This window comes from Drosophila rhopaloa, unplaced genomic scaffold, assembly GCF_018152115.1.
Source record: "Drosophila rhopaloa isolate 14029-0021.01 unplaced genomic scaffold, ASM1815211v1 contig_2, whole genome shotgun sequence".
Taxonomy (NCBI): Eukaryota; Metazoa; Arthropoda; class Insecta; order Diptera; family Drosophilidae; genus Drosophila; species Drosophila rhopaloa.
In genome coordinates this window covers 608,860-749,726 of record NW_025335083.1, presented here as the reverse complement: position 1 = coordinate 749,726, position 140,867 = coordinate 608,860, and the positions used below count along the sequence as shown (strand labels likewise).

Here is a 140,867-nt window from a genome sequence, read left to right as displayed (position 1 = left end):
CGAATTGTATTGTTTAGAGTCGTATTTATTGTTTTTTTTCGCACACAGTACCAATGCCCACCCCTACCGACTAAGCAACCAAGGGGCCCAGCCATGTACTGTACGACACGATTCGAGAGGAGATATGAAAATATAGGTAGGGGCCGGGAAACAAATTTACTTCCAATTTTCAGCTAATAATGTAAATATCAATTACAAGTAGGAAACCGCCGCTTTTGACAGAGTGTGCCATCTTCGCAAATCGGTGAGAAATTTTGATCGGCAACGCCACATGGCAAGCTAAAGTATCGGTCAACAACTCTAAATTGTCTCGTTCGTGTATTCTTATTGTCTATAAATTTCTTGGTGCGCAAAAATGGCGAAACACGAACCGAATAAGCGTCATTTGCGGGAGATTTTACATTTCCCGTTCAATTCGAAAAAAACGGCAGCTGAAGCGCGTAAGTAAGTCGTGTATCAGTTAAAGATCGTGTCGAGAATGGTTTGCGAAGTTTAAAAATGGCGATTTGGACGTGGAAGACAAGGATCGACCGGGTCCCGTGAAAAAGTTTGAAGACGCGGATTTGGCTGCTCTGCTGGATGAAGATTCTTCCCAGACACAACAAGAACGATCACCGGAGCACTCTACCGGACCCAGTTGATGCGCATGAGCCGAGCGCTGAAGGAAAAACGGCCACAGTACAAGGAAAGGCATGACAAAGTGATACTCCAACACGACAACGCCTGGCCTCATGTTGCCAAGGTCGTGAAAACTTACTGGGAAACGCAGAAATGGGACGTTCTGCCCCACCCGCCCTACTCTCCAGACATCGCCCCTTTGGATTTCCACTTGTTCCGATTAATGACGGATAGCCTCGCTGAACAGAGGTACGAAGAGGTCGAAAATTGGATAGATGAATGAATCGCGTCCAAAGATGAACATTTTTTTCGGCGCAGAATTCACATGCTGCAGGAAAGATGGGAAAAAGTTGTAGCCAGCGATGGAAAATATTTTGAATAACTGGATTGTAGCTAGTTATATAAAATAAAGGCTGAAATTTTGCAAACACAAGAAAGGAAGGCAAACTTCGGGCGGAGCCGAAGTTGATATACCCTTGTAGAATATTCTGTAAATAAAATTCTCCAAATACTCACAAAAAATCACAACTTCCTAACTTTAAAAACACCAAAGTTATGGCATTTCCAATCGTTCAGTTATATGGTGGCTATAGGATATAGTCGGCCGATCCTTATGAATTGGTAGGTCGGATTGATTGGCCAAAAATAAAACCCATAGAAAATCCCAACTTCCTAACTTTACAAACACCAAAGTTATGGCATTTCCGATCAATCAGTTATACGGCGGCTATAGTATATAGTCGGCCGATCCCGGCCGTTGCGACTGCGTGCAAAGGATCGAAAGGTGTGTGCAAAGTTTCAATTCGATATCTTTAAAACTGAGAGACTAGTTGGCGTAGAAACAGACAGACGGACAGACAGACGGACATGGCTATATCAACTCAGGAGGTGATCCTGATCAAGAATATATATACTTTATAGGGTCGGAGATGTCTCCTTCACTGCGTTGCACACTTTTGACCAAAATTATAATACCCTCTGCAAGGGTATAACAACAAAGGTATATTTTTTTTTTATTTTTTTCCGATTGTTCCTTTGGGAGCTATATGATATAGTCGCCCGATCCGGCTCGTTCCGACTTATATACTACCTGTTATAGAAATACATATTTTGGGAAAGTTTCAAGCAGATAGCTTTAAACAGACGGACATGGCTATATCGACTCTCCTGGTGATGCTGATCAAGAATATATATACTTTATAGGGTCTGAAATGTCTCCTTCACTGCGTTGCAAACTTTTGACTAAAATTATAATACCCTTTGCAAGGGTATCAGCATCACCAGGCGAACCCACTATCCATGTCCGCCTTTTCGCCCGACTATCCATGCGTCCGTCTTTATGGTTTTAAAGACGGAACGGGCTGTATCATAATCCTCCTATAGGATCAATCAAGGAAATAAAATTATAGCTTCGTTGTTTCTTAACATACTCAACGTATATTGCTTGTTTCTAATATAATTTTTGTAACAGTTGCAAGGTTATATATTGGTAGATTTTAAAACCCTACCTAATTGAGTGTCTGTTTACTGTTGATTTGGGCTTATGTAGATAAAATAAAAGTTGTCAATGATATTGATGCATTGGTTGATCGCAAAAGATCGGTATTTTTACTTTGGTTCTTGCAAGCACGGTAAATGATTTGATTGAGTGGAGTGTCATTGACGTACATAATGGTGTGTATAGCCTTTGTTTTTAAGAACTCTGTTTTGCTTTCTATTGTTTGGATGTTTGATTCTAGGTAGAGGTTATATGTGGGAGTCGAGTGAAAAGCTCCCTTTAATATTTGTAGGGCTGAGTTGAGATGCGTTTTAATGAACAATTATTTCAGGGACGTCATCGCAAGCAGTAAAATATGCATCAGATATGTTTTCCAGAACAGATAAAGCTTGCAAATATAACTGCTGGAGCCATATTTAGTTAGAAATTGGTTAACAGAGTAATAGTATTCAATAGTCGGGACACCCTAGCGTTTCTTAGGAATATTTAAAAAAAAACGTATGTATATTTGTTTCGTTAAATCTCAATTCCACGGTCATTTCACATTCAATGGAGTCAGTGTGCTGGTCCATTTCTCTCTAAGGAGAATAGTGACGGGGAAGGGGTTTGTGATATGGCCGAGGTGTACAGTAGTCTGCCCCCTCTGTGTGAGTAATGTTTTCCATCCCGATCCTGATATGGACGTGGCAGAAATTATTCCAAAGGCTCCGGCACTAATTCTGAACGTCGAGAGATTCCCGACCTGCTTTCTTATTATTTCAATGGGAAGGGTAGACTCCAGTGCATCCAGGGATCATTCGCAGACTGCCTGACATGCAGACTTTAGCCATGCATTGAGTCCTTCTTGGCTTACCTAAGCATTTTTCTTTGACAAGGCGGACAACCAGATCGAGACCCCATACAGGAGTATCGGGGGGATCACCGCATTATACATGCGCATTAATATTAGTAGTCCCAGTTTTCCGCAACCGATCGTCTCTTCTGAGGTTCTAGTCGAGCTCCAAATCAAGGATAAGTTTAAGTTATTTAGCCTTGTCTCTAAGCGGCTTTCCACATAGGGAAGGTAATGCCATATTTCCTGGAGAAAATAACTAACCGGGAGCAGGCTATTGACTGCTATGTTCCACAGAAGCGGTCGGAGTATTCCACCTTTCAGTGTGTATCTTTTTCGCATAGGTCATAAGGTTTAAAACCGTGAATGGCACGGCTTACGTTCCTATCGCTCAAAAGCTAGTCTAGAGCAGAGATTTCTACCACGATAGGTGATACTGAATTGTACGCTTAATGGAAAATGTACGCTTAATAAGACATCAAAGGACTTCCACTAGAGGTAGAAGATGACGGTTCCGGGCGATTAATGCACCCTCCGTTGGTGGCATAGTTGTCAAGATTCTTGTCGCTGCGCTAAGACGACATGATTAAGCTAAGGCGTTGTTGCAGGCCCTTGTAAAGGTAGAGTTGAGAGATTTATGATTGCCTCGGTATAACTTTCCTGAGTTGGCAAGCCTCTATTTTGATTTTGCATTGATACAGGTGGTGGCCCTCCTGATCTAAGGAGCTCGGTAACTACACAAAGCTGGGGCTTAATTAGGATGGCTTGGTGCGGGAAGCACTAAGGTTACTGCTCCAGACTCAGAACCACTTGACGTCCTGAAGTCGCAGACGATAGGCCAACTCGGATGCCAATACTGTCGTGATTCATGGCCCAACTTAGCGCCAACCTTCTGTGCACCATAGCCCTTAATAGGATACTCCGGCGAGGCCTGTGAGAAACATTGCTTAATATTTCAAGAAATAAATGCATTGATGTTTGCAGAGCTTCGAACACGTTTTCGAAAGCTAACAAAATAAAGCAGCAAAGCAATGAAACTTATTCTAACAGTGTCCACGTATTAGTATTAAACATTAATCATGTGGCTGTCATCATGTTTGTTAGCATATTCAAAACAAGTTTACAATAAACAAAAATTTTTTCATGATCTATTTTACAATCTAGTTGTGTTGAGGCACCGATGTTAATAATGCACGAAAGCAGTTTTAGGTTGAGAAATTTATTTAGCGGTCATTATTTAAATCAAATTTTAAATTATAATAGAGAGCTTTATTTTCTCAAGTGGCGTCTTTTACGTATCGTTACCTCATCATACTCTGTTGGTGCTGCCATATTCGCATAAGTGGCCAATTCGATTTTGCGGCAGCTTGACAATTTAAATTACGGCGGTTAAAATCTCAATTTAAAAAGTGATAATAATAGCACAATTCACGAATTATGTTAAGGTTAATTGTTTGCCAAAGAAGGTCAACGGGCTTGCCCAGTTCAGAAATGAAAAAAAAAGATTTTCACTGAACCTATGTTTTTAAACTTTCCTAAAAACAAATTAACTTGTCAATATGTTTTGTCTTCGCGATGTGAGGAAACTTTTCATCCAGATCGATGAAATTACGCTCCAACACCGTGTGCCACCAACACACCCTGTTGCTTACTGACAGAAAAAACAAATATAAAATAATAGTAAATAATACAAATTTGGAGTTCGTTTACTTACCCTATTCTTTATTTTGATTTGCCTTATGCTTAGTGATCGGCTTTTTTGTTGTGCGGGTACTCTTAATAAAAAACAAGAGAGGACGCTATAGTCGAGTGCCTCGACTATTAGATACCCGTTACTCAGCTAAACAACTTTAGATTTTGCATTAACATAATGTGAATTAGAGTCACCACAGGAAAAAAGGACAAAAAGTTCAAATTATCAATTTGAATTCGGCGATCTCAGCTTTACAGCACGAGCATCAGCACCAGCGCTGCTTTAGCGCAGGCAGCTTTTGTCCTGCACCAGCATACACACATACGCCATTGTTTGACTCAGACCTCCAATTTGGCTAACTTGATTTGATTTGCATAGTTCTTGGGATATAGTTCGGTATTGACAAATTAAAACCATCGCAATTTCCTTTAATAGAAATCCTCATCGAGAATTAACGTTGACTCTGTTGAGCACTTTGGCCAGCTGTTCCAAAGTCATCCGTTAGATGGCGCCATGAAAGGCGGAAATGTAGGCGCTAGCCAGGCTTAAGCGTTTAATGGGTTTTTGGGCGTTAGAGTGGGCGTGGCAAACTTTTATTAGGCCAATCGATAGGTATTGACGAAAGAAATACATATCAATTAAAGTTTTCTTAATATCATCAAAACTGTGGCCACAGCTTGTGGCTTGTGGGCGTCAGAGGGGGCGTGGCACCATTTTGAAACAAACTTGCGCTGCGTAGGAACTCCTAAAATCTACATGCAAAATGAAAATCTTCTAGCTTTTATAGTTTCCGAGATCTCAGCGTTCATACGGACAGACAGACGGACATGGCTAGATCGACTCGGCTAGTGATCCTGAACAAGAATATATATACTTTATAGGGTCGGAAACGCTTCCTTCTACCTGTTACATACTTTTGCACGAATACAATATACAATATATATATATATTCCTATATTACTAAAAACAAGAAAGGAAAGCTAACTTCGGGCGGAGCCGAAGTTGATATACCCTTGCAGAATATTCTGTAAATTATATTCTCCAAAATTATTCATATGATGCATTCTTAATACTTCGGGCGGAGCCGAAGTTGATATACCCTTGCAGAATATTCTGTAAATTATATTCTCCAAAATTATTCATATGATGCATTCTTAATACTCATAAAAAGTCCCAACTTCCTAACTTTAAAAACACCAAAGTTATAGCATTTCCAATCGTTCAGTTATATGGCAGCTATAAGATATAGTCGGCCGATCCTTATGAAATTTGGTAGGTCGGATTGATTGGCCAAAAATAAAGCCCATAGAAAATCCCAACTTTCTAACTTTACAAACACCAAAGTTATTGCATTTCCGATCAATCAGTTATATGGCAGCTATAGGATATAGTCGGCTGATCCTTATGAAATTTGGTAGGTCAGATTGATTGGCCAAATATAAAACCCATAGAAAATCCCAACTTCCTAACTTTACAAACACCAAAGATATTGCATTTCCGATCAATCAGTTATATGGCAGCTATAGGATATAGTCGGCCGATCCCGGCCGTTCCGAAGAAACAGACAGACGGACAGACAGACGGACAGACAGACGGACAGACAGACGGACAGACAGACGGACAGACAGACGGACAGACAGACGGACAGACGGACAGACGGACATGGCTATATCAACTCAGGAGGTGATCCTGATCAAGAATATATATACTTTATAGGGTCGGAGATTTCTCCTTCACTGCGTTGCACACTTTTGACCAAAATTATAATACCCTCTGCAAGGGTATAACAATAACGCTGTGTCTTTGCGCTGCACTTTGTCATCGTTTCTATGGCAGCTATATGATATTATTGTCCGATTTTAATTTAATTAAATCCGTAATATTATAATATTTAAATATTACCAAATCCCAACGAAAAAAAAACTTAAAAACAACAAAGTTATAATTTTTTGAATTTTTTTTCCCATTGTTCCTATGCGAGCTATATGATATAGTCTGGCTCGTTCTGACATTTATACTACCTGCAAAAAAAAGACAACTTTTAAAAAAGTTTCAAGCAGATAGCTTTAAAACTGAGAGAATAGTTTGCGTAGAAGCGCACGGACGGACATGGCTAGGTCGCCTCTCCTGGTGATGCTGATCAAGAATATATATACTTTAAATTATAATAACCTCTGCAAGGGTATAAAAACCTCCACGCTTATATATTATTGGCGTTGAATATACAAAAGGGTCAAAGTGTTTCACCCAAATCGGTTCTTGCCGACTGCCTCACCCACTTTATTGATCTTCCAGTCTCCAGTTGGAAGAATGACTTTCTGGGAACTGGTTCAAGTCGACCGCTTATGCACCTCTCCTAGCGTTTCTATCGCTTTTTTGAAAAGGACAATCGACCTGGCTTCCTCACAATCGATAATGAAGTATAAGTCTTAAAAGAGTAGCTTTCTTTAGTTCGTGGGGGTGGATATCGTAAAAGCAAGTATATTTGCGGCTATGGAATCATGTTCTGTAACGGGTGACAAAGTTATGTATGTACATAACCGATTAATTTTAATTATTTTAAAAATGATACACGCAGAACAACAAAAAACAATTTATATCATTGGAGCGGTGCTTGTTAATTAAACATAAATTAAATTAAATCTTTAAAATACGCCTCACAATAAACAAAGACAGTTCTTGTGTGGCCTATTAAATAAAATGCCTTCTGAACTTTTTAAAAATGGAAATATGTAAAGAAACAATGAAGTTCAAATTTTATTTTCATTTTTACTCAATTGTTCCGATGGGAGCTAAATGATATAGTAGTCCGATCCGGCCCTTACCTGCAACAGAAATCAAACTTTTTGCAGTTAAAACTAGTTTGCCTACACTCAAACCAAAATTAACCCTAAATTTTAGAAATTCGCCAGAAAACTTTATTTTTTCTAAATCCAAGAAAAGATTTATATTTTCAAGGAATTTTTTTCTCAAAACAAGAAAACTTTTCTTAAATCAAGAAGGTGTTTCTCAAATGTAGAAATTGTCGCCATAAACTAAACTCGCCCTAAATCCAAGAAAGAATTTTTTTATTTTAGTAAAAATGGTACTTGTTTTTAGAAATATTTTTCTTAAAATTAGGAATTCTGCCCTAAAAAATTATTTACCCTAAAAAATAGAACAAATTTCTGAAATTAACCTTAAAATTCGAAAACCCTAAAAAATAGAAACGCTTTCTTAAATATAGAAATATTTTCTGAAATATAGAAATATTTTCTAAAAAATAAAAATGAATCCCAAAATATAGAAATATATAATATATATAACATAGGAAACATTTTCTAAAATATCACACCCTGACCATAAAATTGTTCTAACCATGTCTGAGTAGCCTAGGGGTTAGAACGTCTGATCAGAAACCTAAGCACCGCAAGTTTAATTTCAACAGCCGTCGCATTTTTATATTTTTATACCCGTTACTCGTAGAGTAAAAGGGTATATTGTATTCGTGCAAAAGTATGTAACAGCTAGAAGGAAGCGTTTCCGACCCTATAAAGTATATATATTCTCGATCAGGATCACTAGCCGAGTCGATATAGCCATGTCCGTCTGTCCGTCCGTATGAACGCTGAGATCTCGGAAACTATAAAAGCTAGAAGATTGGCATTTTGCATGCAGATTCTAGGAGTTCCTACGCAGCGCAAGTTTGTTTCAAAAAGGTGCCACGCCCCCTTTAACGCCCACAATCGCTTATATACGATTTTAAAAATTTAAATATTTCGAAAAAGTAAAAATGCAGTTTTATTGTGTTTATCAATACCTATCGAAATGTATCCCTCCCACTCCCTTTACCAGAGTAACGGGTATATGATAGTCGGGGCACCCGACTATAGCGTTCTCTCTTGTTCTTTTTATACCCTTGCAGAGGGTATTATAATTTTGGTCAGAAGTTTGTAACGCAGTGAAGGATACGTTTCTGACCCCATAAAGTATATATATTCTTGATCAGGATCAATAGGGGAGTCGATATAGCCATGTCCGTCTGTCCGTCTGTTTCAATACCGTTTGTGAGCTCAGTTTAAAAGCTAGCGATCTAAAACTTTTACAGTCGTCCTAAAACATGTGTACGCAGATCAAGTTTGAAAACCGCCCCGATCGGATGGCTATATCCTATAGCTCACATAGGAACAATCGGATATAACTTGCGAGAATGGAAGATATTTCGCGCAGTGTAAAAGCTATTGACATAAATCTTTTCAAATCACATTTTTTATGAATACCTTGATTAGGGTTTAAGCGCTTGCCGATCGGACGTCTATATCCTATAGCTCCCATAGGAACAATAGGGTGAAATCGGTCCAAATTTGATGATTTTCAGAATATTTCGTGTAGTATGTAAGCTATTGACATACATTTTTCCAAGTCTTATTTATTTACGCATATCTTGATCAGGGTAAAAGCGCTTGCCGATCGGACGGATATATAGAAACGGATAGACGGACAGACTAATAAAGAATATTTATACTTTATAGGGTCGGAAATGTGCCCTTCCCTGCGTTGCAAACTCTTGACTGAAACTTTAATACCCTCTGCAAGGGTATAAAAAGGGTCATGCTAAGCTTACTGAAACTAAACACATTAGACCGCCCAAAAAAACCTAGCAAGCCAAAGTAAATTCTGTTAATGGAAGTATTACCAAACAAAAGCGACAGCAAAATTAAAACAATTAATACAATTAAGTGCTTCCACACTATTTGCAGAGCAGAAAAACGAGTAATAAAAGAAGGCTCAAAAAAAGATGATAAGTAAATAACATCAAAAAATTGCCGAAAACTTTTTACAGGACAACGCGAGCGGCAAATAAAAATGTAAATCATAAAAAGCGTAATGAAAATAAAAATCCTCAATTTGTATGCTGTCGCACATTCCTCAATGCTTAAGCATAGTCCAAGGATGGGTTCACGTGAGTGAGTGTACCAGAGCGGAGTGGAGCTGTCATAAATTCTGTCAGCAGATCCGAGTCCGAATGGGAACGTCCTTACAAACGACATGTGCGGTATGCGTCTATTATTGATGCCCAGTTTCTGAACATCTCCTGTCATCAAAGAGCCCGGTTCAATTGTCTGAGACAAATGTCTTTGGCAGAAGGTAAAGAAAGAAGTCTTATTTTGCATATGCAAACGCCTGGAGCTTTAAGCTGAGGAGGGACAGCCGCACAAACCGCTCGGACATGTTGCACATTACCCTTTCAGTTTTCCCTCGTCTCCAGTGCCGCCCACCTCTTTGGTGGAAAAGTTTTAGCATTCGCTCCCAGTTCTTTTCACACTTTTCTTTTTGGTGCTGGCCATGGGCAATACATCTTGGGCCACAAAACACAAAATCGTCTTAAGTATTTTGTGTGGTTTAAATAAAGTAAAAATAATAATGCAAAAATAAAACCCAATGCCCAGCTGTCCTTCTCAAAGAGTGGGAGTGTGTAAAAGGATAAGCGTGCTACATCCGCTTAGCGTTGTCTTCTTCTAGTCTTAGTATACCCTAACGAAGCCCTTACCAATGGAAATATATTTGCAAAGTCGAATATACTTATGGAAAATTATAGAGTGAGGACTAAATTTATGTTTCAATAATATGCATATCAAATAAATAATATATAGCTCAAATCCATCAACGTTTCGCCATTAATGTAAGAACACTATAATTGCCTTTAACATTTTGTTCGATTTAATTTCCAAATAAAACTGTATGCCCAATTCCAATTTCCAATTTTTTTAAGTCTAAAGAGCATTCAATTGTCACTCAATTCTAGACAGAATGTAACGTTTTCTTTATTCCTTTCTAGCCATTTATTTTTGGGTCTCGTTGTTGCGTAAATGATTTTATTTCGTTGCTGTAACATTTTTGATGTACTATTATTCTATGCCCAAGTCCCCAATGTCCATTATTGTTTTTATAGACACATTGCTGCACACAGCTCAGCACAAAGGGGCAGCAAAAGGGTTAATTCCCCACTCCCGGGCCTCCATCGTCACCGACATGGAATGCCTCACAGTCAGCATGACATGCGAATTAGCCTTTGCGAAAAAGGTGGGCTGCATATGGGGTATACGGGGTATGTGTGATACGGGCTATGGGCTATGGGCTATGCACGAGTGTGTGAGTACAAGATCCACGCAATCTTGATGATGTGAATTGTGGCACTTGTCCATCAAATTTGGAGCGTGGGCCGGCATAGCATAATACACGATTGATAGCTGTTTGCTAATTCTGAGTTTGTGCATACGCCTAGTGGGGCGTGAGCTTTAATAACGTCAGAACAGAGTCTATGGGGAACACAAGCAAACCACTTATAAGCTTGTAATCTATAACAGCTACAAGGAGATGATCCAAAGGAATCGATAATTAAACAAAAAGGACAAGATTTAAAACACAGTCCATGGAAAAAAAGACTGTGGAAAACGGAAAGCTGCCGCTGTACCGTTCGAAAGATGTATATTCAGGCTATTTTATTTTAATCATTTTCTTTTTTCCAAAAGACACGAATTTCTTAATAAATTAGTACGGAATACTTTTTTACTTAATCAAATACATACAAATGTCAAATCAATATTTTGGAAGGGCTTAGCTAGAGCCCACCATAATTGATCGTCGATTCAGCTGAATGCTCGGTAAAATTTTAGGTAAAAGATGTCTTGAGCCAAGTTCCAAATATGACAATTTTTATACCCTTGCAGAGGGTATTATAATTTCAGTCAAAAGTTTGCAACGCAGTGAAGGAGACATTTGCGACCCTATAAAGTATATATATTCTTGATCAGCATCACCAGGAGAGTCGATCTGTCTGTCCGTCCGTCTGTCCGTCCGTTGTTGTTCTTAATTTTTAATTAAATTAAAATCGGACAACTAACTATATCATATAGCTGCCATAGAAACGATGCCAAAATGCAGCGCAAAATCGAAATAGCTTTATTGTTTTTAGTAATATAGGCATAGAAATCGAAATGTAGTCGATTTGTAATAACTGCAAGGGTATATAAGCTTCGGCTTGCCCAAGTTTGCTTCCTTTCTTGTTCTTCTTAAACAAAGTCTAACTGTACTTAATCGAAATATGAATTTTACCTAGGCTTCCTGTAATACGCAGGCTATGCCACAGGCGATTTCCTTTCCCGCCAACTCTCGGGATAATCATATGGATAAACCAAAATAATCAAAAACACGATGGGGCAACAAACTCCGCCACATCACCGCAGATGTTCAGCCGAGTACAAGCAGGGCAAAAAGGTTGGCTCTCACCATACTCCATCAAGGCAGGTTCGGGTAAGGAACCATCGACATTGGGCATTCATGGGTAGTTCTTAGCTGGAGTCAACGGCCAAGTCAGGGTCCTACTGATATCAAAATGACTTCGTTCCAGGATAAAACGATGGCGGGAGAGTATCAGCAGGATTATTTAGAAGATCGATGTAGAAGAAGAGGCTGTTAGAGTGTCGCGTGAGATTACCCTTACCGTGGTCAAAGACATGGTAAGGTTTTGAAACACATTACCCCTTGGATTTTCAAGGCCTTTGCCAAGTGCAAGCGCGTTCAACCTTTTTAACCTCCACGAGGATGGAGGATGGGTAAGGTGGACGACATCTCTGATGAGGATTGCCCGTAAGGGAATGTCGATCTGAAAATGTAATGGGCTGATACAAATAAACCTGAACCATTGTAAAGCGGTTCCAAATGCTTTACTGCTGCACCACGGATCGGGAAAAGCTGACGTGGCCTTGTTTCAGAAACCCAAATGTAGGAACAAAAAAGTAGGATTTTTAGACTGCATTTTTTAGAGTATATGCTATTCGTAGCCTTGCGAGGTCTCTCTATCTTTCCTTTTACTTTATCAGTAATGAAGACAACTCCTCCATAAGTCTTGGCGTAAGACTAGAAGGACTGCGAGAGGAATAATATTCATGTGTGGTGAGGGGCGATGCTAAGATCCACCACACATATTGGGATTTTTATTGGTTTTATATTTGGCCAATCAATCCGATCTACCAAATTTTATAAGGATCGGCCGACTATATCCTATAGCCGCCATATAACTTATTGATCGGAAATGCCATAACTTTGGCCGACTATATCCTATAGATCTCATATAACTGAACGATTGGAAATGCCATAATGCTGCCATAGGAACGATGGCAATATGCAGCGCAATACCGACATAGAAATCGAAATGTACTCGTTTTGTAATAACTGCAAGGGTATATAAACTTCGGTTTGCCGAACATTGTTTCCTTTCTTGTATAACTTTTTTTTCGATCAGCGAATAACTGCACTTGTATTGTATAAAAGATCGGAAATCTATGGCGTTGCAAACTTCTGGCCTGAATTATAATTTCCCCTGTACTTATGTACGTGTTTAGCTAGCTGCTAATCTAGAACCGAAGAATGATCTTCAGATGCTTCAGTTGGTTCTTCATTTTGGAGTTCACCACCATTTGTTGTTCCTCCGACTTCTTGATTTCATCCAACGTCATTCGGATATTATCAGTATCGTCGATTATCGGGTTGAGTGCAGCCAGGCAAAAGGAGTCGCATTGTCGTGGTGCTTCTTGGAGAACACGCAATGACTGATCCTTTAGATTGAACCAGATTTTCCCTGTACACTTGGAAAAATTAATAAGCCAAGCAAACAGGATATTAGTCTCAGCATTTTAAGTTATTTGACCCACTCAAAACGAATTTAAAAAGTGTACTGAAATGTAGCTGTTAGTTGAAGAAACAAGGAAGCCTAAAATATTAAAAATATAATATATTCTTATCTACAGTACGTGGCCGTCCACGTCTCTCATCCGTCAGCCAACAATTGGAAAAAAACCCAAATCACCAAATACATTTATGTGTGGACTAGCAAATAAATAGGTATGGGCTAATGTTCTTATCGCTTATTAGTTCTTTAAATATTAATTTTAGTATTTGTCAGTTTGGAAAACAACAAATAAACTTTTTTTTACTCATTTGGAAACCAAAACGAAAACAAATCTACAATCTGCTTCGTTTATTTCAGCTTTTATGTGCACAAATATATTGATAGGTACTTTCTGGCTTTCCAGAATCAATCAGATCATAAAAACACAGTTGCTGAATCATTGGAAATTTAATGAGCATTTTTGAGCTTTTGACCAAACGACTCAAATTTATTCCTGGTTATTGTCTAATTAGTGTTTGCTTCAAATGTTCGTTAATAAATAGGAAAAAACAGTAATTGTATGAATAATTGAAATGCCAGGCTAAACAGAATCATTGATTTGCTTAAATTTCCTTCTTATCGGCGGGCGTTTTCGTCGCAGTGGCAATAGAAGATCCACTCGAAAGGTCCAAATCACTAGCGCCATTCTGTAATAAAAATCTAAAAAAAACCAAAGACCGGAAAATCATAAATTGGGGTTAAGTAAGAAGGTCGCCGTCAGCAGGGGTTTAGTGTGACGTCACCTTCTCACAGCTTAATACATTTTATCACTTTATTTTTTTGTTGCCGATTCAATAAAAACAACACACTTGAATCCAATGCGGGGCTGTCTAATCTTGACCTTTTTAATTTTCTTGTCTAGTTTATTTTGTCTGATTATAACCTGGCCAATTGACGGATATTTTAATCAAAGGTGTAAGCTAAATACTTGAAAAATTAAATTTTAATTAAAAGACAAGCAATAAGAATTATCTGAATTGCATTTAATTTAGCAATAAATTTGCAGCAAAAGTCAAAAGGGCACTTTAGTTTTTGTTTATTTGACGATATCCAAATTGCTAATAATTTAAGCGGTCTAAAAAAGTAACCCAAATAAAATCCAGATTCCAAAACCAATTACCTAAAGAAAATCTGAAAACTCTATTTTCGGATTTTTTAACAAAGCCCTTGGAAATAACAGTCAGATCTTTGAATGTCATTCCTCGTTGAATTCGTTACAAAATTTCTAATCCATTGGTATTCTCAGCTATAAAATTTTATTTTGGCCAATATTCGCAAAAATTATGATGTTACCTTATGAAGCCGAAGTTTATATACCCTTTCAGTTATAACAAAACGACTACATATCCATTTCTAAGCCTATATTACTAAAAACAATGAAGCTATCAATGTAGCCGTCGTTTCTATGGCAGCTATATAATATTGTTGTCCGATTTCGACAAAACTAAAAGCGTAATTCTGATATAGTAAATTATTACTATATCTACGAGAAATATTTTTGAAAAATCGGAGTCGCTGGTTCGGTGTAATTTTACTTTGCTAGATAATTCTTATTGCTTGCTTTTAACTTAAATTTAATTTTTCAAGTATTTAGCTTATACCTTTGTTTAAAATATCCGTTCATTGGCCAGTTAATAATCAGACAAAATAAAGTAGACAAGAAAATTAAAAAGGCCAAGATTAGACAGCTCCACTTTAGATTTCAGGAAAAAAACATTGGATAAAAACCGGTCAGGTCGCCTCATATCACCCTACCACCACCATTTCTCCACACGCACACAGTGGAGAACGTCTTTCCTACGCTTTCGTAGCATCCGTCGGATACAGACCAGACCAGACCAGACCAGACCAAAGATACCAAGTCAGGCCACGAGCATAACGTGCAGCTTTCCAGCTTTCGCCGCAATCAATTTTACGGGTGCACAGCAGCAACAACCAGGAGCAGCTTAAAATGCGGCAGTGGAATTAGAGCAACCCCGAGCACAGCCATGCCACACCACTCCACCACTCCACCACCCAGTCACCCCACAGGCGGTAGACATGCCACGAGATGGAGGAGCGCACGTGGTCCTGCTCACATGGAGGTATTAGCCCGTAACAACGCTGCACGGGTCAACGTCATGCAGACGGCTGCATGTGTATCCTTGTACGGAGGCTTGCAGTGGAGCCGCACTGCCCGGAGCCCAAAGAATTTGGGCTGCACTAAATACAAAAAATCCATTGGTCAAATTGACCGAAGACACAGCTCACATTTCAAAACAAAATTGGTGGCCAAGTCTACACCGAAAACAAATAATCACTTCCTGCACTTTAAATTTAAGCAGCCCTCAATTCTGAAAAAATCGGCATAATATAAAAATCTTATTAACAAAAACGTTTTAATTTTAATGTATAGTAACCGAAACATTAATTTATAAATTCTTTTGATTACTAGATGGAGTGAAAAGTAACCTCCTTGGGAATGAAAACAATTTTGTTTCTCAAATATTTTTTTTATTTTATTCAATGTAGTCCCCTTTTAGCTCGATACACTTATTCCAGCGATTTTCCAACTTCTTGATCCCATCCGAAAAGTAATTTTTCGGAAGGTCTGCAAAATACTCCTCCGCGGCGTCGATGACTTCCTCGCGTGAGCAGAATTTTTTAATAACGCGATATCTTTTCAGGTTCGGGAAGAGATAATAGTCTGAGGGAGCCAAATCGGGTGAATAAGGTGAATGCCGAAGCAATTGGAGCCCTAAGTCACTTATTTTAGCCGTGGTTGCTACGCTCTTGTGCGCCGGTGCATTGTCTTGCAAAAACAACATTTTTTTTTTCATTCTGTTCTCTGGTGTGTAATAGTGGATCCAGGTTTCATTAACAATTACCAATCGACGTTCGAGTTTTTGGTCCGGAGTGAGCATGAGCGGCACCCAACGGCAGCATAACTTTTTCATATGCAGAATCTCGCTTAAAATATGGCGTGTGCGCTCAGTACTGATCTTTGTGGCATCTGCTAACTCGCGCACTTTCACTTTGCGATCAGCCAATACCATTTTGACATTGTCCTCTGTAACCGCATCGGAAGGCCAGCCGCTGCGGACTTCATCGGTAGTAGAGTTGCGGCCACCACCGAAAACCCTCGAAACCAATATTTCACGGTGTAATCTGACGGAGCATTTGCCCCATAATATTTGTCCAATTTTTTTTTTGTTTCCTTCGCCGTTTTGCCTCTCAAAAAATAATGTTTAATGAGAGAACGTTCGTTTTTATCCATATTCAACATGATGCCAAACATGTCAACAACAATCAGCTGCCAAAACAAAACTAAGGGCAGTATCGCACTGAAATTTGGTATGCTTGTCTAAATATGAACGCACCGTAAGGAACCATAGCCTTCTTTGCAGTAGTAGCGCATTCTGGCGGTCAAGGAGGTTACTTTTCACACCACCTAGTATATTTATCAGAAAGAAAAAAATTGATTTTGCTTTCTTTTATTGTAAGGCTCATTCTAAAGATGATTAATATTTCGATTAGAAAAATGACTCGATGTCCGTTTGCAGTCGTAACAGAACGAATAAAACACAAGAGCACAAATCCGTCGAAAAAAATAGTTGATTTTATTATGTAAGCCATTTTAAAAATTGTACCAGGAGCTTTGTTACTCTGATGATTTGCTGGCAGGAACCACTTCGCTTAAAAAATTCGATCTAGGACCTTGATTGATGCAAACTAAAGTGAGTACAAAAGAGCAAGAGCCAACTAAAGTGAGTACAATTTTCAAAGGCATGCGATCAAGCATTTTTCACCTTTAACTGTTACATACTTGACTACGTCATGTTAATGTCCATCTATGAGACAGAAATCAATTACTACACTTTATTGCCCTAAGTGTGTAATTATCCTTTAGTATCACCAGAAGTTCTTCAATATATAAATAGAAGATTTAAGGACTCGCATAAATTGCAATGCATTGCTATCGCTAATGTTGTCGTGTCAGGATTTCTTGGATTTCTGAAACCTTTCCGTTTTCCTGTTTTTTCTGTTTGATTCCATGGTAAGGGTGTAGATGCTGTCGAACTCGTTGTTCTAGGTATATCATAAGTTTTTACAGCTAAATATGCCTTGCATAATTGTTTAATGGGGGAGAGTCCAGCACCTCACGAGATGTAGCATATACCAAGCACAGTGCTAAGCGACTCTGTCGATAAGGTTGCCCCCAGAACCTTAGTAAGGAAGTTCGAAATAACCTAAAAGAATATTTGAATAAGGGCAGGACTGGATAATCTGAAGTACCTTGGCAAGACGAGTGTGCCGGTGTACAAAGAAATTAATAACAATAAAATGTATACCGCAAAGTTTAACATTTTTCTTTTGGTTAAGGATTCTTTTTTAGGTTATTAAAAATATTGATATTTCTTATAAATATTAAATTATTTTATAACAAGAAAGGAAGCAAACTTTGGCAAGCCAATGTTTATATACCCTTGCAGTTATTATAAAACGACTATATTTCAATTTGTATGCCTATATTACTAAAAACAATGAAGCTATGTCGATTTTGCGCTGCATTTTGACATCCTTTCTATTGCAGCTATATGATATTGTTGTCCGCTTTTGACAAAACTAAAAGCGTAATTCAGATATAGCAAAATGAAATTTTTTTTTCGTTTTTATACCCTTGCAGAGGGTATTATAATTTCAGTCAAAAGTTTGCAACGCCGTGATGCAAGTGATGCTGATCAAGAATATATATACTTCATACCAGGTTTTTGGCATAAATATCCACAATTTTTCGGCATTCGTGTCATTGCGACGTTTTAAGTCTTCCCAAAGATTCTCAATAGGATTTAAGTCCGAAGACTGGCTTGGCCAACTCATAAAGTTTACCTCGTTTTCTGTAAACCAGGCCTTGACCAGCTTTAAGGCTGTAAATAACTGACGTTATGGCAGCATAACGTCAGTTAATAGGCTTTTATATCGGAATCGGGTCATAATATCAGTTATGCAATGTATCTGACCAACGCCATGCCAAGAAATAAAGCCCTAAACCATTATTCATCCGCCCCTTCGCCCTTTTGTACATGAGTGCATGTGCTCCGCCAACAGATGCAAATAATTACTCATATATTTACATGCATGTATCATCACTTGTTATCATAAAATCAGTTATGTACACGCTAACGAATGCCATTTATTTCTGCTATTTAAATAAAATAAATTAAAATTGTAGTTCTATGATCATTAAGGGGGTCCTCTACTCTCCAAATTTTTAAAAATCGATTTTTTTTTTTGCTTTATTTTGATCTATATGTATCTAAGAATACGCCACAGAAAGGGTTTGGTAAATAAAAAAAAATTTTCAAAATCGGTTCAGTAGTTTTTTTACAATCCATCCACGAAAACACCCTTCATTTTCGGGCCTCGAGAGTAGAGGACCCCCTTAAATTTTTTTTTATTTATTTGTAATACCACTTTTCTGGAAACACGCAAAATTTAATGAAATAATAGTTATGAGCACCCACAGCGGTGGCTCTGGGGAGCCCTTTGCTCACGATACTACTCACGAAGCTGGTGGGTGTTTTTCAGGGCCAAATAGATCATTGATAGTCTGAGCCAATCCCTTTGGTATGTTGTTCATGTTCTTCAATGCGTCTCCCAGATTTTCAATACCTAACGATCCGGCTTTAATAGTAAATCCCGCACTGGAGAGAGCCTTATTAATACGCTCGCTTGCCCAAGGGGGAATGCTTTCAGCTTCGGCGGGCCAAAAGACTAGGTAAACAATGTCAGTTATTATTTTGTCCCACATAGTACAACAATCCGTATGACTACTGACCAATAAAAACGATTAGGAGTTGCAGTAAAGTAGTCCACTTGAGTCTAGACATCGTTTTGTTTTAATTTTTATAATAAGAGAATATATAATTCATATATAAATCTGAAGTCTAAACATGACTAATTTCATTATCTAAAAAATAGGAGTGACGAAATGATTACTTTTAGTTTTTATTTATTTGGATTTGTCTTGCTAAGCTTGGATATAAATATTTAATATAATTCTGAATGGAAACTAGTACATATTTCAAACTTACGGCTATTTTCGTTTCTATAATAGCTTAGATAAATAATAAAATGTCCACATTAAATTATATACAAAGTTTTGAATCCACACGAAAGATTTACATGCAAATACTTTTAAAAAATCAAAGTCCTAGTACTCAGGTCAAAACAAGTTCGCCAGGGGAAGACTTTAAGCCTAGTACTCAGATCGAAAAACGAGTTCGCTGGCGGAAAACAGCAATCTGTGACCGCGTTTAATGGTTGTTAATCACCCATTTAGTTATATTATAATTGGCTAATTTCTTGCCTTTTGAACCAAATAATTTTCTTAATGAACTACAGGTTGATGTTTTGCCCTTATTTCAGAACGCACAACCTTAAATACAAAAAGTATGTAAGTACCTATACTGATGAATGCTCAAACATGTAATAAAGACATTGACAGCTCAGTTGCACAACACTCCAAAACCAATTATAAAAGTCAATTCACTTTTCAACAGCAGTAGGTGTTCTAAGCGAATTAAAACACTGCTATGAAACTGCTAAGTCAATGGATCAAGAATAGCCAACTACCTACTACGCAAAACCCTAACAGATGGAAGAAATCAAGCTCAAATATCCTATATAAAGCAAATATTCCCAATAAGCAAACCTACTGAGGAAAGCTTAATCAGGCATATGTATGCCCATTAATCATGAGTGATTCACTTTTCAAGAGGGCAAATATATTTGTCGCCCATTTAGATAACGTCTATAAACCGAATTTATAAACAAATAGTATTGTGCTTCCAATAAACAACAGCAACAGGAAAAGCTACCATGGTAGCAGAGTCATAAAGTCTTAAGAGAAAAGAAAGCTCTAGGCCACGATTTTATTTTCCCTAAAATTATTATAGAATTGCCGAGCTGTTTGATTTATGCTGTATATTTTCTCTCCAAAATATTAAAAAGAAGATGTTGCCCAGGCCTTTAACCGGGTTTGCTTAATTTATAAAATCAAAATAATACTTCCACAGAACACCCATAAAATACTGGAGTCATACCTTAAGGGTGCTTTTTTTTCTGAATGCACAACCTTTGAATAATATTGCATTAAAATTTTAGATTGATCCGAGTAGAACTTCCGAAGTTATGGGCAGTTCACTGTAGGTATGTTAGGTTTTCGGGTGTCCAAAACTTTAAAACGCTCTCCTGAAAAGTTGCCATATCAAAGTCGGTGTACGTGATCCTGCAAAATCTACTGGACGAATCGTTTTGAAATTTTGCCCAGTTCTTCTTTACTAAATTCTTCTGTCGAGTTTTTTTTATTTTTGGCACACTTTATTTTTTTTACAACAACAAATATTGCCTTTAAGAATCGGGGAAAAAAATAAAAACTCGACAGCGTTACCTGTGGAAATTTGTCCTTTAAATAATGACATTTAATTTTTTCAGTTCAGATGATTCTGTGATTAGTTACGATGTGCAACGCAAACCACCTATTTTTCAAGAAGCCGCCGGAGATTGCCTATATCTCACTCACTTTTCAATATTTTTGGATACAAATTTTTAAACTATTCGTATTGCCAACAAAATGAACGTTTGATTTAAAAACCAGTATTACAAAACTACTTACATTTTTTCAGTTTACACATTTTACACTTGGAAGTTACTGCTCGCAATAAAGTTAAAGATCTACCTTGCTGAGCCATTGTTTGTTCCATGCTCACGAAACCCGTTTACAGAGCCACCCGTAAGGTTGCATCCACAAAACAGGTCTGCAAAACTTTCTCTTCCAAGCCCTGTCTAAATTTCCTTACCACCAAGTAGCACCGCTCCGCCATAGGTGGCGCTTTTTTGTCATGGCTCATGCTGACATTGCATGACTATTTGCTGAGAGCTGTAGAATACATTTTACACGGCTTACAAAAATGGCAGCGCCGGGATGGGGTGGGTCTTGAGGGGGGCAACGCTGGCAGTCTTAAGGGTACGATTTCGGTGTGAGGCTTGGAAGCGTTTCCTGCACTTTTCCGAGGGGGTCATAGGGTCGTGGCGGATGTGGGGGAGCGGACGCAACTTTTGGGGGGTCTAACGCCGGGGGGCGAGTTTGGAAAACTAAGAAATTGGGGAAAAAACGGTAAAGTTCAGATTGACGGTCTGGTAGCACTTTATTTTGTACAAGGGTAACACGCGCGACGGGAAAACTGGTGTATTCGATCACTTTCCACGGAAAACTGATCGCGGCGACCTGCCCCCCACCCCCCGACTCCCGTCGACAGCACTTTTTTCTAGCGGAAAATGCGCCGGAACGGAGAATTTCGCGACACACAGATTTCAGGTCCAGACAGTGTGACCACCTTTGGGTTTAACGCAACAATAGGCGCTTTCTGGACATTTTCGCAAGGCGTTACGGGACATTATGCGTTTTTTCCAAGGTGGTCATTACAGTTTTACCATACTTTAAAAACCTGGACGGCCAAAAACGCCTTGCTTCAAGTACACAGTGGCTATCCGGTGGTGGCAGACCTGAACAACCTGGCCAATATCGTCGCCGCGACATGAAACACGTGCTGCAGTTCCTGCCCAATATGGTTTTCCGGGAGCACAATGCTCACCAGAAGCTGGAGCTGGCCTGGAGCGGGACGAGCCACTTTCTTGGCAGTGCCAAGAGGCGCGCTCCGGGACGCTGTGAGCCGCCGGTTTGCTATATGCTCGACGCCGTTCGACCTGAGGGTGGCGAACAACGGAGTCCTGGAGACCACCAGGGCTGGCAAGGCAGCTCTAAAAAAATTTGTACAACCAGTTAGAAAAGGAAGTCAAAGCGGAGAGGAACCCTTCCAGCAAGGAAGTCGCCGCCGTGTTTTCGCTGTAGCAACAGGCTTATGGACTCCATCCTGGGAGGGGACCGAGCTGGCGACGCCTATAGTGTCATGTCAGACGGCACCGAAGCGGCAGAAGCAACCCACGAAGCAGAAGGCAATCAGCCTGCTAGTGTGAATCTTTTGGAGGAGGAGACGCCGACCAAGCGGACTGATCTTCGTCTTTGCCTCGAAAGGGGCAGCTCGACTGTGGCTCTTTATGAGCACCGACTGGGGTGTTTCTTTGAGAGGTACAACCACGAGTGCGGATGCGGCCGCCTAACCGTATTGCATTCCCAGATGGTTGGCCACCGCCGATTCCGCGGACTTGGGAGCAACATCATGGTAAAAGTTACGGGCGAAAGCATCGGGTAGCATTATAATATATAATAAATTAATTTTATATAACAAAACAACAATAACACCGAATATTTGCGGCTACACTTGTCACTCTCATTGTGCTTTTATTAGCTTAGGGGGAATGCGGCAGATTGAGCGAAATGGCTATATATGTATGGGACACACAATGTCCACTTTTCAGATGCGTCTCAATTTAATTCCACATTAAATTCCAAAATTAAAAATGTAGTCATAATAAAAAATAAATAAGGCAACCAATAAAAAAATTGTTAATATATATTGTTAAATATAAATTGTATTGTTTTTGAATTTCTTTGTTATCAGATACTCGCTGCAAAAAATGTTGCCTATTTAAAAGCGTAAAATATTATTTTTATTAAAAACAACCATAAACAACAACTAAATATGATAAAGTACCATAATTTTAAAACAAAAAAAGTAGCTGCTAATAATATTCCTCCTTTATTTGTATACCTCTTTTGAGTATTAATGAATTATTTAGGAATAAATTTGTTCTTACTTAGCCATCAAAATATCTATAGTAATTGAAAAGATAAAAGAAATCAATTTGGATTTATGCTCAAATTACTTGTGAACCGAACCATTTTTTTGTGATTTTTCCACAGTGCAATTATAACGGAATTCTTTTCTCATAGAATATTTATTTTCGGATATGACAATGTGCATTTGAACTGTACATACATCTTTCGCTTAAAGTAGTTTAAAAAGCAAAGAAAACGTAGTTTCGAGGAATCGGGCTAGACGGCAAATCGAACCAATTATTTTTAATCAGGACCCCAAATAATGAACGAAAATTTATCCTTATATTTTTATTATATGGACACACAAAGCGCGATATGTGTTTAACCAAATGAGTTGTCAGGCTGCTAGCACCAAAAATTTGTGTTTCAAATTTCTTTTCTTGAATCACTGAAATTACAGCATGAAAAACTACATTAACAACAGATTAATTTTTAATTTATGTGCTTTATTTTTAATTTTTAATATTGATTTTTTATTATTTTTCTGTTCATTTTCATTCGTATTTAACCCGACGATATACGCCAGCAGCGATGTATCATGAGTCTAAAAATGTATCAGTGATCAGTGACTATGTTGTTCTGCTGAACGCGACCATTGATTCAACCGAGAACACGATTCTTGTTTGAATTTTGCGCCCTTACGCGACATTTTGCAGCACTGAAGAACTAAATGGCTTACCTGCGCCAAAGAGTTTTTCAGCACTGGCCCCCCCAGGGATGGATTACTTAAAAATTTGGGAGTTTGAATAAAGTATACAGTTAAATTATTCGCTTAAAATTAGAGATTGTTTAAAGAATTTTCACAAGTATGAGAACTTCAGGATTACCAGCGCATACCACACGTAAAGAAAGTGAGCGTATTCCTTGTTCATGAGTCTCTCGCACTCACGCACACACACGTGCTATCTGCGCCTCCGCTCTTGAAATCGACGCGATTTGTTGTTGGCCGCAGTGCTTGTTTTGCTTATATTAGCAAGTGTGGAGTGCAAACCAAGAATCATTAGTCGCCGTGGCTTCGACGTGTCAGTTTGTAGTTCAGTTGAGTAATATTAACACTCAAATCGCGAAGTAAAGTAGCCCCAGAACGCAGTAAGAAGAAGAATACGAGCAAACACAACAGAATGGCGGAAAAAGTAAATGTGTGCATTGTGGGCTCCGGCAACTGGTGAGTGCATTTGCTCGGCCGTTAGCCGATGCACTTACATAATATTCTCTGATCTCTAATCTCTAACCTCCACTCCCACCTTCCACCCTATCCTTGCGCCCGCAGGGGTTCGGCCATAGCGAAAATCGTGGGCGCCAATGCGGCCGCTCTGCCGGAATTCGAGGAGCGGGTCACCATGTTCGTCTACGAGGAGCTGATTGAGGGCAAGAAGCTAACAGAGATAATCAACGAGACCCACGAAAACGTCAAGTACCTGAAAGGACACAAACTGCCCCCGAATGTGGTAAGTAGATTGGGCAATCCAATCCAACACCTTCGCTGCTTTCTGTTTGCCAAAAGCCAATTTACTGCCAAAGCTGGTGATTATGGCTTATGTAACTGCCTGGCGGGTTGTTAACAACCTGTGCTTACATAAAAGGCTACATGCCTTGATCTTGACCGTGCAGCGCCAAATTATCTAATCACTCGAATCCGCGTCTATTTTTACACCCCGCTCTCGCTCTCTTGCACTGTGCTCTTTGCTGCAATTTTCAGGGCCGTCACCTTCGCCGCTCTTCTTGGCACCCTCTTAAAAGAGAGCCCTGTGCCTTTGACGTAGGTCAAGGACGGTGGGCGTGCAATGGGCCACCCTCATTGTAGGGCATTTAAAGTTGCGTCAATATTCTATTAGCCGATAAGCAGGCGATCCACTTCAAATGGGTGCGTTCCTACACATGTACGTGCTCCACAAAGCACTCGAAATGTTCTGTTTGCCGATTATAGATAAGCGCAAATGGTCCGGTTGATAAAGTCCATCCATAAGCCCCAGAGATGCGGCACTAGCTTATCCCCGTCTAATTTCTCAACTTGCCCTGTAAACAGCCTGTTTGGCGGCTATAATTTCTCACTTTGCTTAGGAAAAAACCTGTGTGACAAACATACAATCGTATAATAGAGCCATGCGTTGGCGGCATGGATTGATAAACGTGAAAAACAAAATCCAAACAACACTTTTCAGAGACTTCTATCCGCGACGTTTGTTTGTCACTATAATTTACACACAGAAATATATATTCGGAAATTTTGGCAGACTTTCAGAAACCTGCAACTGTGGTGAGGGGGAATCAAAACAACAGAAAAACCAAAAAAATGAGTGAGGCTGAAATTCTATAAGCAACGATCGAGACCAATGTCAGATATGCAAAAAAATATGCAAAGGCAATGCAAATGTGTCAGCAAGTTAATAGGTTTGCAACAAAGGAAAACAAAAAACAAACTTTAATTTTGTTTATTTTCAAATGTGTACTTATGTATGTACCATAGGTGGTAAAAAACATTTGTATACCCCTTCATTATTATTATACTATTATCAGAACTTTATATTGCATTTTAGAATACTTTTCCTTCTCAAGTTCTCAGTCTGAGTTCAGAAAATTGGTTTAAAAGTCTAATTTTTCTTTTGTTCTGCCATAGGTCCAATCGACTTAGTTAACATTGCACGGTAAATAGTACGATAGTGTCATAAACATGATAATAACGATTGTTCAAGCAAAGCCAAAAACTTAAAATAAAATCTTTAATTAAAATGTAAAAAAATGTATGTATGTATTAAAGAAATTGTTATGTTTTCGAGAAATAGCGATAAGCATTTTTGCACAGCATTACTAAACATTTATGTATTTTAACTTGACCTTTTAAAATTTTTAGTTGATTGCCATCTGTTTTTACACTCATACCACCATCCGGCAAAGCGAAAAACAAAAACAAATTATGTAGGTAATAAAAACTCATTTTGAATGCGACAAACAGGTTGACATGCCAGCATGGCGATATAGCAAACAATATAAAGTATAAAGTCAAACATATCAAGCTTAGCAAATCAACGCACAATAGTCTAGACATCGGTGAAACGAGCCTCCAAAAGTTGGAGTAGAACACGAGCAAGGAAAATGATTTCCTCGATCCGCCTGCTGTTCCCTTCATTCAACCTTCAGCTTATCGGAGTTTTATTTTTATGATTTTTTGCTGTTCTCTTATCACACTAATTAGTAATTTTACTTTTTGCCCCTATCCACAGGTTGCCGTGCCCGACCTGGTTGAGGCCGCGAAGAATGCCGACATTCTGATCTTCGTGGTGCCCCATCAGTTTATCCCCAACTTCTGCAAACAGCTCCTAGGCAAAATCAAGCCCAATGCCATTGCTATCTCCCTGATCAAGGGCTTCGATAAAGCCGAGGGCGGTGGCATCGATCTAATTTCGCATATCATCACGCGTCACCTGAAGGCAAGTCGCCGTCACATACCTGAAACTGTTAAAAAATGTAATCTATTTGTGACTTTCCCGTAGATCCCATGCGCCGTGTTGATGGGCGCCAACCTTGCCAACGAGGTGGCCGAGGGAAACTTCTGCGAGACGACCATCGGATGCACGGACAAGAAGTACGGCAAGGTGCTCCGCGATCTCTTCCAGGCTAATCACTTCCGCGTAGTGGTTGTTGACGACGCTGACGCCGTGGAGGTCTGCGGTGCCCTGAAGAACATCGTGGCCTGCGGCGCGGGCTTCGTTGATGGCCTGAAGCTGGGGGATAACACAAAGGCAGCTGTCATCCGACTCGGCCTCATGGAAATGATTCGCTTCGTGGACGTCTTCTACCCTGGAAGTAAGCTGTCCACTTTCTTCGAGAGCTGTGGTGTGGCAGATCTGATCACGACGTGTTACGGTGAGTATTCATAGGCGAGTAAAGTAGTCAGGACAAACAATCGTAATTTTGGAACTTAGTAAATACTTTTATTTAATATGCAAAAACCAATAGTTTATTAATAGTTTGAAACTCAATTCGCCTTCACGCTTTGTGTTCATAAGTAGTTTAAAAGAAAAAGGCAACTTACAATATTGGGCCATGTAAATAAATAACTACTTTTACCATTTTAATTTACTACACTTTTATCCGCCACTAGTAACTCCCATTTCCTAAAGTCTTTATTTACTTTTTATATTTAACTTCAAAATAAGCCTACTTTTTCAATTAGGTTCAATTTAAATTGGATAAGACACTCACCAAAAATGAAGTAGTTTGTTTAACTCTATTTTGAAGGTATATATATGACCATATAAATGTTAGTCTTTGATTTACCTAGAAGGCTATGTTTAGATAAACGAAGCATGACTTTTCTTATTAAAATCAATAAATATAGCTATTGAATAACTTTGAATATTTATTTCGCGCAGGTGGACGGAATCGCCGCGTCTCTGAAGCCTTTGTAACTTCCGGCAAAACTATTGAGGAGCTGGAGAAGGAAATGTTAAACGGTCAGAAGCTGCAGGGCCCACCCACTGCCGAGGAGGTCAACTACATGCTGAAGAACAAGGGACTAGAAGACAAGTACGACTGATCTTATAAGACAATGTTGTTCAAAATAAATAACTAATCTCCATCGATTGCAGATTCCCCCTGTTCACGGCTATCCACAAAATATGCACAAATCAGCTTAAGCCTAAAGATTTAATTGATTGCATACGCAATCACCCTGAGCATATGTAAGTGTTTCGTTTGTTGTTTGCGCTCGTTTATCCTGTTATCCCGATTGCCTTCCCAAAAATACCCCGAATATAACTTTTGCTTTGTATTCTCACCGTTTACTTTTGATTTATTTTTATTTTCTTAAGTGGCATTTAAGTTAATCTTTCCACTAAACTAAGTTGTTTTTATTATTCTTGAATTGTTTCCCTATTTTACTGAATTAATACCTAAAATAAGTTGAACATTAACCTAATAAAAAGCTTAAGAATAAAACTCGAACCAAAATTCAAATTTTTTTCAAATTATACAAATTCGCATTCTATAAATAAATCACTCATTCCAATTCTCATCAGTGTCATTCATTTTCGATGTATTATTCAGCCATTCATTACGTTTCCTCCCGTAGTCATTCCCAATGCTTAAACACTTAATTTTCTTCCATTACAAATTAGTTTTCTCTCTTCTTTTTTTATTATTTTTCATAGGGATACGTCCATCATGCCGTCGCCAAAACTTTAAACTGTGTTACACCTAAACAAAATCAGTCAAATGTATATTGTAAATAATATGTCTACTTGCATATGTAGATCAAATCAACTCAAGTCATCCTCACCCACGCACATGAATCTGGCATTTCATATATGTGCATAAAGTCAGAGAAGTCGTTCCACGTCAACTACATTTCTTTTTTTGCACTTTTATTCGCAAGTGTTTTTCTGTGTAAAGTGTTTAAGTGTTAGATAAAACGAAGAATCAAAACAAAGTGTCATATTTGTTAAACTTAATTGGAATTGTTAAAATAAATATATAAATTAAATATGATTTTTTTACATGTGTATGTACCACTCAAAAGTGTTCCTCATTCATTTGACATTACAAAATAATTGGCAGCTTCAAATCGGCAAAAAGCAGTACGTATTGAAACTTCAAGGTTAATAATCTTTGCAATTTTCAGTTCATCAAGCACGGTTGTGTTTTTATAACAAAAGTATCTCTATTGCTATACATATACTGGTGAATCCTTTTCTATTAAATGATTACGTTTTCTATTTCACAGGCAAAATTTGTAAATCTCTATAGAAGCCGAGAAAGTTTTTAACATTTATATGCACCACAGAGAGTAAATGTATTTTTTCAGCACAGCTCCAACACTATTAATCTTTCGAGTCCATTAACTAACCGGCTGACTTTAAGGATTGTGTATATGTTAATGCATTAGTTAGCTTTTTATTTTTTATTCAAAACCACGCATATCCAATGAACCACGGAAGGAAACTAACAACAAACACCTAAGTCTGCTTTAATTTTAAAATTTAGTTTTTTTTAAATCCAAACTAGCCAAGAGAGAAGCGCAAGTACCTAAAAAATATATTGTAATTTTATGGCCACGAGTATTACAACGGTAATCGAAGGTAATGAAGAGAATCTTAGTCTAATTTTAATCGGACTGCGTAGATACTAGAATTAATTGAACACCAAAAGATCGATGCATAAATAAAAGCTGAGTAGTTAACTGGGTTGTTAAATTTTCGATGTCTCTTATCGTATTGACAATTATATGTGTAAAGTAATATTTCTAACACGACAACTTATGTTGTATGGTTAGCGGTAAAAGGTAGCGGACAAAATTCAAAAGGGTGTCAATGGAAAACTGTGTTATCAGGACGAAAGACTCGAGTTTCCTGTCGATTGCTTAACTCGATTATTCTGTCCACATTTTGCTGCGAAACATTGTCTTTATCCGACAGTTCTACTGGTGTTGATAGTAGTTAGTGTTGCCGAGCAATGGGTCAAAAATGTCCTATGACTATTACGTACATAAATAAATAAAAATTCACCAAAACTTCCACTAAACCCTACTTTTTATACCCTTGCAGAGGGTATTATAATTTCAGTCAAAAGTTTGCAACGCAGTGAAGGAGACATTTCCGACCCTATAAAGTATACAGTGGATCGCAGCTTATTTCGTGCAGTTACCTAAAAAAAGTTCAAGTCGTTATTCCAGCTAAACTAAGAAAGATAACAGAAAAATTTAAATGCAGTATTTTAAAAGGGAATATTAACTTGTTTATTAAATTAAAACGATTTCCTTAATCATAAAAACAAAATAGTTATTAAATAAAAACAAAATGTGCAGGCTTTTTTCATGCCGCAGCTTATTTCGTGCAGTTCATTCTTCTTAACTTATTATTTGTAATTTAAAAGCTAATATTTGGTATGTCCTCATTTCTGGTTCAGGACAGCTTTAAGACGATTTCCCAAGGAAGAAACTAACTTTTAAGTGGTTTCCACTGGATTTTTTGGCCATTCTTCCATAAGAACACTTTACATGTCGTTTTTGTTCGAAATCTTCCTCTTCCTTATAGCGATGTCCAATATTTCCCATAAATTTTTGATGACATTTAAGTCTGGAGACTGTGCTGGCGTTAAGACGGCATGAGGGCAGTTCCAGACAAGATAAACCTCCACAATTCCTGCTGAATGCTTCGGATCGTTGTCCTGGTAAAATCGAAATCGATCGCGTATGCCCAGTTTTTCAGCAGTTTGGAGCAGGTTTTCCTTATGAATCTGTAGGTACATCTTGGCCATCCATGATAACTTCAAAAAAAATTGAGGTTGCCCCGCCAGAAGCTGCCATACAGGCCCAAACTATAACATGACCCCCGCCATGCTTGACTGTAGCTTTTAAAAGTTTGTTTTCGAGCTCTTTATTAGGTCGCCGCCAAACATATTAAACCAAAAAGGTTACATTTTGACTCGTCTGCAAATAACACGTCATTCCAAAACGAAATCGGAAGAAGAATATGCTCCCTTGTTCCTAATACAGAGCTGGAAAGCAAACTCCTATAAGCTACGGTCAAGCATGGAGGGGGTCATGTTATGGTTTGGGCCTGTATGGCAGCTTCTGGCGGGGCAACCTCGATTTTTTTTGAAGTTATCATGGATGGCCAAGATGTACCTACAGATTCATAAGGAAAACCTGCTCCAAACTGCTGAAAAACTGGGCATACGCGATCGATTTCGATTTTACCAGGACAACGATCCGAAGCATTCAGCAGGAATTGTGGAGGTTTATCATGTCTGAAACTGCCCTCATGCCGTCATAACGCCAGCACAGTCTCCAGACTTAAATGTGATCAAAAATTTATGGGAAATATTGGACATCGCTATAAGGAAGAGGAAGATTTCGAACAAAAACGACATGTAAAGTGTTCTTATGGAAGAATGGCCAAAAATTCCAGTGGAAACCACTTAAAAGTTAGTTTCTTCCTTGGGAAATCGTCTTAAAGCTGTCCTGAACCAGAAATGAGGACATACCAAATATTAGCTTTTAAATTACAAATAATAAGTTAAGAAGAATGAACTGCACGAAATAAGCTGCGGCATGAAAAAAGCCTGCACATTTTGTTTTTATTTAATAACTATTTTGTTTTTACGACTAAGGAAATCGTTTTAATTTAATAAACAAGTTAATATTTCCTTTTAAAATACTGCATTTAAATTTTTCTGTTATCTTTCTTAGTTTAGCTGGAATAACGACTTGAACTTTTTTTAGGTAACTGCACGAAATAAGCTGCGATCCACTGTATATATTCTTGATCAGCATCACCAGGAGAGTCGATCTAGCCATGTCCGTCTGTCCGTCCGTCCGTTTCTACGCAAACTAGTCCCTCAGTTTTAAAGCTATCTGCTTAAAACTTTCCCAAAAGTTGTCTTTCTATTGCAGGTAGTATATATAAGCATATAGCTGCCATATAACTGAACGATCGGAAAAGCCATAACGTTGGTGTTTTTAAAGTTAGGAAGTTGGGATTTTCTATGGGATTTATTTTTGGCCAATCAATCCGACCTACCAAATTTCATAAGGATCGGCCGACTATATCCTATAGCTGCCATATAACTGAACGATTGGAAATGCCACAACTTTGGTGTTTTTAAAGTTAGGAAGTCGGGATTTTTTATTAGTGTTAAGAATGCATCCTATGAATAATTTTGGAGAATATAATTTACAGAATATTCTGCAAGGGTATTTCAACTTCGGCTCCGCCCGAAGTTAGCTTTCTTTTCTTGTTAAAAATCAAATAAAAGCAAGGCAAATAAAAATATTAATCGATTTTAAAGGCAAGGTCACTATGGCTAGTTGTATGGTTAGTGCTATTACTATATCAATGGTAACTAAGTAATATAGAAGAATGTTTTTTTTTAATTTTAAATCCTTGACTGAAACCGTGTAAAATTACCAAATGGAGAATATGTATATATTAACATGTTCAAAAACAACGAAATTCTGTGGGCTTGCATGTTATTTTCCCATTTATATTCTGATCTTTCCTTTGGCACCTACATATATTATAAAAACCGTACTTCTGAAATCCTTCAGGTGTCTTTATCACATATAATATGGGTGTAAAGCCTAGTATCAACGAAAACCGTACGCCACTCATGAGAGAGAGCGAGAGGCAAACAGCTGGCGTTCACTTTCCGTCGGGCCTTTTTTTCACGTCGGTCCCCTGATCGACGAAAAAAATACCAGAGCAAAATGTTTTTTAGGTCCAGAATGTACGAAAAACACAATAAAAGTGCAGCTATGAACTTTAAATAAGCAAATAAGCTAATCTTTAAAATAAGCGGCAGACTTGTCTTGCCAAGGTATTTGATAATATCTTTTAAAGGCTCTTTCACGCAAATACAATATTTGAATTTTAACTGCTTGTCAATAAACCCAGCTGATTGACAGTACGACCGTAGCATGCTTAAATCTGATGAACTCTCAAACTTTTGGTCACACTGGAAAGATTAAAGTTTTTACGCTAGCGTAATCGTTTTTCGATCTGGATACTAGGCTTGCACAGTAAATATCTTATAATCCCGTGCGGTTACACACATTTTTGGTAATACCCTAAATTACCCACCAGCCACATTAAGACCTTATGAACCATCTCGAAGGTGGATGGTACTCTGTGGGAATAGGCTATTATAGAACATTTGAAAATGGTATAATAGTATATTTTGAGAGCCGGGCGGTATATCTTATCGATAATTCCGTAGCACACTGGTCACACTGTTATTCTGCGATTGGCAAGAAGAAGAGGCATAACAAAAGTGTTTTTGCATTCTGAGAGTGGAATATTCCTACGCCCCAAATTGGCTAACAAACCCAGAGACGATAAATATTGCTATACACCTACCGTATATACATATAGTAAATCCAACTAAGCCACAATGTACATATAAGGCAGACGTTATCGAAGGTATTTAAGATAATGGCGTCATAAATATTTCCCTTTGTTGTTTTGATAGACTGCAAATATATTAGTTATGAAAATAGTGACTTGTGCCTAACGCATTTTGATGATCTGTCTTCGACTCATACATCTGCGGTTGTGAGTGAGCCTTGATAATAGCTAATGTTTCACTTTCGCAGCGAGTCATTCAGAGCAAGGAATACATTGGATGGGATAGAAGTGCAGCCTTAGAGGACGGAGCCATCACCATGGATCCGCAGAAAATTACAGAACTGGCCAGTTTGCTCCGTCAGAACGGCGACAAAATATTGAGCTCCGAGTTTACCTTGACGTTATCAGGTGAGAAAGCTAAAACTAAACGAAATAAAGACAGAGGTAGCGCGCAAAACGAAAAACATGCGGGTGCTGGCTGATGACTGGGCTTTATTACGAGCTGCCATTTCAAGTCCGATCCCTTATCGCTGCTTTCATCACCTTTTACTGCATAGGCTCCCTCCTGCGGGCACTGAACGACTCCTTCACCTTGATTGCGGACATTGAGATCGGATCCGGTGTATCCCACTTGCAGCTCCAGTCCTTTCAGGTGGTCAAGCCCATTAACGCGAAATCCAGCGTCTTCTCCGACCTGCAGTTAGTTCACGACTTTGTGCAGAAGACGACCCTGCTGAAGCTGACCTACTTCCCTAGCGAGCTACACTTCGATGGCGCCATCGACATAGCGAAATTCCGAGCCCTTCGGCGGCTCGAGGTGAACAAGATCAACATTTGCCAGGTGGTGGGTATCCAACCGCTGCGCAGCCAGCTACAGCACCTGATTTGTGTGAAAAGCTTGACTAGCGTAGACGACATAATCACACGCTGCGGCGGCGACAACTCCAACGGTTTTGTGTGGAACGAACTTCAGACGGCCGACTTCAGCTACAATAGTCTTCGCAGCGTGGACACCGCTCTGGAGTTCGCCCAACACTTGCAGCACCTGAACCTGCGGCACAACAAGCTTACCAGCGTCTCCGCTATCAAATGGCTGCCGCACCTGAAGACCCTGGACCTTAGCTACAACTGCCTCACGCACCTTCCGCAGTTCCACCTGGAGGCCTATAAGCGAATGCAGCTTCTGAATATTAGCAATAACTACGTAGAGGAGCTGCTGGACGTGGCAAAGCTGAACTCTTTAAGCAACCTGGATCTGTCCGACAACTGCCTGCTGGAGCACTCTCAACTTCTGCCCCTGAGTGCCTTGGTGTCCCTGACTATACTAAACCTGCAGGGCAATCCGCTAGCCTGCAATGCGAAACATCGGCAGGCCACAGCGCAGTATCTAAACAAGAACTCCGCATCGATAAAGTTTTTGTTAGACTTTGAGCCACTGTCCAAGGCGGAGAAGGCGCTGACGGGCAGTCAGAAATGGCGCTTCATAGGGCCGCACAACCATCGCCTGCCCAGAAGTAGCTCCTTGTCTATCAACAGCTCCAGCTCCATTAACACCAGCGAAGGCTCGAGCTTCGGTTCTCAGCGATCGGTGACAATAAGGGAAAATGATTACTTGGCAGAAGCAGAGCAGTCCATGGGAATGGAAACTTCGCAGTCCAGCAAGAGGCCAAGCTCAAAAAAGATTAGGACCGTGGATATAGAGGAAAACAGTGACACTGAGCCAGTCAACGCAGGTGTTCACACACCGAAACCTCTATCTGACACCGAAGAGGGAACCGATACTTCCCACCTGGAAACTAAGAAGCAAATTGAGGCCCTCCGTTCTACTTATGGCAATAAATGGTTGAAGACTGGTAATGCAGAGCTGTTGCTGGGTATCGACTCACCGCAGCCTACTGAACGGGAGCGTAGCGAGGCTCGCCAGCTTTTCAACGAGTTTCTGGGAGAATTTTCGGGATCATCTAAGGCGATAGTTGATTATCAAGCAGATTCTGAGCATCTCAACATTAGCTCGACTCCCACAAGCAGCGTTGTGTTGAGTACCACTTTTGACACCACCCTGACCCCTATTAAGTCGGATGCGAACGACGAAAGTGGGCTTAGTTTATACGAGACCTGTACTGAGGGAGAAGTGACAAATTACGTAAGCATTGCCAACACCACCGAGGATGTGTCGGAAAATTCGCGTCAAAAGCACAACGAGCTGTTGAGTCTTTATGCGAATAGCTCAAATGTTGGCCATGATGACGATCCGGGTAAGCCGTTCTCACCTCTTCAGTAATTCAATATCTAAAGTGATACTCCATTATTTCAGTATCCGAGGCAGAGTCCGACGAAGAAACCTATATTGTGTATCATGAACAAAAACCGAGCGAAGCTCTGTTCCTAACCATATCCTCGAACTTCATCCGCGAAAAGGATACTCTAACCGAACGGTGAGCATGAAACTATAAACCATCACTTTAATTTCATGATTTAAGTTTCCCTTCTACACCTTTTAATCCATTTCCAAATAGGACCAAAACCAAATGGAGTCTGAAAATACTGGAGTCATGCGAACGCTTAAAGTCCAATACGTTACGAATGAATTTCGACACGATGCGAAAGGATAAACAGGAGCGGATTTATTGTGTTGAGAATACATTGTGTCAGGTTAGTTACAAAAATTGTACCAATTTCCATCCGCACACCATAGGTGCGGTTAGTCTGGACTGACGTCAAAAGTTAACCCAATTGGTTATAAAAAGTGACTTTCTTTTGTTCCTATAAAGGCACTGGAAAAAAAGCTACGAGATATTCTCTCGCTGCGTGATCTGACCGAAATGAACATATCTATCTATCGCTGTGTGAATTGTCTCACTCAATTTACAATTGAGCAGAAAAGCAAGCGATATAAAACGAAGGGTACGTACAGGGCATAAAGTAAGAACTGGTTACATAAATTTGAAAAACACATTTTTTTAAGATTTGCGCTGTCCGGACTGTCGCAGCGAGTACGTGGCCGAAGTAACGGAGTTGTCCACCTCTTTAAACAAACCATCAGGGGAAGTGGTGGCCGAGCCCAAACTTTCTCCTGCCATGATTGTCGAGGAATTGCCCGTAGACCCATATGTTAAGACGATAAATAAGGAGGAAAGCAACAGCATTGGCAAGTCTTTGGCCAGTTTACTATTTTATATTAAACAAGCTCAAAAAAATTTGTACAAAATTTTTCTTTGTAGTTAATTTGATGGTTTAGCCTTTATTTGAGATTTGCTTTTGGTCTTTGTTGCATTTGGTTAATAATTTTAAGTTTGTGTTGGACATCATTGCCGTACATTAATTCCATTTTTATTTCTTTTTTATTTCTTTTGCATGCGAAATCGAAAATGGCAAAACCAATCTAACTTTTGTATATTTACATTGTTCTTTTGGACTTTTTCTCTCACCCACCAACCGACAACTATAAAATTGTTGTGATGTAAAAAAATTTATTAATATTTTAGTGGCCAACTACAGGCTTTCAACTGCTAAAAACACACCCAAGCGTAGGAGTTTGATGCAATCCACAAAAAGTTAATATGCCATTTGTATACTTTTTATTTTACTAAACAAACAATTTGCCTTTTGCTTTTGTTCTGTAATGTGAAGCAGCAGTTGGGCATGAAGCAATGAAAAGCTAACTTTGTAATAGATGTTGGATAAACAAAGGTCTTTTACATGTCTTACTTCTTAATTTTACAGTTTTCAACTTTGATACTTTAAATTACGTATTATTTGAAAGTATTACTAGATATAAGACATGTAAAATACAGCCAAAAATATGAAAATTTAAAAACTTAATTAAATTTTTAGAAAGTAATGCTGCTTCCGTTAAAAATAAATATAAGGTTAATAAAAGGACATCACTAATATATTAACATTATAGGTTCCGCCAATTCGCTAAACGAAAGCAGCTCTTGTTCGAAAATTACCAACTCGCAGAGCTCGTTTGACTCTAATCAGTCCGTAGTGGGCAGCTCAAACACTAATCGCGATCTAGAGTTTCGGGCGAACGAGAGTGATGTGGACATCATTTCCAATCCCAGCCAGTCCAGCATAGAGGTGCTGGATCCGAACTGCGTCCAAAACGCCAGTCGCAAGACCTCAGAAGAGCGTCGCATATCCCAGCTGCCGCATCTGGAGACGATTAACGATGAAATAGTGCAATCTAAAGGCTTCATCGAACGAGAGTTCGAACAGCTTCTGGCGGAGCAAGGTCTGCCTAAGGCACCTGCTGCTACCGAAACTTCATCTGTGCCCCAAATTCCGCTGACAGAGAGCAGTTCATCAGGATCCGTAACTGACAGCATTTGTACCACCTACGAGCAGCAGGGCATGGATGCTTCGCACATTCTGCCGAATTCGCCTCCCCCCGAGTTGGCAGGCAGTCAGATAAGTAGCTCAGAGGCGGATTCGAATAACCATTTAAAGAAAGCTGAAGAAGCTAGCCTCATACCATTTGCATCCGTCCTCCAATCAACAAACCTGCTAATGTCCAGTTCAAAAAAGATGATCGAGTCAGAAAGTAGCCTCTTAGGCCCTGAACCTTACAAGTTTAACTACAGCGACTTCAATAACATCGATCACCGCCTAAAGCTCTACTTCTACCAGTGCAAGTTCAAGGAGGAAGCCGAGCACTTTAAGTGGCTAGCCAAGGGGCATATATATAACGAGCAGACCCAGGCCCTGGCAGAAGGACTCGTGGTGATGTCAAACTGCAAGTGCTATTTAATGGAGGCGTTTGCAGTACCCCAAGACGACGTGGCCAAGTGGCTACGGCAAGTCGTCAGTGTGTCTGTGAATCGGTTGGTGACGATTGAGCTGCTGCCCTGGAAACTGGGACTGTCTTTCACCCTACGAGATTGGGGAGGATTTTCATTGCTGTTGCACGACATGCTCAGAACCGATAATTTACTTCTTTACTTGCAACGTGAGAAAACTTAACGCTTGATACTTTTTTGTGAAAAATAATGTTTTTTTTTTTTAGATAATCCTCTGGAAGTCCAATGCAAACTGAGTCAACAACCATCGCCCACACTTAGCAATCATTTGCAGACCATAGCATCCGAGCCAGTTAAGATGTGCTCCCTGCTTCCCAGCTGTCAATGGATTTGTGAACACGAGAAGAGCAGCTTTGAACCCTGTCTACTTCTAATCACGGAGTCACACTTGTACATCTTAGGAAATGGCATATTCTCCTGGCTATCGAACAAAATTCAGAAAAAGTCAATTTATCAAGAATTAAGTCTTAACCAGCCCTTAAGTAATTTGGTGGACGTGGAACGTATCACAGACCATAAGTATGTAATTAACTTTATCGATGAGACGCAAAACAAGACCGAGATCTGGCAGTTGATGTTCGAGACGCATGAAAACGCCGCGTATTGTCTAAATGTTATTGGACAAGGGTGGAAGCAGCTGTTTGGTGTGCCATTCAGCATTTCTGGAACGTAGTATAGCTCTCTAGCCTTCCCTCGGCTACTAGTAAGGGTTACCTTGCATCAGAAAAGAAAAGTTTATTGTGCAAAATCTAGAATTGTTGATCTTTATTGACTATGTTATTTAATGTCAAATTAGTTTTATTAACTTATCCTACGCATATGAAGGGTAAGGTGTAGAATAGGTTTTAAGTAATCAGAAATGGTGCTGACCAACGAAATAAATATAAATAGTTATAATATAATGGTTTTTTCTTAAAACCCTGTAATATATTCAAATTATAAAAAAAAAAGTTGTCCTTTTTCAATTTCTATACCCTTTCAGAGGGTATCATATAGCTCCCATAGAAACAATCGGGGAAAAAAAAATTGAAAAAATTCTTCCTGCCTTTTAGGACTTGCCTGCGGTTTTTCATTTTTGGGTTTAACAGTTTAAAAATAATGTCACGAAAAAGTGTCCAGGGTCCTTGCTCAGCAACCTCCTACTTTGTTTTTGGTAATTAAATAAATTATTAAGTAATTAGATCGCTCCAAAAATAAAATCGGATTTCTTATACACTTTTTCAAATAGTTTTGTTTAGAATGTTGGCCTATTAATCTCGCTACGGCACGAGTTTCAGTTAAATATTTTATAAATAATTTTTCTGCCTCCAGTTTCTGATTTATCACTTTGCCAAAATATCATAAGATTTTCATAGGCTTTTGGTAGATCCAAGTTGTTTATTCAAACTCAATATCAACTAAAATAAATATGAAGGCTTAAACATATTTACTTACTCTTTACTTACATTTAGAACCATCCTTTTTGGTACAACTTAAGGAGTTCTCGTGAATAGGAAGAAATTAAAATAAATTCACAAATTACCGGAAGTCTTGGGAATATTTAGACAAAAAATCTGCAAACATTGTCAGCGCCTATGCAGATGATATGGAAAACGTCAAATTGTTTTTCACATCATTTAAAATTGCCTAATAAAATAAAGATGCTTGTAGCAGTCTTCTTTTGTTTCAAACCATAAACCTTAAGAAAATCTAGGGCCTCTTGACCGAATTTTCTACAGGCCTAAAAGGTAGTGAGAAGACATCAGTGAGTCATAAATTATATATATATGTATATTTGATCAGCATTATCATGTGATGTTATTGGGCATATCCTGTCTAACCCTATTTAGGCAAACTAGTATCTCGGCTCTTAAGCTATCTACTTGGTAATTTCAAGTACTTCTTTCTATAGCTGAAAAGCGGACCACTAAACCTATTTTCATGAATTTTGTCACACGATACGGTTATGATACGGATTAATTATTTTATAAGCGTACAACATTTAAACTATGTTTTTCACAGAAAAAAAAATTAAATGAGCCGTTTGCAGCAAAGCTCCTTAGACGCCTCCCAGAAAAATGTTTTGCGGTGAAAAAATTAAAAAAAAATTGTTTATTAGTTAAGATGTTTCTAAAGGTAACTAAGTTAAGTTTTTTTATTTAATTTTTGGATTTTTGGTAACACTTTAAAGTCAAAAACGTGAATTTAGCCTAAAAATTCGATATATTTTTTATTATAAAATGAAAAATAATCATTAAAAAAAACATTGGTGTCTGTACCTGAGGAATTAGGTACAGAAATAGTGTGCAAAATTTCAAAACGATTCGTCCAGTATATGTTGCAGGATCGTGTTCAGCGTCTTTGAAATGGCAACTTTTAAGAAGAGTGTTTACAGTTTTAGACACCAAAAAATCGAATACAAAACGAGCTAGCTCACCTACGTTCAACTACCTATAGGATCGGAAGTTTTACTCGGATCAATCTAAAATTTTAACGCAAAATTTTAACGCAATTTTAATGCATCCAGAAAAAAAAACAAATAGGCAAACAAAAATTTAAATACCATACCCCCTTAATAAAATTGTGTGTATCGTGTAGTTGTGGTTGAGAATGATTAATAGTATTTGTCAATAATTTGTAGTAATATTATATTTATGGGTATCTTGTAAATGAGATTCCAATTCCAATTAAGCCTTACTATATGCCTTGCATTTATATTTTGATGAGATTTTTGTATATTGAATTTTAAATAATTCTGAGCCTTATTACCCCAAGCTACGCATCTCGTCTTTTAAATAATTTATTACTTATCGCCCAGCTGTTCTGCGATCCAGTCCAGATGTTCTTCCTTAAAGCGAGGATCTGCCATGGTAAGAGCCGTAGACTTGGAGCTATAGTAATAGAAAACCGACACTGCAACGGGGGGTGAGAATATTAAGATAAGTGTAGAAGGAATGTTTCCGGAACTCACTTATGCGTTGTCCCACTGATAAAGCAATCAGACCCAATGGCCAATTCTGACCATGATGGTATTGGTAGATGATCCAGAAGTGCTGGGAGGCAGACAGTAGGAAGTAAATGGTAGTGCTGGCCATGAAGAGCTTGCAGTTCCGAAGAATTATGTGGGAGGCGCCCACTTGGTACACACAGGTTGAGTGTAGAGCCAGAGTGAAAAGCAGGTACTCCGCAATGATCAGAGCGTCCTGGGTGCTGTGATACCTTGGTGCGGTCAGTAAACGAAATCCGTCGTCCTATCGATACTCACACAAAGAAAAATATTGCTGACTGCAATCGGTTTCTAGCCAGCGCCGGTCCAAACGAGTTGAAGGCTAGATCAACTCCCAACAGGGTGAGCTGGAGCATGAGCACCCAGGAGTAGCGTCGCAGAGTTAGTTTCATAGCGGGATCTTAATGCCGACCAAGTGCTTGCGTTGTCAGTTTGTTTTTGTTGAGCCTTACAGTGCAGGGTTTGTTGTGTCCTTCGTCCTGGTGACGTCAAACGTACCGCCACGGTCATGCGCCCTGCCCGTCTTACCAATAGTTTATCGATACAGAAATATCTGTCGAAAGACATAAGGGCTGACTGTTATAAAACTACTATATAACTCTCAAATTGGAAAAAAGTGTATTAAAAGATTATAAATCACAATTATGTTCGAAGTTTTCTGTAGATCTGGTATTTCCGATATTTCAAATTTAACAAAATCATCTTTTTTTAAGGTCACACAGAAATAAAAAATTGAAAATGTGTTTCAGCTTTTAAAAATCAAACGAAAAAATATTTTCTTCACATCCTTTTTTAACATGCGAAAATTTGATATATTTACTATTTTTAAATTACTCATAAGATGCATTCTTAATACTTAATACACACACCCTTCGTTTCTTTGCACGCAGTCGGAACGGCCGGGGTCGGCCGACTATATCCTATAGATGCCAAATAACTGAAAAATTGGAAATGTAATAACTTTGTTGTTTTTAAAGTTAGGAAATTGGGATTTTTATGGGTTTTTTGGCCAACCAATATCATTTACAGAATATTCTGCAAGGGTATATCAACTTCGGCTCCGCCCAAAGTTAGCTTTCCTTTCTAGTTTTTTGGTATTTTTGAAAAATTTACCCTACATAAATATATTAAGACCACTAAGTAAATTATTGTCTAAGCTACCCGGTTTAGCTTTTACCCATAAACCAAAATTAAAAGATACAAACATACACTAAGTTGCATTTATTTTCAGACATATCGAGCATATTCAAATGGATAATGTTGCCGATTTCCTGTTCCAAGTCTGTTGATCAGGCCAGCCTGTCTTCGAAATCTCCTGTAGTACTGCTGGTTTATCTCGGAGTAGAAGTTTGTTGGAAGGTGGTGGGACCAGCTCTGATCCGGATCGGCATTGGGTTGCTCCAGAAACTGAAACGTCGATACGGAAGTGATTTTGGCGGCCCTTGCGGGCCAGGTAAGCCATGTCGAATTTAAGGTCACCAGAACCAAGACCAGAAACCAGAACGTCATCGTCTAAGCCGTGTGTAAAGCCAGCTGAGTGACCAATGCCCGGCACCCAATTGCTCGCTAAAAAGTCACCTATTGTTTCGGGTCGTCAGCAGTTTGCGAAACGTCCGTTTGCAATTTTTCCGATCGGTGTCGTTCTACTCCGGCAGTGGGATCAGCGTTTTCGGAATGGGCTATAAAGTGAGTTGGCTCGGAGGGTTCCATCAACAGTCACCCTTCGTTCGCCACTTCAGCAGCAAGCAAAGATAGCAAGAGTATCAACCGCAATGGCATTCCACATTGGTCACCTTCTCATCGCCGCCTTCTTGGCCCTGTCCGTCGTGTCCTCCGAGACCATTCAGCTGCAGCCCACGCAGGGCATTCTCATCCCGGCGCCGCTGGCCGAGAACATCCGCGTGTCGCGTGCTGCCTACGGCGGATATGGAGCTGCTCCCGCCGCCGCCTCGTACGCCGCTCCCGCTGCTTATTCCGCACCCGCTCCCGCTGCCCCTGCCCCTGCCTACTCGGCTTCCGCTCCAGCTGCCGCTCCTGCCTACGCCGCCCCCGCTCCGGCCGCCCCCGCCTACTCAGCCCCGGCCTCCATCCCGTCGCCGCCATGCCCCAAGAACTACCTGTTCAGCTGCCAGCCCTCTCTCCAGCCCGTGCCCTGCTCCGCCCCAGCTCCGTCCTACGGATCCGCCGGCGCCTACTCGCAGTATGTGCCCCAGTACGCCGTACCCTTCGTCCGGGAACTGTAAGGCAACGAACCGAACAAACTGGAAAATCGAATCTATGAATAAAGTAAAGCTTATATAAACCAACATAATTGAACCTATTTTCGGGGACATTCCTGAGTTTCTTACCGTTTTACTTGGTTCCACAGAAGGAAAGGCCTTTCGGTGTGAGTCATTTTAGGTTTATAATAAACTAATGAAAACGTAGGCCTGGTTTAACAGCTAAACTAAGTCTTATTCGTATTTTTGTATCAGTACGAAAAACCAGTTTATAAAACCAATCGGATAGGACATTTTTTTTGCTGCCATAAGAACGATCTTACTATAGTCGATTAATATGATACTAGCATCATGTTATCGAAACGATAAAGTTAGGCGACTATATTCTACAGCTATCTCCTTAAATATCATAAATTAGAACGAGATTATAGTAGGACAACAATTCACAAGTCTATTAAATGACTACTTTATAACTAAAAACTACATATATAAAAAAACAATAAAACTATGTCAATTATTCTGTTAATTTCTGACTAAAAGGCATTTTCGAAATTCTAAAGACCTAATCGTTTTCCAACTTTTTGCCCACTTTTGCCAACCAATTATCGAACCTTATAAAACATAATAGTGACTTTTTAAAATGTTATTTTATTTTTAATTTCCAAACAATCGTTTGAAAAAATAAAAATAAAACTGATAAGTTTTGATAATATTTTCCACATGAAAAAATCGTTATTTCGAATAAAAAAGAAAAAGTAAATTGTAGACAAATGATTCTTTTGCAATTCCAAGTCACAAAAAGTATGTTCGCTATTTTCAGGCTTTTGTTAATTAGTGAGTCCTTTATTATCTTAAAAGCCCGCGCTTGAGGTGGATCCACAGGAAACCAACTTGAAAACTGCTACACAAGAGGACCCGTAGTTTTTTAGACAAGCCAGCGAAGAAACATTGCTGAATGTGAAAAGTCGAATGTCGGCAAAATATGAATCCACCTTGGAGGTCCAGGACGACCAACTCCGAGTCCAGGACCACCTTCTCCGTATCCTGGACCTCCGAATCCAGGACCACCACCTCAGAATTCAGGACCACATAGTCAAGGACCTCCTGGATAATTTGATGTCTCCTTCTTCGATTCAACTGTGTGTCCAAATCCTCCAGCAGAGACTCAGCCGGCTGACCTCGCAATGGAACAAAGTCGTGTAGCGGCAGAGGAAGACTCCTCAAGCACCGAGTACAGGGAACTCGCACCGACAAAAGGGCTAGCAGTGTAGTTACTGTAAGCTGAGTACAGCCAAGTGGCGGAGGGGGTCCGCCTGGTTTTGTGACCTCATGCAAATAAAAGTGCCGAACGCAGCGAAAACGGAGACTGCCAAGGTAGCCCCATCAACGGTGTCAGTTGGTCGCACATTCCAGAGGAAGTGTAAGATCGGAACTGGGACAGTATTGAAGGTCTGAGCTGCGCTTATAAGTGTGGGTAATGGGCTGGGCTAATCCGTGGACACGGGCTGCCCTTCTATTCGTGCCCCAGTCGAGTCATCACTGTTTGCAGAGCTTGGCTCGAAACCTTAAGAGAACCTGAAGCCCGAAGGTCAGCACATTGTACCCGTTGTCGTTTTTCGGAGTGTAGGCTGACCGTTCTGCCAAGCATTTAATGGGATATGATATCGCATTTCCAAGCAGTTGCACTTTCCGCTTTTCCGCTTTCTCGTTGGCTTGGATGTGTCGCAAGCATTTCTTCTTATTTCGCCACACCGTCTTAGTAAAATAAGCTTATATTTTTGCAAAGGTGGTTATAAATTGAGGGCTATTGGAAAATTCGGAACTGCTTAGTTGCGATTAATGGCTATTTCTAGGCACGGGCGGTTCTGGAATAAAATTAACAAAACTCTAATTTAATGATTTTCATAAAACCAATGATCAAATAATTTAAATTGCATATAATTATTATAGGAAATACAAATAAAAGGATACCTATATGGCAGCAAAATCAAAATTTGTTAAAAATACATAATGCTCCCTAAAATTATTCTAAAATTGCTATATTATTTATGTTTTGTTTTTATGATATACGCATACACTTTATATGCCGCTGACAAGAAATAAGTGGATCGTAAGATGCTTTATATTTACGATCGTTCCCAATCTTTTATTAATTTGATTGCTAATTCTTATGACTAAATTTACTGCCGCATGTTCCTGGCACTTAAACACACTTGGGTTTCAGAACATACGTCTTCAAAAAAGATGTGTGCTTGTTGTTTCTGTGACGACCATTAGTCAATATTTTTCTGATATGATAAAATATCCTTTTTGCAGAGGGTAACGTCCAAAAATCCCGAAACTCTTAAGAGAGATGGAAGAGGTTGGTTATTGTAGGATATACAAATGTTGGCACCGCTCTTTAAAACTTTGTCAGTCAGTATGTTTATTTTGACACATTTATTTAAAAATTGGTTAGTTGAATAACGAGTGTCTGACTAGACTCGACTAAAGCAGTTCTCCTCGCTTAAAATGGGTTTTCAAATGTTTATCCCAATGGCGATTCGCAAACTGTGCCCAAAGCTGTCACTACTTGAAGTAAAATATGTGCATAAGGTCTAAGTAGTATTTTCATTATTTATGAACATATGAACGAGGGCCATGATATTTTTAAGGAAACTAACTATTCAAATATAATACTTTCCTCTTGTGGACAGCCATTTTATTTATTCATAGTTTTTTTTCTTTGTGTGCAAGGCTTTATATTTTTACATCGAAGTTCAAAAATAAATTAAAGTATCAGAAGCGCTTTATTATAAACAAGAAAGGAAGAAAAATTCAGCAAGCCGAAGTTTATATACCTTTGCTGCTGTTACAAAAATTAAATATTATATTATATATATATTTCGATTTCGATGCTTAAAAGCAATGAAGCTAGGTCGATTTTCCAATACATTTTTCTATCGTTCCTATGGCAGCTTTATGATAAGGTCATAAACGGACGTGGATATATTAACTCGCCTGGTGATGCTGATTAAGATTTATAAACTTCTGACCAAAATTATAACACCCTCTGAAAAGGTATACCTTATATTATATATGTTATATATAACATATTAAAAACTTAATCATTATATTTTTATATTATACATTATATAATTTTTGTAGAACACAGTCAATGTTTTTAAGCAAACATTTTTATACCCTTGCAGAGGGTATTATAATTTTGGTCAAAAGTGTGCAACGCAGTGAAGGAGACAAATTCGACCCTATAAAGTATATATATTCTTGATCAGGATCACCTCCTGAGTTGATATAGCCATGTCCGTCTGTCCGTCTGTCCGTCTGTCTGCCCGTCTGTCTGTTTCTACGCAAACTAGTCTCTCAGTTTTAAAGCTATCGAATTCAAACTTTACTTTCCTTTGTACCCAGTATATATGTAAGTCGGAACGGCCGGGATCGGCCGACTATATCCTATAGCTGCCATATAACTGATTGATCGGAAATGTCATAACTTTGGTGTTTGTAAAGTTAGGAAGTTGGGATATTCTATGCGTTTTATTTTTGGCCAATCAATCCGACTTACCAAGATCCATAAGGATCGGCCGACTATATCCTATAGCTGCCATTGGAAATGCCATAACTTTGGTGTTTTTAAAGTTAGGAAGTTGGGATTTTTTATGAATATTACGAATGAATAATTTTGGAGAATATAATTTACAGAGTATTCTGCAAGGGTATATCAACTTCGGCACCGCCCGAAGTTAGCTTTCCTTTCTTGTTATACCCTTGCAGAGGGTATTATAATTTTGGTCAAAAGTGTGCAACGCAGTGAAGGAGACATCTCCGACCCTATAAAGTATATATATTCTTGATCAGGATCACCTCCTGAGTTGATATAGCCATGTCCGTCTGTCCGTCTGTCCGTCTGTCTGTCCGTCTGTCTGTCCGTCTGTCTGTCCGTCTGTCTGTCCGTCTGTCTGTTTGTCTGTCTGTTTCTACGCGAACTAGTCTCTCAGTTTTAAAGATATCGAATTGAAACTTTGCACACACCCTTCTTTCCTTTGCACGCAGTATATAAGTCGGAACGGCCGGGATCGGCCGACTATATCCTATAGCTGCCATATAACTGATTGATCGGAAATGCCATAACTCTGCTGTTTGTTAAGTTAGGAAGTTGGGACTCTCTATGGGTATTATATTTGGCCAATCAATCCGACGTACCAAATTTCATAAGGATCGGCCGACTATATCCTATAGCTGCTATATAACTGATTGATCGGAAATGCCATAACTTTGGTGTTTGTTAAGTTAGGAAGTTGGGATTTTCTATGGGTTATATATTTGGCCAATTAATCCGACCTACCAAATTTCATAAGGATCAGACGACTATATCTTATAGCTGCCATATAACTGATTGATCGGAAATGCCATAACTTTGGTGTTTGTTAAGTTAGGAAGTTGGGACTTTCTATGGGTTTTATTTTTGCCCAATCAATCCGACATATCAAATTTCATAAGGATCGGCCGACTATATTCTATAGCTGCCATAAACATAACTGAACGATTGGAAATGCCATAACTTTGGTGTTTTTAAAGTTAGGAAGTTGGGATTTTTTATGAGTATTAAGAATGCATCATATGAATAATTTTGGAGAATATAATTTGCAGAATATTCTGCAAGGGTATTTCAACTTCGGTTCCGCCCGAAGTTAGCTTTCCTTTCTTGTTTTAATTTATTTTAGAACACAAATATAAAAGAAATTGTCATAATTACTTTTAGAATTTGTATATTTTTGTGTTGGACCATTAAAACACAGAATATAAAATGGCATTTTATGTATTTTAAGCCGAAATTAATGAGTTCGCGATTTTCAAATTTCGTTTTAAATTGTTTTTAATAGAAGAACAATAAAAACAAGAAAGGAAAGCTAACTTCGGGCGAAGCCGAAGTTGATATACCCTTGCAGAATACTCTGTAAATTATATTCTCCAAAATTATTCATATGATGCATTCTTAATACTCATAAAAAATCACAACTTTCTTACTTTAAAAACACCAGAGTTATGGCATTTCCAATCGTTCAGTTATACGGCAGCTATAGGATATAGTCGGCTGATCCTTATGAAATTTGATAGGTCGGATTGATTGGCCAAAAATAAAGCCCATAGAAAATCCCAACTTCCTAACTTAACGAACACCAAAGTTATGACATTTCCGATCAATCAGTTATATGGCAGCTAAAGGATATAGTCGGCCGATCCTTATGAAATTTGGTAGGTCGGATTGATTGGCCAAATATAAAACCCATAGGAAATCCCAGCTTCCTAACTTTACAAACACAAAAGTTGTGGCATTTCCAATCGTTCAGTTATATGGCAGCTATAGGATATAGTCGGCCGATCCTTATGAAATTTGGTAGGTCGGATTGATTGGCCAAATATAAAACCCATAGGAAGTCCCAGCTTCCTAACTTTACAAACACCAAAGTTATGGCATTTCCGATCAATCAGTTATATGGCAGCTATAGGATATAGTCGGCCGATCCCGTCCGTTCCGACTTATATACTGCGTGCAAAGGAAAGAAGGGTGTGTGCAAAGTTTCAGTTCGATAGCTTTAAAACTGAGAGACTAGTTTGCGTAGAAACAGACAGACGGACAGACGGACAGACAGACGGACAGACAGACGGACAGACGGACAGACGGACATGGCTATATCAACTCAGGAGGTGATCCTGATCAAGAATATATATACTTTATAGGGTCGGAGATGTCTCCTTCACTGCGTTGCACACTTTTGACCAAAATTATAATACCCTCTGCAAGGGTATAAAAATAATGGCAAATTTATAAAATTTGTAAACTTTGTTAAGCCTTAGCATCTATAATAACGAAACAATCTATATTGCGCGTAAAAGAAGGTTGAAGAAGTTTCTTTTTCTAAAAAAATGAGCACTCAAAGACCAAAACACTCAAAAAAAATTACAGAAATTACTTATATTACTTCCACCCTCACTGGCTCTCCAGAGATGGATGGAGTCGACGGACAAGGATTCGCGAACCTAACCCATCTTTATGAATTAAAAAAAAAAATTTTTAAAACAAGAAAGGAAGCAAGCTTTGGCAAGCCGAATTTTTTATACCCCTGCAGTTATTACAAATCGACTACATTCCGATTTCTATGGCTATAGTACTAAAAATAATTTCGATTTTGCGATGCAATTTGTCATCGCTTCTATGGCAGCTATATGATATTGTTGTCTGATTTAAATTTAATTAAATTCGTAAATCCATAATATTTAAATATTACCAAATCCCAAAGAACAAAAAAAAATTTGAAAAACAAAGTTATAATTTTTTTGAATTCTTTTTCCGATTGTTCCTAGCTATATGATATAGTCGCCCGATCCGGAATAGAAAGACAACTTTTGCGTAGAAACGGGCGGACGGACCGACGGACATGGCTAGATCGACTCTCCTTGTGATGCTGATCAAGAATATATATACTTTATAGGGTTGGAAATGTCTCCTTCACTGCGTTGCAAACTTTTGACTAAAATTATAATACCCTCTGCAAGAGTATAAAAAGGAATACACTCACTGATTTTTATTAAACAGTAACACCTCTTAACGAGGTAAAAATGTCGTGACGATCGCACATTCAACAAAAAAAAATTATGAAGTAAAATTCGTGACGAAAAATGATTAAGCATTCGATTAAATAAAGAGGTGTTAAAGGGCGTTTTTGTTTGATATCGGAAGTTTTTGTTTTAACTACTGTTGAAGAAAGGGGCTCCGAAAACTGGCTTCCATGCCCATATGTGTCAATATTTTTGTATTCTTTTTTTTTTTATTTGAAGTATCGTTTCAAATGACAATAAATATCTTGTAAAAAATATAAATGTCACAAATGCTCATGATTTACTTTAACTAGCTCTAATAAGAATTTTTCATCATCAAATCGGCTTTGCATGGTTAGCTTAGTTTTCTGCGCTTAAAAAAATAAACATAAAATGTTATTTATAAAGATCTGAAAAAGCTGAGAAATCAAAGCTATGTATAAGAGCTCGAGTCTTAAAAGAAATCCCCAATAGCGCTTTCAAAAAAAATTCCTAAGACGTGAACACAAAAATGAACTCTTGACTATAATTTTACTTCGAGAAATAATCTCATAATAAAGTTAATATAGTCTCAAAATACTTTTTTAACGATGCTTACCACGTACCCCTGTACCTTTAGGAGTTTAAAAACAAGGGGCGATTTAAGTCTTGCGGAAAAAAGATAAGTCAGCGGGTTATTCATATAGTCGTAGAATAGACGTTTTTTATTTCAAGCTGTTTGGAAAAGTTAAATGATTGTAGTCCCAAAGGTCCTTATTTTGATGTGTACATACTAGAGTTGGTTTTCATTTTAAAAAAATCTTTTTTTTCAATACTTTTGGAGCCGTGCTCGGATTCTTAGTAAGTTATCCCACGCGTATTTTCATCAAGAATGCAACTAGCCTAAAAAACATTTTTCCCCCTGGTCCAAGCCGATCCAATTTTTAAAATGGTTTTTTTTCCTTTCACCGGTAATTCTCGTAAAACAATTTTCATAAAGTCTGGCTAAGCAATAGTTAAAGGAATACCTTTGGATCGAACCACAGTGAAAATGAATTTCTTTCACTTAAAGAAGACCCTACAGTTATGAATTTATTCATTAAGGCGGAATATCTTGCCTCCTTTTTCAAAATCTATTATATTTTTTTTTGAGAGAGGGCTCCAAATTGTATGTCACGTTTCCCACCAAATAACACTTTTCCAACTTTATATACAAATTGGATACTCTTCTCTTCGAAACGTTTTATACTTTAAGTAGTTTGGGACACCAATAAAAATAATTTTTGAGGCTTAGCTTTTTTCTGTGATTTAATTGCAATACATATTTTTTTGTATAATTTTTTTAAATCCATCATGGCTTGTATTTTTTTGCGATCGAGTTCGTAATCCGGGGCCAGGGATCATAGCCTTATGGAGCTGACGCTCAGTAATGGTATCCATAGGCCTGCGGCACGTAGGCGGCGCTGAAGAGCTGCTGCTGGTGCTGGGGAAGGCCGTAGTTGGGGGCGACGTAGGTGGCCACCGGTGAAGAGTAGGCGCCGGAGGATCCGTAGCTGGGGGCGGGTGCACTGCATGGGACCGGGGCGAGGTTGGGCTGGCAGCTGAACAGGTAGTTCTTGGGGCAGGGAGGAGCCGGGATGCTAGAGCCGCCATAGCCGCCGGAGCTGCCGCCGTAGGCGGACTTGCGAAGACGGGTCAGGTCACCGAATCCTTGTCCGGCGCTTCCCTCCAGCTCGCCCTCTTGGGTAGTCAGGGACACCGTGGAGCCAGTGGACGATGCCACGTTGGTGGGCGACGCCAGGGCGGCGGAGACGAGGGCGACCAGAGCGATGCACACAAAGGATTTCATCTTGATTGGTATGTGAAGATTGATCTGAAGACGGATGAAAGCGGGTTGGACTGTTTGTAGTTACCAAAGGTGACTGATGCCAATTTCAGGCGGTTGCGTATTTTATATAGCCACCCAATCTGCGTAGCTAGCACTATATGCAGAACTAAGTGGCTAGATCTATTCTTCGTTTTTGCCTTGACTACTTTTCTGCTCCATCAGCTCAATGCTTAATGGTAATACCGCTGACTTTAATAACACCAAGTCGTCAGCTTTTGGGGTCATCACTAGGCAAAATAACGTTTAGGTTGTCGAAAATTGGCTTGACATTTAGGGCATTGTACTTTAAAAATGGGTGGGAGTTATGCACCTCTTTAAACATGTATTCGAATATTTAGCGAACATTAGAACATTGAATTTGTAAATTTCTGCAGCATATATAAACAAATTTATTAGGCTAAAAAGTGGAGGGAAATAAATATTTTTTTGTAGGATAAACTTGTATTTTCCATTTTTAATCTTGAATTAGAAAATAAGTTTCATTCTATCAATTTTATTCTTAATTTAAAACATAAGGGTTATTTGTAATTTGTATTTTAAATTAAAAATGTTAATGTTAATCTGTGATTTTTATTTTAATAATTTATTTTAAAAATCAAAAATACAAAAATCAAATTCAAACCACTGACTGATACTTGCTTTTCTTTTTTCCAATATTATTTTTTTTTCAAAAGATCTTAGAAAACGTGATACTTAATGAAATTATTTGTACGTTTTAAATGTACAAAAGTATACTACACTCCCCAAGGGTTTAAATAACCTAATTTGACCTTGTATAAAAGTCAAACTAAACACCTTTTGGAAAGGTAAGACTAACTGCTAATATCCAATACTTTGAAGACAAATTATTGTATTTTCGTGTAAGAAAATACATTTCCTACAATGTTCCTATTTAGCAGGTAAAATAAGCAGCAAAATTTTCTCAATGTGAAAATGGTCTAATAAAATTAAAAAATTTTGAACGGAATACCGTTCGTTAAATATTTTATTAAATAAAATATTATTGTTTTAAAAAATGTTAGTTAGTAAATTTATGAAGTAAAACAGTACTTCATGATTAACATTTTTCTGATCCGACTAAATTAACTACAACTTGTAATTCTGTGGCAACAGTATTTGAACGATTCGTTCACAGCAAAAAGCAAAATCTTGATAAGTCAGTATTATACTCGAAGTTTGATGAACATTTGTAATAATTTGTGGTATTATGTAACTAAAGGCATACCAAGGCTCTGATAGATAATTAGGTAAGGAATGGAATGTTTTCAACTGAAATAAGATTTTAAACAGAAAAAACCTTGAATTGATGGGCTATTCGCCTCACTGGCTTCACTTAAAACAAAATTCTTTGTTTTTGTACAAGATGGTTTTGAATAACACTAAAAAAAGATGTTTAATTTTAATAATAATAATAATAATAATAATAATAATAATAATAATAATAATTAATATTTTTGATATTTTAAAATAAAACAAGAAAGGAAAGCTAACTTCGGGCGGAGCTTAAGTTGATATGCCCTTGCAGAATACTCTGTAAATTATATTCTCCAAAATTATTCATATGAGGCATTCTTAATACTCATAAAAAATCCCAACTTTAAAAACACCAAAGTTATCGCATTTCCAATCGTTTAGTTATATGGCAGTTATAGGATATAGTCGGCCGATCCTTATGAAATTTGGTAGGTCGGATTAATTGGCCAAAAACAAAACCCATAGAAAATTCCAACTTCCTAACTTTAAAATCATAGTCGGCTGATCCCAGCCGTTCCGACCTACATACTGCATGTATATACTGCATGCAAAGGAAAGAAGGGTGTGTGCAAAGTTTCAAGTCGATATCTTTAAAACTGAGAGACTAGTTCGCGAAGAAACAGACAGACGGACATGCTTATATCAACTCAGGACTCAAGAATATAAATACACTTTATGGGGTCGGAGATGTCTTCTTCCTGCGTTGGACACTTTTGACCAAAATTATAATACGATCTGCAAGGGTATAAATATGTTCTTAGTACAAGAACAGCAGCTTTTTGATTGTTTGCACTGATATGTTGCAGACAAAATTGAAAAATAATTTAGAATTTAAAATTTTTATCATAGATTGAACTTTCAATAAGTATGTCGCAAACATCAGCTTTATGAAAGTCTTTAAAAGCTAGCTGCAGTGAATGGAGGCACGTTTTATAAAAAATCTCTTACCAATAACTTAAGAATATTTATTAATATTTTATTTTTGTCTTGGATAGCATCGAATCATCAACTCTTAAGATTTAGATGATAACAACTGGGTTTAATAGAACCATTTGTACACTTTGCTAAACATGGTAATTGTCTGGTAAATTGGGTAAAAAAATGTTATAATTAATATAGTAATGTTCAGTGTTGGTTCTGTTTGAAAGTTAAAACATTCAACTTTGAAACATGATTCTTCTTTTTGTTTTTGAATAGTCATAGCCTTTTGACCGAAAATTAAGGTAAGACTGAAATATAATGGCTTAACAAATTAAGAATGTTTTTCGAATATTGTAAAAATAAGTTGATTTTCCCTAACGTTTGGTTAAAGAGACTTCCTGTTTTCTATGACACACAAAAAAATTGTTTGACTGGAAAGAAGAAATACAAATAATAATATACATATGTATGTACCTTCTATATGTTTTTGGATTCTCGTAGAAAAGCAAACCTCAAACAGTTAGAAGATGTCCATATATTATGTAATCTTCGAAGAGGTCAGCAATATGATTACTTTATAGAAATCAGCAACACTATCATGGCGTAATATATGGGCAGCCATTTTCGTGTCGATATTTCTTCTAATACTTTCCAGCCTTTCCGAAACGTAAAACATGAATTCCTAACTATTGAGTTTTAAAAAGGTCTTTATAATATTATTATTAAGTTAATAGTTTGGAGTGTTTAAGTGAAGTAATCAATTTAATACTCACAAATATAAGCTTTAAATTCAATTGGCACATAAACAAATAAACATACATGTACATAGGTAAGACGATGTGTTAGTTGAAGATGTTGCTGCCGTCTAGATTATCTGAAGGGAAAGCGAAGAGGCGCACTCCAATTATGGGTTGATCTTGTTGTCCTGGCAACGACCAGGAAACATGGCTAGATCGATTTTGATGGTAATGCTGATTAAGAATATACTTTATAGGGTCGAAAATGTTTTCTTCACTGCGTTGCAAACTTTTGACTGAAATTTTAATACCATTATTATACATATTTACGCATACCTTGATCAGGGTAAAATCGCTTGTCAATCGGACGTCTATATCTAATAGCTTCCGTAGGAAAAATTGTTAAAAGCTGCGAAAATATCCCTTTTTTTCTATTTTTATATGACATTTTTGCAGTATAAAAGCTATTGACATGCAACTACGCAAATCTGATTTATTTATAACTTATTCTTTTCTCTACTTTTTCAATTTTAGCAATTTCGGCAAAGTCTGCAAGGGTATTAAAACTTCGGCTTGCCGAAATAAGCTTCAGTCCTCTTTTTTTTAACTTTACCACAAATCATTTAGATACTATTAGCTTATATAATAATATATTTAATATACATATAGTGAGCTTGTGTAATAGATTCATAAGTTTGTGGTTTAAAATTCTAAAATTCGTCTCGAAAATGGTGAGAAATACATACATGGAGCAGATCCGAAATTCATTGCCATTATGGTGTCGGACCATTTTTGTAAGACATCAAAATCATTGAACATGTCTTTCGCTTTCCTGAATGGTGGCCTGGTGGAACATTTCGACGATGTCTGCGAACCCAGCGATATGTCCGACTTTAAAAGACATTAGAAAATCAGTTAAAGTATGCAGATTATCGTGCAGATTGTCAATTTGTCCTTGTATTTGAGCAAACAGGTAATGTCCTTCGACTTTTGCTCGAAAACAGTTGAGGCGTTTTAATGTAAAACAAGAGAGAACGCTATAGTAGAGTGCCTCGACTATTACTCCGTTTCCTTTAATAGAAATCCTTATCGAGAATTAACGTTGACTCTGTTGAGCACCTTGGCCAGCTGTTCCAAAGTCATCCGTCAGATGGCGCCATGAAAGGCGGAAATGTAGGCGCTAGCCAAGCTTAAGCATTTAATGGGTTTTTGGGCGTTAGAGTGGGCGTGGCAAACTTTTATTAGGCCAATCGATAGGTATTGACGAAACAAATACGTATAAATTAAAATTTTCATAATAGCATCAAAACTGTGGCCACAGCTTGTGGCTTGTGGGCGTCAGAGGGGGCGTGGCACTATTTTGAAACAAACTTGCGCTGCGTAGGAACTCCTAAAATCTACATGCAAAATGCCAATCTTCTAGCTTTTATAGTTTCCGAGATCTCAGCGTTCATACGGACAGACAGACAGACGGACAGACGGACATGGCTAGATCGACTCGGCTAGTGATCCTGAACAAGAATATATATACTTTATAGGGTCGGAAACGCTTCCTTCTACCTGTTAAATACTTTTGCATGAATACAATATACCCTTTTACTCTACGAGTAACGGGTATAACTAATTCTTTATCTCGCCAGAGCAGATCAATTTCATAGTGTCCGTTGACTTTTTGCAAGTATCTTTGACAATGCTATAGTCTTGTCGTGGACTTCAGGAAAGAACTCTTGCAGAGTGATTGGATCTACGGTTAAGCTTTCCTTGAGACCTTTTCGATTTAGGTCGAGTTTCAATCACAATGAAGAAAGCCAAATGACCATTTTTCATAACGACCACTTTCGTTTAAAAAATTATGCCAATTCCACAATTGAGAAAATTTAATGTGAGCACGAGAAATCGACCTTAAAACAGATAACCCTTACTTTAGATTTATTTATTTTTAAGTCTGGTTTATGGTTTCCATTTTTTTTAGAAAACGTAGATAATAATTTCCATTTTTAATAAACGATTCCGGTTTTTTCTGGACAACATTTTCAAAATTGTACACCAATTTTTGTCTGGTTGATAGAAAAGCTAAAATTAAAAATTACTAATGAAAAACCATCAAAAAATTACAAATGATCCAACATGAAAATAAAAAAAAATTAACTAACTAAAACTAATTAACTAACTTTAATGCAAATAAAAATAATGCCTCTCACTTTAAAATCGGTATCTAATGAGCAATGTTGGAGTCCTTGAATAACGCAGGTCTTTGGAAACTTATTTTAAAACCTCTACGGTCCACCCCACCAAGTAAAAAGCTCTGTGAAAGCTCCCCACGCTAATCTCAAACAGCTGACTTTAGCAAAACATTTCGTATTTGTATTTGGTTTGGGTCCGTCACAATAGTGAGATACGACATACGGAAGGCAAGCGAACGGAGAAGGGCGCGAGATGCGGACGCCGTGCGTAACCACAGTACAAACTAGAATTCCAATAAGTTAGACTAACGCTGAGACCAGACCCCATTCCCGTTACCCCATCCCAATAAAACCTAAAAGTAAGTAACTATTCACTGAACAACGGCAACAAAACAACAACCACGAAGGCGGTGAATTAAATTACGGCCGACACGATCTGTCACGCTCTCGTTTACAAGCGACGTAATCTGTGTGCGTAGTGACTGGCGGAGAGCCAAACGTGCCGTTATTTTCCATTCATTAATCCGTGGGAGATTCCTCTCCCTATGTTACATAAAGTCCTTGCGCGAACACCTTCTCCCGTGCCACCACGATATCGACGGCATTGCGTGAGACCCAGGAGCGCATTCGGGGGGGATATTGGAGATATACATACATACATACATATGTATGTAGATAGATTCCCAACAAATTGTTTAATACTCCTAATATTTAGACAAAATCCTGATGTTAATTTCATTCAAGAAAGCCCAAAATGTAAGATATCCCCCCAAAACCTAAAACCGCCCCTGGTAAATATTGCAATGTGTTGGCACTCACATTTGTAGGCTGCACTCGTCGCACCAACAGGTGCTTTGCAGCCAAGACTGCAATTGTTTTCGCCCCGTCCCGCTCGCTCGTCTGAGGGTAAATATCCGTGCGAAGAAATGCTCCCCGAAGCTTAATAATTTTGCATCCCGCCGATGGCCATTTTCGAATTTAGATTCTGCTCTCATCGCACGGCTAGTTTCAGTGCAACGTTCAACGCAAGCGAGAAGCGACATCGAGATCCTCATAGTACCCAACCCCACATATCACAGCAAGTACCCTCCAACTTGACCATGGCCAGCTCCTGACCCCCGCCCCTTGCGGCCCGTGACCTTCGAATAGTTAGAAAGGCCCCTTCGTCGTCGTTGTTGTTGTCGTTGTTGGTTCGGGTTGGGCAATAGTTGAATTTCTGCTCCGTTCTCCCCTATGGCTAGCATTTAAGTGATGGTGCCCCAGGCTGTTAAGCTGTTTCAATCCTCGCTGAGCCAGTGGCGACGCGGAGGCAAACTGCATCCCATGGCCAAGGGCGCGATCACGTACGCGGTCATGTGGCCCACGGGCAGCCTGATTCAGCAGGCGCTGGAGGGACGCAAGCTGCGTAAGTATCCCCTTCGCACCGCATCCACAACCACCTCCTGCTCCGCACAAATAACCACTCCTCCGCAGGAGACTACGACTGGGCCAGGGCGCTCCGCTTCAGTCTGTTTGGAGCCCTCTACGTGGCGCCCACTCTGTACGGTTGGGTACGGCTCACCAGCGCTATGTGGCCGCAGACCAATCTCCGCACGGGCATCGTCAAGGCCATCACGGAGCAGCTGTCCTACGGACCTTTTGCCTGTGTCAGCTTTTTCATGGGCATGAGCTTGCTCGAGCTGAAGACCTTTAGCCAGGCTGTGAACGAGACGAAGGAAAAGGCGGCGCCCACATACAAGGTAACGCATATCCCGCTCCTCGCGTCTCCCCTCCGCCTACATCCATCTCATTACTAACTATCCAGGTCGGCGTGTGCATCTGGCCCTTTCTGCAAACAATAAACTTCTCGCTGGTGCCAGAACACAACCGCGTGGTTTTCGTAAGCATCTGCAGCCTGATGTGGACCATCTTCCTAGCCTACATGAAGACACGCAACGAGGAGCAATCGGATCCAGCGGGTCTTCCCTGTACATAGTTTCCCCAGTTGTCGTATTTGTTACCTGTTGTGCGTCCCTTAGGCCAATTGATTAATTAGATAGCGTTATCGTACTTGAACCGGTATTTTATTGGGGTCTGTTAGCCCCATACTTTAGCTGGTCAGGCCAGGTGGCGAGCGTACAACGATCAGCTGGCCCACCCAAAGCGGAGACGGCTTTAAGGAGCTGCCCACCGTCTCTACAATCCAGTCCACGTAGGCGGAAACCTCGGTAAAGACGCCTGGGAAAGGAGGCCGGGCACAAGGTTTGATGCTCCAGGAAACAATACCCACCTGGGTGTCGGTGCCAGTAAGCAGCAGCGGGCCCCCAGAGTCGCCACTGCACTGGCCCTTTCCGCCCTCAGACAATCCCGCGCAGATTTGGGTGTCGTGCAGTTGGGTTTGATGGCGCTCGCTGCACTCCTCATCGCTGAAAACTTGCAGTTGGACTTTCTGCAGATCTCGTTGAACCACTCCACCCGTCTGAAAGTGAAAGAGGGGGTTACTCATTGCTTCTTCGAGGAATCGCCAACTTTCTTACCGCATTTAACCCCCAGCCCGCAAGGACAGCACTGGCGTTTCCGGGCGTCAATTGGCGTGGCTCCGGTAAACGCACCGGCTGGACACTCTTGCTCAGAGTGACGGATTGCGCCAGCTGCAACAAGGCGATGTCGTTGACGTACTTGTCCTGCGGCTCGTAACCCGGATGGACTACGATGGCTGCCACACGGACCAGCTGGCTGGAGTTGCGTGCCAGGCTCTGGCTGCCGTACTGCAGGTCAATCTGCTCGGGGGAGGAGCTACGCACGCAGTGAGCGGCTGTCAGGATCCAGTCCGAGTTGAGCAGCGTAGCGCCGCAGGAGTGATGACCACTTTTCGACCGTCGCAGCGAGACCACAAAGGGGAACTCCCCCGGGCCGGCGGTGGTGCCGTTGACGATCTTGCCATTTTCCCCGGAGGCTCCTGCAAAAATGAGGCAGATGGTTAGGAAAAGCAGCTCTAGCCTTTCGCGCGGAGCCATGTCTGTCTTCTTTGTGTGCGTGCCGCAAGAAGAGCAGGGCATTTTATAGGGAACTAGGGGCCCGTATTCACATTCGCGAGTTATTCGTTGTGGGTCGAGCTGGCCATGCAATTGCGGGCGGGACATATTAGCAATGCTAATGATATTCCAACCCCACGATTGTGACTCCGCAGGGTCGAGATTGCCATGCCAGGCCCACTGCTGTGGAAGAACCTCAAGGTACTCGTCACCCGATACCCGATAATGCGCGGCATGATATCTTACAGCCTGATCTGGCCCACTGGCAGCCTCATCCAGCAGACAGTGGAGGGCAGGCGCTGGGGTGAGTCGGCAAACTGTCTGGCAGCTGGACCCCATTTCATCCTCCGATCTTGCAGGCACCTACGACTGGTGGCGCGTGCTCCGGTTCAGCATGTACGGCGGTCTGTTCGTGGCTCCCACGCTCTACGGCTGGGTCAAGGTTGGTAACAATTTAAATATCAACGTTGATCCATTTCCGGTTTTCCGCAGATCTCCAGCGCCATGTGGCCGCAGACGTCGTTGAGGACGGGCGTCATCAAGGCGGCGGTTGAGACCATTTCTTACACCCCCGGTGCAATGACCTGCTTCTACTTCATCATGAGTCTGCTGGAGTCCAAGACGGTGGAGGAGGCGGTGGCCGAGGTCGGCAAAAAGTTCCTTCCCACCTATAGGGTATGTTTGTATGGAGTCCGGTGGAAAGCGGTTGTGAGAAGCATAAATGTATATATTCAAACCCCTGAACTTCTCCCAAAAGGTGGCACTGTCCGTATGGCCATTGGTGGCCACCATCAACTTCACCCTGATCCCCGAGCGCAATCGAGTGCCCTTCATAAGCGCCTGCAGCCTGTGCTGGACCTGCTTCCTGGCCTACATGAAGCATCTGGAGCACCACGAGGTGGATGGCGCCATTTAGAAGTCGTATAGTTTAAAAGTAGAATAGTCAATAAAATAAAATAATGTAATTTGAAACTCTACAATAACTGTGGTAATTCTCCCAAGGTCGCAAACGGCCACACTGGTGTCATCGATAGTTTAGTACGTATTGTCCGTTAAAAATTAAGATTACAAAACTTTTTAAGGTTTAGGATTGATTGCCTTTTTCCGCTGTTAGTTTAACAATAAAATTAAAAATTTTAAATTCAGAATCGATTGTCCCCTCGTGGTGAATATATGTCTTTTGGATTGGTGTGATTTAAATTATTTAAAAGTGTGGTATAAAAATTTTAAAAATTTAATCTTATTCTTATTTTTTTTGGAGGGCTGTAAAAAGGAAAAGGCCTCAATACGAGGAGAAATTCCTGGCCTCGGATGCAGGAGCTTGTAAATCCAAAAAACCTAAATTTGAAAGGACAAGAAATGGCGGAAATGACGAAGAGATGGTAGAAGAACCAATGGAAGTTATGCCAATAACCCCTAATCCAACGGTATCTGGAATTCAGATGGAAAACAAGCAAGTAGAGCATGCAATGAAATTGGAATATGACGGTGATCATAAGGGACCGTTTATGGTATATGTGGACAAAAAGAGAACAAGTGGAGAACATAGTCGAGTGCCGATTAACCCATTGGAGCTAAGCGGTCTTTTAGTCAAAAATAAAATTATTCGTATTATCGCAGTGCAAAAGATAGGTTTTGGGAGTTGTAAAATTGATCTTGACAAATACGGATATGAACCGAAAATTTTTAAGCACTTTATTTATAAAAGTTGAATTATATATCAAATTCCAACCTCTTTTACACCTGATATTATTAAGGAGTCGAATACTTCTTCAGTGCCTATTGAAGAGGTGATTATAATTAACACCAGAGATAAAAATAATAAAGAGATTTTAGTACCTACCAGCAAAGTTAAATTATTATTTAGAGGCAATTAAATTCCCTCTGAAATAACTCTCCTATATACTAAAGTTCCTGTTTCGCATTTTGTTCCTTTTAATCAATGTTATAGATGTTTTAGATTTAACCACTTTGCACAACATTGCAAACAAAACGAGCAAAAATGTTATAAGTGTTCCTTAGTGCATCCCTCCACTTTTATTTGTAGTGATATTGTCTGTGTTAATTGTAAGGGAAACCATGTTTCGACTTCGCGTTCTTGTCCAGCAAGACAGTGTGAATTTGCAATTCAAAAATGTATGACAGCAGAAAATTTATCTAGAATGGAAGTTAAAGCTACGTATCCATCTCTTTTTGGTAGATTCGAAACAGTTGATTCATTTGATCATACTGCATTTCCTCAGCCTTTTTGGCAAAAAGTAAGTAATGAGAGCTCGTCAATGCAAAACAACACAAAATCAACAGCAGAAACAATGCACTCTTATAAACCTTTTAACAAAATAGTTAGAAACATGAAAAACCACAAAGCTGAAAATGTAAACGCACAGAATACTATGGCAGCCTGGAAAAGTGCTCTGAAAGAAAACGAATATATTTCATCTGAACGTTTTACACCAATTGAAAATAATAGACCGTCACAGATCGAGTCTGCTCTCGAAATTGCTGAGTGTGGTCTAAATAATTTACATGCAGAAATTTCCAAATTTTTATCAAACTTAAACAACGAAGTTAACAATGTTAATTCAAGAAAATTCCTTGACGAATTAAATACTAAAATTGCGCAAACAAATTGCAGAATTGATTTAATTAAAATTACTAATTCATTTAAATTTTTATATTTTTTATTAAAGCCTTTTTTTTCCCTTGATTCTTGAACTTTTATTTCTTGAATATGAAAATTCTACAATATAATATAAAAAGTCTTACTTCTAAAAATAATAAACAATTGCTGGAAATTTTTCTGGTGAATAATGATATTGATATTGCAATTTTATCTGAAATTTGGATCAAAGATAATTCAATGTGTAGCCTTTTAAATTATAATTTCGTCTGTAGAGAACGAGAAGACGGGTATGGACGTTTTGAAATAATACATTTTAGCACTTATATTGAATTAATTGGTATTAGAACTTTAAGTCTAAGTCCTAACATAAATGTTTTCAGTGTATATTCTGCTCCCAATGTGGACCTTAATACGTTTGAGCTTAGCTTTAATAATATTCTAACTTTTGTTTCATCATTAAACGGTGCTTCTTTGATAGGAGGTGATCTTAATGCTAAATCAATAGTTTGGGGTAATGAATCTAATAATTTTAAAGCAATCTTTTTAGAAAGGTCGTTAGTAAACTCGGAATTTTCCTGTATTAATAATGGCTCGTCAACTTTTTCAATAAATCCCAACTATACATCCGCTATTGATGTATCTTTAGTAAATAGAATCAACTACAATTTTAATTGGTCCGCAATCAACACAAAAATAACTAATAGTTATCATTTCCCAGTAATAATTGAAATTTTTAATAATAACTCCGTTACTGAGCATAAAATTTTGCATGAGAAGTTATTTTCGGATTTCTCGAAAATTCATATCTCAACTCTTGACAACCTGTATAGTACAACTAAGAACATTGTTTCTAAAAACACCTTTCATATTTCGCAAAACAATAAATACACTCCTAAGAAATATTGGGATGAATCCTGTGATAGATTCTTTAGATTAAGAAACGCTAGTCCCCAAAAGTATTATAAAACAAAATTATTCTCTGACGCAATTGAGTACAACAAAGCCAACAAAACATTAAACAATTATCTTTTTAAAGTAAAAAAATTGAATATGAACGCTCTATCTGACGATTTGTCTAATCCAACATCACCAAAAGATATGTGGCAAAAGATAAAAAACCTTAAAATGTATAAACAAATTAAGCCGGTTCAAAGCTCTTGGAACGAAGCAAGACATAAGGAATTTTTGCATAAGGAATTTTTGCATCAAACAGCAAACCACGATTCCAACGAGTTGGGATCTTCCTAATTTTAGTCTTAACTTTAATTTAGTTGATTTTATAACTTTTCTTAAAACTAGAAACCCAAATTCAGCTAAAGGATTGGACAACATTTCTTACAAAACAAGAAAGGAAAGCTAACTTCGGGCGGAACCGAAGTTAATATACCCTTGTAGAATACTCTATAATTATATTCTCCAAAATTATTCCTATGATGCATTCTTAATACTCATAAAAAATCCAAACTTCCTAACTTTAAAAACACCAAAGTTATGGCATTTCCAATCGTTCAGTTATATGGCAGCTATTGGATATAGTCGGCCGATCCTTATGAAATTTAGTAGGTCGGATTGATTGTCCAAATATAAAACCCACAGAAAATCCCAACTTTCTAACTTTACAAACACCAAAGTTATGGCATTTCCGATCAATCAGTTATATGGCAGCTATAGGATATAGTCGGCCGATCCCGGCCGTTCCGACTTATATACTGCGTGCAAAGGAAAGAAGGGTGTGTGCAAAGTTTCAATTCGCTAGCTTTAAAACTGAGAGACTAGTTTGCGTAGAAACAGACAGACGGACAGACAGACGGACAGACGGACAGACAGACGGACAGACGGACATGGCTATATCAACTCAGGAGGTGATCCTGATCAAGAATATATATACTTTATAGGGTCGGAGATGCCTCCTTCACTGCGTTGCACACTTTTGACCAAAATTATAATACCCTCTGCAAGGGTATAATGATTCTGAGCTTTCCTAATAATCAATTGGAAAATTTATTATCCCTGATAGTTGGCGCAAAATAAAAGTGGTTCCAGTACCGAAAAAAAATGTATACGCCTCTATTGTGTCAAACAATAGACCGATTTGCCTTCTTAGTATTTTATTTAAGTGCTTAGAAGGTATGATTAAAGTGCGGTTTGAATCTTTTATTAATTTTAATAACCTGTTACCTGATAGAACCTACGCTTTTAAAAGAAATCATTCGAATTCCCAATGTATAAATGACGTAATAAATAATATAGCAAATCTTAAAGCAAAAGGAATGCAAGTTATAGCCGCTGTATTGTATATATAGGGTTCATAATAAAATTGATAGAAAAAAGAGTTTTAGTAAGTAATAACCAAGAAATAGATGTAAGCAAAGGTGTATGTCAATGTAGTTGTCTGAGTCCCATTCTTTTTAATATTTATACTATAGTTTTTCATTCCATCAATGACGAAAACTGTATACTCTTTCAATATGCAGATAATTTATTTTTAGTGTGTTATGATAGACAGTTTACAAAAGCTAGAGATATTTTAGAACTTAAGATAAATGCTTTCAATAACTTGTGCAATATCAACAATCTTACTTTTAATTCCAATAAATCATCAATCATACATTTCAATAAAAGAAGACAGTCTGCAAACATAGTCTGTGATGATATAGCAATATCAGAAGTAGAACAAGAAAGGAAAGCTAACTTCGGGCGGAGCCGAAGTTGATATACCCTTGCAGAATATTCTATAAATTATATTCTCCAAAATTATTCATATGATATATATTATGATGCATTCTTAATACTCATAAAAAGTCGCAACTTCCTAACATTAAAAACACCAAAGTTATGACATTTCTAATCGTTCAGTTATATGGCAGCTATAAGATATAGCCGGCCGATCCTAATGAAATTTGGTAGGTCGGATTGATTGGCCAAAAATAAAACCCATAGAAAATCCCAACTTCCTAACTTCACAAACACCAAAGCCATGGCATTTCCGATCAATCAGTTATATGGCGGCTATATGATATAGTCGTCCGTTCCTTATGAAATTCGGTAGGTCGGATTGATTAGCCAAAAATAAAACCCATAGAAAATCTCAACTTCCTAACTTTAAAAACACCAAAGTAATGGCTTTTCCGATCGTTCAGTTATATGGCAGCTATATGATATAGTCGCCCGATCCGGCTCGTTCCGACTTATATACTACCTGCAATAGAAAGACAACTTTTGGGAAAGTTTCAAGCAGATAGCTTTAAAACTGAGGGACTAGTTTGCGTAGAAACGGACGGACGGACGGACAGACGGACAGACGGACAGACGGACAGACGGACATGGCTAGATCGACTCTCCTGGTGATGCTGATCAAGAATATATATACTTTATAGGGTCGGAGATGTCTCCTTCACTGCGTTGCAAACTTTTGACTGAAATTATAATACCCTCTGCAAGGGTATAAAAAGCCAACTATTTAGGTCAGATTATTTCTAAAGCCAATAAAACTAATATGTTTCTGCAAATGCTCAGTGGTTGTCATTTTGGTGTTTACCCAAATAAATCGCTTTTATTTTATAAAGCCTTTGTACGCTCTAAATTTAAGTATTCATGTTCATCATTTGCTAATACTTCTACTATTGTTTCTAAAGAGATAAAAGTGCATATACATTTTTATTTGCGACGTGCTCTTGGTTTAATAAAATCAACTCCTATAAATATAATTTATAATTTAGCGTCTGAACTCCCCCGGAGTTCAGACAAAAATTTATAACTGCTAAAGAGTTAGCCAAAACTTTTGCATACGGTTTACCTGTAGCATCTCTTTTGTCTAACTCTTTTATTGCTAAAAACACAATATATTCCGAATTTAAATACATCTTTGACGCCATCATGCCTTTGGACAATGTTTTAATTTCAACGCTCAAGATTACAACTCACACAGACTTTTTTAAAGGCTCTTGTTTAAATAAAAAATCAGCAAATGCTACCCTAATAAATACCCTTATCCAGGAAAAAATAAATTATCTATTATCCAAAAATGTTGAATTATTTTATACTGATGGCTCTGTAAATAAAAATTTTACAGGTTGCGCTTTTGTTCATAAAAGCTCAGAAACCATTAAAAGCTTTTTTACAAACAAAAAATTATCATCACTCACAGCTGAATTAATCGCCATAGATAAAGCCATCGATTTTGCCATAGATAACCAATACTTTTAAATTGCTATTTTAACTGATAGTTGTATCGTTGAAAAAATCTCATCCAGATAACTACATCGCTAAGAAAATCATAAAACAAATCGAAAACTCTAGATTTTTATTTTCAATAGAAAGGCATTTGATTCCAAGCCACGTTAATATAGAAGATAACGAATTAGCTGACATTGCCGCTAAAAATGACAAGGACAATGGTGTTTTCTTCTGTGATTGCTGGCCTTTGAAGGACGCTATTACTTATATATACAATCAAATTCACATGGATTGGGAAAATGAATATAATTTATACTGCAGCGCCTTTTTCCATATGTTACTTCAAAGCCTTGGTTTAAGGATAAAAAATGTAACCTTAATCGGTTAGAAATTAAGCAAATCAACCGTCTATTGAGCGGTCATGGCTTTGACAAATGCTCACTAGCTAAAATGAAAGTCACTAACAATAATCTATGCGACACATGCAACGTACCAGAAGATGCATCTCACCTCATTTTTAATTGTCCCGCCTTTTCAAATACACGCACTCATTTTCCAACACTAAGGAATCACAATGATATTTATCGTTTTTTTTGATAAAGAACTCATCGAATCTTACAAGCAAATCACAAATTTCATACGCACTGCTAATATTAAATAAAGTAATGAAATCACCTGAAATTACAATTAATTAACTCTTACTCATTAAACATCATCACTAAAATTCATCAACATGTTTAATACAAACAATCATTCGTTATTCATCGCCTACAATTGTTTTCACCACACACATAGGAGATGGCGTTAACCCGTTTTTAGACGAGGAGGCCAAATAATTCTCTCAGCTGCTCGAGGTTGAGAGTAACTTAATACCAAAAAAAAAAAAAAAATTAAAAATTTTTAAAAACAGAGCCAAACATTTCACTTTATCGATAGTGTCTATTTATTTTTGGGTTGCCAATTGGCGTGAAATTAATCTTAGTGAGCTCTTATTTCACTGTCAATAAAAGCAGCAAACCATTTCAAAATAAAAACATAAAAAGTGATTGTTGATTGAACATGCAGTTTTTCTGTACTCTGTTTTTTAATAAACTTTTTTATACAAACATTTTTGCCAAACAGTTTTGCTAGTTTTTAATACCATACTGAGGCAAGGAATCACATTATCTTACCAAAAACAAGAGCGCTACGAATACAAGCACCTACTGAGGTATATCCAAGTTGTCCGCTCTCCCAAAGTTTTTCGAAAATGTTATTATTTAAAAACGTTATCAGAAATAACAGTCAGACGGACTAAGTTTATACTGATTCAAGTAGTGCGATTGATTCTGTAAATCATTATTAAATTAGACTTATTATGGTGTTCTAACATGGATTTTAAGTTATCTGAGTGGTAGGGCTAAACAAGTCCCCTTTAAAGGCTCTATCTCTAATTTAATCCAAGTTACTTAGGCGACCCTAAATAAGCCACCGTGGCACACTACATTATTTATCAACAATCTCAGTCTTGACGAAGTCGTATGTACCCAGATGAGGAAACAGTCAAATTTTTCTCAGTTCAGTCTTACAATCGGATTTAAAAGAAAATCTTTTTAATTTTAATAACGCTAACTGAAAAGTAATGACATTTTTTTAGGGTCAATCCACAATATGCCACGTATCCACTGGGTGGTTGTGCGTTGACTAGAATCCTGCAAGCTGGATGGCGTCCTTCTGGATCCAAAACAAAAGTCTGACTATATATATATTGGTGGATTCAATGATATCTCTACTGAATGCTATCACTAAAGCCAAGGGGTATTATACAAAATACTACAAATATTTTTAGGATTTTTATTATATTATTTTTTTTTTTATAGATTTTAGAACACGCCACACAAGGATGGAACTTGTTTTCGTGTATTGACCAATTATTTCTAAAGATCTCAAAAAAGCGGGTAGCAGGTGCTCCATATTTGGGCAAATCAGGTTTGGTCATAGCCGGTCAAAAGTTAATCAGGATGTTGTTACAGAAGACGGCCGTGTCTGTCACGGCCGAGAATCCATAAATCTGGCGGGTGTCGTCTGCGGAGACGCCGTCGACCCAGTGGTGTTGCAAGATGTCTTGCCAGGCAGTTTGCATGTGTGAGCAGACGTTCCCGGTATTGACTTGAGGATTGACTAATCGTCTCCGTTACTGTCGGCACTCCCGTGTCCTGGAATATACATAAATCGGTTTTCTACATAATGGTGCCACTTCACCCCCAGCATCCTCCTGAGAGCCTTTGTAATGCACGTTTGCACTCTTTTTAGTGACGAATCACAGGCCGTGCCCCAGCAAGTGACTCCCCAGTTTAAAGTTGGAAAGACAAAGGCCTTAAAAAGCCGCACCTTGGCTTCAAGGGATAGGCCGCTACCTGGACGAAGGAGCCAGTCCATTTTGTCAAGTTTTGTTCTTGCTGATCCACAAACTCGATCAATTTGTCCCTTCCAACAGAGGTGACGGTCTAAGGTAACTCCGAGGTACGTCACCTTACCTTCCTGCTTGAGCCTATTCCCATCGATGTAAAGACTACGCGAACGGCCAGGGCGGAGAGCAAATGTGGCATGCTGCGTTTTGTCAACATTAAGCGCAATGTCCCATCGAGAGGCCCAGCACTCAAATTCGTCTAAGAATGTCTGGACACGTCGGGAGGCAGACGTAGTGGTGCTACCAGCAGCAAGAAATGCAGTGTCATCTGCATATGTGGCCAGGAGTGTACCACGAGCAACTGGGCTTGGAAGACTTGTTCGTATGAAACAAACTACACTAAACTATATGTATTATTATATTTTAAGCCGTTCAAAATTGTAAGATTATTTTTACATTTTGAAATGGACTCTGCATAAAATAAGCGTGGCTGGCCGAGGTTCCTTTCTATTTTAAATTGATGTTTTTTTTATATTTGGCATAACGTAAAATAAATTTCCAAGCGATTTTATTTTGTATGGCTAAATTTTTAATCTACCACTCTCGTACTATGCAACAATCTTGGAGATAATAAATTAGTAATATTTCTCGCCCACTCAGCGGCGATTAAATATTATGTTAACTAGCACGCGATGATCGCCGGGAAAAGGGGAATGCGTGCCACATGCAAAGTGAGGAAGCTACCACAGCGGACGGATATTACTAGTAATGATTACATGGGTGCGGTTCGCCTCACAAGATTGCGAGCTGTCCACAGGGTGCTGCTACTTTCACTTGGTCATGGTCATGGCCACGATGTGTTGGCTTTGGGCTAGGATGGCTCTAATCACTGAGTAATTATCACATTTTACAGACGCAGCCTGGTTCCCGCAAACATGAGGAAGTCTGGCCTTGGCTTATTGTTTGTAATTTGTCATGGAATTTGAATTCGAAAACGAAAACAGAGAAGCAGAAAAAAAACCAACTGACTGATTTCAGGCGTTTGCCAGCACAATTTGTTGCCGACGTCATCACGGTATATTGTAACAAGGGAAGGGGTAGCGAAATGAACATAAGGGCCAATGAGAACCCAAATAAATTTTCCAGCGCATGCAAATAAGTTCAACGGAAACCGCAGACCTTGCAACTGTACAAATAGGCGGACAGCCGTCTACGAATAAGTTCGTATCTTGCAGATGCAACTACTCGAAGATACTCGATGGAACAGTAAATGGCCGAGTTCAGTAGAACTACACGATAGTTCAGCAATCAGTGATTGAACGCTCATTATGCATTACGGCGTTTTAATTGTAATCGGCCAAGAAACTTTCAATTTTGTGGTAATTTCAAATGGCTTTTCTATGTATTTTCCCTGCACCAACAAATTAACAGCATTTAGCAAAACATTTGAAAAAACCAAATATTTTATGAATTTCAACAACAATAAAAATAACTACAGCCTTCTATAATTTAAGTGTTTTATTTTGTTTGCATTTGCTTCCTCTCTTCGTGTTAATTTTGTATACCCTTGCAGTGGGTATAATAGTTTCATTCAAAAGTTTGCAAAACACTGAAGACCATATTTTAGATCCTATAAAAAATATAAACGCTTGATCATCATCATCATTAGTCTATACATGTCCGTTCTTAAAAATTAGTCCGTCAGATTTAAATCTAAAAATCTTTCATGGAACTTCGCAAAAAGTCTTCTTTCTGTTGCATACGTCAGGGCCGAATCGGCCTACTATATCATATAACTCCCTTAGGAACAATCGGGAAAAAAGAGAAATAAAATTAGAACTTCGTACTTTTTTTATATATATGTAAACCTCAACGATTTCAGAATTACGCTTTTACTTTTATATATATGGGGCTGCAATATGAACGATCGATAAAATTATCGAAAGTCGACTTAGCTTCCTTGTTATAAGCATCGAAATCAAGGTGCAAAAGTATATATATAAAAATGTAAAACTGATATTAGAAAACGGTTATTTTTTGAAAACTCCTCAAATGAGAGAAAAGAGCATGGTGCCGTCTAAAAGTACCTTAAATAAGAGCGAAAAGTCATAATCAAATCAAGTATAGTTTGTCATCAATTTTTTTATTTACGCCCCCTATACGCTTTGGGCGAATTGGAATACGAGCCTTGACGAATTCCCTGGTCTCCCAATCTAGATCATGTTAAAGTGCCAGTGAACACCTTGAAACGCGATTTTCGGTTGTTAATGTTATGGATGAAATCTCCCAATAAACTAGTAAGAATTTCTATATTCAAGAAACTTTTTATCTAATTGATCGAGCAACCTTACACAATGCAAAACTAGAGAAATCATAAAAAGATTTTTATTTACAGATTGTTTAACCATCAGCAATTATTTAACTACAAGACATTCCCGGATGCCAAAGCCAAGCGATAGTTGTACTCCTCGAAAAGTTCCGGGGCCACTCGGTACGGCTGATCTATAACGGATAGGCGGATGGGCGTTTGGCACGAGGGCGTGGAATAGTTGGGCGTGGGCGGGGCAGATGGTGGGGCGTGTTGCGGGCAGCTTGGCGGAAGCGACTCGTAAACAGGAGCCGGCTGAGGTGTCTGGGTGATATACCCTTCATCGACATCCACCTTGGTGCTCGATTTTGATGCCAATGGAGTAGACAAGTAGATGATGGGTTGGTAAACGATTTGTGCCGGCTGGAGCCCAACGTAATTCGGCTGTGCTGCTTGGCCATATTCTTTCGTCTTGCCATACACCTCGGAGGTGCTCTCAGGTTGGGTGTAGCTGGGTGCAGGCGGATCATAGCTGGGAGCTAGTGGAGCAGGAGAATTGTAACCAGCTGCAGATGCGTCATAATAAGGAGCAGGTGCTGCCGGAGTTTCGTAAGAAGGAGCAGGTGGCGCAGGAGGTTCGTAAGAAGGAGAAGGAGCTCCTGGAGCTTCGTAGGAAGGAGCAGGTGCTGCCGGAGCTTGGTAAGAAGGAGCAGGTGGTGCAGGAGCTTCGTAAGAGGAAGCTGGCGGTGCCACATAGCCCGCATCGCCATCTCCGGGACCAATGTTCTGTGGTGCCACGTAGTTTGTCTGTGGCTGCGGCAACTGCCCACAGTTGCCGGTACACTGGCCACAGGGATTGGGGGTGGTGAAGAGGTTTGGCAGTTTCTTGAAGAGCTTCATCTGCTTAAAGGGATCCAGATCCTGAAGCTGTTGGCCATAACAGTTATTGGCCACAGCGGGTGCGGGGACAATTGGAGCCGGTGGGTTCAGCAGGTTGTTATTGCAGCAGTTATTGTTGCTGGGGAACAGATCATCCCACCACTTGAGTAGCGAACGGTTCGTGCGTTTCAGAGGCTCGTTTGGGGTCACCAAAGGACCCCCATCCACCATCAGATAATAGAGAGGCTCACCCGGTGCCGCAATTCGATTCGACACGCTCACCTTCTGGGCGGAAGTGGACAAAGCGAAAGCCATTGCCAGCAGGCTCAGAGGCAATGATCCTCTTCTGGAGTTCAGCATTTTGCGACTATTTAACCTCGCGCGGCGAACTCTTAGATTCAACTACCAACTCCAATAGCTGCCACTCAGTGCTCGAGCTGCCCGAAATACGGCGGATTATTGCAAGGTCAGCATGTGGTCATAACTTCGACGGGGTATAGTAGTTAATCCAATAACTATGACTGCTCTGATTAAAAAACTAATTTTCATCATGTTTTTCATTTAATTTACGTTATATTTGTAAAGACAATTATAAATAGGTTTATTGTTAAATAAGAATTGCCACTCAACTTGCTTATTTTAAATTTACCAAACCATTAAAACGGGTATTCTTTCGAACAAAGGGTGTTAATTGTTCCTTTATGCCAACAAGTTGTTAATGGATGACTGGTATGAGGAAATTAAAGCTGCAACTTGAGCTTTGCAAAACCAATGTCTAACCCAATTTATAGAAGACCTAATTTACAGGTGTCCCATTTAATCACAGGTTCAAGAGTCCCAATGAGGCCAATGACTTTACATTACTTGTGTTTTATATATTATTGTGCTGCTTTCTTTATTGTTTATTCAAATTGTTCTCTTACGTGCTCGAAATCAGCAAACGGAAGCCAAACATAACTTAAGGTTCCTGCTTTGTCCGTGGAGCGTGACTCAATTGGCTTTAAGGCCGGTATAGGCCTGGCCACTCAAAAGGAAAATACACTTGTGCAAACGGAAGTATATAAAAAAAAAAAAAGTAAACATGTTCACACAAGATATTTAACTACATACCTGTATAAAATACTTCCTAAAGTGACCGTTGGCATATTCATCACTTATTCATAGCATTTAACAAATTAAATAATATACAAGAAAGGAAAGCTAACTTCGGGCGGAGCCGAAGTTGATATACCCTTGCAGAATACTCTGTAAATTATATTCTCCAAAATTATTCATATGATGCATTCTTAATACTCATAAAAAATCCGAACTTCCTAACTTTAACAACAACAAAGTTATGGCATTTCCAATCGTTCAGTTATATGGCAGCTATAGGATATAGTCGGCCGATCCTTATGAAATTTGGTAGGTCGGATTGATTGGCCAAAAATAAAATCCATAGAAAATCCCAACTTCCTAACTTTACAAACACCAAAGTTATGGCATTTCCGATCAATCAGTTATATGGCAGCTATAGGATATAGTCGGCCGATCCTTATGAAATTTGGTAGGTCGGATTGATTGGCCAAAAATAAAATCCATAGAAAATCCCAATTTTCTAACTTTACAAACACCAAAGTTATGGCATTTCCGATCAATCAGTTATATGGCAGCTATAGGATATAGTCGGCCGATCCTTATGAAATTTGGTAGGTCGGATTGATTGGCCAAAAATAAAATCCATAGAAAATCCCAACTTCCTAACTTTACAAACACCAAAGTTATGGCATTTCCGATCAATCAGTTATATGGCAGCTATAGGATATAGTCGGCCGATCCCGGCCGTTCCGACTTATATACTGCGTGCAAAGGAAAGAAGGGTGTGTGCAAAGTTTCAATCCGATAGCTTTAAAACTGAGAGACTAGTTTGCGTAGAAACAGACAGACGGACAGACGGACAGACGGACAGACGGACATGGCTATATCAACTCAGGAGGTGATCCTGATCAAGAATATATATACTTTATAGGGTCGGAGATGTCTCCTTCACTGCGTTGCACACTTTTGACCAAAATTATAATACCCTCTGCAAGGGTATAATAAGTGAATTTTGTATTAAGAGATGTAGCAACAACACAAAATTAACATTGTTAAAATCGAAATTGAATTGAATGAACTAAAATCTAATTTATTTAAACATTTTTTTATTTACCAAAAACACAAGGAAGGTGATTGTTTGGCCTGTCATCACTTTTTATCAAACTTTGCAATATAAAAGCTTGTAACTTCGACAGTGCGTACCAAATTAAAAAAAAACGTAACTCTTCTTTGGACGAAAGGGTATTATTTCTAAAATTTTATACTTTCTGTTATTGCATTATAAATTATTATGAGCTTGTTGGTTTTTTCAAAATTTATAAATATTATAAATAAGAAAAGTCCTTTTTTCAATACCAAAAATTATTTTCTTATAATTAATTAGCAACATTTTTTAAGTTATGGCCGGTTGACAAATCGGTTTGTAAGTTGGTCTACATCCTTGTGGCAATCTAGTACCAAAGTTACAGCGACATTTCTTTCGACAATAGTGAATTGGGGGCGGTGGACGAGGGCGCGGTCAGATAGTTTTACAAATTGGTATCGCATTTATGGTGATCTAGTGTACCAAAATTGGTCTTTAGAGCCATAATGCAGTTGTTGTAATTTATATCAAATTAGCAATCCCATATTCTTATGTGGTTACCGAAGTTATTAAATAGAGGCCGTCCAAATTTGAAGTCATTTTTCCGATTTTAGTAAATTTAATTTTAGTATCAAGCATTACGAAAGCATGATGTATAATCAAAGTCAATTGGTCTACAGGAAAAAAGAGATGCTATTGTCGTTAAACATTGATCAAAAGATATTGTTACGCTCTATGGTCTCTATTCAAAATAAAATCAATCATAATTAAAATAAAAGAGAGCGATAAGAGCTTCGTTACTAAAATATTTTAAAAACAAGAAAGGAAGCAAACTTTATATACCCTTGCAGTTATTACAAAACGACTACATTTCGATTTATATTCCTATATGTTATTACTAAAAACAATGAAGCTATGTCGATTTTGCGCTGCAGTTGGCCATCGTTTCTATGGCAACTATTGTTGTCCCATTTTAATTTATTTAAAGCCGTAATTCCATAATAAATATTACCAAATCCCAAAGAACAACACAAAAAAATTAAAAAGAACAAAGTTATAATTTTTATACCCTTGCAGAGGGTATTATAATTTTGGTCAAAAGTGTGCAACGCAGTGAAGAAGACATCTCCGACCCTATGAAGTATATATATTCTTGATCAGGATCGCCACCTGAGTTGATATAAGCATGTCCGTCTGTTCGTCTGTCTGTCCGTATGGGTTTTATTTCTGGCCAATGAATTCGACCTGCCAAATTTCATAAGAATCGGCTGACTATATCCTACAGCTGCCATATAACTGAACGATTGAAAATGCCATAACTTTGGTGTTTTTAAAGTTAGGAAGTTGGGATTTTTTATGAGTATTAAGAATGCATCATATGAATAGTTTTGGAGAATATAATTTACAGAATATTCTGCAAGGGTATATCAACTTCGGCTCCGCCCGAAGTTAGCTTTTCTTTCTTGTTTTGAATTTTTTTTTTCCGATTGTTCTTATAGGAGCTATATGATATAGTCGCCCGATCCGGCTCGTTCCGACTTATTTACTACCTGCAATAGAAAGACAAGTTTTGGGAAAGTTTCAAGCAGATAGCTTTAAAACTGAGGGACTAGTTTGTGAAGAAACGGACGGATGGACAGGCGGACAGACGGACATGGCTAGATCGACTCTCCTGGTGATGCTGATCAAGAATATACTTTATAGGGTCGGAAATGTCTCCTTCCCTGCTTTGCAAACTTTTGACTGAAATTATATTACCCTATGCCAAGGTTTAAAAATTATATATAATGTAAAAAGTAATAATCTTATATCCGCTTACGCATCAACAATTTTGACATTATAAATATTGATGTTGTGAAATTTAAACATTTTATTGAACTTTATTTAAGGGATCCGTTGACAGAGAAAGGTGTTATAACTGCTGCAGGTATCTGTGCTTCTGAGCGATTCGCCCACTGGAGCGCGTATTGTGCCGCTTGCGTTTGTCGGGCTTAAGTAGTTCCGCCGCCTTGCTTACGAGTTCCTGAATACCGGCGCCGTCATCGGAAACATCGGCGTCCGAGGCTGGGAGGGGTGTGGTCTCCGCCTGGTCATCATCCCTGTCCATATCTTCGGCCGAGTCTTCGTCCTCGACGCGCTCATGCGCTATCCTAACTATGGAATCGGACTGTTCTGAAGTGGCTGGTTCCGTAGTGCTACTGGAGAAGTTCAGCTTCCCTGATCTTTCGGATTGAGCTTCAGGATATGGTGCAGCTTCTGTGGTAGAGGTGTTCTCATCGCCCTGGTTGAAATTGAATACCCGCTGAAAGAAGTTGCCATTGGGCGCAGCAACATTGTGAGCCGGTGCTCCCAGCATTCGGTTGAAAGGATTGAAAGGGTTGAGCGCTCCAAAAGGGCCGAAGGGGTTCAGACCCATGCCGAACTGCATTCCCATGCCAAAGGGGCCACCCACCTGGTGTTCCATGTCGAATCCCTGACCTCCCATCTGAGGATTCATGCCAAAGGGGTTGCCGAACTGGCCAGCCATACCGAATCCACCTCCCAAGGGACTTCCCACTGGTGCAGGGGCCAGACCGAATGGTGTGGCCATTGGTTGACCTCTCAAAATTCCAGCTGGGGTTCTCGGCAGAGCAAAGTACGGCGCCGGCTGCCGTTGCCCGTAGCATGGCATGCTTATGATAACCGGTTGGAAGCTTGGACAGGAGGTACTATAGCTCACCCCGTTGTCCGGTTGCGTTGGGCATTGAAAAGGCGGTGGTGAGGCACTACATCCACTACAGTATGGGTTGGGCGGGGGCGATACTTCAGACTGGGGGTACGTTGGAGGTGGTGGGGGAAGCGTTGGCGGAGCAGGAACCTCTGGGTATTGTATATTGTAAGGACTGTAGCCTGACGCAATTTGCCCCACCATTGGATCCACTGGAACTGTGGCCTGAGGCACTAGCTCCTCTTTGTTGCCAGCGGCTGCCAAGGCCTTCTGTGCTGGTGATCCCGCTCCTGACAAACTGCCGTAAAAAGCCCTCATAACCGGATCGTTTTCAGGGTCCTCCGTGTGCGACAACGGCACCCACATTAGCTGATCCTGAGGCAGGGGCTGATTTACTGGCTTGCGGTATTGCTGGTTGAGATCGTCCCGCTTAAAGTCGTCTTCAAATCTAAATCGATCCCGACTGCTCCCGACTATTTCGTGGTCTTTGGGTCTGCTCGACGATCTCGAATACGCTGCAGGATCATGCGTAGGGGGCGTGGCCGCTGGGCCTGGGCCAGATGAAACTCCTGTTGGAGTTGCTGGCGGGCTGCCCACAATTGGGTGAGAAAGTTCTGGCACGCCAGACGACTGCGCTGGAGATGCAGCCGGATGGGCAGCCATGGGGTGTCCATAGAATCCGTACTGGGCGTGGGGCTGGTGCTGCTGAGGAGGAGGCTGCTGGTGGGGCTCCTCCTGATATGGCGTCGGACGCGCTGACTGGTCTTGATGAATGGAACCTTCTGGAATTGCCTGCTGAGCATATGACCCGCCTCCAAAGGCGGGAAGCAACTGAAAGTTGTGAACGGAATCATGCTGTACGGTAGGAGGAGGGTTTATCGGAGGCGAAATCTCTGGGGAGGGGCGGTTCTCATTACCGGGTACCGTGGATTCCGCGCCCCGGCACATATAGAACGGCTCGCCCTCGCCTCCTTGGTGCCTGACCTCCACGCATCCTTGCTGTCCATTTCCGTCTGCAAAGTTAGCGCCCCGACACATATAGTACGGCTCATCCTTCGGGCTACTTGGCCTGATCTCCACGCAGATTGTTGTCATGGTCCGCTTGCTGCGATGTCTGCTTACCTCCCCGGCTCCAGTTGCACTTGCAGGTACTGAAAGCCCGATGATTAGACATGACCAAAGGAACAGCATCTTGAAGCTCTTTGGAAAAGTTTCCATGTTCTTCTTCCGCTCACTAACTTCCGATTGTGGCAGTGCAGCGCTTTTATAGTCTTGCACTTTCTGTTAAGGGAGCAGATCCATTACAACCGCAATTATAGAGACAACCAACATCCACAGCTTACCCAACTAAGTTCCCCGTAGAAATCTTTCGAAACCTCTTTTATTGCCTGAGTTATGTTTCCTCTATAAACTGCCACAGCGGGGGTTTGGCTAATTGCACAAGTTATCGGAGTTTAATTCGCATGAAAATCGTATCACTGAATAAAAAGCAATGCAAAGAACATTTTGGTACGGACCTGGGCAAGAGGTTTCGACTTATAACGGCGATACACTTCCATGTGCGGGGTCAATGGAATTTAATGTCAGCATAGAGAATGGTAAGCAGGACAAAACGCTATCTTAACTAATTCAAAATAGGAACGTTCTTTTTATCAAGGTCTTGAACTCTAAAATACATTCACAAAAATGAAAAAAATTGTTTGGGTTTTGGCCTGAATTTATTCGGTTATTGCTCAGTAATTTTTTGATCATTTTATTAAAGCTTTTGCCGATGTTTAAAAACTATTCAGGGTGTAGTAGAGCATCCGCTTGCACACTTCTGTGAAATTGTAAACCTCCTTGAATTCAGCAGATCCCCGCAAATTTTTGCAAGCATTGTGGCGTGTACAGTTCAACAAACTTCCCCGCTTCTTCCGATTTTTCAATGGTCAGCACTTTCCATGAGTGTCTGGGATATATGACACAGTTTTTTGCAGTGTGCTTAACATAAGCCAAAGCGGACATTAAATTGGTCAGTCGGTCAGCAAGCGTTAGATAGTTAGGAGGAGACAGACGGACATGGCTATATCGACTCGGCTAGTGACCCTGATCAAGAATATATATACTTTATAGGGTCGGAAACGCTTCCTTCTAGCTGTTACATACTTTTGCACGAATACAATATACCCTTTTACTCTACGAGTAACGGGTATAAAAATTTAAATATTTCGGAAAAGTAAAAATGCAGTTTTATTGTTTTTATCAATACCTATCGAAATGTAGAAGAAATTTTTCAAATCGGACTATTCGTTAAAAAGTTATGCGTGATCAAAATTTCTATCTCCATCTCCCTCGCACTCCCTTTACCTGAGTAACGGGTATCTGATAGTCGGGGCACCCGACTATAGCGTTCTCTCTTGTTTTGTATTCGATTTTTGGGTGTCCAAAACTTTAAAACGCTCTCCTGAAAAGTGGCCATTTCAAAGTCGGTGTACACGATCCTGCAAAATCTATCGGACGGATCGTTTTGATATTTTGCACAGTATTTCTCTACTAAATTCCTCAGGTAACGCTGTCGAGGTTTTTTTTTTTAATTTATTATTTTTAGAGCAACAAATATAATGACGTTTTGGGCGAAAATCGGGGTTTTTGAAAAAAATTTTAAAAATAAAAACTCAACAGCGTTACCTAAGGAATCTTGTCATTTATTATATAATTCTGTAACCAGTAATCGTGTACACCGCAAAACGTGTTTTGTTCGAGGCGCCGCCGGAGATTGCCTGTATCTCAATCAATTTTTAATATTTTTGAATGAAAAAATCAAACTTGAAGAGAACAAATACAGCACGCTTCGTAAAAAGTTTTATTACGTCACAAGGGTACTAAAGTTTTGACATTTTTTATACAAATCTATTTAAATCTTTGCACAACCAACAAAAAATGTGCTCATCATTGTGCAAAAATTTGGAATATGGATTGTTGTTTTTGGCTTTTCTATTAAAATTCATTTTTAGATATAAGAAAAAAATTAAAAAAGGTATCATTAAAAAGCGTTTGTTTTTTAGATTAGAAAGTAATTATTACAAAATAAAATATTCTGGAAAACTTCTAAGTTAATGTTTCGTACTTATTTTAATCAACTACAAATCACAATTTTATGATATGTTTAATTTATTCTTCTTCTGGTTCAATTGCCAGGTGTTAACACCAATTATTTTTGGAAATTACATTTTTTCCCCTGCAGATGCTATTATTTTTTTAAATATGTGTTGTATGTCGATATTGAACGAGTAAATATATAGGAGCAACTTTACTTTTTCAAATTATGTCGGCTCTATCGTCTATTTTAACGAATCCAGAAAAATTATGTACCGGAAAGTTAAAAAACGGGTTATTAATAGTAAAATGATTGCCGAAATCGGGTTACCAGAACTCGAGATAAATAATTAAACTGGCAAAAAACTAAATTTTTACTTAAAAAAACAGTATCTTATTTAAACTAACTTAAGGGGTTATATACCTTTTTGAGCGAAAAATTTGAGGGAACTTTGGATTTTTTTCAGGTGTGTAGCAATTATTTTATGACACTGAAGTTATTCTTTATTGATAGTACATGTTTTTATCGAAACAACAAGCGTTTGTTTTTGAAAAAATATAAATAATTTACGAAGTTATGGCAATTCTCTCGGAACCCTTTTTTTTTATAGCGGCTTGCGGTGACCACGATGGAAGTCCAGCAGGTCAATTGAAATCAAAAAACCAAAAAAATTGTATTTCTATAGTATTATTTCCAGTTCGTGAACGATTATTTTCAAGAATATTTGGTTTTTTCTGCATACAGTAACAATTTTTCCAAAAAGTTGATTTTTCGAGTTATAAAAATTTTATTAAAAAATTCTGATCTGCAAAATCAAAATTGGCGCAAAAAAAACGAATCGTTCACGAACTCGGCACAATCATTACGAATAATTTAAAAAAAAAATTGAAGAAGATCGATCAAATAGTTTTTGTGCAATCGCGGTCACAGCAAAGGCACTTTTTGGAAAACACGACTTTGAAATAATCGCATTTAAAGATTTACGTTGAGTATATGCAACTATTGAAGTCGAGCAGACAAAACGCTGTTTTCCTATCGAACTATTATTCGGATCTCTATTAAAATTTGGGAAAATGTTCTCTAGGGGATATACTTTAGTATTCAGTAAAAAAAAATTTGTCGTTTTTAAAAAAAACGAGGACGGAAGCTAACTTCGGCAAGCCGAAGTTTTAATACCCTTGCAGAAAAAGTAGCGAAAGGAATAAGGTATACATAAGTAAACTAGATTTGCATCGTTTCAAGTCAATTGCTTTTATACTGCAAAAATGTCATATACAAAAGGGATACTTTCGCAGCCTTTAACAATTTTTCCTATCTCCTTTAAGATATAGACTTCCGAGCGGCAAGCGCTTTTACCCTAATCAAGATATGTGTAAATAAATAAGAATTGGAAAAATTTATGTTAGTAGCTTACACACTGCGCGAAATATTCTGATAATCATCAAATTTGGACCGATTTCACCCTATTGTTCCTATGGGAGCTATAGGATATAGACGTCCGATCGGCACGCGCTTTCACCTTGATCAATGTATGCATAAAAAAATAGGATTTGGAAAGATTCATGTCAATAGCTTGTATACTGCGTGAAATATCCTAAAAATCATTAAATTTTTACCGATTTTACCCTTTTGTTCCTATGGGAGCTATAGGATATAGACGTCCGATCGTCACCCGCTTTTACTCTGATCAAGGTACGCATAAAAAAATAAGATTTGGAAAGATTTATGTCAATAGCTTTTACACTGCGCGAAATATCATCCATTCTTGCAAGTTATATCCGATTGTTCCTATGGGAGCTATAGGAATAGACATCCGATCGGGGCGGTTTTCAAACTTGATCTGCGTACACTTGTTTTAGGACGACTGTGAAAGTTTCAGATCGCTAGCTTTTAAACTGAGTTCGCAAACGGTTTTGAAACAGACGGACAGACGGACGGACGGACAGACGGACAGACGGACGGACGGACAGACGGACATGGCTATATCGACTCCCCTATTGATCCTGATCAAGAATATATATACTTTATAGGGTCGGAAACGTCTCCTTCACTGCGTTACAAACTTCTGACCAAAATTATAATACCCTCTGCAAGGGTATAAAAAGGTATATAACCCCTTAAACAAATTTTATTTGCAATTTCTGCAATCAATCCAATTGCTCGGAAAACCAAACTTAAAGCTATTTTTCTTGAATATTTTACAATAGATTTGTATTGTCCATTTACTTCTTACCCAGAGACAATGGTCTGGTAAATAACTTTTGAGCAAATCCGTTGTTAATATACGGATCGCAGACGCCTACTGGTTTCTCGTCCATTAAGTACATAAGAAATTATAGTCTAATGTTAGCAATTCAATACACTTTACAAATTACGAGTATACCATGGACAAGGATGAACGGGACTACTGGCACCTCCGATCCATTTACAACGAGGAAGTGCCGCGCTTTCCACCTACGAACATGGTGGAGCCACTAACACCCCGCAACGTCTTGCAGCTATACTTCAATACCTTCATTGGCGCCAATCTGGCCGAGTCGTGCGTGTTTCCGCTCGACGTGGCCAAGACCCGGATGCAGGTGGATGGCGAGCAGGCTAAAAGGTCGGGCGCCAGGATGCCCACGTTTCGGGCAACCCTCGGCAACATGATAAAGGTGGAGGGCTTTAGGTCGCTCTACGCCGGCTTCTCGGCGATGGTCACCCGGAACCTGATCTTTAACTCGCTGCGCGTCGTCCTCTACGACATCTTTCGGCGCCCGTTCCTCCACCTGAACGACCGAAACGAAGAAGTCCTCCGTATCCACTTGGCGCTGGGCTGCGGCTTCACGGCAGGCTGCATAGCCCAGGCGCTGGCGAACCCCTTCGACATCGTCAAGGTGCGGATGCAGACGGAGGGCCGGCGCCGGCAGCTGGGCTACGAGGCGCGGGTGAACAACATGGTGCAGGCCTTTGTGGACATCTACAGGCACGGCGGAGTGCCCAGCATGTGGAAGGGCGTGGGTCCCAGCTGCATGCGAGCCTGCCTGATGACGGCCGGCGACGTGGGAAGCTACGACATCAGCAAGCGCACCTTCAAGCGCCTGCTGGAGCTGGAGGATGGCCTGCCGCTCCGTTTCCTTTCCTCCATGTGCGCAGGGTTCACTGCCTCCGTGCTCAGCAATCCGGCGGACGTGATCAAGTCGCGTATGATGAACCAGCCGGTGGACGAAAATGGGAAGAACCTTTATTACAAAAACTCGATCGAGTGCATCAGAAGGCTCGTGAGGGAAGAGGGTGCCCTCACCTTGTATAAGGGCCTGATGCCCACTTGGTTTCGCCTCGGGCCCTTTTCAGTACTATTTTGGCTGTCCGTCGAACAGTTGCGCCAGTGGGAAGGACAGGCGGGTTTTTGAACGTACAATTATATGATGGTGTCGTATTATGTAGTTATTTTCGTGTACAATAAAAAACACAATATATTGGCCTCGACCACGAGTACGATTTAAATAAGATTCGGTCGATTTCATTTTATACGATTTCATTAATAACCCCAAAACTAAAACTCATAGAAACTAAACTATTTTGTACATCAATTTTAAAGTAACGAGTATTATTTGTCAATGGTGTATTTTTATAAAACTTTCGAGTTATCAATGCCATATATAACAAGATGAATTCGACAATTTACCCTAAAAATAAAAGTTCGATTTTCCTGTTCAATTGGACTCCCTGATTTTTTATGGTACCATTTTTGAAGCTATAGCTTCAACTATAGTTGGATTTACAATGATTTAATTTTAGGGCAATATAATTTCTAGTTAATCTACTTGGCACAGAAAATTTAAGCCGACCTACCAAGTCGGGGCAATAAATGAAGATAGTACCAAACCATTGTTCTACGGTTGCCTAGGGAAAGTAAATTAATTAACATTTTTTTGCACTGATTCAATGCGGTCAATATGTATTCCGTATTGTGGACTGTAGACGGGAGCCAGGAATCGCACACACTACCGAAATTAATAAAGTCTTTGTGACATAAGGATAATCGAATGCTTTTGACCCCCTTTTAAGAAAACCAAGCACCCCTCCGGCTTTATTAGCCAAGGACGAAATATGATCAAACTTTAGTTTTGGGGGCAAGATCTTTGAAAAGAGTTATTCTGACCAAAGAGCTGCCACTTACCGTTCAAGTCACTCATTTCGGGTTGATCCTATTGTAAGTCTAAATGGCAGGAAAGAAAATAGGCGTAATTTAACATTATCTGGCTCCCTTGTGAGACACCGACGGTAGCACGGATAATTTTAGAAAAAGCATTTTTAAAAAGGAGCGTTTGTGTACTGCCACTCAGATAACTTAAAATCCATATCAGGAGATCAACTGGAAACCCTAATAGGTCAAGTTTCCGAATAAGAAGTGAGTGATTTACAGAGTCAATTGCTTTACTAAAGTCAGTGTAAATGACGTCTGTTTGATATCTACTTTTAAAGCCCTGTGTCACAAATAAAATGAGCTCCAAGCGAGTAGTAGTTGTTGATCTGTGTTTCATAAACCCGCTTAGACAACTAGATATAATTGATCTACAAAGGTGTTGCAAATGAGGAGGAATGTTGTTTCGGTAAGCCGAAGTTTATATACCCTTACAGTTATTACAAAATGACTTCATTTCGATTTCTTTGCCTACAAACAATGAAGCTAAGTCGATTTTGCGCTGCATTTTGACATCGTTTCTATTACAGCTACATACATATATTGTTTTCCGATTTTGACAAAACTAAAAGCGTAATTCTGATATAGTAAACAATTACTACATCTCAAAGAAATATTTTGATAACGTTTGCACTGTCTTTCTTGCGAGAAGGCGAACATTTTTTATTTTTGAAAAATCAGCAACGGTATTAAAACTTGCCGTATTTAGCTTTCGTTCTCGTTATACCCTTGCAGAGGGTATTATAATTTCAGTCAAAAGAAAAAAATCTAAATAAGAAAGGAAAGCTAACTTGGGGCGGAGCCGATGTTGATATACCCTTGCAGAATATTCTGTAAATTATATTCTCCAAAATTATTCATATGATGCATTCTTAATACTCATAAAAAAAATCCCAACTTCCTTAACTTTAAAAACACCAAAGTTATGGCATTTCCAATCGTTCAGTTATATGGCAGCTATAGGATATAGTCGGCCGATCCTTATGAAATTGGGTAGGTCGGATTGATTGGCCAAACATAAAACCATTAAAAAATCCCAACTTCCTAACTTTACAAACACCAAAGTTATGGCATTTCCGATCGTTCAGTTGTATGGCAGCTATAGGATATAACTTTGATGTTTTTAAAGTTTCGAATTGGAATTTTCAATGCGTTTTATTCGGCCGACTATATCCTATAGCTGCCATATAACTGAACGATTGGAAATGCCATAACTTACAGAATATTCTGCAAGGGTATATCAACTTCAGCTCCGCCCGAAATTAGCGTTCCTTTCTTGTTGTTTTTCGTAATATATATATGTATATAGGCATAGATATAAAAATGTAGTAGTTTTGTAATAGCTGCAAGGGTATATAAACTTCGGCTTGCCTAAGTTTGCCTTCTTTCTTGTTTTGTTTTGAATTTTATTCTTGGACCGAAAAATCATGGCCATTAAAATTTCCATTCTTAATTGAATGTCCCAATCTTGAAAGGTACTCTCGATCAGCGGCAAATAAATTGGAACTTACCGTTACAAACACACGCGCATTAAATCGCGAAGAAATGCGAAAGCCATAGGCCAAACCGACCATAATAATAAATAATACCGAGTGATTAATTTTTGAGGCTGATAAAAGTTGTGCTCACCCATACATATGTATGTATGTATTTCTGCTTCGCTCCAGGTCTTTAGTTGATTAATTTTTGTTTTCACCAGAAATAGCAAAAATTTCTTATATTTTGAGAGAGCTGCAACATATGCAGCCCAAAAGCCCCAAATTTCTGTACAATTTCACACATGGCGGGTATGGATGGTTAAAGTGGGTCAATGTCTTTCTGCCAGATGACAGCCGAATTATAATATGCAAAAACGACAATTACTGAAAGAAAAAGCAGCTGCATAGAGGACGGGCTTGCTCACGTCTCTTCTGCTGACGGCCAAAAACCAAAAGAAAAAAATTAATAAATAAGTATGTTTTATTTATGAATATTTACGGAAAAAAAAAATTGCGGCATTGCGTCAGCCATTTTCAACGAATGTACGACTACGAAAATAAAATGGCCATCCGCACAGACCAAAAATGGCTAACGCTGAAAGCACTGGCCAATAATATAATAATTAGAAGAAACCGTAAGTGCAGAAAAAATTGTTTATGCGACCATGAAATGGCTTACACAAACAAGATAGGAACGCAGACTTCATTGATCTATCGATCAACCCCCAACCCAGTATAATAAAGCAGCTTACTTTTTATGAGGAGCATTTTCAGTTGTCTCACTCGTCTTTTTCATTTTAATAGTATTAAAGTATCGTATTTTATATGATTTATATCCATAAATATGCAATCCGTTTTCATTTCACGTTTTTTTAGCTTGTACGAAAAATGCCATGGAGAGTGGGCGGGACCGGGAAACGGGTGGAAATCGAGGGAATGATGGGGATAATAGAGTATGCGAGAGCGCGAGGGAAGTCTTAAAATTTGAGTTTACCAAAACATAGAAAGCGATTTAATTATGATTTACGTAGTAATAAGTATTCCTAAGCCGCTAACTTTGACATAACATAGGTTAGAATTCAACGCTATCGATGCATTTAGTGCCATACCTGGCTACGATGTGGAAAATGACAAACATCAAAGCAGATACATTTTTTATAGGAGTGAAAGGGGTACCTAGTTATAGACATGCATTGGGAATCTGAATATGAAAACTATTTTGATGAAGCCTGCACTTTGTAGTTTAGCTTTAGATTTAATTTCTCCCTATTTAATATCATTCTATAAAAATTCCACCACTGCGGTTGGTATTCACGATGCTTCCATTTTGGTTTTTCTTTCCAACATATAAAAATAGAGCATCGTGGATCTCCAAATAGTTTACATATATAAATATATATAGAGATATTTATTTATATTGGTTGTTATTTTCCTTTGTGTTTGCCATCCTCTCAGTTCCCTTCGCTTCGTCGCGTTGGCTTCCTCCGCTCTCTTTTACATTCCTTCTTTTGCTGCCCTCCGTCCATCTGTCAAATCGGAATCTTCTCTCACTCACTCTTTTTTATATAAAACCTGCGTGTGTATTTATGTATAAATATACATGAACAGTTTCGGTTGTGTAAATATTGCTATACAAAAAATCTTTCCAAAAAATGGCTGCGTTGCTTTGCGTGGTTGTTAATGTTTTTAGATTTTTTGTTGGTTTTGTTGCATTTGCAGTTCTTGTGTTGTTTAGAATTTTTATGAGGACTGAATTCTTATTTAGGGGCATTTTAGAGTTTTGTGTTTTCCTTTTATTTTTATCGTATAAACCAAAAAGTTTTAAATATAATAATGCAGAAATTTATAATTTTGTTGTAGTTGGGTAATTATTTGCGTTTTTTGACATTTTTCAAGCATATGCATTTTTTTACTTGTTTCTTTTCTTCTGCTACACACAAAAAACCGCAAATTCTTTCTTGGCCGTTGGTTTTTTACATAAATTTAAATATTAATAATTACTTTTTATGTGTTATTAGTTCATTTACGGTTTCCTTTTTATCAAATTTGTTGCTTTTGTTGTAGTTGTTGGTGTGTGTGTGTTGTTGTGGTTGATGGGGGTGTTTTGTGTTGATTTATTCTCCTAGTACCCGCAAGTAATCAGATAATCTCCAAGTTTCTCTACGACGGAAGCGGCCTGCTGGGGCTGAACGGGGTCCTCGTAGATGGAAACGATCACGGCTGCAAACATAGAAGAAAATAAGAAATAGATTAGTTTTTATGTATAGGGGTTTATAGTTTTTAAGTGTTTATATTATCGACCTAATTGGAATATAGAGAGACCGATATAAAGTCGTAGTAGTGGATATTAAAAAAAATAAGTAATGTAGCTAATATATGATCAAACCATATACATTTTTAAAAAAAATTCCACCACTAATACATGCAATGGCTAACTGTGTTTCATGAATGACTTCGCAATATACATGGCTTTTTGGACTGGCAGAAATAACTGCCTTATTGAATTGCCTTAATTGGCATAAATCTAGGATCTAAAGTGTGTACCTGTAATTTTATAATGTTTACAAAACACTAGAACCATTCATTCTAGAGCAGCATCTCATCATGGCCCTATCTACTTGTACAAAAACCGCAATCCGCACACACGCACCAACATCAGAGTATATGTAATATCCACTGTTCTAGAGTAATTTTGTATTTAGGAGGAATATATTTTAATTTGTATTTACATACAAACAAAAGAACAAATCCATATAATAGGCTTGGGTTTTCTTTTTATTTATAAATTTAAGAATTAAAGGGAATGTTGCGTTTTCAATCTAATAGTTATATTCTGATGATATCGAAAGTTTTTGAAAAAATTTCCACGTCTCCTAATACTATTCAAGAGGAGAAACGAAAAAACCATATTTTTTAAAGTTTTTTTGTCTTAATGAAATAGTTGATCAAAAATCTGTCAGGTATGTTTTATTTGTATTGTGCAAAATATTTTATTATTTAATTATATTTAATCTCCATTGTCTCGTAGAAGTCAGCTTTACTACTTTCCAAACTAATACTAAATATAAAATCCCTTTTTGCAATGTATAAAACTATTTGGTTTCACAATTATGAAAATGTATTTTGGCCCTCTCTTCAGTAAGCAGACTGTAAAACATTTTCTTCACCATCTTCGCAACATTACTTTTTCAGCAGTAAATCCGGTTGACAATGCTCTCAAAAGCGGGGAGAAAGCGGTTGTCAGCAGCGGAAAATAAGAACTAACCGTTTTTTTTTATAACAGGCAGCTAGAAATTATGAATAAAGCGATCAATAAGAGCGCCTGAGCCCGACGCCATCCGAAGTGAAAACTGAACAGACGGTTGAACAGACAACTCGCAAACGAGAACAGACCCGAATGACAAGTCTCGAGTTGAGTGGCTAATACATTAATCAAATGAGCAGAAAAGTGATAGACACTTAATTGTTTGGGTATTGAGTTGAGGCCGCAGCTCAACAGCTCACCGCGCGGTCGAATCAAATTGATGCGTGAACGGTCGCAGAGGTGGCTTGGGGTCAATAAACCGTGGCCGGCTTAGCTTATCCGAATGATGAGCCTTAAGAGTAGCAGCATTCAACAGTAGACCAGTTTTATTGGGCAGTGCCAAACGTCCACGACAAGTGTGAAACACACGAACCTCTTTATACGTAGTAAGTATAATAGCTTTTAAAATCTTGATATATGTTTCGAAGATTCGGAAATATTTTTTAAGTCGATACATTTATCACTTGCTAAGCCATCGTTTTTTAAAGAACTTCATTTTTTAAATAAGAGAAAAAAAATAAATATCAACTGCAAATACCTCAGAAGAATTTATCGTTTTAAATGTACTCGGGTGGAATGTGTTTGGCCAAAGTATGTAATCAATTTTATTTCCACCAAACAAAGTCGGTAACGTTTGTACGTTTAAGAAAACGCACACGATTGATTTTCAGCTAAGAGCTAATTACAATCTTACGTCGAATTCAGTTCACCTGTCATAACAGAAACATAATTCCAGTTTACTCGTTAAAAGCGAAATCCGAATCTTTGATTGAGAACGACTTGTGCAAACTCATAAGTATGGATATTTAACTTGGAAAATATGAGAGCATCGAATTTCCCTTTGGAAACTCTTGTTGATGTGGCCCATAAGGTAAGGGATTTATTGTTATTCCAGGTATATTTTTTTATTAAAATTATTATTCATTATTATTCATTACCACGGATTTCTTTGACCATTTATTTAATAACAAACTATGCTCTTTATTCTATATAATTTTAGTTAGTATTTTTAATTTCATCCATCGATACGTTGTCTGCCCCACCCGATAACCATTATCAGCTGTTTCTTTTTATAACCGTAGCCAAAGCAATTTTTAAGACATTCAAAAAAAGTTTAATGCCACCCGATTTCGCAGACTTATCGCTGACAAAAAGAATTTAATCAAAAACCTAACACATTACAAACAAATAATTTTGGCCGTTAAATAAATACGAAAGTTCAATTGAGGTTTTAATGAACAGGATAAAGGAGAAAAGTTAAGAGTAAACGAGCAGCAACGTTACCATTTTCAGCATCTTTAGCGTCTAAGGTGAACAGCAAATTTTGAGTTTTCGTTTTAGACTGTTGGACTTGCGACCAGTTTGTTTGCTGGCGCGGCAGTCGCCATATATGTACTGTTTTTTGCGGCAACAGTTGCGTACTGGCACACACATTTTCACGTAAACACAGAAATAGCAGCCCACCACCCTCCGTCAACCGCTGCATCCAAATGCTCAAGGTTATTGCCATAATCCATTTCAAGTGTAAATGTTGCACTAGGCGTGTGAGTGTGTCTACTACAGAGGCAGTGGCGTAAAAATAGAAAAATTTGCTAGAAATGGCAAATGTCTTTGTTCGTCGTATCAGTCTATGATTCGCTGCGGACCTGACCAGCTCGGGTCGGGCGCCAAGCAGCCGATAAAGCTTATTTATATCTTGTTCCAAAAATGCCCCCTCCAGCTGATCAGGTGTTTTTGCATTGTTACAATCGCGCACCGTATACGCTACTTGAATTACAACCTGCCCGAACGGGGTGACTTTTGACGGTCAAGACTCGCTGGAGCTTACAATAGCAGCCTAATATTGTTGCACGACGGCGAACATATTTGTTTAGTCTTAAATAGTCAATTTTGAGAGGTAAACAAAATTGGATAAGGCCTTGTTTGTCATGCTAGAAAAACTGGAGGGCGGAATAGCAAGTCAATTGTTGCTGCTGCTTCTCCTTTTTCGGGGTTAACACACACAGTACAGAAATTAATTATTTACTATATCTAGTACAAAATGTAACTAGTTTGACTAACATAAATATGTTCAGATTCAGTTCCAGTTTTCACTCGAAAGTGAATTTATACCATTAATTAGCACATTAACAGAACATTGATTAACAGAACGACGCTTTATTTTGTGATCAGTGTTTTTAATAAAAATTAATTTTTTTGAACTAACAATCGGCTGTCGACAAAGGCGTTAGCTTTGCCTAGGCTTTGCTCGTAAGGGCGGAACATCCGGAAAAATAATTTTAAAAAATAAAACTTCGATGTTCCTAAACATAAACACATACACTGATTGATATTGGTATACTTTAATTTAAAAATGTATACAACCTTTTACTATTCAAGTATTGGGTATACAAATTTTGTTTCGGCAATAATAATTCTATAAAACCTTAGTCTTTGACTGATTAGTGAATTTTTAAAGATTGTCCCTATCACGTTTTTGATCGCATTAAACTGATAAAAAAAGGTTCCGAAATATTTAAGTCTTTCCCTTCAAAACTTAGCGAGTTAATTGCACAAAAACAGACTTGCCTGAACATATATTCATACATTGTAAGGATGTTTTTTTGGTTGTTAATTTATAAGGATAATTTAAAAATAAATGCTTACCTTGTGTTGTCTTCATGCAGTGCACTCCACTCCGGCCAAGCTTGGCGCGCACGACGCGGTCTGTGCCGGAGAGGTAAATGTACCGCTGGCCAGCGAGTGTCACGCCGTTGCTGGTGAGCCCGTCCTGCTGGTCGAAGCCGCTGATCAGTTTGGAGAGCTCCTCTTTTGTCACCTGCAAGATAGTAAATAAGAAGTTATAGTTGTAGTAATAGTTGTAGTAAAAATGCTGTAGAATTAAAGTGGCGGCCGGACCCGTTTTGCTTTCTATATAGCACAAGCATGTAAACAAAGCCATTGAGTACTACTCGCCAAATTATGAAACTCATTCTTAATTTGTTTCAGCGAATTCTTCAGAACTACATACGCCACATGGACCTTGGCAACATATTTAAGGCCTAACATTAATTCAACAAAACAACACCAAAAAAGGTTTGTCCTCTAATAAGACATTAAAATATATCACATTAAATTTTAAAAAAATGCTTTCTGGTACTAGTCGTTATCGTCAACGCTGTACATTAATAGACAAAAGTATCTAGTAATCATCAAAATAAGTAGTGCAAGTCTATGATTTGTATGCACCAGCGAATACACAAATGTTAAAATATTAAATTAATCAGCTGCAGAAGGCCCACGCAAAGAAAAGCAAACCCACCCCCACACACAAACCACCACATATCTGCCACCAACTGCCAACTCATTAACAAATGTGGTTTTTTTCACCCAAGGGTGGAAAAAGGAGAGGTGTGGCATTCGAAGGCTGGAGCTGGCAAAGGGATACGGGATATATGCGTCTTTGTTTTAGATTTAAAAAAGTCATATTTTCCAGTCGGTGTAGCCAACACTACATTATTACATAAAAGTATTAAATACTCGTCAAACAAATTTGTGGAGCATGTATAAGATTTGTAAGTGCCAGCATACATCTTAGAAGAAAATTAACTGCTGATATATTATCGAAGTAATCCACTGCGAACAAACCACCACCCATTTGAAAAAAAGTGAAGTTTGCAACATTGACGATGCTAAAAATGTGGTCCATTCTACTCCGTTCCACCCTAGGGTGGAAAAAGGCGTGTGGCTTTCGAAGGTTGAAGCTGGCAAAGGGATATGGGATATGTGCCCATCTTGATTTTTGGATTTCAAAAACAAGTTTTGCACACTTGAATGACTTGTCCGTCCAGACAGAGAGAGAGAGAGAGCGAGAGACAAGGCGAGACAAAGATGGGGACGGTGTGAGACGGCGCACCAATGTCATTAGCCTTGGCTAAATACAGAACAAGTTGGCAGCCCAAGCCGATAACAGCTGCTTTTTCCAGGGGGTAAGGTAGGAAATTAATTTGAAAATCTCGTACAATTGATAGTTACTCATTTGCTGCCTTCCAAACGGTGACACATCAAAATGCCACTCGAACTCGGAATCGAGAAGTTTCCATTGAGCGAAATTTGGAACGAGTGAGAGAGCAGATGAGTCGGGAAAAGCCGGTTTTGCGAATACAGCTATGCCAAAAACGTTAATAAACTAAGCAGTGCTCATTAAAAGGTGATAGCAAACATTCCACTAGAGCCAAAAACCTTAGCGAACACCTAAAGTGTGTGTTTGTCAGTGAATTTTAGTGTCTGTCTGTACATTTATTTTAGATGCATATTCTGGCAGAAATGGACAACATATTTTACCTTTAAAATCCGCTTTGGGCAGAAAAGTGAGAGCAAATAAGCTATATAAAGATGTTTTTGATAATCCCCAGGTGAAATCTTCTTGTTTTCAGACTTAATCAGGTATTCGCATTGATTTCTAAAAAAAAAAAAAAAGTCTGGCAAGGCGCAAAAGAGCTGCTCAATCGTAAAAAGAATGAGTAATTATTCACAATAACTCAAGCAATTGAAAAAGCGTACTGGGATCAAATGTAGGTAACTTGGGTAATGCGAAACAAGGAAAACCAACAAAGGCAGATACGAAAGCAGTAGGAGATAATAAAACGAAAGTGATACGCGTGCAGAAATAGCAAGTATAAAATGTGGGAGAACAGGGGGAGATGATGACGCGGCATCGGATCAAAAACCGAAATACTGCTGAACACAATTTGACCAAAATTGGTTTCCAATCAAACGCTACCAGCACTATGAGAAAAACTCCAATCGACAAACAAAGCACAAGGGAGTGGCTGAATCGAGTGAAAACGGATAACGGAGAGAGCAGGATAAGAGCACATGGAATCGACAGGAAGTTGCACACACATACAGGAACACGCTATTCACAGAAAGGGCAAAAACGTGGCGCGCATACGGAAAATGCTCAGAGAATTTAAAGGTAACCGACTTAATTCACTCTCCGCTGGTGACGCGGCATCGCCTCCTGAAGACATTTTCTGTATTTCTGTTCTTATTTTCGCACCGATAAAGAGCATTCATTTCAGTGGGCAGAGGAAACAAACGGCAACCAAGTATAAGATTAAAATAAAAACTATATTGAGTGCGATAAGGGTGAGCGATACAAAAGGGGTGGGGCTGCGGGCAACAGACTGCATTATCAGGAACCAGTGTTGCACAGCACCCCAAACACTCGAGCCGGCTGCTGATATTAGACTTCCCTCTCCCCACCACTCCCACGCATTGAGTGCTTTTGTGATTACCGCGCATAGAAGCTGTAAAAGCAGTTATTATTTGCAAGAGATTAAAAGGCCAAATGGCCTTATTCCGCTCTTTAGCAGCTGGGACCCAACTCTAACTCCGATTAAGACCTTTTGAGTGGGTTTTTTGAACTACTCGCGATCACGCACACTCGCTTCAAGTGGGGGCGAGAGAGGAAAAGCGAGCCTGCGCAGGAGTACCGCTGTAGGGGGTGAACTAGAATTGGCGAGAGGGTGGGAGTTGCTCTTTATCAGGCTAAAGCAATCATGGCGGCCGAGAAAGGGAGACAGCGCGAGTCACACCCTTGAACTTGCGAAAATTCATTGTCAACTAGCAGTTTTCCGGCAGCTTCCCGTACTTACCTCAAAGCCATTGGACTGCGCCCAAATGTTGCCGTCGTGTCCGGCAATGCACGCCTTGGTCACGCACTGCGAGGCCAGGAGTTGGTTGTCCACATAATCTTGCCAGCTCATGGTGCTTTGTTTGTCGTGGGTGCGGATTGAATTGAATTGGATTGGCTGGATCGCTGTCGCTGCTTTACCGCACGGCGTATCGCACTTTCGTTTCGGGGGTCACACGAAATTTGCAGGGAGGCAAAGAAAAACCGCAATGCTGACGATTTTTCTTGGGGAACTTACTTCCAACTGCAACGAGAGGTGGAGAAAGAGAGAGGTAGACAGAAATTAACATTTATCATATTGCATTCGTCAATTATCATCCCCGTTAAATATGCAAACTGAGCGCCTTGATACGTTGGCTGTTTTTCCTTCGTCCTTGACAAATTAATAGGCGGCAGCAACGACTTAGGTCTGGACTTAAGCGGTACACAGTTTCAGCGCACCAAGAACCGAATTTTCAACCTCCGAAAAACTCACATATACACACACTAAGCACAGCCACACACACGGGGGATGAGACCAAGACAGACAGAAACCGTACGCCAAGCAGCTCCACACACGTCCGACTCGCTATGAATTTTCGAAGCGTTCAAGGCGGATTTCAAAAGTCGAATGAGCTACAGGCCAAGAAACATCGATGGTTACATCGAAATCATCGATGTTTTTAAAACGCGGTGTAATATCGATGTTTGCCGGCCGTCATCGATGTTTTCCCACCTCTAAGGAGTATTTTAACAAAATGTTATTTGAACTTTGAAAAATGTTCACACCCAAAAATCTTACTCCAGTTCTTGCACACTGTTAACGATTCCACTCCACTCTGAGCCGGATTTCAGAATCAAACCAATTTTGAATTTAAGAAGAACTCACTCCGGGAGTGACGCAGCCCCCTGCTGCGTACCAAAGAGCTCAAGCCGTGAGTCACCCGCTCAATCGCCTCACCCACTTCGAGAAAGAGAGAGAGAGAGATCAAGTGCAATAGTGCGGCTGGAGCGTGTGTGCGAGAGAGATAGCCTTGCGAGGCGGGCCGTTATTAATCAGCCGGCTGCGGACAATGCAAATGAGTGAGTGAGAACAGACGATGACTCAACGACGGCTCTCTCGGCGAGTGTTATGAATCGCCTCTTTTTGGCCGGCACTGAGTAACTGTCATAAATTAAAAATAGCTTGTATTTCAACGCCTATATGTATCATATGAATCAACTCGTATGCTGCAAACGCAATGTGTTATTAGTAACATTTGCTAGATGACAAACCGAAAACCGACCGCCTGCTAAACTTTCCCACTTAATTTTTTGCACACTTTTACACACACACATACGCTTACGGAGACGTACGGCCAACGCGGTTGGCCAAGTTGCGGTGTAGGTGTGTGGGTTGTTGCCATTTAAGTCTTGTTTTCGGCTAGAGCCGTCTTTTCACGCAATTCACCCAGTCTTACAAAAAATGTTTATTTGATCACGCAACCTACAGCCAGTCCCAGATTAAACTCTTTTAAAACGGAATACTAGAAACCTCACGGCACTCACACTGTTCACGCTGCGGTAAAATTCAGATTGACTAGAGCTGGGTTAACCACTCTGGATGGTATCGATATATAGAATGTGTGTGCTTGTGAAACTCTATCGGGATTTTGAATTCGATAGAAAATAATCGCATCTAAAAGCCTATTCACACAAACGGCGTTTCATCAACCCCGACAATATTCCGCAACAGCGATTTTTTCATCCATTCGATGTGACAGAAAAAGACGGGAAAACCTTTTGAAGAAAACCAGGGGAAATAAATGGATTAAAGAGTGCTAGCCGCCACATCATCCATCAAAGGGACCGTAAGGCAGGTCTAATAGATACATTTTCAATCGTTGAAAGAACTTATTTTCCAAATTTGCAAAGGGCAGTGGATAAATCATTAGGAATGCATTCCTCTTCCTAATGCTTAAATAATATTTAGTAATAATACAGCAAGTATTATCAATTTTTTTTTGGCTGGAAAACTCTTTTCTCACTTTCTCTTCGTTTTTGCTTTGTTTTTCTCCTTGTAGGCCGATCGGCAGCTTTTGCAATAGCGGGCGATTGTGTGAATGGGTCGGAGAGTGTTGCCGAATTAGGGGTGTTCCTCTATTTTAAGTTAAGCCCGATCTGAGTACTGATCGACGAAAACTGAACGCGAGTCATGAGAGAGTGCGAGAGACAAACAGCTGGCGTTCACTTTTCGTCAACGTTTTTTTCACCTCGGTCCTCAGATCGACGAAAAAAATACCAGAAAATTGCATAGCGTTGCCAATCTGTGAAAATGAACTTTGGGTGAACACTAGCGAAAAGATTAAAAAAAGGAAATCTTTTGGCGTGCGCTTCTCACTGAAGCCAAGTACTCAGATCGACAAGCGAGTATGATAGCGTAAAAACTTTAATCTTTCCAGTGTGACTAAAATTTCGAGAGTTCATCAGATTTAAGCGTGCTACGGTCGTACTGTCAATCAGCTGGGTTTGTTGACAAGCAGTTAGAATTCAAATATCGTATTTGCGGAAAAGAGCCTTTAAAAGATATTATCAAATACCTTGGCAAGTCTGCCGCTATACAAAGAAATTAAAAACAATACAATTTAAATTTATCAGTTGTTTTTTTAAATAACTGATAATTATTTGATAATTTAAAGTTCATAGCTGCACTTTTATTGTGTTTTTTCGTACATTTTTGACCTAAAAAACATTTTGTTCTGACAAGAGGCACCCCAGATAGTATTAATGTTATTTTGTCCTCACATGTAAACTCCTGCAATCGACTTTTGCGAGTTTTTTGAGTTTTTCCCTCCATTTCTTATAATGTTCAGTGAGAAGCGCACGCCAAAAGATTAAAGCCTAGTATCCAGATCGACGAAAACCGTACGCCAGTCATGAGAGAGAGCGAGAGGCAAACAGCTGGCGTTCACTTTTCGTCGGGCCTTTTTTTCACGTCGGTCTCCTGATCGACGAAAAAAATACCAGAAAATTCCATAGCGTTGCCAGTCTGCGGAAATGAACTTTGGGTGAACCCTAGCGGAAAGATTAAAAAATTTAATCTTTTGGCGTGCGCTTCTCACTGAACATTATAAGAAATGGAGGGAAAAACTCACAAAAGTCGATTGCAGGTGTTTACATGTGAGGACAAAATAACATTAATACTATCTGGGGTGCCTCTTGTCAGAGCAAAATGTTTTTTAGGTCCAGAATGTACGAAAAAACACAATAAAAGTGCAACTATGAACTTTAAATTAGCAAATAATTATCAGTTAATTAAAAAAAACAACTGATAAATTTAAATTGTATTGTTTTTAATTTCTTTGTATAGCGGCAGACTTGCCAAGGTATTTGATAATATCTTTTAAAGGCTCTTTTCCGCAAATACGATATTTGAATTCTAACTGCTTGTCAACAAACCCAGCTGATTGACAGTACGACCGTAGCACACTTAAATCTGATGAACTCTCAAACTTTTGGTCACACTGGAAAGATTAAAGTTTTTACGCTAGCGTAATCGTTTGTCGATCTGGATACTAGGCTATAGGATATGTAGAAATTGAAAATGGTAATACATTTTATAGACCGCAAAGTTTAATTTATAATATATTTGAGCACTCGCAGACCGATAACAAAAAATCACGCGCGAACTGGCAACCTTGTTGGCGAGTTGTAGCCCTGGACTTTAGATGGTTTTTCCAATAACACGTAATAAATGCTTATTTTCATGAAAATCAAGCCCTTAAATGTGAATTTTATCCAAAGAAAATATTATGATCCTAAAACCTTTATGGGCCGGCTGCTAATCCCGAAAATCGCGACGGAAACGTCGAATATTCCCTGACAGGTGGCGATATATGGCGATCGAGCAATCGATAGTCGGCGATGTTTTCTTACATCACTAAAACTTTTGCAAGATGGAGCCTCTTTTGCTTGGTTTTAACAAATCAGTAGCAGCACGTGTATAAAAAGTGCCAAATAATTTTCAAAAAATGTTAGTATATTTTATAGATTAAGCGTTCGAAATATGTGAAGCGGGCGGGCGAACCCGTGCACCATCTATACGGAAACAGTTTGATGCGATACAAGTGTGCGGCAATATAGAAAAAGGATTTTTAATTTTCTGACGGTCAGAATGAGTGGAACGCAAAAGAAAAAAAAATTACACGCCCGAATGACAGTGCAGGGAGTGTGAGCGAGAGGAGAGGCAGACAGTGAGAGCTAGAGCGAGCGCAGTGGTTGCTCCAAGAGAGTTTTGTTAGTGTGATTTTTCCAGCCTTTAGGAACATCCGAATTAGGCAAGTTTGCTGAAATCCAGTGACGTTGCCTCTTGACTAAGTCTCACGCACACATGCACGTTTGAGTCATGACTGGACAATGACGCAGACCGATGATTATGTTAAATATTCCAAGAATTTCCTCAATTTTGGTTTGATTTAGCGTTCTCCATCTCGATTTACGACGGCACGGCATATGCATGCGGTTAAAAAAATTCGACAGTCGGCTAGTTTTCTCTTTCTACTCTACTGCCATTTTTAACCGGCTACTACTATTTGCAACCGTCGTTAGACAACACTGGCCTCGCCGTTACGTGCACATATCGCCCGACTACTCTCGCTCACTGACATTGACACATGAGACTAATAGAGTCTTCCTGCTCGCACCCGCTCAGGGGCGGACTCTCGCCGCTCATCGCTCAAAAGGCCGCCTAGCTGTCGTCGCAACTGGCAGTTCAGTCTCGTTTTATTTTTTCTTTATACGTAAAGATACCGCATTGCAGAGCGCACCTCAAACGTAACGGACTGAAAACACGTTCAGCTTTCCACGGGAGAAACAACAGACATCAGTAGCACTCAAATTCTCTGTTATTTGTTTTTAGACAGACACGGCACAAATTGATTGAGTAATCCGTGCTCAAGCCGTCGAAATTCAGGATATAAGTTTACCTAGTCAATTCTTTATTGTTGATAATGTGAGTGCCGCTCCGAGGGTTGCGTTGCCAAGCGCTTTTCACTATTCGCGATTCGCCATAACCAACAAAAGTGGCTGGAAAATTTATACCCTTCAAGTCGGAGTTTTGTCTCGCCCACTAACATATTTTCTCGCACTCCTTCCGTTTGCAGGGATGACCGAAGTGAAATAGCTCAGGATGGTCCCGCCGGCATGGACCCCGAGGGAGTCATCGAGTCCACCTGGCACGAGGTGTACGACAACTTCGATGACATGAACTTGCGCGAGGAGCTGCTGCGCGGCATCTACGGTTACGGTTTCGAGAAGCCGTCCGCCATCCAGCAGCGCGCCATCATTCCCTGTGTCAAGGGTCGCGACGTCATCGCTCAGGCTCAATCGGGTGAGTACATAATTCCGATCCCGGTCCAAAGACCCCAAACGCAAAAACCCCAGTTCCCCATAATCAGCTCAGCCACCAAAAAAAAACGTTCGAGAATTTGCGAAATCGGCAAAAAGAGTCGGGTAAGCAGTGTCGATGACTCAGCTGCTGCGCCTGTGTTCTTTGTTGAAATTGCACTCTCCCGCTCTCTCTACGATTTTCGGCGTCTGCGTTTGCGCGCCACTTTTCGTTGGCCAGCTGGGTTCTGTTTTCGCTGAAGAAAGTTCCCAGAAAGGAGGTCGCTTGTCGGACTTTGTGCCTTCTAATTCCGGCTGTGGTTTTGTTTTGCCAAATTCCAGCTGTGGTGCATTTTTAAAGGTCATCTATGAAAAATGCGATTAACCTACAGATCCAGTTGGGCACTAATTCATTTTGCAGGCTCTCTGAAGTTCATTTAGTCCGCACCCCTATTCTCGGTTTTGCTTGCACCTGCCCTTCATAATCCATTCAGGGGATCATGTCATGATCAACCCCGAAATGCACGATGGCAGGGTTTTTACGACCGGGATGTAACTAGAACTCAACAGAAAAACTCAGGAAACAGCGTTATTGACTTACATATATTGGTATATGCTCATAATACCGTGCAGAGAAATTGTTCAGGCCTGAAAACCAATCGGATCGAAAAACCTTCATAAATCTCCTCACACAAAGTTTAGGGACTTTCGAAACAAGACAGCATAAGTTTACTTTTATTTCATAAATTTAGTCAAAAGTTTGGAACGCTGTGAACGCTGTCCATTTCTACGCAAACTAGTACCTCGGTTTTGATGCTATTTTTATGCTATTTTGTTGCCTTTATACATATACTCCGAGAATATTTTGTATATTATTTGAATTTTTCGCAATTTCAGAACGATCGGGGGAAAAAACTATATGACATTATAGCTTTGTTGTTTTTAACATAATATATAACCATATATTCGAAGATATAATAGTCATTTTTAACGATTTACTTTTTACTTTTATAAAAATCTTTTATATCATTTATGTATATCATTTAAGAATTACGGTTTTACTTTTATAAAAATCTCAAATTAATATCATTTATGTATAACATATATATATTTAATCATAAACGATCAGAAAAATTATAAAAACCGAAATCAGAATAGGGAATATTTAATTTTTATATCAGCTTCAACTAGAAGAGAATTTCATGTTTTCCAATCCATATTAAATTGGTATATTGTAATGTTATTACAAATTATTTGTAACTTGTACATTATAGCTTTGTTGTTTTTAACATAATATATAACCATATATTCGAAGATATAATAGTCATTTTTTACGATTTACTTTTTACTTTTATAAAAATCTTTTATATCATTTATGTATATCATTTAAGAATTACGGTTTTACTTTTATAAAAATCTCAAATCTCAAATTAATATCATTTATGTATATCATATATATATTTAATCATAAACGATCAGAAAAATTATAAAAACCGAAATCAGAATGGGGAATATTTAATTTTTTTATCAGCTTCAACTAGAAGATAATTTCATGTTTTTCAATTCATATTAAATTGGTATATTGTAATGTTATTTCAAATTATTTGTACCCTTCGTATAACCGCTGTACAAGGCTCTAACATACATTTAGAAAACTGCACACTCGCCGTAAAATTTGTCTTAAGTATCGTCCCACATTTGTTCAATGTTCTCAAAAATAATAACAATTAAACAAAAACTTATGTCAATACTTGCAACCGCAATGAAAAGTTAATTGAACTATATAGGACAATGAACTTTGAAAATTAGTTTTATGTTTATATTCCAAGTACAAAGATTTGTTTATTTCATGTTGAGGTTGTTAAGAAAATATTTTAAATTCCCGTTTTCAGATAATCTTCCCCACAAATCAAATTAAGTACATGCTTATAAATCTGCATCTTCTTATCTTCCTTAGGAACTGGCAAGACTGCCACCTTCTCGATTGCCATCCTTCAGCAGATCGACACGTCCATTCGCGAATGCCAAGCTTTGATCCTGGCCCCCACTCGTGAGTTGGCCACGCAGATCCAGCGCGTGGTGATGGCGCTGGGCGAGTACATGAAGGTCCACTCGCACGCCTGCATCGGCGGCACCAACGTGCGCGAGGACGCCCGCATCCTGGAGTCCGGATGCCATGTTGTAGTGGGCACGCCCGGTCGCGTCTACGACATGATCAACCGCAAGGTGCTGCGCACACAGTACATCAAGCTGTTCGTGCTGGATGAGGCCGACGAAATGTTGTCGCGCGGATTTAAGGACCAGATCCAGGACGTGTTCAAGATGCTGCCCCCTGACGTGCAGGTCATCCTGCTGTCTGCGACCATGCCGCCGGACGTGCTCGAAGTGAGCCGGTGCTTCATGCGCGAGCCCGTCAGCATCCTGGTGAAGAAGGAAGAACTGACTCTCGAGGGTATCAAGCAGTTCTACGTGAATGTGAAGCAGGAGAACTGGAAGCTGGGCACACTGTGCGATCTGTACGATACGCTGTCCATCACCCAGTCGGTTATTTTCTGCAACACCCGACGCAAGGTTAGTTTACTCATGTGTATATAGTTTTTTTGAGTTGAGGAACTGTCGCAGTAAATGTAGTCGTATTTATTAATAAATAAATATAAAATGGCCCATCAATTAAATCACCATTAGGGGAACTAATTACAATTTTTAACTATTTTTTTTCGTAGGTGGACCAGCTTACCCAGGAGATGTCGAGCCACAACTTCACCGTCTCGGCCATGCACGGCGACATGGAGCAGCGTGATCGCGAAGTCATCATGAAACAATTCCGTTCGGGGTCTTCTCGTGTCCTGATTACAACTGATTTATTGGCGCGTGGTATTGATGTGCAGCAGGTCTCGTTGGTCATAAACTATGATCTGCCCTCAAACCGCGAGAACTACATTCATAGGTAAGTTATCACCAATATCCTGTAAAAAAGCTTTATAAAAAATATTTCCCTTATTATCACTTTATTTCAGAATCGGTCGCGGTGGTCGTTTCGGTCGCAAGGGTGTTGCGATCAACTTCATTACCGATGACGATCGACGAATCCTGAAGGATATTGAACAATTCTACCATACTACAATTGAGGAAATGCCTGCTAATATTGCCGATTTGATTTAAATATTTTCTGCTGAGCCGCAAAACAACTAAGAAAGAATTCTAAATAAAAAGTGAGTGAGCAATACAGCAACCTAGAACTGCGAAATCGATAACCGAGCGCAAATATAAATTATTCGAAGATCAGCAAAGAATTAAAGTCAAGTTAAATATTTATTCAACCATTAATTCAAAAAGGCAGCCCGACCATCCAACGACGGACTAGACGCGGACACAGAGCACCAACATCATCAGCAGCGGCGGGGAAACAGCAAAACCATTGGAAGCGGCCACGGCAGGAACAACATCTAGTAGCCGCAGAAGTTTACAAAATCTCGACGATAAGCCGGACATCCTCTGTATCCATTTAGTTCTTCTCTGTGTATCATCAATTTTAAAACTGCGTCGTCAACCAGCAACAACAAATATATACAAATATATACAAAAAAAAAATTTGCATCTATCTAAAGAAAATAATATTTGAAACCAGGTACAAGATACCACTTGCTACAAGGAGCAAGCAACATAAAGCAAAAGCCACAATATCAGAACATATTTTTGCCGCACCTTTGTTTTAGCTTTTTCTAGAACTATTGATAAAAATATATTAAAAACAAAACAAAAACATTTGTACACATTATGTTTAAATATACCACTCCTACAAAACAGCTGAAACACAAAGCAAAGTTTTACGCGTATATCCAGATCACACATATTTATATTATTTTGCGGGAAGGATTTGCAAATGTTCTCCAACGAAGATGTTTCTAAAAAATTTCAAATTAAACAAGAAAGGAACCAAACTTTGGCAAGCCAAAACTTAAATATTCTTTAAAACGACTACATTCGATTTTTGTTGTCTATTTAAAGATAAATTTTCGATCATTCCTATGACAGCTGTATTATGTAGACGTCCGATTTTTATAAAATTATTCTGAAGTTCTTCAAAAGTATTAAAAAAGAAACAAGGAATTTATAATTTTTTTCAATTTTTTTTCCGATTGTTCCAATGGGAGCTTTGCCATGTAGTTTTCGTATCCGGCCTGTCCTGAAAAAGTTGTATCCATATATACAAATCTGAGAAACTAGTTTGCGTTAAAGCGGACAGACAATATATACAAAACCGTTATAGGGTCTGAAATTTTCCTTCACTGCGTGCAAACATTGGACTGAAATTATAATACCTTCTGCAAGGCTATACAAATTAGACTTTGCCCGTAGGTTTCTTTCATAGGAGTTATGTGATAATAGGGATTGGTATCAGTGGCGTAGGCAGGGGTTAGAGTTTTCGTGTTAACCCACCAATGTGGTAATATAATTTTAACTGCTTCTTAACAAGCCCATCTGATCGAAAAACGAGTTCGCCAGCGGAAAAACCATAATCTTTCCAGTGTGATAGCATTTTTGAGAGTTCATTAGTATTTAGCGTGCTACGTTCGTACTTTCAACAAGCTGGGTTTGTCAGCAAGCAGTTAAAATTCAAAAATCTTATTTGCGTAAAGAACTTTTAAAGGATATTCTCAACTTCTTTGGCAAGACATGTCTTACTCTATACAATGAAATTAGAAAACAATATAATTTAAATTTAACAGTTGTTGTTTTTTTAATTACTAATAATTATTTGGTTATTTAGAGATCATAGCTTTTTTGGGGGTTTCCGTCCATTTTTCATCTATGAAACACTTTGCTCTGACATCCCAAAATATTACATTTTTAAACCTTTTCGCTAGGCCCTGACGAACGTTCACCCAAAGTTCATTTCAGCAGACTGGCCACGCTATGTAATTTTCTGGTATTTTTTCGTCGATCTGAGTACCGGTGTGAAAAAAGAGTCTGACGAAAAGCGTTCACCAGTTGTTTGCCTCTCGCTCTCTCTCATAACTGAGGAACAGATTTCGTCGATCTGATTACTAGGCTTTAAACAGTAACTCTGCGTGGTTGCGTTTATTTCGATAAGTGGAAGTGTAATAATTAGTAATCGACAAGCCAAACGTACCAACAGTGAGTACATTGCATTTGGAAAAATCGTTATGGTCGATTAATCTTATAGAAACCCACTTCCGATTTTATATCGGTTGTTTTTCCAGCTCCATCCCAGTCAGGTCATATTAGATTTTTCAGTCCACCCTGTTGGACGTTTACACAGTTTCCTTTCTCGCGCCGGTCGATAATAATGCTATTCTGCTACACCGACCTGTAGAACGTCATTTGTAACCAGCCTACAACTGTAATCAATTCGAGCATCCGAGATGGGTCAGAAAGTTTCGCGCAGCGACTTCGAATGGGTGTACACGGAGGAGCCGCACGCCTCGCGTCGTAAGATCATCCTGGAAAAGTACCCGCAGATCAAGAAGCTGTTTGGTCACGACCCCAACTTTAAGTGGGTGGCCGGCGCAATGGTGCTCACCCAGATCCTGGCACTGTTCGTTGTAAAGGACTTATCGTGGTTATGGCTCCTTGTGGCCGCTTACTGCTTCGGAGGCATCATCAACCACTCGCTGATGCTGGCCGTGCACGAAATATCGCACAACCTGGCCTTCGGTCACAGCAGGCCCATGCACAACCGGATACTTGGCTTCATCTGCAACTTGCCCATCGGCTTGCCCATGAGCATTTCGTTCAAGAAATACCATCTAGAACATCACCGGTACGTGCTACACGAGTCGAATCTATGACGTATGTAATGTACAATTATTCCACACATGACTTATTTTTTGTTAATGGATGTGCGTAACTGAAAGTTACTTTTCTTCTACCTCCGGCTTAATTTACATATTAAAACGCCGGCGTGTGTTGCCCAACACTGCCCCCTTATCCAGAAAAGCTTATGAGTCAATTTCCATTTTATTCCCTTTGAGTGCGTATAAATTGCGTTGATAAGATAGGGCTATACATAGTTACTATATCATTATATTATATATCCAAGTAAGCGCTCAATTGGTCACGTAGCTCAGCATTTTGTCACTCGAAAGTCGGGTAGTTTGACGCTTTAGGTTGAGTCACTATTATTGAATTATAGCTCATACGACAAAATAAATAGTTTGACCAGTGTAAATATGTGTGTTTATGTTTACAGTCACCCTCAATCTCTAAATATTAAGTGGCAGATAAGTTTTATCTAATCGCTTAGGTGCACCATTGGCGGATCGTTGATTGTCGTTAAACAACGTCCTGTTCCCAATAAGAAGTTCCGACTACGGCTACTCTTACAAAGCCCTAAAAATTTCAGACTATTGATTTCATTTTGAATTATTAGTTCAAAGCCATTACAATCGAAATATCGATTATATACCCAAAAGTTTTAGAGCAGAGTAAAATACATTACATTATGACATTCTCGATCTGCATCACTATTACTGTGAAAATAGCATCCGTAAATCCCATTATACAAAGGATTTGTCCAAGTCAAAATAAAAACGCCGTTTGTTAAATATGATTTATATGGCGAAAATTAAAGACTCTCGGTATTCCATGCAATGAAAACCGAGCAAGACACCAAAAAGAAATTGGGGCGCGGTCTTTATTTCTATCAAAAAAGAACATGCCGGTGAGGCATATTTATTGGCTGGTTTGTTAATCTTTTGACCTTCATTTCCTCTTTATTTCTGAAATAATTGTTTTATTTGAAAAATCTTCGGTGTGTCGTTAGATATTGGTGGCGGAAAAAACTCTTTTATAAGAATGGTGCGCCTTGCGGGCGTTAGAGTAGGTGTAACTAAAAATAAACTTGCGCATTGTAAGTCCCAATTTCTGAGTTCTAATAGTTACCAAGATTACGATATATAAGATATATATTTAATAACGCTTATTGTTATTATGCTGTTTTCATTTCCAAGTTATTAAAAGTTCCTTTTACCCCTTAGTTATCAAGGTGATGAGGCAATCGACACTGACATACCCACACTGTTGGAGGCGCGTCTTTTTGACACCACGTTCGGAAAGTTTTTGTGGGTGTGCTTGCAGCCTTTCTTCTACATTTTCCGTCCATTGGTGATTAACCCGAAGCCACCTACGCGTCTGGAGATCATCAACACCGTGGTGCAGCTTACCTTTAACACACTGATTGTTTACTTCTTGGGCTGGAAGCCACTGGCCTATCTGCTGATCGGAAGCATTCTCGCCATGGGCCTGCACCCGGTGGCCGGACATTTCATCTCGGAGCACTACATGTTTGCCAAGGGCTTTGAGACCTACTCATACTACGGCCCGCTCAACTGGATCACCTTCAATGTGGGCTACCACAACGAGCATCACGACTTCCCAGCGGTGCCCGGCTCCCGGTTGCCCGAGGTTAAACGTATCGCTAAAGAATTCTATGACACGATGCCCCAGCACACCAGCTGGACCCGGGTACTTTATGATTTCATCATGGACCCAGCGGTGGGACCATACGCCCGAGTGAAGCGTCGCCAGCGCGGCCTGGCCTCCTAAGCATTCGATGCTATTCAAGGTTTCCTGCCATGAATATAATCTCAACATTAGACCTAAAGCGGCTTTTTATGTATAAATACATCGTAGACACATTAAAGGATGTAGAAGAATCAAGGGAGCAACCAAATATATAGCACCAGCTAATCTATAATGATTAGATAAAGAACATTCAGACACTCGCAGCGGCTGATTTAAACTATTTCGTGTATATATACATTTTGGTATTATTGCTAGACTGTGAGCTAAGTGTGACTCCGTTGGCTTTAATTAATTGTTACCTCGTAAGTTAAAAAAAATGTTAAATCTAGTGTGTAATACTTGTCCTATTGTCTTAGTATTTTCGACACATATTTATATTGCTTTCAAATCTTAAATATAAAGGTATTAGTCGGTGTGTTTTGTCCAACCAACCAAGCACCTACTATTTTTATAGACTTTTGAAACTGTTACCTAAGAATAAAGTCGAAGACAAGTGTTTGGCCGGGGGTGGCTGCATATACAGACTACATTTGTAACTTGTGAGCAAAATATGATAATAAATAAATGCAAATCCAATGTAATGACTCTTCAACCAATTTATCTTTTTGTAGCTGGTGTAGTTTTTGTTACGTAGATTGCATGTTGCACGTCATGTGGGCATTGCGCTATTAACTGATAACACTAATTTCGATAAGCAACTGTGGAACGGCAATACTGTTATGTAGGTGTTTTGAAAGATAACTAATAGACCTTGGGGAGTTCAACTTTAAAATCGGCATGCCAATAGACCCCAACTTTTATACCCTGGCAGATCAGCATCAACAACTAAGTTGAAATAGCCATGTCCCTTCATACGCCCGTCTGTTTCCACGCAAATTTGTCTCTCAGTTTTAAAGCTAACCGGTCGGATCGGACAACTACACATGTAGTTGCCATGGGATTGATTGGAAATAATTGAAAACAAGAAAGGAAGCAAACTTCGGCAAGTCCATTTAGCTGTCATAAGAACCTTCTGGCCAAATATATTAAATAAATGTAATAATTTAAAGGTATACAAAAAACTTTAGCTTGCCATCCTTCCTTTCTTATTTATATTTTGTATAGTTCGACACACTGCTTTTAAAGTTGGTTTCAACAAAGATGTTTGCTTTACCACCTATGTTATTAACGAACATTTTAAAATTATTATAAAGATCCTTTTATCCTTTTTTGAATACTTCGCATTCGTACCGAAATCGGTTGACTATAACTTTATAATTATAGTGTCAAATAATTGGCTTAATTTGTTGTTTTCAAAAAATTACCCGAATGTCACGCTGTGTTTTTCATTTATTTCAGATCGATCCCTATAACGTATAGCTGTTTTCTTTTTGACTGCAAGATTACCCCGTTGCTATCTTTCTTCTCGTTAAAACACAAGTTATAGCCGTATGGTCCCTTATTATAAACAATTTCAGGTTTGTTAGCCAAGAACCAGCCAACTAGCTAATTAACCAGCAAATTAACTCAATTCATATACATATAATATGCATAAGTCGTGTGCATCACACTCAGTTATTCCCAGGACTTACAAAAATAATAAAACAAATAGTTATTTTTAAATACTATTTATATATAATTTATTTAAATTATAGAATTATATATTTTGTTGGGGAAAGGTGACGTGAAGGTAAATGTTTTGCAATATTTTTGGATCATTCATTGAAATTAATCGTACATTACTGCTTAATGAAATAAATGTGTTTATCCTTAATATGTTTGGGGCTCTGGTTTTGTATCCGTTATCGTTTATCTTGGGTTGCTTGCATTAGAACCTGCACGTTTGTCATCTTCAGTTTTTATACACATTTAAAAAAAGATTTTACAAAGTGTGTTCCGTTTTTTTTTCTCCTTTTTTAATTGCATAATTCTAAGCACTGTTTTTATTGTTGTACGTTAATATTACCAGTTATGTTTTTCATGTTTTTTTTTTTTTTTTTAATTAATCTTGTTTTTACTTCCAAGTTGCTGGATTCCTAGTCAACTTACTAATTTTAAATTAAAAATTATACATTTTTCATTGTATTTTAAATGTAAACTTAGATTTATACTGAATTTTATTTGTTTTGTATGATCATTTTATTAACAGGTTTTTTTTGTTTGATTTAGATTTAACTTGGGGGTAATAAACAAGAACATACAAAGAAAGGTGTGTCTACAAGGCGGCGGCACGCGTCAAATTGGAAGATTCTTAATGTTTGAAGATTTTTGCTTGGAACCTTAAGTAAACAAAAATGTACAAAAGTAAAACGAGAGTTGCCTTAGGTTAAAGGAAAAACTTAAATAAAATGTAAGAAAACTTTGCGTGCGCATTGTACGAAACTCGAAAGGCGAACACAAAAGTGAATTAAATTAACAAAAACTAAGAATAGCAGGTAATGGTAATGGTAAAAAATATTATAATAATAAAAGAACGTTTGACGAACGTAAAAAATGGGATGAATTGTACAAAAACAAATAGTTGTGTAGGTTTGTTTGCGTTTCTTCCGTTTTACTTAAACGATAATCCCTATGCTTGTTTCCTATTTCCTTTTCGTTTTGCTTTTGTATTTCCTTTTTTTTTGTTGTTTTTAAATGTGTTTTACGTTGCGGATGCGTAAGTTTAGCGATAATTGGTAATTATGTACTACAAAAACTTTCAAGTGACTTTACTAAAAATAGTAAATACCGTTAGTCGGCCTCTATCGTTTGTTAAGTAGTACATCATGCGTAAAACACAAATCGGCTGTTACTGCAAAATTTAAAACGTATCGACCCGGCAACTTCTGCATTGTTTTTAACTCTACCGCGCCGATTGCACCGCCCTCTGTTTGCCCGGCGTCGTCGTAGTCGCCGCACTCATACTGTGCCCGGACCCCGGTGCCCCGATGGCTACTGTTTTGGTGCATCGAATACAGATGTAATCGTCGTCCGCCTTGATCTGGCTGCGGTTAAGTCCCACACAATACATGTGGAACCATTCGTTGCAGCCACCGTCGCACTGCACCCAGTCCACCTCCCGTCCAGTGGGCTTATGGCAGTTCTCCGCCCGGCACTCCTCCTCGTCGTCCTCCTGCGCGGCCTGCTGAGACCGCTGCGCGTGCTTCTTCTGACCGACAGTTGAGTTGTTGCCGCCGTTGGCTGCTCCCTGCGCGCTGTTTGAATTACTGTTGATATTGGTGCTGCTGTTGCTGTTGTTCATGTTGTTATTGTTGTTGTTGGTAGCGGTTGTGGAGATGCGTTTGCGCTTCTTGTGCGTCGAGCCTGGTGTGGGCGTGGTAGTCGCAGAATTGCCACCACCTGCTCCTGTACTAGAGTTTGTGTTTCCGCCGTTGGCCTGCTTGTTCTCAGCATCTGCATCCGCTCCTGGAGTTGTGGATGCTGCTGGAGATGCCTTGGCATCGCTTTTGCGCCCCGCTGCCGCCGACCCCTTTTTGGCGGGAGTCTGCTTGGGCGTGTTTTGCTTCTTTCGCGGCACAGCTGAGTTGGCGCTTGTGTCGTTTGAGCGCCTCTTCTTGTTGCGTCCGCTGTTGCTGGCAGACGCCGTCGGCCCACCACTATTGCTGTTGCTATTGGGACTATTCTGCACCAGCAAACTATCGTTTGAGTCTTCGGCGCCGGATGTGGGGAGCGGATTTGGTTGCTGCTGCCGCTGACGTTGCAGGTGCTGGGCCACTCGCTCTATGGCCTCCGCCTGCAGCATCGTAGGCGGCATCGTTTCTAGGATGCGCCACAGCTCGAGCGTCTCGTCTAGGGAGACCTCCAGCAGATCGCCCTCCATCATCAGGTCCAGCAGATTTTCAATTTCACTGTCTGACAGTAGCTTGAGGAGATCGGAGTTGATGGTGGTGGGCGCGGGGGCAGTTCGCGGCTCATCCTCATCATTGCTAAAGTTGTCCTCGACGATTCGAAGACGGCATTCGTCTTCGTCGTCATCGTCGTCGGCATCGGACTCTGTGGAACCACTTGCCTCTTTTGCCTGACTACCACGACGACGTGGTTTCCGTGGACTGTTGATATTTCCAACCCCGGCTCCTCCACCCTCGGAACGCCGTTTCTGTTGCTGCTGAGCCAGTATCGCTTCCTGGGCCGCACTTACGTCGGGACTGCTCAGCGCCTTCCTTGCTCGATCCTGCCAATTCATTGCACGCTCAGCCAGGCAGCGCAACGCTTCGTCCTCGGGCAGCCGGATGGGCAGTTGCTGCAGCTGGACAAGCAGTGGGAGGATGGTCTCTAGGCGCGGTCTCTTAGAGCGCACACAGCTGTGACAAAGCCACTTCGGGCGATTAGTTCCTGATCCTCCTCCGCCGTTAAAAGTTCCATTTTGATTCGTGGCTGACGGCGATGGAACACAATCCTCATGAAACCAGTCGCGGCACAACTGACAGTTAAACATTAAGCTTCGGAACTCGGACTTGCACAAGCAGAACATGTCACGCAACGGGTTCTTGGTCATGTTCTGACGCCGAAGATCGCGCATATCCAGCAGCTCCTGCTCCTCGGCATGCTTAAAGCTGGCCACGATTTCCGCTGGATTTTTTTCCTTTAGAAAGTCATCCTGCATGAAGAAATGATTAGTGAAAGGAAGAGGGGGAAATTTAAGTGGTGCGTTTACCTGGAAGCGCGGCTTGAGATCCGAGTCAATATTTATGGCATCCGACCGGGGCATGAGAACCTCTAAAAGCGTATAGAAGGTGCCTTTCTTGAGGAAGGCGCACGCTGTGTTGTCTTTCCACTGGTGGGCGCTGTTCAAGTGGCCTTGCATTCGACTTAGCTCCTCCAGCTGAATGGGTATGTTTAGGCCGCGTTCGATCATTGCCTCAAGGGTGTGGCAATATGTGACGTGGTTGTTCTGCTGCAGCTGCTCGACGGCCCGCAGCCACTCTCGCGCCTTTCGAAGCGCATCCTTCAGCAGCCCATGCGAGGGCACCTGCCCGTTGATTTCGCCGGCCGACTTCAAAAACTGCTCTATTTCGCCCAGCTCGTGCTGTTGGTTAAGTCGCCGAAAGTACTTGGCCGCCTGCGCCTCCCAGGCTTCGATGTCTGCCCCAATCTGCTGTAATTTCCGCATCTCCCTGTCGACATACGGATCCGTGGGGTCCAGGTCAGCAGCCGCCATGTGTAGAAGATTCTTCACGTCTTGGTAGGTCAGCTTCGAGCTGGTCTCCCTCAATCCCTGCGAGCGCTTGTACCACTTGCATTGCTTCAGTCGCTTCTGTAGAAGATCGAGCTGCTGAAGCTCGATACGCAAAGAGCTGCCTTCGCTTATCAATGTTTCGAGCTCACTTTCCTCGAGCGCCTCCAGCGTCAGCTGCAGCTGACTCTCGGACCGGTCCACGAACTGTTTTCCCAAAACTAGGAGCTCGCGAACAGATGCGCCTTCGTCAATGATGCAGCAGAGATTATCGATTTCTTGGACGAACAACTCAAGCTCCTCCATGGTCAGCTTGTACTGAGCCGCCTCCTGGTTGTGGTCAGAGCGAGTGCGTACCTGGTTGTTAAATATCAAATTAGGAAGAATACAGATTTAGATTTGGAATAAGAAAGGAAAGCTAACTTCGGGCGGTGCCGAAGTTGATATACCCTTGCAGAATATTCTGTAAATTATATTCTCCAATATTATTTAATTATTTCAACTTCCTAACTTTAAAAACACCAAAGTTATGACATTTCTAGTCATTCAGTTATATGGCAGCTATAGGATATAGTCGACCGATCCGGGTCGTTCCGACTTATATACTACCTGCAGTAGCATGACAACTTTTGGGAAAGTTTCATGCAGATAGCTTTAAAACTAAGGGACTAGTTTGTGTAGAAACGGGCGGACGGACAGACGGACATGACTAGATCGACTCTCCTGGTGATGCTGATCAAGAATATATATACTTTATAGGGTCAGAAATGTCTCCTTCACTGCGTTGCAAACTTTTGACTGAAATTATAATACCCTCTGCAAGGGTATAAAAAAAAGGTTGTAAGGTTGAGAAGGATAAATTGATCAGCAATTTCCTCTCTCTGTTTAAATGCAATGTACGTTTTTTTTTTAAGCGCAGGTGGACTTCTATAAAATATAGCTGCCATATAATTGAAAAAAAACGTATAACTTTAATGTTTTTAAATATATACTCCGAGAAGGGAACAAAACTGCATTAAGTTTCTGGGGGTATGTGTTTAGAAAATATTTAGAGCGAAAAATTCGACCTAAATTATAGTATTGAGAATTACAAATGAAGTACTTGACGAGACCGACAACATCCGATTAGTCTAATAAACAGTTTTTAGTATGTAAAGTTCAATTAAGGTGTTGGGTTAGATAGAAAATATGAACTAACCTTATTGATACCGAGTTGCTGTATGACTGTCACACATTTCTCCGCCTCAATAGCCGCTGCATTAAGTCGATCGATTAATAACGAGGAGGGAAACTTCTTGGTCTCGGCCTCTTTGCATAACTCTTGCAGCTCCTGAAGTGTCACCGAAGTGGGGGTGTTTGCATCGACGATGTCTCGGCAACGAGAAAGCCAGCGCTCGAAGCTGTGGGCCTTCACCTTTAGTTTCTGCAACATCAGCGGCATCTCATCTAGAGTGTAGCGATAGATCAGGGTGTGTTTCTCAGGAGCACAGCCGCAAAGTACAGTGTAGTGGCGCAGACAGACAATCAGTTTGTCGTTGCACTCGCAGGCCACCGCCGATAGGAAGCACGTGGTGTTACACTCCTGACAATGGCGCTCGTCGTCGTTGACTAGCTCGAAAGCGCGACGCTCAGCTCGAGTTACGCCCCACTCTAGGAGAGATTTGCGGAGCTTCTTCTCTGTGTCTACCATTTCGGCCATGTCAATGTAACAGGCGGTAGCGATGCCGAATGTTAGCTTTGCCGGCTCTAGGGCCATTTTGCAAACGAGCTCGTCGTGCGAGAAGACGCAGAAGCGGCGGAGCATGGAATAGTGGTTGACGCACTCACGACCCATCTTCAGCCAGTCGGCGGGCGCAAAGTTGACGGCCTCGGCGAAATTATAACCCTGGTTAAAGCCTGCATGATATGCCCGGGGAAAGGTGATCACAAACTCGCCGGCGTGCTGATCGGTGCGGAACACAGGCACGCGGTTGTTCATCAGGATGTTTGGGTTCATAATTGTGACCAGTTGGTGAAGCAGATCGGGCTGCGAGGAGAAAAGTTCGGGTGCTGCCTGTTTCATAGTCTCTTCAAACTGCTCAGCACAGGACCCTGGAACACCGTACCAGGTTTTGGGTTCTCCCCAGTGAAGATAGTTGATCGAGTAGCTCCAGTGGTCCTCGTTGTGCCAGCAAAAGGCGGCGAAGCACATACCCACATACATCCACGGAGCGTTCATTCCGCTAATGTCGGCGTTGATGTGACCCAGAATAGAATCCTCCAGCAACGGTAGGTTGTTGAGGTTCCAGCTTGACTCGGCATACTCCTGATCGCCAGGCAGAAGATATAACGAGCTCTTGGTGGGGAACCCAGATCCGTGATCCATTGTGTGCAAGTCAGCCCCATACTCGACAGTAACGTCCTCGTCAATAGAAGATACGATGCGCCAAAACTCGCGCTCCACCATTTCGGTGGGCACCAAGTGCACCGGCTTGCGGAAGTATTCCTGTTTGAACTGGTCGGCCATTTGCCCAAACTGCTGAAGAGTATATTCCCTCTCCGCCTGCTCAAAGCCAAACGCCTCCTGCGGCTTGCTTACCTCCTCGACCACGCAGCGCGGGCAAAGCCATTCGCCTAAATTGGGAAAAAGGTAAGAGTAATCAATATTAACAAACACACAAAAAATAAAACAAAGGTTTCAAACTTCGGCAAGCCGAAGTTTATATACCCTTGCAGTTATTACAAATCGACTACATTTCGATTTTATGCCTATATTACTAAAACCAATGAAGCTAAGTCGATTTTGCACTGCATTTTGCCATCGTTTCTATGGCAGCTATATGATATTGTTGTCCGATTTTAATTTTATTAAAACCGTAATTCCATAATATTTAAATATTACAAGATCCCAAAAAACAACAAAAATAAAATTAAAAACAAAAGTTATAATTTTTTTGAACCTTATTTTTCCGATTGTTCTTATGGGAGCCATATGATATCCGTATCGGCTCGTCCCGACTTATAAACTACCTGCAATAGAAAGACAACTTTTTGGAAAGTTTCAAGCAGATAGCTTTAAAACTGAGGGACTAGTTTGCGTAGAAACGGATAGACGGGCATGGGCAGATCGGAGAGTCGATGCTGATCAAGAATATATATACTTTATAGGGTCGGAAATGTCTCCTACACTGCTTTGAAAACTTTTGACTGAAATTATAGTACCCTCAGAACAATATAGTCGTGTTATCCGACTATGAGATACCGACTACTTCTTATCGTGCTACAAAGGTTATTGAAATTTAAATGCATATTTTTTGTAGTATTTGTATTTTTTGTTATACTCTTTTAAGTCAATAAATATACATTTATTTAAAAACTGTCACAATTTAATGACTATTTGTGTATTGATTTTATTTTTATCGCTCAAAAATGTATATTGTCGTGAACGAAAAAATATAGCTCAAAAAACTATCATGGATTTGACTGGTCCGATACTTCGTCGAGTTATTGTGTTACAGAATTAAAGGACACTCTCTGTTTTTTTGCATAGGCTTAGGGAATAATCAATTGTTTAGGATATTTCTGTCCTGATGTAATTATCACTAGTGTGGTTTGTCGGTGCAAGTATGGCTGACGAACAAGAACAATTCCCTAACCCTCAACAGAAAATTAAAAAAAAAAACAGTTGCCCTTAACTTGAGTTATAGAGTTAGCTAGATGTGAACAGGATAATCTGGCAATCGATAGCTGACTCGACAGGAAACCAGAGACAGTGTGGATGGCATTTATATAAAACAATCATAAAAGAAAACAAAGAGTGCATCGACTATAAGATACCCGTTACTTAGCTAACAACTTTCAAAATAAATATGCCCCCAGCTGATGGTATTTCTTTTGGGGTGACAAGCAGTAGGACTAGGTTGTGTCATTTGTCGAGCTGCAGTCCTAACACTAAAAGATAAACGCGAGCAGCACCCCGGCTAACAGTTCCTTCGCTCTCTAAGCTGCATGGAACTCCGTTTTTCAAAAATGCAAAGACGTCATCATTAAAACTTTTCGTAATAACTTCTAAAATAAAAGTTATCTCCATAGTCCATACTGTTTGCGTTACAGTGGGCATGGCAAACTTTTGATCTATCAATAATCTTCATGTTTAATCTCAAATCTCTAGCTATATGAATTTATATACGGACGGAAGGATAGACGGACATAGCAAGATCAACTTAGCTATTAATCCTTATCAAGAATACATTAACTTAATAGGGTCGGAAATGCTTCCAACTACCTGTTCCATATTTTACAATACAATACATACAATATAGCTTTTACGCTGCAAATAACGGATATAAATAGATTAATCTCTACAGATTGCTTACCTTTGGGTATGCTAGTCAAAGGCGGCAGCAAACAGAAGGTGTGGTAGCTGTCATCACAGCCGTCGCAGAGCAGCATTGACTCCTCGACGTCACCGCGGTTGCAGATGTGGCAAATGTACTTCATCAGCGGGTCTACGATAAGGGCCGGAGGATCGCCTCCTTTCTTCTGGGTGGCGCCGCGAGTGTTGGCGGGGGCTCCGGTGGCTAATTGCGGCCCGCCGCTGTTCACGGCGTTGAAACTGCTTAGCAGATCCCTCTTAAACTCCTCCTTGGTCTCCGTCTTGACGAATACGCCAGCGGACGGCTTGGCCGTGGGAGTGACGCCGCTCAGGCCACAGCTGGCAGTCGAGTTTCCGAACCGCTTGGAGCGGCGAGTACTTGTTTCGTTGGGCGGTGCAATTTGCTGCCGCGTGGGTATCTCGTGGGCCTTATAGTCGGTGCCGCCTCCATCCTCCAGTTTCACGGGGGTACCACTAGCTCCACCAGACGCTGGTGTGGGACCGAGAACTTTGCCTGAAGTATACACCTCAAAGGGGTGCAGGATGCGTTCGTAGTGCGCTTTCAGAGTGGCGCCAACGCTTTTGCTGGAGGGATACTGCATACGGTTGGCCACTTTCGCCCACTTACGGTCCTTGGTGGTTTGCTCCATGCCCCCCTCCTCCTGCACGATACGGTGCAGAGTGTACAAGTCAAGGGCCTTGCGCTCCACCATTGGGATCTTGAGCGAGGAGCCTTGAAGCTCCCAAAACTTGGCGATTTGGTCGAGAAAATTGAGTTTGACGCGCGTTTTAGCCTCCAACTCATTGAGTCGCTGGACGCGTGGCACGAAGCGCAGCTTGTCTACGTCCACTGCAAACGGCGGCGACCAGGTGGCTGGCGGCAGGATCTTTGCGATGCCGCACTTCTCCGCTATTGAGCGGATCTTGCTGATGTAGGCCAGCGGATTCTTGAATTCCTCAACTGTCGGCCGGAACACGGGGCATTCTGGCGGCGTGTCGAAGTGGAATTCTTCGTTCTTTCCTTGGTCAAACTTGTTGCTGCTATGGGGCTGCGTGTGGACCGTCTTCTTGTGCCCAGTGGGCGCAGGCGTAGGAGTGGGGTGAGGGCAGCTGTTGTGGTACTTCTTGCTAGCCGACACACTGCTGCTGGCGTGGTTCATCGGAACACTGGGCATCGGTCGATCCACCACTGCCAAAGACGCAGCTGACGGTGCATGGGCGTGAGATCCTGTTGACGCTGCCGGGGTGATGGGGGTCGAGGGCTCATCGCTGGCGTTCGACTTCTTTACTGACTCGCCTCCGCTGGCTGTTCCGTTGCCTGTCGAGTTGCGGGTCCGCAGACGACGTGCCGGAGTAGCTGTTCCGTTTGCAGACGGGCCCCCGGCAGAGGATGTGCTTCCAACTCCTCCTCCTCCGGAATTGGAGGCCGTCGAGTTGTCCGCCTCGGTCTTGGCGGACATGGCTTTAAGTTGAGTTCAGATTCGATTTATTGGCCTCGACTCTGAAAAGGGAAGGAATATAGCAGGTAAGTTCACGAGCTCCAAACTTAAATAGTCAGTTTGGTTTTGTTGAAACCCTATATATATCAAGGTATATCTTTATAGAATTGAAGCATCTTTATTGGCAGTTCACATTTCTTAAAATTTACATATAATATATGTACATACTCAAAGTTTCTGTTTTTCGAATTATTTGGTTGCTTGACTTTATTTCAGGTCATTAACAGAGAAGTTTCGATTAAAATATTTTTGCTTCACTGAATTCGATTTTAAACATATGTATATTTTATTTGGCGATATATTTTTTGGGTTGATAGAACTTTCTAAGAACTATTGCTTTTTGATACATGCATTCCACCCACACTTGCACTAATTATTGGGTTATTTAAAACCTTAAAATTAGTATCAAATCTGCACTTCTGTAACACTTATATTTATCGAAATAGGAAACTCTATGACCCACTGTATCTACCTCAAATCGCCACCACCTGTGTGTGTATGTGTTGTGGTGCCTGCACTCAACCCTCGCAGGTAAACAAACATTTACGGAGGTGAAAATACGACTTAGCGACGGGGCAAGTGCAGTTACTTAATACGGTCTCATTATGTACATACCGTTTATTCAATGCTGACGAGATCGAAGATTTTGGAATGGACCTAGGGGAAGTAATGCCTTTTTTGCACATTTACATTCAGGGGAGGGGGTTCTAGTTCTCCTGGAGAGAGAGTGCAGCTGCGATTAGCAGTACTGAATTTGTTGCATACAAAAGTGGAGCACGTCAATACAAGCACAACCCCGGACACGGGGGATTGCCTTGGCGTGTGTATGTATAACATAGCGACCAACCAAAAAACTTACAAATTCAATAAGAACATGTATACATTGTGCACACGTATTACATATATATATTATATTAAAAACAATTAGAGAACAGGACTTTTAGTACACACATACTGGTAGAATGGTGAAAGTTGGTATCTTTCTTAATTTAGCAATATTAATTCGGATTATTAAATAAAACGGATGCGAAGCCATGTTGGAAATCACTGTCAATTTCAAGTTCCGGTTGAAGTTTAAAACAGATTTTTTACGTTCGTCAGCTAGACAAAAGGAAGCCGCCGGCACAGAGCTTTGCTTTGGTGGTTGTTGTAGCACACACTCTCGCACGAATGTGGGGCGCCACTACCACCACCGAAATCAACGAAGGGAGCAAAAGTGGGTGGTACACACACAGAGTGTGTGTATAGTTTGCCGTGTGCTTGATCAGGAAGAGCCAGCTCTCTCCTAGAGAGAGCGAGATTAGCGACGAGTACCGTTTTTGTGTATCAAGTGAACAAAGTACATCGACGGGGCAGCGACGTTGACAGAGGCATGCTGCGTTTGCTGCGCTGCTCGGGATATTGTTTCCCTTTCCCCTTGATTCCACTTAATATCGGGTATCAGGGGATTGGGGAACTTATTGATTGGAGAGCGCGGCGGGCCAACTGTCGTTTTCGGAACTGCACAAACTGTTTGTTGTTCGCGAACTGATTTGCCGTTCTGCTGTTCGCTGATATGATCACTCGGAAAAGTAGAGCCTAGGCCGAAAGCTTCTTTTATATAATTTCCATTTTCAGCCGCACGAACACACACTCGCACGCAGCTTACACAGCCACACACAGCTTACACGGACAGTCACAGGTAAGCGAATACAAACACACAGCCGAACCGAGCATGTACATAAATATGTATGGTTTTGGCGAAATTAGCACTTAATATTAGTTACTTTTTTCCAGGAGGAGCAGTGCTTTCAGTGCTGCGACAACAGAGGTTGACGTTGTAACTTTTACGCATTTGCCCTGCCATATTGCACACTTTCAGAGGAGAAGTAAAATAGAGGGGTATTGTTCGAGGGTAAATGCAGCACTGTACTTTTCGAAAAGTTAACTCCCCTTGCCCTGGCGGAATATTTCGACTAGCACTACATACTGTTCTTTGACCCTATATATCTTTTCCAGGCGTGGGATCACAATATTTTTCGCTATGATGGCGACCGGCAGCGACGCAACGCACTTTGCAGCGCTGTCGCTGCTCTGCTGGCGTATGCAATTCGTGAGCCAGATTATGTCCAGTGGCCACCGAAATTTCTTTCCGTGCACCGTTTCCACCGTAATCCACTCATTCGCGATGGTTCCTAACCTAGCTGGGGCAACTCATTTGTTTTTAAGACGGATTTTCACTTCAATTGCGGATTTTCGGACGTCGATTGCGCTGCCAGCAAGCACACATACAAACATTTTCCTCAACTAGTGCGGGGGGTTGTTTTCCCCGTTGGCCATTGCCGAGCCTGCAATCTGCGCTTTTCCTGCGTTCCTTTAACAATTCTCGGCCTGGCCCATTTAAGCGTTTAATTTTTGCCAGTTTTTCGCTGCTAATTAAACATTTTCGGACACCAGAAGTGCCCCCGAACTCACACACTCGCACGCACACAATCACACTAAATCGAACACTGGGGAAAAACTCACTGTCGTCATAGGAAATATGGGCCGCGCACGCTCGCTATATGATCGAAGACGAAGTGTTCCATAAAACCACCGAGCGCGGCACTTGTAAACTGGGTTTAATGCGAATTTACTTTTCAGATTTCTTTCTCGATGTCTGCGTTTTTTCCTGCTACATGTGTCCAGTGTGACCCGTTGTTGAAGTGCTGAATATGCCACCCTGCCAGCCAGAAAAGATAGGAAAATACCAGCTGTCAGCGGGATTGTGCAACACTGGCTTGGAAATCAAACAAAATATTCCTATCGGCAGTCGACGGATCGGATACCAACCAAACTATTCTTATCGGCCTTTTCGGCTTGCGATGTTTAGTCCCTTTAGTTCACTTCTGTGTATTTTCTGATCTAGTCCATCAAAAACCTAGAATGAAAAAAGGTGTTGTTGTTTAGGGACCACGATGAAAAACTATATCAGTCGTTTATGGCAAGCTTAATGACATAGGAAACCATTCTTCCAATTGGAATCAACCATATAAGAAACTTTCTGCCCATTTTTTGGTAAAGAAAGAACGATGTTGACAATATTCGCACAAACATTGTTATTTTAATAAATGTTGGGTGCCACAAACTTTTTACTTTTTAAATTAAAAATTATATTTTAATCCAAAATTGTGCCTCGGTCTATTAACGAAAGTGCGCCTAAAACGATTTTTTTTTTAAACCGTGATAGAGAATTGACAAAAATGTTGTCTTCGTTTAATATTAATATTTATCGAAAACAATAGGGAAAAAATTACTTCAAAAAATAATATGTTGCCTTTTTAAATGGTTCGAGAAGGGCCTCTATACTCTTTGTTCTAATTGTCTGACTACAGCTGCATTGTCAAGGTCAGAAAGAATCAAAAGTTAAGAAACTTTTTTTAAAATATAAAAAACAACTTTTAGAAACCATATTTTTTTTTTCGAAACAGGGATGTAAAATATGGGCGTACAATCAATAACATCATTGTTTTGGCACCAGATTCAAAATCTATATTTCACTTTATTTTAAGCGATTGGTTACTTCAAAAACCATTGTAAAAACTACATTTAAAAAAAAATAATAAAGCTTTTTTTCAGGAAAGGGCCCGTTATGGATATTCTTAATTATTTTGGCAAGTATGTCGGTGTACAAAGAAATTAGAAAACAATACAATTAAAGTTTAACAGTTGTTTTACTGTTTGCTAATTTACAGTTCATAATATCTTTCAAGCGATTTTTCTGGGCTTTTTTTTACGTTTTTCGGAGTTTCCGAATTTTTGGCTGCCAAACTTGTTTTTTGATCAGAGTAATGCCCCACAAGACACCATCCTTCCATAGCGGTGGCAAATGGCACACATTTACTAAATTTGTTTAATTTCTCGCTATTAAAAAAAACTTTAGATGCAAATTCGATAAAAACGAGGACGGAAGCTAACTTCGGCAAGCCGAAGTTTTAATACCCTTGCAGACTTTGCCGAAATTGCTAAAACTGAAAAAGTAGCGAAAGGAATAAGGTATACATAAATAAACTAGATTTGCATCGTTTGATGTCAATTGCTTTTATACTGCAAAAATGTCATATAAAAATAGAAAAAAAGGGATAATTTCGCAGCCTTTAACAATTTTTCCCATAAGCTATTAGATATAGACATCCGATCGGCAAGCGCTTTTACCCTTATCAAGATATGTGTAAATAAATAAGACTTGGATAATTTATGTCAGTAGCTTACACACTGCGCGAAATAGTCTGAAAATCATCTAATTTGTACCGATTTCACCCTATTGTTTCTATGGGAGCTATAGAATATAGACGTCCGATCGGCACGCGCTTTTACCCTGATCAAGGTATGCATAAAAAAATAAGACTTGGAAAGATTTATGTTAATAGCTTTTACACTACGCGAAATATCTTTCATTCTTGCAAGTTATATCCGATTATTCCTATGCGAGCTTTAGGATATAGACATCCGATCGGGGCGATTTTCAAAATTGATCTGCGTACACGTATTTAAGGACGACTGTGAAAGTTTCAGATCGCTAGCTTTTAAGCCGAGCTCGCAAACGTTATTGAAAAAGACAGACAGACGGACATGGCTATATCGACTTCCCTATTGATCCTGATCAAGAATATATATACTTTATGGGGTCGGAAACGTCTCCTTCACTGCGTTACAAACTTCTGACCGAAATTATAATACCCTCTGCACGGGTATAGAAAAATCGGCTAACAGTGGACAAATCTCTAATTGAAGGAGAAGACCCCATTTTCCTTGTTAGGCTGGACATTTGAAAAATGGCGGAGTCGTTGCAGCGCCGTGCCGAGCCCATGTCCGAGAGTTAAATGTGAGTTAAATATTATTTTAGAGAACACAAAACCATTTAGTTGTGCACCTAGAAGACTGTCTTATAATGAAAATGAGGCATTACAGAAATTGTTAGATGAATACTTAGGAATTAAGGAATTATTCAGAGTAGTAAATCGGAATACGCCTCTCCGATCGTTTTAGTGAAGAAAAAGACTGGGGAGTTTAGGTTGTGTATTAATTTCAGACGGTTGAATAAAATTATGGCTAAAGATAATTATCCTATTCCCCTAATTGATGATTTGTTAGATAAATTGGTGGGAAAATCGGTTTTTACTAAATTAGATTTAAGGAATGCGTACTTCCACGTTTTCGTGAACTAAGAGTCAGTGAAGTACACATCCTTTACAACGCCATTAGGGCAGTTTGAGTTTTTGCGAATGCCAATGGGTTTGAAGACGGCTCCCCAGGTATTTCAAAGATTTGTTAGTGATATTTTTTCTGATATGATACGAGACAATAAGGTGATAATATATATGGATGTCATTTTAATTGCAAGCCAGAGTATTGAAGAACATTTAGGAATATTAGTAGAAGTATTTAGGAGATTAGTGGAAAATAAATTATAACTAAGAATGGATAAATGCAAATTTCTTCAAAATAAGGTAAAATATTTAGGTTTTCTAATTTTAAATGAAGGAATAAAAGCTGATGATAGGGGATTAGAAGCTATAAAGAGCTTTCCTATGCAAAATAAAGTGCAAGCTGTACAAAGTTTCTTAGGTCTTTGTTATTACTTTCGCCGCTTTATTAAGGACTTTTCGATATTGTCGAAACCATTATATGATTTACTGAGGAAGAATAGGACGTTTGAATTTGGAAATAAAGATAGCTTGTTTCACACTGTTAAAAGATAAATTAGTTGCAGCCTTAGTGTTAGCTTTATATGATTACAAGGATGAAATTGAGCTCCACTGCGATGCGAGTGCGTTAGGGTTTGGGGCTGTACTGTTTCAGAGAAAGGAAGACAAGAAGTTGCATCCGAATTTTTATTTTTCGAAAAGATCAACAACTACTGAAGCTAAATACCATAGCTTTGAATTAGACACGTTAGCCATTATTTATGCACTTAGAAGGTTTAGGATATATTTACAGGGGAAACGTTTCAAGATTGTTACAGATTGTAATTCTCTAACAATAACGTTGAATAAGATAGATTTAAACACAAGAATTGCAAGGTGGGCTTTAGAATTACAAAAATTCGATTATGAATTAAAACACAGGGCAGGAAAACAAATGCAGCATGTTGATGCACTTAGCAGATGTAATAATGTAATGATAATAGAGGCAAATACGTTTATGAATAATTTGGTAATTTGTCAGTCAAAAGATAGTAAGGTACAAGAAATTAGGGAAATTTTAGAAAACGGAGAGCATAAGTGGTTTGAAATGAGGAACGGGGTTATATAGAAAGAATAATAATAACAAGTTACTGTTTAATGTACCAAATAGAATAGAGGAACACGTGATGTATAAATATCATGACGAATTAGGTCACATTGGAAGAGATAAGATGTTAGATGCAATTGGTAAAAGTTATTGGTTCCCGGACATGAAACAAAAGGTTTGTGACCACATTCAAAACTGTTTGAAATGTATAGCTTTCTCTCCTAAATTAGGCAAAGGAGAGGGAGCGCTGCACAGTATACCCAAAGGGAATAGACCATTTGATGTTATTCATATTGATCACTATGGGCCAGTAGATAATAGTAGATTAAACAAGAAAGGAAAGCTAACTTCGGGCGGAGCCGAAGTTGATATACCCTTGCAGAATACTCTGTAAATTATATTCTCCAAAATTATTCATATGCTGCATTCTTACTTCCTAACTTTAAAAATACCAAAGTTATGGCATTTCCAATCGTTTAGTTATATGGCAGCTATAGGATATAGTCGGCCGATCCTTATGAAATTTAGTAGGTCGGATTGATTGGCCAAATATAAAACCCATAGGAAATCCCAGCTTCATAACTTTACAAACACCAAAGTTATGGCATTTCCGATGAATCAGTTATATGTAGGATATATTTATATTATAGGATATAGTCGGCCGATCCCGGCCGTTCCGACTTATATACTGCGTGCAAAGGAAAGAAGGGTGTATGCAAAGTTTCAATTCGATATCTTTAAAACTGAGAGACTAGTTTGCGTAGAAACAGACAGACGGACAGACGGACAGACAGACGGACAGACAGACGGACAGACGGACATGGCTATATCAACTCAGGAGGTGATCCTGATCAAGAATATATATACTTTATAGGGTCGGAGATGTCTCCTTCACTGCGTTGCACACTTTTGACCAAAATTATAATACCCTCTGCAAGGGTATAAAAACAACGAATTCAAAAGAAGTTATGAGTGCTTTAACAGACTACTTGCGGTCATACAGCAGACCAAAGTGTATTATTTCGGATCGTGGGAGTTGTTTTACGTCAACGGATTTTACAAACTTTACCGAGGAAAGAAACATAAAACACATTAAAATTGCTACAGGGTCACCACAGGCTAATGGGCAAGTTGAGCGAGTAAATAGGAGTTTGGGACCGATGATTGCATAACTATCGGAACCAGAGAGACGATTACATTGGGATGTAATTATTGAAAAGGTGGAGTACTCGTTAAACAATACACTTCAAAGCAGCATCAAACAGCTTCCCAGTGAAACTTAATTTGGAATAGTTCAGAGAGGAGAAAATAGTGATGAATTAAAGGAAAAATTAGGAGAGGAAGAAAAGATTGAGGATAATAGAAAAAATTTAGAACAGATTAGGTAGAACGCGGAAGAAAATCAAATAAAATCTCAAACAAAAAACGAACGCTATTACAATGCGAAAAGGAAGATTAATACAGAATATAGAGAAGGAAATTATGTCATGGTAAAGAATTTTGATAGTACTGCAAGGGTTTTGAGAAAGCTTATTCCGAAGCACAAAGGACCATACATTATTGGAAAAGTTTTAAGAAATGACAGATTTTTATTAAAGGACATCGACGGGTTTCAGTTATCTCGGAATCCATACGAAGGGGTTTGGAGCGCCAGTAATATTCGTCATTGGATAAAAGATGAAAAGAATGAAAATACTAACAATAAGAATGAAATTGTAAAAGACAAAATTGTAAACTACTTCTAAGACTTAGCTTAAGTATGTTGTAACGCTGAGATAGTGGGCTATCTCAAAGCCAGGATGGCCGAGTTGTAACAGGCCAAGTATATTAAAGATAAGCTGGCCACACTATTAGAGCAGTGGCTCTCTTTCAAGAGAGGTGCTATCCCTCTCTCTCAAGAGAGCGCCAGAGAGAGCTGCCTGCGTGCAGCGAAGCTCAGTCTCGATCGAACCAAGAACCAAGTAGAACATGTATAATTAAAGTTAAATAAAGAGACCGTGTACAATGTTTTCTTGTACATAGATTAAAATATAGAGAATAGAATGCGCCTATATGTTAGAGATGATTAAAGCTGCAAGCGTTCACGAACATCCCGGCCCGCCAAATAATATATATAGAATAGAATGCGCCTATATATTAGAGATGATTAGGGCAATACAGTGGGTGGGGCAATACAGCAACTTTCGTAATCATCTCTCCTGCCGGGGTCTTTAATTTGACTGCTCGAACGAGGTTGTCCTTCCCTGGTTAGGTTTCCATAACCCGAGCAATGTGCCAAAATGCCGGTGGTGAATTGGACTCCTTTACGAGCACAACATCACCGGTCGAGATGTTGGGTGTTGAAGTAGTCCATTTTGGACGTTGCTGCAGAGCAGTCAAATACTCCTGATGCCATTTTCTTCAGAATCCTTGAAGCATAGACTTGATGCTTTGCCAATATCCTAATCGGCCCACTGGGATATGACTCAAATCGGGATCTGGTACTGTTGTTAATGGTCGCCCAATTAAGAAGTGAGCGGGTGATATGTAGTTGGTTTCCGTATCCGGGGTGTAGCACAAGGGGCGTGCATTTATCACTGCGCTTATTTGAGCAAGAACTGTGCGCATCTGTTCAAAGGTGAGCGTTGAGTTTCCTGTGATTCTGCAAAGATGCAGCTTGACACAACGAACTGCCGACTCCCATTTCCCTCCCCAGTGAGGTGCTCTCGGGGGAATAAGTACCCATTGGATACCATCATCCGCTAGTGTGCTAGACACGGTGTCTTGTGTGTTTGTGAAGAAAGCAATTCTTGCATCTCGGCGAAAGATCGATTAGCTCCAATAAAGTTTGTGCCACTGTCACTGTAGATCTTACTGCACTTGCCACGTAAGAATATAAAGCGCCGCAAGGCAGCCAAGAAGGTTTCTGTCATCAAATCTGTGGCAAGTTCCAGGTGTATTACCTAGGTGACCATGCAAACAAATAGGCATATGTAGCCCTTGCTGATACGTGGCTTCATGCATCCTTCAGAATGATTGGACCTGCATAGTCGCAACCAGTATATATAAATGGATGCGCTTGAGTAATGTGTACGCTGGGTAAATTAGCCTTTTGTTGCTGGGATGTGTGGTAGCGTTGACGAAAGCAAGCTAAACAGTCGTGTGTTAATGTGTTGTGTTCGTCCGCCTACCCTCAGCAAATCGTTTTCGATTATGGGTGCCAGTTTGATCACCTTTAATCGGTTCCTTAAGGGTTTTCACCGAGGAGCAATTGGTAATCGTCTTGGAAACAACCTTTTGCTTGGTTTATGCACAGAATCCTTGCCTCCTTAATCTCCTCAAATGAAATAGCGCTAGATACCTTTCGCAAGATAGATTTTGTGTCCGTTGAATAAACCGCTTCACGTAGCCGACAATGTGGACGAGCTTGATCCAAGAAGACACTCGATCGGTTAATTCATCAGGTGGATGAATCGGGGTTCCTTCAGCAACTGTAGCCAAAAAGTTGGATTTGACTTCTCCCTGAATGCGTTTGTCTGTAAGAAATAAACCGAACCGTGAGTCGTTTAACCTTACCAGGTACTGCTCCTTGTCTCGTAGCCATTAAGGCCCATTCCACCACAAATGGAAGTCGATGAGATCAGCAGCCATCAGTCCCCTGGACGCACAGTCAGCTGAGTTTGTTTTGGAATCTACGTGACGCCAAGCACTCCTTAGAATAGTGTCAAGGATTTCAAAGGTTCTGTTTCCAACAAATGTCTTGAGTTGAACCAGGTGAGCACTATTAATTAGTCGGACCAGCCAAAAACAGTAATATTTGTGGCGTAAACCGATCGAGCGAATTAGTTGGCTGAGGAGAAGTGCTTCCAGACGTGGCAAGAATTGATGTTTCAGTGGATCCACCCTTCTTTTCGCAGCCACAATGGATACCGAGATGGAGCCATCGTCATTTGTGACTCTGCCTAGGTTGACGCATCCGAAAATCCGTGGAGTTCGATGTTGTCCGGGTCGTTGGCGACAAATCGTGGTAGTTAAAATGTTTGAAGATTGTCCAGATCTGCTCTCCACTTTAGCCAGTTGTCCGCCAGCTTAGTTGGACTTGTCTCTTTGTGCAATCAGGATTTTCAGCTAGACCGACATTGTACGTTAGAATGTCTTCTCCAGGATGCCAGTACAATCCGAGAACCTTTACTGGTGACGTTGGTGCAGATTGTGTGTCGCTATCATCCGTTTCTATAAATGGTGTATTGGATACCCATTTCCCAAGTTGAAGGTTTGCGAGAGACATCAGCTGAATCAGCTCCTTTCGGTTTCGAAGTAGCTCATCCTCACTGTTTGACCCAGTAAGAACGTCATTTACATAGAAATCCTCCAGCAGGATTTTCGACGCATTTGGGTATTCCTCTTGACAGCAAGTTGTTCCAGCACTCGCACCGCCAGGAATGGTGCGCATGAAGTTCCAAGGTTACGGTGCATAATTGGAAATGCTTGAAACGCTCCAAACGATTTTCTGGAAGTTTCTGTGCTTTTCATCCTCCGTTTTCCAATTCCCAAAACTTTTGAAGCACGGCGCCTATTTCCACTGTTGTAGTCCGTGCAATAGCGTTGCTTGGGTATTACCCATCCGAACACCGAAGAAATGGCGATAAGATTACCCTTGTTGTCGTACATCTTTCGTCCTGTAAACACTGACCATACGTATTCGCTTCCCAATAGAATGTCAACAGGTGAGTTTGTGTTGAATTCTGTAACCGCCAACTGCATATCCTTGAATGCCTCGAGTGTCGATGCATCGATCTTTTGGCGTTCAAGCGAAGAAGTAATTAGCACGTGGGTGTAGACAACCAAACGATCCTCTGAGATACAAGACTTGATATGCAAGGTGCTTCATCCCCTTGTCGTGTCTGCTTTCAACGAAGTGATTCCTGTTATCAAGATGCGGGATGCCGAACGTGTCAATCCGAGAGCTTGGATGCAACGCTCGGATACGTACCAAAGCTCTGAGCCTGTGTCCAATAAGAGTCGGTATGTTACGTGGTCACTTTTGGCGTTTTTAACATAAACCATGGCAGTTGGTAATATGCTTCGCTTAACTTCCGTTTCCTGTGCAGATTTTGCAGTGCCCTGTGCACATACAACCGATTGAGTACCCTCTCCCTGGGCGAAATGACTGAGAGTCACCGAAGTGTTGTTGGCCGCGATTATGATTTGCTTGTCCTCCCCTGCTATCTGGGCTACATTCCCAATAACCTGTGGATTCGCTTGGACATGTAGAAGTGAGCTACTGCCTTCGACCGCAAGCATCGATTGTGTGACCCTTTTTGGTTTTTTTGCATGTGTTGTTGTCTTGCTGCCAGTCGCAAGCTCCCTTTTACTCAGTTCCAGTTCCTCGCAACGAGAATCCAGAAATTTGAAGAATTCCTCGAGAGTGGGGGAATCTGTGTCCATGCTGCGCTCAATCCACCTGCGCCGCGTGTCATCGTCAAGTATTCGCCGCATGTACCGAACTGGAATTCGCCAAAGACACGTCACCACTAACATGAACCGGCGTGCTCGAATTAGCCTGATTTGAAGCCATCGCTCAAATAATTGTTGGTTTTGTTGTAGCAAAGAGTGCAGAGCGTTGCTGCCATTCACAATGTCTGTAGATGTACTCGGTTGTAGCGCATCACTTCTGTCCTTGACAATTGAGTTAGCCTTTAGGTATTTTTCTTCGTAAATCGCATTATCGATCTCAGGATCGACGTAACCTTATACTTCATCGTGGAGAGCAATGTAATCGCCGAACTGGTTGAACTCCTTCCAAACCTCGTGGAGAAGTTGTATGTGCGTGGTGATCTCTACGTGTGAGGTTGCCCTTGAGCCTGGAACGGCTTTTCACCAATGCTTTTAATTGTTCCATAGCAAACAATTAACCTGAGAATCAAAGCATTTCACTAACTGTCCAAGAATCCGGGTCGAAGGACCAGCAATATGGTCAGAAATAAGAACGAGGAGAGTATGTGTGTGTGTGGACTGTATTAATTTTATTCTTGCCATTTGCGAAGCCTATTTGACACTGAATTGAATTTCGTAATACGACGCCGTCTTAGCGGCGTTGGCAGAAACCGAAAAGATATACATATGTATACATGTTTTCTTGTACACAGATTAAAATATATAGAATAGAATAGAGATGACATTAAAGCTGCAACCGTTCACGAACAATAACAAACTTAATAAAAATATTAATTTTACAATTTATTAAAATTCATGTTAAGGGGGAAACCAGTTTAGGAGGCCGAAATTCGAGTGTTTTTCGTGATTTTTTTTCTAAGAGAAAAAATAATTCAAATTTGTTTAAACTTTTAGGGTAGTTTATTTCTATTTTGAACTATACTTTCAAATTTTGGTAAGTCATTTCCGCCGGAATTGGGGGAGTTAGAGGCTGGTGTCCATTGACGAACCATCACAGTTGACCCCTTGCGGGCAACCTGGAGGTCGCAGTTTTGATCTGAAATCATGAATTTTTTTTCCCTTTGATAGAAACATATTTTCTGACAAGAAAGGAAGCAAACTTCGGCAAGCCGATGTTTTATACCCTTGCAGTTATTACAAATCGACCACATTTCGATTTCTATGCCTATATTACTGAAAACAATGAAGCTAAGTCGATATTGCGCTGCATTTTGCCTTCGTTTCTACGGCAGCTATATGATATTGCTGTCCGATTTTAATTGAATTAAAACCGTAATTCAATAATATTTAAATAAAACCAAATCCCAAAGAACAAAAAAAAATAATTAAAAAACAAAAAAGGAAAGCTAACTCCGGGCGGAGCCGAAGTTGACATACCCTTGCAGAATACTCTGTAAATTATGTTCTCCAAAATTATTCTTATGATGCATTCTTAATACTCATAAAAAATCCCAACTTCCTAACTTTAACAACAGAGAACGCTATAGTCATAGTAGTTACTCAGCTAAACAACTTAATATAAATATGCCTTCTTGTGTTTTTTTTTTTTAACATAATGTGAATTATAGTGACCACAGGAAAAAAGGACAAAAAGTTCAAATTATCAATTTGAATTCGGCGATCTCTTAGTGCTGGCAGCTTTAGAGCACGAGCATCAGCACCAGCGCTGCTTTAGCGCAGGCAGCTTTTGTCCTGCACCAACAGCTGTGTTAATGTTTATGTTTTTGAGTGCAATAAATTGACTAGAAATATTAAACATACATACTTATATTGGCTAAACACATACATTCTTAAATAGTATTATGTATATTAAAGTCTAAATGTTTGCACAACACGAGTAACGGGTATAGCGAATAGCTTTCTTTGAAAGGAGTTATCTTTGCCGTGCAATTGCAACTGTGTACAATGTAAATATGTACATACATTTGTATATGCTTACATACATAAACACATATGCACGCCATTGTTTGACTCAGACCTCCAATTTGGCTAACTAGATTTGATTTGCATAGTTCTTGGGATATAGTTCGGTATTGACAAATGAAAACCATCGCAATTTCCTTTAATATAACTCCTTATCGAGAATTAACGTTGACTCTGTTAAGCACCTTGGCCAGCTGTTCCAAAGTCGTCCGTTAGATGGCGCCATGAAAGGCGGAAATGTAGGCGCTAGTCGGGCTTAAGCGTTTAATGGGTTTTTGGGCGTTAGAGTGGGCGTGGCAAACTTTTATTAGGCCAATCGATATTTATTGACGAAACAAATACGTAAAAATTAAAATTTTCATCATAGCATCAAAACTGTGGCCACAGCTTGTGGCTTGTGGGCGTCAGAGGGGGCGTGGCACCATTTTGAAACAAACTTGCGCTGCGTAGGAACTTCTAAAATCTACATGCAAAATGCCAATATTCTAGCTTTTATAGTTTCCGAGATCTCAGCGTTCATACGGACAGACAGACGGACATGGCTAGATCGACTCGGCTAGTGATCCTGAACAAGAATATATATACTTTATAGGGTCGGAAACGCTTCCTTCTACCTGTTACATACTTTTGCACGAATACAATATACCCTTTTACTCTACGAGTAACGGGTATAAAAACACAAAAGTTATGACATTTCCAATCGGCAGCTGTAGGATATAGTCGGCCGATCCCGGCCGTTCCGACTTATATACTGCGTGCAAAAGAAAGAAGGGTGTTTGCAAAGTTTCAATTCGATAGCTTTAAAACTGAGAGACTAGTTTGCGTAGAAACAGACAGACGGACATGGCTATATCAACTTAGGAGGTGATCCTGATCAAGAATATATATACTTTATAGGTTCGGAGATGTCTCCTTCACTGCGTTGCACACTTTTGACCAAAATTATAATACCCTCTGCAAGGGTATAATTATCCTCTGCAAGGGTATAACAACAAAGTTAGTCGCCCGATCTGACTTAAGTACTTCCTGCAATAGAAAGACAACTTTTGGGAAAGTTTCAAGCAGATAGCTGTAAAACTGAGGGACTAGTTTGCGTAGAAACGGACGGACAGACGGACAGTCGGACATGGCTAGATCGACTCTCCTTGTGATGCTGACCAAGAATATATATACGTTATAGGGTCGGAATTGTTTTCTTCACTGCGTTGCAAACTTTTGAGTGAAATTATAATACCCTTTGCAAGGGTAAGAAAATATGAACCAAACTCTAACTGAAATAGTTGAAAATTGAATGTTTTGGAGGTGTTTGAACAAAATGTCATGTTTTTATAACATTTTTTCCCCGTTCTTACATAAAACAAGAAAGGAAAGCTAACTTCGGGCGGAGCCGAAGTTGATATACCCTTGCAGAATACTCTGTAAATTATATTCTTTAAAATTATTCATATGATGCATTCTTAATACTCATAAAAAATACCAACTTTCTAACTTTATAAACACCAAAGTTAAGGCATTTCCAATCATTCAGTTATATGGCAGCTATAGGATATAGTCGGCCGATCCTTATGAAATTTGATAGGTCGGATTGATTGGCCAAAAATAAAACCCATAGAAAATCCGAACTTCCTAACTTAACAAACACCAAAGTTATGGCATTTCGATCGTTCAGTTATATGGCAGCTATAGGATATAGGCGGCCGATCCTTATGAAATTTGGTAGGTCGGATTGATTGGCCAAATATAAAACCCATAGGAAATCCCAGCTTCCTATTTTTTCAAACACCAAAGTTATGGCATTTCCGATCAATCAGTTATATGGCAGCTATAGGATAAAGCAGCTTTAGAGCACGAGCATCAGCACCAGCGCTGCTTTAGCGCAGGCAGCTTTTGTCCTGCACCAGCAGCTGTGTTTATGTTTATGTTTTTGAGTGCAATAAATTGACTAGAAATATTAAACATACATACTTATATTGGCTAAACACATACATTCTTAAATAGTATTATGTATATTAAAGTCTAAATGTTTGCACAACACGAGTAACGGGTATAGCGAATAGCTTTCTTTGAAAGGAGTTATCTTTGCCGTGCAATTGCAACTGTGTACAATGTAAATATGTACATACATTTGTATATGCTTACATACATAAACACATATGCACGCCATTGTTTGACTCAGACCTCCAATTTGGCTAACTAGATTTGATTTGCATAGTTCTTGGGATATAGTTCGGTATTGACAAATGAAAACCATCGCAATTTCCTTTAATATAAATCCTTATCGAGAATTAACGTTGACTCTGTTAAGCACCTTGGCCAGCTGTTCCAAAGTCATCCGTTAGATGGCGCCATGAAAGGCGGAAATGTAGGCGCTAGCCGGGCTTAAGCGTTTAATGGGTTTTTGGGCGTTAGAGTGGGCGTGGCAAACTTTTATTAGGCCAATCGATATTTATTGACGAAACAAATACATACCAATTAAAATTTTCATCATATCATCAAAACTGTGGCCACAGCTTGTGGCTTGTGGGCGTCAGAGGGGGCGTGGCACCATTTTGAAACAAACTTGCGCTGCGTAGGAACTCCTAAAATCTACATGCAAAATGCCAATATTCTAGCTTTTATAGTTTCCGAGATCTCAGCGTTCATACGGACAGACAGACGGACAGACATGGCTAGATCGACTCGGCTAGTGATCCTGAACAATTAATACTCATAAAAAATCCCAACTTTCTAACTTTATAAACACCAAAGTTAAGGCATTTCCAATCATTCAGTTATATGGCAGCTATAGGATATAGTCGGCCGATCCTTATGAAATTTGATAGGTCGGATTGATTGGCCAAAAATAAAACCCATAGAAAATCCGAACTTCCTAACTTAACAAACACCAAAGTTATGGCATTTCGATCGTTCAGTTATATGGCAGCTATAGGATATAGGCGGCCGATCCTTATGAAATTTGGTAGGTCGGATTGATTGGCCAAATATAAAACCCATAGGAAATCCCAGCTTCCTAACTTTACAAACACCAAAGTTATGGCATTTCCGATCAATCAGTTATATGGCATATATACTGCGTGCAAGGAAAGAAGGGTGTGAGCAAAGTTTCAATTCGATAGCTTTAAAACTGAGAGACTAGTTTGCGTAGAAACAGACAGACGAACAGAAGGACATGGCTATATCAACTCAGGAGGTGATCCTGATCAAGAATATACTTTATAGGGTCGGAGATGTCTCCTTCACTGCGTTGCACACTTTTGACCAAAATTATAATACCCTCTGCAAGGGTATAACAATTTATTTGACTTAATAATATTATTCCAGAGTTTGGTTCATTTTTTTCGGACTTGAATAAGGAATATTCACATAAATATCAGTTCGATTCGTCAATAGCTTTCCTAGGATTCCCGCAAGTTGAAAAAAGTCGTTTCGAGAAAAACGCTTTTGAAAAATGCAACCGCCTGGGGTCTAACGACCGCGCGCCTCGGCCTGAGTGCTCACATCAGGAACTAATTGGAATTTCTTTTTGAAACTTAAGCAAAATATTCTTGAATAGTTGTTCTAACAATTTATGCAATAAAAAAATCGATTTTTTGAATTATCTAAACTGGTTTTTCGCCTTAAATATCTTTACATCTATACATAATAACAACTTTAAGAAAATCGTGATCGATAAGTTGAGTCACTGTATGTACAATTGCTTGATCAGGATTAATACTCGTGTTGGTCTATCCATGTCCGTCTGTCTGCCCGTATGAACGTTGAGATTTCGGAAACTTTAAGGGGACCCCCCTTTCCCGATTTCAAATTTTGACGATTTTCAATGGGCTGGTAAATGAACATACACTACTGGCCAAAATAATAAGTACACCCGTGTACGGTTTCTTTAACTTCTCGTAAAACTTCTTTAATGATCATAAAGAAAAGCTCAAATTTACTTATAGCTTTTTGATATATATTAGATTATAAAAATAGTTAACATAGGCATTTTTCAATTCATTTATAAAGTTTGTGGTTGATTATATCTAAAAACAAGAGAGAACGCTATAGTCGAGTGCCCCGACTATCAGATACCCGTTACTCAGGTAAAGGGAGTGCGAGGGAGATGGAGATAGAAACTTTGATCACGCGTAACTTTTTAACGAATGGTCCGATTTGAAAAATTTCTTCTACATTTCGATAGGTATTGATAAACACAATAAAACTGCATTTTTACTTTTCCGAAATATTTAAATTTTTAAAATCGTATATTAGCGATTGTGGGCGTTAAAGGGGGCGTGGCACCTTTTTGAAACAAACTTGCGCTGCGTAGGAACTCCTAGAATCTGCATGCAAAATGCCAATCTTCTAGCTTTTATAGTTTCCGAGATCTCAGCGTTCATACGGACAGACAGACAGACGGACAGACAGACGGACAGACGGACATGGCTATATCGACTCGGCTAGTGACCCTGATCAAGAATATATATACTTTATAGGGTCGGAAACGCTTCCTTCTAGCTGTTACATACTTTTGCACGAATATAATATACCCTTTTACTCTACGAGTAACGGGTATAAACATAAAAATGGGTTGGTCAAAATAATAAGTACACCAATTCTACAAACTTAAAAACTCAAAACTTAACAACAATTTTTCAACATTTCCTTGATTTTCTTAATCTGTAACTAGTATCCAGTATAGCCACCCTTATTTTGTACAACTTTGGCGATTTGTTTTGGCATACTAGCAATAAGCTTGCTACTAGTATCCATTGGAATGTCATACCAGGTTTTTTGGACAAATGTCCACAATTCTGCGGCATTTCGAAAAGTATTTGTGCCGATAGTGTTCCCATAGGTTATCGATCGGATTTAAGTCCGGAGACTGGCTTGGCCAACTCATAAGATTTATTTCGTTTTCTGTAAACCAAGCCCTGACCAGCTTTGAGGTGTGTTTTGGGTCGTTGTCTTGTTGAAAGACCCATCTCAAAGGCATGTTTTCCTCAGAATATGGTAGCATAACGTTAGCGAGTATACTTTTATACCCAAATCGGCTCATAATATCAGTTATGCGATGTATCGGACCAACGCCATGCCAAGAAAAACAGCCCCAAACCATTATGCATCCGCCTCCGTGCTTAACAGTCTTCTTTGTGTACCGGGGGTCGAATTCTTTACCTTTTGGGCGTCGTACATAACGTCTAGAGTCGTTACCAAAAAGGTTTATTTTTGTAACTTTGCATCCATTTATTTGTCTTAAAAAATAAGAACAAAATTTTACATCATTATACCCTTGCAGAGGATATTATAATTTTGGTCAAAAGTATGCAACGCAGTGAAGGAGACATCTCCAACCCTATAAAGTACATGTCGAGGATTCACTGGAATCGTCCTCCGCTTCAGGCTGCTCTTCGTGGTCCGAACGGAAACGTTTTCTGGCGCGTGGCATGTCTTTGCAGTTTGGCTCTTCAAATACGAATGTTCTCTAAAACTGCTTGCGTCCCTTTTTGCAAGCGTCGCTCTCTACTTTATTCCACTCTTATTCCACATTCCAATACACACACCATTAAGAACTTTCCGTTATCCCTTTTTGATGCGGACACCTGCATCCTTCTATCTCGCTCACACCAGTGCACAGACTAACGTTGACAACAGAATCAGTTGCCTCCATTCGGAGAACCGAAGAAACAGCACAGAAGCACATGAAAACGAAGGAGAAGCGAAAGACAAATCAAAGCTAACAGTCGTTATAATTTGAATTGTCCAACCAATCCACGACACGGCCATACTGACTTTCACACGTCCTCGTGTGTTTCCAACTTTAAAACATTACAAAATATTATCTCCCAATAATAAATAGAACTAGATGTACTTTGAAGATAATGCAAAATACCTATATTTTCATTAATCAGAAGCCTTATGAGCTATTAGTCTATGAACAGCAAATTAAACTTAGCATTTTTCCTTAATAACATTATTCTTTTAAATTCAAAAGTTATACAGAATTCTTAGTTCTTAATTAGCAGATCGAACTTACATTTCCTCATACTTAAACAAAGGACAATACTTTCTTTTTTTTTATTTTGAGCCGTGAGATCCGGATTACCATCAATTCAAACAATATTAATTTTCCATTTTCATTTGCTTCTCCAATAAGCAATCACATTTTCACATCGTCAATCACTATCTCCAACAACTTTCATTTTACTTAACAATTTAAGTCTTTCTCGACCAACCGGCCATCACATAGCACACAGTTGTCATTTACATTTTCTTATTTCATAAATCATCGCAGCCATCACCGGCTCGATCAACATCATCTTCATCCATGACCGTCTCGTCATGCTCTGTGGTAATCCCCTTCTCAGGCATTCTTCGTAAAAATTCGTGGGAATATTTGTAAGTTCGATTGCCCTTTAACGCTTTTAATTTATATCGATCACCTGGTAATAGCTCAGCAACTAAAAATGGGCCTTTAAACTTGGGGTCTAGTTTTGCCTGATGTCGCTCCTCATTCTTGAGTAAGACATGATCCCCAACTTTATGCTTAACAATAGTGGCTTTATTCCGATCGAATCTCAATTTATCATATTTGGAATTTTGTTCCATATTGTGCTTAGCTATATTTCTGATTAGATTTACATCAGCTACACTCTCGTTTTCAGCAACGGGTACAAGACCAAATGGTCTAGCTTCTTTTCCAATTAGTAACTCTATTGGACTAACTTTCGTTACCCTATTGGGAGTGCAATTAAGAGCCAGTTGAATTTCGTACAAAGCGTCCTGCCAAGATCCCTTGCCTGTTTCAACCGCAGTTAGCATAGATTTAAGAGTACTCATCACTCGTTCGACCTGGCCATTGGCCCGGCTGGCGCCAGTTGCGATCAAATGTAAATCTATCTTTTGTGCTGAGCAAAAGTCACGAAACACAGTACTGGCAAAACTACGTCCCTGATCAGCTATCAAACGGGAAGGAACCCCAAAAATTGATATTAAAGACCTCACTGACTTGATGCAGCTTTCAGAGTCTAGTCTAGTGGTGTGAAACAAATGGACGAACTTAGAAAATGCATCTATTTGGACGATTATATATTCCTTTTGGTCATTTTTACCACTAAGCTTCCCTGTGATATCAATATGAACTGTATGAAACGGGACGCTCACTTTCGGAATGGGATGCAATTCAGCTTGTACCTTGCCAGTCGGAGGTTTAGATAACCTACAGGTAATGCAATTGTCAACGAATTTACGGACATACTTGGACATTTTGTCAAACCAATAATACTCGTACATTTTTGCGAGAGTCTTTTCCCAACCGAGATGCATAATTGCCTCGTGCACGTTGTTAACAGCAGACCACCTAAAGGGCTTTGGAATAATAGGAAGACAGTGAGTTTTCCCATGTCTTTGAATTTTCCTATATAGAGTACCACCACGTAACTCAAAGGTTTTTGCTATATCTTCAGGAAGTTCTCCATTGCGCAACTTGGACACGATGGATGATGTTTCGTCATCTCTCTGCTGCTCTGCCAGCAACCAATTGTCGGTAATCTCTGTCAAGTTTATACGCTTTTCGGTTATACTTTTTAAATTTTTACGATCTTCCAACACTGGGTTTCGAGAGAGAAAGTCTACATGAGCCATTCGATCACCTGGTCTATACTCAATATCGAACTTAAAAACCTGCATATACGACCACCACCTTTGCACTCTAGGAGTTAACTCAGCTTTCGTTTTGGAAGCTTTGAGCGAATTACAATCCGTAAATACCGTAAATTGACGACCATGCAAGTAATGACGGAAATACTTCATGGAGACATATACTGCGAGCGTTTCCAACTCGTATGAGTGGTAGCGTGATTCGGCGGGGGAAGTCCGTTTGCTGAAATACTCGATCACTCGAGGCTTGTTCTCGATCCTATGCAATAAAATGGCCCCGTAACCATCAGCACTGGCGTCGGTGTGAAGCTCAATCGGAAAAAGTGGGTCGAATATAGTGAGTACGGGTTCATTGGTCAAGATAGAAATTACTCTTTGTCGCACTTGCTCATGCTCCGGGTTCCACTCAAACGATATGCTTTTGGAAGTTAATGCATACAGAGGTTTCAACAATTGTGAGAACTGAGGGACAAATTGTCTAAAATAAGAAACAAGACCAATGAACTGTCTCAGCTGGGTCACAGACTGTGGGGGCGGCAGATCAGTCAATGCTTTTATTTTCCTTGGATTGGGTCTTATTTCACCTGCCTTAACTTCAAACCCCAAATATTCAACACACGATTTTAGAAATGAGCATTTGGTGATATTAAAGGAAAATCCGGCTTTAGTTAGGGTTTGTAAGACTATATCAAGTCTTTCTAAAGCTTCGTCTTTGGTACCTGCTACTACCATAACGTCGTCCATGTAAACTATGACATACGAATGAACAAGATCACCTAAAGCACAATTAATAGCTCGTTGAAATACGGAAGGGGCATTCTTTAACCCAAATGGCATGGTAACAAACTCATACTGTCCGTCCGGAGTAACGAACGCTGTTCGTTCGATCGAATTCGGATGAATTGGGATTTGGTGGAATCCGCTTGCCATATCTATGCAGGTGAAAAACTTAGCACCGCTTAGTCTACCTATCTGGTCCGAAATAAGTGGCAACGGATACTTATCGGAAATAGTGTTCGAATTCAGTTCCCTATAATCAACGCAGAGACGGTCAGTTCCATTTTTCTTCTTAACAAGAAGCATCGGGCTTGCAAAGGGGGAGGAACTTGGTCTTATAATGTTTGCATCCAACAGCTGTTTAATAGACATTCGCACTTGTTCTTTTTCTTCCACGCTCAATCTATAGGGTCGTCTCTGGACT

The 140,867-nt window shown here is 39.6% G+C and overlaps 16 protein-coding genes and 1 long non-coding RNA gene across 28 annotated transcripts; 9 read left to right on the top strand and 8 right to left on the bottom strand.

Annotated features, from left to right (window-relative positions):
• The first annotated feature begins 23,864 nt into the window (after nt 1–23,864).
• LOC108042109 (glycerol-3-phosphate dehydrogenase [NAD(+)], cytoplasmic) lies at nt 23,865–29,323 on the top strand. 2 transcript variants are annotated; one of them, XM_017120240.2, is made up of 7 exons: nt 23,865–24,297; nt 24,403–24,580; nt 26,354–26,560; nt 26,624–26,996; nt 27,506–27,659; nt 27,722–27,814; nt 28,855–29,323. In XM_017120240.2, exons 1-7 carry the CDS (start codon nt 24,254–24,256, stop codon nt 28,865–28,867), a joined length of 1,062 nt encoding a protein of 353 aa, XP_016975729.1. In that variant the 5' UTR covers nt 23,865–24,253; the 3' UTR covers nt 28,868–29,323. The 2 variants fall into 2 exon arrangements, with proteins under 2 accessions (XP_016975729.1, XP_016975728.1); XM_017120239.2 differs by lacking the exon at nt 28,855–29,323 and adding an exon at nt 28,283–28,619.
• Nucleotides 29,324–32,863: 3,540 nt separating this feature from the next.
• On the top strand, nt 32,864–38,673 carry LOC108038573 (serine/threonine-protein kinase 11-interacting protein). Of its 2 annotated transcripts, XM_017115402.2 has the most exons (10): nt 32,864–33,049; nt 33,223–33,382; nt 33,532–35,229; nt 35,289–35,409; nt 35,491–35,626; nt 35,746–35,878; nt 35,940–36,122; nt 36,460–36,528; nt 36,882–37,925; nt 37,983–38,673. In XM_017115402.2, exons 2-10 carry the CDS (start codon nt 33,292–33,294, stop codon nt 38,447–38,449), a joined length of 3,942 nt encoding a protein of 1,313 aa, XP_016970891.1. In that variant the 5' UTR covers nt 32,864–33,049; nt 33,223–33,291; the 3' UTR covers nt 38,450–38,673. The 2 variants fall into 2 exon arrangements, with proteins under 2 accessions (XP_016970891.1, XP_016970892.1); XM_017115403.2 differs by lacking the exon at nt 36,460–36,528.
• Nucleotides 38,674–39,851: 1,178 nt separating this feature from the next.
• Nucleotides 39,852–41,286, bottom strand: LOC108044148 (transmembrane protein 138). The gene is made up of 3 exons (XM_017123040.2): nt 41,021–41,286; nt 40,727–40,965; nt 39,852–40,668 (listed from the first exon to the last, which is right to left on the bottom strand). The coding sequence occupies exons 1-3, from the start codon at nt 41,152–41,154 to the stop codon at nt 40,559–40,561; spliced, it is 483 nt and encodes a 160-aa protein (XP_016978529.1). The 5' UTR covers nt 41,155–41,286; the 3' UTR covers nt 39,852–40,558.
• A 682-nt stretch (nt 41,287–41,968) lies between these two features.
• LOC108044138 lies at nt 41,969–42,368 on the bottom strand. Its single transcript, XM_017123028.1, has one exon. The coding sequence runs from the start codon at nt 42,269–42,271 to the stop codon at nt 41,990–41,992; it is 282 nt and encodes a 93-aa protein (XP_016978517.1). The 5' UTR covers nt 42,272–42,368; the 3' UTR covers nt 41,969–41,989.
• Nucleotides 42,369–42,465: 97 nt separating this feature from the next.
• On the top strand, nt 42,466–43,068 carry LOC108044132 (vitelline membrane protein Vm26Ab). Its single transcript, XM_017123016.2, has one exon. The coding sequence runs from the start codon at nt 42,535–42,537 to the stop codon at nt 43,003–43,005; it is 471 nt and encodes a 156-aa protein (XP_016978505.1). The 5' UTR covers nt 42,466–42,534; the 3' UTR covers nt 43,006–43,068.
• Nucleotides 43,069–50,850: 7,782 nt separating this feature from the next.
• On the bottom strand, nt 50,851–51,496 carry LOC108044156 (vitelline membrane protein Vm26Aa). The gene has a single exon (XM_017123053.2). The coding sequence runs from the start codon at nt 51,407–51,409 to the stop codon at nt 50,984–50,986; it is 426 nt and encodes a 141-aa protein (XP_016978542.2). The 5' UTR covers nt 51,410–51,496; the 3' UTR covers nt 50,851–50,983.
• Nucleotides 51,497–56,737: 5,241 nt separating this feature from the next.
• LOC108039483 (mpv17-like protein) lies at nt 56,738–58,592 on the top strand. The gene is made up of 4 exons (XM_017116511.2): nt 56,738–56,902; nt 57,785–57,948; nt 58,017–58,282; nt 58,348–58,592. The coding sequence occupies exons 2-4, from the start codon at nt 57,795–57,797 to the stop codon at nt 58,516–58,518; spliced, it is 591 nt and encodes a 196-aa protein (XP_016972000.1). The 5' UTR covers nt 56,738–56,902; nt 57,785–57,794; the 3' UTR covers nt 58,519–58,592.
• Nucleotides 56,915–60,625, top strand: LOC108039482 (protein sym1). Of its 2 annotated transcripts, XM_017116510.2 has the most exons (5): nt 56,915–57,621; nt 59,713–59,861; nt 59,917–59,999; nt 60,050–60,232; nt 60,315–60,625. In XM_017116510.2, exons 1-5 carry the CDS (start codon nt 57,506–57,508, stop codon nt 60,471–60,473), a joined length of 690 nt encoding a protein of 229 aa, XP_016971999.1. In that variant the 5' UTR covers nt 56,915–57,505; the 3' UTR covers nt 60,474–60,625. The 2 variants fall into 2 exon arrangements, with proteins under 2 accessions (XP_016971999.1, XP_016971998.1); XM_017116509.2 differs by having other exon boundaries at nt 56,917–57,621; nt 60,050–60,622.
• LOC108039484 (trypsin-1) lies at nt 58,534–59,140 on the bottom strand. Its single transcript, XM_017116513.2, has one exon. The coding sequence runs from the start codon at nt 59,026–59,028 to the stop codon at nt 58,633–58,635; it is 396 nt and encodes a 131-aa protein (XP_016972002.1). The 5' UTR covers nt 59,029–59,140; the 3' UTR covers nt 58,534–58,632.
• Nucleotides 60,626–67,287: 6,662 nt separating the features above from the next.
• Nucleotides 67,288–69,291, top strand: LOC108046518. Of its 2 annotated transcripts, none has more exons than XR_001769386.2 (3): nt 67,288–67,566; nt 67,993–68,153; nt 68,216–69,291. It is a non-coding gene; the product is annotated as an uncharacterized LOC108046518 (long non-coding RNA). The 2 variants fall into 2 exon arrangements; XR_006417626.1 differs by having other exon boundaries at nt 67,288–68,153; nt 68,216–68,585; nt 68,649–68,712.
• A 1,817-nt stretch (nt 69,292–71,108) lies between these two features.
• LOC108048222 (extensin) lies at nt 71,109–72,312 on the bottom strand. Its single transcript, XM_017128740.1, has one exon. It carries the CDS (start codon nt 72,290–72,292, stop codon nt 71,168–71,170), a length of 1,125 nt encoding a protein of 374 aa, XP_016984229.1. The 5' UTR covers nt 72,293–72,312; the 3' UTR covers nt 71,109–71,167.
• Nucleotides 72,313–75,992: 3,680 nt separating this feature from the next.
• Nucleotides 75,993–78,326, bottom strand: LOC108047854 (AT-rich interactive domain-containing protein 1A). The gene is made up of 2 exons (XM_017128226.2): nt 78,144–78,326; nt 75,993–78,081 (listed from the first exon to the last, which is right to left on the bottom strand). Exon 2 carries the CDS (start codon nt 78,016–78,018, stop codon nt 76,006–76,008), a length of 2,013 nt encoding a protein of 670 aa, XP_016983715.2. The 5' UTR covers nt 78,019–78,081; nt 78,144–78,326; the 3' UTR covers nt 75,993–76,005.
• Nucleotides 78,327–82,129: 3,803 nt separating this feature from the next.
• Nucleotides 82,130–83,365, top strand: LOC108044771 (mitochondrial uncoupling protein 4C). Its single transcript, XM_017123912.2, has one exon. It carries the CDS (start codon nt 82,261–82,263, stop codon nt 83,266–83,268), a length of 1,008 nt encoding a protein of 335 aa, XP_016979401.1. The 5' UTR covers nt 82,130–82,260; the 3' UTR covers nt 83,269–83,365.
• A 3,945-nt stretch (nt 83,366–87,310) lies between these two features.
• Nucleotides 87,311–96,084, bottom strand: LOC108037545 (profilin). 3 transcript variants are annotated; one of them, XM_017114138.2, is made up of 4 exons: nt 96,049–96,084; nt 94,484–94,765; nt 91,491–91,662; nt 87,311–87,760 (listed from the first exon to the last, which is right to left on the bottom strand). In XM_017114138.2, the coding sequence occupies exons 2-4, from the start codon at nt 94,592–94,594 to the stop codon at nt 87,663–87,665; spliced, it is 381 nt and encodes a 126-aa protein (XP_016969627.1). In that variant the 5' UTR covers nt 94,595–94,765; nt 96,049–96,084; the 3' UTR covers nt 87,311–87,662. The 3 variants fall into 3 exon arrangements, with proteins under 3 accessions (XP_016969627.1, XP_016969628.1, XP_016969626.1); XM_017114139.2 differs by lacking the exon at nt 96,049–96,084 and adding an exon at nt 95,991–96,007; XM_017114137.2 differs by lacking the exon at nt 96,049–96,084 and adding an exon at nt 94,997–95,137.
• A 2,330-nt stretch (nt 96,085–98,414) lies between these two features.
• On the top strand, nt 98,415–103,711 carry LOC108037544 (eukaryotic initiation factor 4A). 4 transcript variants are annotated; one of them, XR_006417613.1, is made up of 6 exons: nt 98,415–98,512; nt 99,642–99,868; nt 101,822–102,435; nt 102,588–102,811; nt 102,882–103,076; nt 103,201–103,711. XR_006417613.1 is itself a non-coding variant. In XM_044459790.1 (5 exons), coding segments are annotated over exons 1-5 (1,212 nt in total). In that variant the 5' UTR covers nt 99,293–99,488; the 3' UTR covers nt 103,027–103,711. The 4 variants fall into 4 exon arrangements, 1 of the variants encoding a protein (XP_044315725.1); XR_006417614.1 differs by lacking the exon at nt 98,415–98,512 and adding an exon at nt 99,293–99,490 and having other exon boundaries at nt 103,169–103,711; XR_006417612.1 differs by lacking the exon at nt 98,415–98,512 and adding an exon at nt 99,294–99,490.
• Nucleotides 103,712–105,089: 1,378 nt separating this feature from the next.
• LOC108048979 (sphingolipid delta(4)-desaturase DES1) lies at nt 105,090–107,993 on the top strand. Its single transcript, XM_044460236.1, has 2 exons — nt 105,090–105,649; nt 106,866–107,993. Exons 1-2 carry the CDS (start codon nt 105,252–105,254, stop codon nt 107,431–107,433), a joined length of 966 nt encoding a protein of 321 aa, XP_044316171.1. The 5' UTR covers nt 105,090–105,251; the 3' UTR covers nt 107,434–107,993.
• Nucleotides 107,994–109,374: 1,381 nt separating this feature from the next.
• LOC108048993 (lysine-specific demethylase lid) lies at nt 109,375–121,122 on the bottom strand. Of its 3 annotated transcripts, none has more exons than XM_017129980.2 (5): nt 120,923–121,122; nt 116,920–118,419; nt 113,763–115,177; nt 112,046–112,921; nt 109,375–111,988 (listed from the first exon to the last, which is right to left on the bottom strand). In XM_017129980.2, exons 2-5 carry the CDS (start codon nt 118,376–118,378, stop codon nt 110,234–110,236), a joined length of 5,505 nt encoding a protein of 1,834 aa, XP_016985469.1. In that variant the 5' UTR covers nt 118,379–118,419; nt 120,923–121,122; the 3' UTR covers nt 109,375–110,233. The 3 variants fall into 3 exon arrangements, with proteins under 3 accessions (XP_016985469.1, XP_016985476.1, XP_016985484.1); XM_017129987.2 differs by having other exon boundaries at nt 121,033–121,107; XM_017129995.2 differs by lacking the exon at nt 120,923–121,122 and adding an exon at nt 119,033–119,050.
• Nucleotides 121,123–140,867: the final 19,745 nt, after the last annotated feature.

Coding starts and splice junctions, on each gene's coding strand:
- LOC108044138 (XM_017123028.1), bottom strand. CDS start 42,271: ATGACGTTCTGGTTTCTGGTCTTGGTTCTGGTGACCTTAAATTCGACA.
- LOC108037544 (XM_044459790.1), top strand. Junction 99,869..101,821: donor CATCGCTCAGGCTCAATCGG/GTGAGTACATAA, acceptor TATCTTCCTTAG/GAACTGGCAAGACTGCCACC. Junction 102,436..102,587: donor TCTGCAACACCCGACGCAAG/GTTAGTTTACTC, acceptor TTTTTTTCGTAG/GTGGACCAGCTTACCCAGGA.
- LOC108048979 (XM_044460236.1), top strand. CDS start 105,252: ATGGGTCAGAAAGTTTCGCGCAGCGACTTCGAATGGGTGTACACGGAG. Junction 105,650..106,865: donor TACCATCTAGAACATCACCG/GTACGTGCTACA, acceptor TTTACCCCTTAG/TTATCAAGGTGATGAGGCAA.
- LOC108044132 (XM_017123016.2), top strand. CDS start 42,535: ATGGCATTCCACATTGGTCACCTTCTCATCGCCGCCTTCTTGGCCCTG.
- LOC108044148 (XM_017123040.2), bottom strand. CDS start 41,154: ATGAAACTAACTCTGCGACGCTACTCCTGGGTGCTCATGCTCCAGCTC. Junction 40,966..41,020: donor TCAGCAATATTTTTCTTTGT/GTGAGTATCGAT, acceptor AAGGTATCACAG/CACCCAGGACGCTCTGATCA. Junction 40,669..40,726: donor ATCAGTGGGACAACGCATAA/GTGAGTTCCGGA, acceptor CCCCCGTTGCAG/TGTCGGTTTTCTATTACTAT.
- LOC108044156 (XM_017123053.2), bottom strand. CDS start 51,409: ATGAAATCCTTTGTGTGCATCGCTCTGGTCGCCCTCGTCTCCGCCGCC.
- LOC108039482 (XM_017116509.2), top strand. CDS start 57,506: ATGGCCATTTTCGAATTTAGATTCTGCTCTCATCGCACGGCTAGTTTC. Junction 57,622..59,712: donor ACCCAACCCCACATATCACA/GCAAGTACCCTC, acceptor GTGACTCCGCAG/GGTCGAGATTGCCATGCCAG. Junction 59,862..59,916: donor AGTGGAGGGCAGGCGCTGGG/GTGAGTCGGCAA, acceptor CCGATCTTGCAG/GCACCTACGACTGGTGGCGC.
- LOC108047854 (XM_017128226.2), bottom strand. CDS start 78,018: ATGGAAACTTTTCCAAAGAGCTTCAAGATGCTGTTCCTTTGGTCATGT.
- LOC108042109 (XM_017120239.2), top strand. CDS start 24,254: ATGGCGGAAAAAGTAAATGTGTGCATTGTGGGCTCCGGCAACTG. Junction 24,581..26,353: donor ACAAACTGCCCCCGAATGTG/GTAAGTAGATTG, acceptor CCCTATCCACAG/GTTGCCGTGCCCGACCTGGT. Junction 27,660..27,721: donor AACAAGGGACTAGAAGACAA/GTACGACTGATC, acceptor CATCGATTGCAG/ATTCCCCCTGTTCACGGCTA.
- LOC108038573 (XM_017115402.2), top strand. CDS start 33,292: ATGGATCCGCAGAAAATTACAGAACTGGCCAGTTTGCTCCGTCAGAAC. Junction 35,879..35,939: donor CAAGCGATATAAAACGAAGG/GTACGTACAGGG, acceptor CATTTTTTTAAG/ATTTGCGCTGTCCGGACTGT. Junction 36,529..36,881: donor TTTGATGCAATCCACAAAAA/GTTAATATGCCA, acceptor TTAACATTATAG/GTTCCGCCAATTCGCTAAAC.
- LOC108044771 (XM_017123912.2), top strand. CDS start 82,261: ATGGACAAGGATGAACGGGACTACTGGCACCTCCGATCCATTTACAAC.
- LOC108048993 (XM_017129980.2), bottom strand. CDS start 118,378: ATGTCCGCCAAGACCGAGGCGGACAACTCGACGGCCTCCAATTCCGGA. Junction 112,922..113,762: donor AGCAACTCGGTATCAATAAG/GTTAGTTCATAT, acceptor TTTAACAACCAG/GTACGCACTCGCTCTGACCA. Junction 111,989..112,045: donor ATCTCAAGCCGCGCTTCCAG/GTAAACGCACCA, acceptor TTCTTCATGCAG/GATGACTTTCTAAAGGAAAA.
- LOC108037545 (XM_017114138.2), bottom strand. CDS start 94,594: ATGAGCTGGCAAGATTATGTGGACAACCAACTCCTGGCCTCGCAGTGC. Junction 91,663..94,483: donor CGCAGTCCAATGGCTTTGAG/GTAAGTACGGGA, acceptor ACTATCTTGCAG/GTGACAAAAGAGGAGCTCTC. Junction 87,761..91,490: donor CTGCATGAAGACAACACAAG/GTAAGCATTTAT, acceptor CTATGTTTGCAG/CCGTGATCGTTTCCATCTAC.
- LOC108048222 (XM_017128740.1), bottom strand. CDS start 72,292: ATGCTGAACTCCAGAAGAGGATCATTGCCTCTGAGCCTGCTGGCAATG.
- LOC108039483 (XM_017116511.2), top strand. CDS start 57,795: ATGGTGCCCCAGGCTGTTAAGCTGTTTCAATCCTCGCTGAGCCAGTGG. Junction 57,949..58,016: donor GCTGGAGGGACGCAAGCTGC/GTAAGTATCCCC, acceptor ACTCCTCCGCAG/GAGACTACGACTGGGCCAGG. Junction 58,283..58,347: donor AGGCGGCGCCCACATACAAG/GTAACGCATATC, acceptor CTAACTATCCAG/GTCGGCGTGTGCATCTGGCC.
- LOC108039484 (XM_017116513.2), bottom strand. CDS start 59,028: ATGAGTAACCCCCTCTTTCACTTTCAGACGGGTGGAGTGGTTCAACGA.